The following is a 116,996-nucleotide window of genomic DNA, read 5'->3' on the forward strand; positions in this document are numbered from 1 at the left end:
CTAGTAAGATACAACTATATTAAAATATTCAACAAAATCTAATAAAATCAGTTAAAATAAATATTGCTAATTAACAAGCCATAAAGAAAATGACCATAATCTAAAAATACTAAGTCATGCTAACATAAGTACGACAAATAAGAATTAATTACATGACAAAGAAAAAACTTAAGTTGTGAATTTTCACTCTCTAAATCAATTATGCAAAACTAAAGAATAAATATCTAACATTACTGTCATTCCTAGTGGTAAATTGAATTTATTTTGTTAGCATTAGTGTTGAGTTGGTTTTGGTTTGGACTTTATTTGAGTTACTAACGTCCATAGGATATAAAACTTATTGACATTCAAAATTCAAAATTCAAGCTTGAATAATATGATAGTAGATAAAAAACTACGAAAAAATTGAAGAAATATTTATAAATTACAACAACAACAACATACCCAGTGAAATCCCACAATGTGAGGTCTGGGGAGGGTAAAGTGTACGCAGACCATACCCCTATCTCGGAAGACAGGAAGGTTGTTTCCGAAAAACCTTCGGCTCAAGAGAAATCACAACGAGAAAGGTTAGATAAGCACAAGCAGTTCAAAGCAGAATGCAAATGAAACTAAAGAAAGCGAATAAGTCAAAATAAAGCAGTCTGAAAAAAGGGAACAACAGCTACCACAGATAAATAAGATAATCGAAGTACAAGAAACCACATATAGTAGCAAGAAACAAAGGGCAATAGACTATAGATCGAAACAACGACTACCTACTAGCCTTCTACCCTAATCTGAGTCCTCCAAAACCTCCTATCTAGGGTCATGTCCTCGGTAAGCTGAACCTGCGCCATGTCCTGTGTTATATCCCGTATTTTTGTATGTTGGGTTATCCGTAAACTAATCGACATAAGTTCAAGGACAAGATTATTTTTGAGATATGAGACAAGAATTTTTTTTATTTCCGATTTTAATAGTGCACGGTTTGCATATTAATTACAATTAGTGTAGAAACATTAGTGAAGATTAGGGATTGATTAACTATGATCAGATTATTAGGTGGGGATTTTATTGGTGATCAGGAATTAACTAATTGGATAAGTTTAATTACGTGTGAGACAAAAGGAATATAGCTGGTCAATAGGAGGTGAGTGTTCACATATGGCATTTCCACGTGGAACATGGAAGATGAAAGTGTTGTGACTATGTTCTAGGAATGAGGAGGTGGCATCTTTGTTTATGTAGTAAACGGCTAGTTGAAATGATTTAAAGGCATGTGGACCCCACGGTCCACTTAATGGGAAAGTACATAGCCTCCCTTATCTTATTATTTACGTACACAATGTGATAAAAGTTGTAAAAATATTGATAACGCTACGTGCCAACCATTCTACGTGGAAGTCAGCATATGACTATGTAAATTTATATAATGGGTGACATATTTTGGTATAGTGTGATCATTGTCATTATGAGCTAAGTGGACCCCAAAACCTATTATAAAAGGATTTATATAGAGATCATTTTAGTGAGAAACAATTCAAATAAAATATAGGGGCAGTAACGATTTTTCCATGAAAAAGTTTACAAACTTAGCAATCTTGTTTTGGAAATTAAATAAAGCAAAGAAGTGCACTGCTACTTACTCTTAGCAGCCCCCTCCCACGTGGGGCCTTGTAGAAAGTCAAATAATGACTAATCATTCTAATATAAGAGGTGGCATCCGTATGTGTAATTTCTTTAAAGTGATGAAGGGACATGTAGGCCACCTGGCTCACTTAATAAATAATATTAGATAAAGACCAATATTTGGTCCAAGGAGTAGCACGTGGATCTCTAATTTTCATGATAATTAGGCTTAAGAGGTGGATTTTAATCAATTAAATATTGAGACAATTAATGGAAATGAGCAGAACAACTTGCTTCAACATTGTTGCTGTATACATATATTACATTGAAGGAAAAAAACGTACCAGCAAACAAAAGAAAGGGTTCTCACCTTGTTTCCTCAATTCAACAACGTTTTCTTTTTGGAATTTTAAGAAGTGTTCGGTTCTTGCTCAAAAACAAAATATAGAAGGTGAAGAGGAGCAAAAATTGTTTTGGCAAGCTCAAGTAATTTATAAGTTCATCAAGTAAGGTAAGATTAGGGTCCCTTTTTCATTGTTAATAAGTTTATTTAGAGTTTTAACAGATTTAAATTGAGAAAATAGCGTTATAAACTCGTTTGTTGTTTTGTTGAGATTTATGGATTAAGGGGTTGTTTTAGGTGGATTAAATGGATGGAATTAGCTGAGTTATGATGTATAATAATTGTTGATATTGTTATAGATGTTGTTGATAAGTTGTTGTTCTTGAATTTGGGAGAATAAAGTGTATGAAGACATTGTATAGAAAGCGTATATTGGGCTGTTTTGAATTAATTTAAGGATGGATTTAATTCTAGTTTGATATGAAATTGTTGGTATTGTTGTTGCTAGTATTTTATTGATGTTTGGCTAAGTTGGAATTTCGAGGATTGTTAAGTTTACAGGGGAAATGCTGCCCGAATTTTGTTAAGTTTCATTCGTGCTTGGATTGGTTAGTAAGTGATGTGGATAATCTAACTGTGGCATATGTTGTCTTAATTTTAGACCTGCGAGCTCGAGAAGTAGACGTTGGACATTAGATAGAGTTCAAGGTATGTGAGGCTAGTCCTTTCTTTCTATGGCATGAATCTTATAGCTTGACTCTCTTTTTATCCATGAGTTTCCTTAAGTTCTGGAAAATATGAGTCTATGTCCATAATTAGCCACACAAGGTAATGAGTAAAGTATAGAAATTCCAATACTCATGTTGTGATGATCCTATGATGTTAATGATGCTATTTATTGCTTACACTCACCTTATATGCTAATTCCTTCAAGGTGAGGCAGGATATCAATGAATGTTCCATAATGACGTCGGAAGCCACTGACCTTACGTCACTCCGATATAGTTATGGCTTTTGATTGGGCTCTTATGCATGCTTTATATATATATGTATGTATGTATTTTCTCACACCGCGCCGCGCTATAGTCGGCCGGGCAGGCACGTAGATGTGCACACCACTATAGTGGGCAGCTTAAACCCCGGACGCGGGAGGCCTGGATGCAGGCTATGATTATCACACCGCTCCTACATGGACGGGCAGCTTATACATTATCACACCGTACCTGCATGGACGGGCAACTTATATATGTATAGATACATGACATGATAAAGATTATGAGTAAGTCAGCATGCATTATTTCAGTTATATTTGATAGCCAGTACAGATTGCTCTTTCTTGATGCCTCCTTATCTCATTGATATATTGTTACTGCTTATGCCTTTCATACTCAGTACAATATTCGTACTGACGTCCGTTTTCTTCGGACGCTGTGTTCATGCCCACAGGTAGACAGGGAGGTGAGCTTGGTTCAGATTCTTAGTAGCTGTCAGCTGATTGAGAGCACTCCATTGTTCGGAGGTGCTTATATTTATTCCTTTGGTTCCTTTATGTATTTCGCGCACGACGGAGTCTTGTTCCATCTATATGTATAATATGTCAGTAGAGGCTCATAGACGCGCAGTGTGGGTTAGATGGTCTCACAAGATTACTATGTTATATTTGTATATGTTATTTTGATAGCCTAAGGGGCACGTGTATATAAAATTATTTGTGTTTTCAAACGAAAAATGGTTGTCTTATGATTATGAGATTATGAATGATAAAGAAATGTAAAATGGTTATGACGAGTGAGGAAACGAGCGGTGCTCGGTGGTTAGCCCGGGTGCCCGTCGCGGCCCTAGTCGGGTCGTGACATCCTGTCTCAGCATCTCTCCCCAATACTTTTTCGGCCTACCCCGACCTCTTCTGAAACCATCCATAGCTAACCTCTCACACCTCCGCACTGGAGCATCTGTGCCTCTCCTCCTCACATGCCCAAACCATCTCAGCCTCGCTTCCCTCATCTTGTCCTCCACTGATGCTACTCCAACCTTATCCCGGATATCTTCATTCCTAATTCTATCTCACCTGGTGTGCCCACATATCCATCGCAACATTCTCATTTCCGTAACTTTCATCTTTTGGACGTGAGAGCTCTTGACTGCCCAACACTCTGCCCCGTACAACAAGGTCAGTCTCACAACACTCTGATCCTTATAAATTACATTTTGTAATGTAATTTATAAACATTTATAAATTACATTACAAATAAATATTTTTATTATAAAATATTTTAAAAATTGAATACATGTAATGTCGGGTTGGTTTGTTTCGGTTTGACTTTTTTTAGTTAAAACCAAACCAAAGCAATTATGGTCGGGTTTTTTTTTTTCAACACCAAATCAAGTCAAACCAAACCACTAGTCGGGTTTTTTTCTCGGTTTGACTCGATTTATCGGTTTGGTGCGGTTTGTCGGTTTACTTTGTGCACTCCTAGTTACGATTAAGTGTTTAGTGCAGTATTTTACTACGTTAAAGGTTCTTTTATACCACTTTTTTTCTAGGGTATTTTGGTTCAAATCTTTTTTTATTGGGTCATTTTAGTTCCGGACTCTTATAATTATAGTTTTGTCATTTTGCTATTATTTCTCTTCTCCCGGTTGATACATTTGAAGATAGTTGTGATGTGCTATTGACAGAATTGCTCTTCTTTTGCTTCAAATCCCAATTCATGTCGAAGTGATGTCCAATCTTTCCCGGTTGTAATTAACTAGTGAATTTATCCACGCTTCGCGCGGAGTAAAAGAATCTCACTAAATTTAGGATTTATTCTTTTTCGAATACTCAAATATTAAAATAAAGTTATATTTTAACAAAACTAATTCTATTTTTAATTATTCCTCCTATCAAAAGTAATCTAAGCAGAAGAAATTATAACTCCAACCAAAAGGTCCTTTTACAAAACTTAAGGTATCAAATGCTAAACCAAAATCACATAAAATCATCTTCTGTATATTTATCATAAGCAATAAGTGAAAAAATAGCCTCCATGGCAGCAACTAAAATAAAAAATAAATAATTCACAACACATTTTGTAGACGTGGAGTGGTGGAAGTGTGTGTAGTTCACAATACTCATCAAGTTTTTCATTTTTATAACTTCTAGTTACAAAAAAAAAATGAAATATATGTTCTTTTATTTATGTGATCTGTATTCTTACCAAATCAGATGCTTTACCTTTGAAGTTTGAATAGAAACATTGTCTATTATAGCCAATAATGTAGTAATTTTCCAGATCATCATAAGCAATATTGTTTGCAGCCTGCTGGCAGAAGATGGCAGTCCTTTGGCTATATATATATGTCAACCGAAGTCACCTTTTTATTAGTTTTTACTACTCGAGAGAAATGAGTGAATGAGCAACAAAAATCCAAACAATTTCTTAAGAAATGCACCTCATTGTACCGCCGTCTGAAAATAAATACACTGACAAAAGTCCACCAATTTTTTACTCATACTCACAACCCCAATATCCTGGGTTCATAACATGATAAGACTAAATGAAAATGTACCATGAAATGCTATATTCGTTTGGTGCTTAGGTCAAGTGTATATATAGTGGTGCTCAAGCTCTTTAATAAGCTTATGGAGCCTTTTAAGTTTCCAAGACTCATAACTGGACCAAGTAATATTGTAACTGAAAGAATATATTCAGCCTATTGAGGTTTGTCAAGGAAGGCAACGGACAAGGCATAGAGGCTGCATTAACAACCCCACGATTACATGCATGAATCCCACAAATACAAGTATTAACCCCACTTTATTAGAGGGACTTAATAGCCTATTAATTGAATAAGATTGATTGAATTATATTGATAAAAATAATAGGGTAAAAAGCTAAAAAAAGGAGAAAAAAGATAAGTAGGAATGCTAGTCATAGAGAGGTGCCACATCACCTTGTCTATGCTTAGTTTTATATTATATATAGATTATTATCATCAAAGTATAAACTTTTGAGATGGCAATAAGCATTTGCTAAATTAAATAACACAATTCATCATTTTAGTGAGTTTAGTTATCTTATGTACCTATTTTCTTTTATCGAGTATCACTACAGTAAAAATCACTATTAGAAAAAGATATTTTTTCCACGGACATTCAGGGGGAAATTTATGATATAAAACATGATTTTTTCACCTAATTCCCACCGAACAATCTCACCTGAAAAATGCATGGTGGGAAACTGGTTCCCATTAAAACGCTGAGAAACTTCATAAATTTTCTGTGTGAAAGCTCTACTATTTACATTTTTCTCACCGACATTCAGTGGGGAAAATATTTTTTTTTTAGTAGTGTATGTGAATTTCTAATTCCTGATTCTAGAGTAAAACTCTGAGTGTTTTCTGATAGTAAACAATGTAACAATGATAATATAGTCACATGAATTGATACTATATTTAGTTAATCATATTTAGTTAACGCGAAAACAAAAGATAGGATGAGAGTTGTCATAAGGGCCATTTTTCTTTAGAAAGCTAAAGAAGACGAAAGTAGAAGATAAATAGTTTATTCACTTCAAAAGTAACAAAAATCCGCGGAAGAATCTCATTTAGCTTTATTGTACTTGTGCCAAAACAACATAGATTATGAGTATCATACCCCGAGGATATAAATAAGTAATCTCGTTTATCTTTCTACTTCAGTTTTTTTTTTGAAATTAGAGAATAAGAAGGTTATAAAAATTAGGACAATACAATCTACTTTTTGTTAGTTTTTACGTTTGAATATTACAAAAAGAATCACTTCATAAATATAATGAGGTCATTTACCAGCGTGGACAAATTCACTAGTATGAAATGAGAGCATCAATACGAACCCGCGACTTAAGTAGGACAAAAAAAAAGTTGAACCAAACTAGTACAAAAAAAAAATCACATTAACAGGTTCGTGCGTGAAAGGACCAAATTGCAAAAAGGTACTTTGGGCCTTTCACGCACGAAATTCGTGCGTGAATGCAATGATGCCTTTATCCTTTCCTTTTTCCTTCTGTGTAGTACACTTCTACATATAATAATAAGTGATCCATAGGTTATGCATACATCCATTCTTCTTCATTATGCCATTTTTATTACACCTTTTTTATTTAGACACTTAAGTTTTAATTTAACAAGTATCTTTTTATTTTTTGGGGATTGAATAAGCATCTTAACTATAGTTAAAAGGCTAAATTATTGAGAAGTACTTTTAACTTTTGTTATTAAAAAAAGAAGAAGCTATCTCTCCACAATGTTTGGTATTATATCATTAATTACATTTTCTAATTGGCTAGATTATTGAGAAGTACTTTTAACTTTTATTATGAAAAAAAAAAAAAACTCGGGCGGGGGTTAGGATGGGTTGAAAGAAATTAATTTTTTTTTGTATTTAATTGTGTATATGATTGTGGTACGGGTCTCAACATTCTAAATTCAAATCTACTTTCACCCACCCAAAATATATGATTTATATGATTGGAATTTTAATTAGCAATAAATATTTTAGAGTAACCATATTTTATGTCATGTTTTTTTCAAAATCCTTTAAAAATCATAAATTACGTATTAAATGAGTTAGAGCCCGTTTGGATTGGCTTATAAGTTGGATATGTGGCAACCTTGTATATATGTGTTTTGTTATGTAATCTATATATAATATAAAGCTAGGCATAGACAATCTTATGTGGCATCTCTCTATGACCATGATTTAGATTTATCTTTTTTCTCCTTTTTTTGAATTTTTTCATGCATAATCAATTAATTAAATGGCTTAAAAAAGCCTCACTAATTAAACGTGGAACTAACGCCCACGTCTCAATAATAAAGTCGCAAAATAAATGTTGCATTATGCATCCACTGTTTCATAATACTAGGAAACACATGCTTTTTGTTTTCCTTTTTTTTTCCCCCTCAATAAATCAAAGAGGGTCCATAATTAATATTCATTAGATTTAGATAGTATATATAAATTTCTGAAGGATGCGTTCATTGGCTTCTTTCAAACGAGAAATCCCACATAAATCCATGGATCCAGGTATCAAAATTTTCTCCTCACTAATATCTTCATCTTTGTAATTAATGAATTTGTTAGTTATGATTTATTTTCTTTGTCCTTTTTCAATTTTAATCTGTCCTTCTATTGTGTAAGTCAGTTTCCTATAACAATCTATGCAAGCAAGAAAAATAACTTTGCCGCTCTTTCCAATCTCTTTGCGGATTCTCAAGAAAATAAAGATCATTGTTAAATTTGGTGTCTCAAAAAAAAAATGGGCTGACAGTGTTAAATCAATGATCTCTACAGTGTTATTTCCCTCTCAATTGTATAGATAGTATTGATTCTACGATGGAGGATAGAAAGGCAGAGATGTATGCGGAGAATACATTCTATATTGATGGTGCTTTTCAACAGGACAATATTTCTTTTAGGACGATATATTTGACTAATTCTAATTCAACTTCAAGGGAAATTGAATGTGAAAGGGCAGTCATTCTGATTTGTACGTTTGTAACTTTTTTTAAAAAAATAATATATTAATTGATTCTTTTGGCTCAAGGAATTCAGTAATCATGAGCATATATATGGATATATCTTGTGTTTAAGTAAAACTTGAATTGTTGACATACTGCATTTCTTGTAGCCTTATGAACGCTATGCCTCATGTAATTATTGTATGCTTTCAACGAGCTAAGAATTTTTTTATTGTAAAAGGTGTGGCTCATAGCTTTGTGGGAAAATGTAGAGACTAGAAAGTTTTGTACTTACTTTTTTTTTTTTTTTGTGTGCAAAGTTGGAGAATTTGGAGCGGTATACTCCTTTCTTATTTGGCAATCGATTAGATTATTACGATTAAGGAATCGGGTGGGTGCGGGATATATAAATTCCATCTCTTTCGTTGAAGGGTCTTCTGCGGTACATTCCAAAAATACAAATTAGCCCTGTGAACGAATATCGGGTACCGAATGATTTTACTAAAGAAAAAAAAATACAAATGCAGATTATTATAGTGATCACTTAATCTACATCTTTTTATATTAATGTAATTCTGAACTTACATTATATAAAAAATATGATGATAAATTCTATTATTTCTTATTTCCTTGAACATTATTTTCATTCGTTATATTATTTTCTGAACTTTCAATTTTAAAATTGTTTCTTATTTTCCCGAACATAATTTTCATTATGTTGTTATATCAATTTATGGACTTTCAATTTTTCCTTATTGTATATGGGATTTCTATGAAGGTATAATTTTTTTGTCTTTTTATTTAACAATGAAAAGTGATTTTTCTTTTTTTATTTAGATCTTCCTCGAATTGCTACTTTTTATTTTAAAATTGTCTTTTTCTGTTGGACTAAAATTCTCTATTTCTTTTGAGACCAAATGTATCCATTATTATGAATAAAAATTACCTCTAGATATATTAACTAAATAGTGGTTATTAATTTTAATAATAAATTATTTGTGGACAAAATATAAATAGTAAGACAAGCTAGAAGACTCATGTTACATATTTTTTTTCCCCTATAATATGAAGCTTAGCTTCTCTTTCCTATGATAAGATTGTTCCTCTAGAACTACGAGACACTTTTATTTGCTTTTATATGTATTTTATCTTATATATTTGATCATTTGATCATTTGATTTATATATTTTGCTTATGTATATTTTATATTTTATATCTGTATTGTAAATTTTGTTATAAACTTTTAGCTTTTCGATATCAACTAAATATATAAAGACCGCGCGAAGCGCGGGCTATTTCACTAGTTAATGATATAATAATACCAAACATTGTGGAGAGATAGCTTCTTCTTTTTTTAATAACAAAAGTTAAAAGTACTTCTCAATAATTTAGCCTTTTAACTATAGTTAAGATGCTTATTCAATCCCCAAAAAATAAAAAGATACTTGTTAAATTAAAACTTAAGTGTCTAAATAAAAAAGGTGTAATAAAAATGGCATAATGAAGAAGAATGGATGTATGCATAACCTATGAATCACTTATTATTATACTAGATGGCTTATACCCGTGCTGCGCACGGGCCCAACACTTCGGATTATAGTGTATCTATATATATATATATATATATATGTAGTTATGTTTAGATAGTGATAATATAATATATATATACACACACACTATGTTCAAAATACGATTAATATAACATTGTAGTTTGTGCTCCGTATCTAAAACTTTATTATATTCGTGTTTGTTACGAAAATTTATTAATATTTTTTAAAAGAGAAGACTTGTTTAAAAGAAAACTATTTTCCTCTCTTTGAGATAAAATAATAGCAATATTTAAGCATTAGTTGATACTTTCAATTTTAATTCGATTAATTTAAAGGTGTAAAGTACTTATTATTTTTTATCAACTTTTAATTTGGATAATTCTAATTCTAATTATTATATTAATTTTAAAAGTTTAAAACGAAACAAAGTAGAAATTGATTTTCTATTTAAACGAAGAAATGCTATTTTTTAATTTTTGGTAAATATTCTCGGTTTAGCTCATTTTACTTGTCACGTTGTCTTTTGCATGGGTTTTTAAGAAAATGTGAATTAGAATTATTCATTTGATATATGAAAAAGTAATTAAATTCTATCTTATTTTAATATATAAGTATTTTAAGTATGTTGCTGTACAATAATTTCATTTGCTCCCACTAATGGGCATGCGACAATAAATCTATCATTATTGATTTAATTGTTTGATTTTCTAAGCACTTTTGTATTTTAAATATGTTGCTGCACAATAATTTCATTTGCTCCCTCTAATGGGTTGATACGCATGTGGCGATGAATTCATCATTATTGATTTAATTGTTTGATTTTTTAAGTACTTTTTTTTAACATTGTTTGTTTTTATTAATATGGGATTCACTTTTTTTTTAATATTGCTTGATTTTGTTAATATGGGATCCACTTTTTTTTTCCCATGAGTTTGGATGCGGTGGATTCCACTTTTTTTTCTTCTTTTTCTTTTTTTTTAATTATTGGTTGGTGTTTAATATGGGGCCCCAATTTTTTCTTTTAATATTAGTTGTTGTTTAATATATATGGGGCATTTTTTTATTATTAATTGTTTTTTAATATATATATGGTTAATACATATGGGGCCCACAATTTTTTATTTTTGAAACGGACGGTACACGATTTTTTAAGGAAACGTCAATTAGAATTATATTTCACTAATTTACCTTATTAATTATTTGATCTCCATTTAATATTATTTTTTCTTTTATGACATTAATCTCTTTTCACATTTATTAGAGTAAGGAAAAAATAAAAAAGTAATTAAATTCTATCTTATTTTAATATATAAGTATTTTAAGTATGTTGCTGTATAATAATTTCATTTGCTCCCACTAATGGGTTTTTAAGTATGTTGTTGTACAATAATTTCATTTGCTCCCACTAATGGGTTGATACGCATGCGGCAATAAGTCCATCATTATTGATTTAATTGTTTGATTTTCTAAGCACTTTTGTATTTTAAGTATGTTGCTGTACAATAATTTCATTTGCTCGCTCTAATGGGTTGATACGCATGTGACAATGAATTCATCATTATTGATTTAATTGTTTGATTTTTTAAGCACTTTTTTTTAACATTGTTTGTTTTTTAATATGAGATTCACTTTTTTTTTTTTTTTAATATTGCTTGGTTTTGTTAATATGGGATCCAATTTTTTTTCTTCTCCTTTTTTTTTAATTACTGGTTGGTGTTTAATATGGGGCCCATTTTTTTTTTTAATATTAGTTGTTGTTTAATATATATGGGGCATTTTTTTTTTAATTATTAGTTGTTGTGTATGTTGCTGTAAAATAATTTCATTTGCTCCCACTAATGGGTTGATACGCATGCGGCAATAAGTCCATCATTACTGATTTAATTGTTTGATTTTCTAAGCACTTTTGTATTTTAAGTATGTTGTTGTACAATAATTTCATTTGCTCGCTCTAATGGGTTGATACGCATGTGACAATGAATTCATCATTATTGATTTAATTGTTTGATTTTCTAAGCATTTTTTTTTTAACATTGTTTGTTTTTTTAATATGGGATTCATTTTTTTTTTTAATATTGCTTGATTTTGTTAATATGGGATTCATTTTTTATTTTTATTTTTTATTACTGGTTGGTGTTTAATATGGGGCCCAATTTATTTATTTTAATATTAGTTGTTGTTTAATATATATGCGGCATTTTTTTTTAATTATTAGTTGTTGTTTAATAATATATATGGGACCCACAACTTTTTTGGGGCCCATAATTTTTTATTTTTGAAACGGACGACGAAAAGTGATCTCACCCGTGCTTCTATATAGTGTAAATGTAGAAGTGTACTACACAGAAGGAAAAAGGAAAGGATAAAGGCATCATTACATTCACGCACGAATTTCGTGCGTGAATCCTATTAATGTGATTTTTTTTTTGTACTAATTTGGTTCAACTTTTTTTTTATCCTACTTAAGTCGCGGGTTCGCATCAATACTGATACATGATAATCTTTGCACTAGGATTTAGATAATTTTTTATTCATAATATCTAACAAGTAGTCTATGTTTTATAATTTCTGTCTTACTGAAGTTTTGTTTTATAATTCATATATATACAATTTTTCTGGGCTTCAATATACAATTTCTAGTATACCGTGTCAACAAATCAAACAATAAAGTTAGTCAGACTTAGAATTTAAATTTTATGTTTGAGAAAGCTCTTGAGTTACAATGTTCAAAGTATAAGTCAAAATTACTGTGATCAGTTGAACTCAGGGTAGTGCTAGGGGGCTCATCAAGGAGCTTCATATGAACGACTCTTTTCATCAGAAAATTATACTATATACATAAGGTCAACACACTATATACAAAAAATAGATGTTGAACTTTTTCGTGCTTAGTAAAATTTTTGATTCCGTCACTAGCTAACCCGTAAGTAATAGGACGGATCCGACCCATCCTATTTCGTGTAGCAAAGGGAGGCGTTGACTAAGTACTTAAATGTATCTAACCACTGGGTTAGGATGATCCACTAGAAGCGATGGTTGTTCATATGCGACAATAGATTTAGAATTTGTCATCGCTCAATTGGTTAAGGAAGAAAGGCATGTCAATGAATACATGAATTCTTTTTATCTCTTATTGTCGCACAACGCGTCATCATCCTTTGATTTGCTATACTGAGGAAAGTGAAGAACTTTGGTAGAAAGTATGTACCACTATATATCCACAATCCATTATGTCAACATCTGTGAAGTTATGTTGCTGATCTTGATTAAATACATGGCTCATCCAAATCTTTAATTTTAAGTGCGTCAAGAGTGGTAGGTTGCCTAAAGGAGCTTTATGCTGAGTTTCAACATGAAAGCAGAGAACAAGTAAATAGTTGCATATTTTATTTTAATAATAATGCAAGGTGGAAAGAATTGTCAGGGAAAAAAAATGCACCGAGCTGGTAATTTTTCATATTTCACCGAGAGTCAATGAACCAGTGATATAAAATATGATAGAATTAATGAAAAATATTCTTCCTTAATTAAAGAGTTTATGTTCGAGTTTAAAAATAGAAAAATTTATAATAAAAAAAGCAGAGCACTTCCCCTTGAATTAATTTTATTCAAAGTGAATCTGAATTAGTTCATTGAGTAGATTTCGTACTATTAAACAAAGAAAAATACAAAATAAGGTTACCGTATGTAAGCTGTTCATTCACAGGATTTTTGACCACGATGCAAAAGATATTATTCAACGTGGATTACGTTGGGTACAAAAGCAATTAAATCATTTCTCCCACTCTCTGGAGATTAGCGATTTTGTTTTAAAAGTAAAAAACGGCGTTGAATTAGCATGCTATTAAACTTTAGCATACTATTAAACTTTCATGTCCTTCTGTTTGTTTTTCTTCCCAAAATATTGCGTGTTTGAAAAGTACATCATGGAGATTAGATGGATTGACTCATCCTTGCATAAAGCATTAAAATAAGCATGTGAAAAAGAAAGCAGAAAAATGACTAATGAGTACTTGGTGAAAAAAAATTCTGCTCTCATTATTTACATTAAATCAAATTAGTTTAATTATTGAAGAAAATAATCACAAAAATGAGTGAATACAATAATTATGACTTAGATTTTTTTAAACTAAATACTTTTTAAATTATTTAGTAGTTACTATAAATTTCAACAAAGACAAAAAAAAAATGCTAAATAGGTTATTACTTTTTATGTATTTTAGTTTTGATAGACGAGGAACACAATTTCTCTATTGATAGAAGATAACAGATTAGTGGAGTGCGATATGATTTTGTTCGACTCTATGCTTCTCTTTAATTTTCTTTGTCTATTTGTCTGAACATTTGATTTAAGAACAAATTAACCCCTAAGCAGGGGCGGACCCAACGTGTTGGGTGGGGGACACGTGTCCCCCTAACTTCGAAAAAAATCATATATATATATATATATATATATATATATATATATATATATATACACATTGAAAAATTATGATATATTTTAAAAGGATCCCTCAAACATAATTGCAAAAGTAGTTTAGCCCCCTAGTGCTCACTGGTCACCATCCGAGATCAAATCTCGGCTCCAACATAATTTTTTCGCCTATATACTTGTATTTTCGCCACTGCTACGCTATTAGTGACCGGTCCGACACGGTATTATCTCCAGTCGTCATTAAAAATTTTGTTGCCGTGTATGTTAACATAATGATGCGCCTGCCGTCTTAAAATCCTGAGTTCGCCTCTGCCCCTAAGCATATGCATGTTAGCTTCAAAATATTCCTGATATCAAATAAATCCATACACCAACACCACTATTATAAATGAAAAACTAACCTCTTTAATGATATGTACAAATATCAAATGTAAGCAAAATACTATTGTATATACTTAATGATAAACTTGTTGGTTATAATCTAAGAGAAGCGTTGAGTGATTAAGATTTAAGAGTTAACCAACCCCCGTGGAGGCCCACATCGACTTGTTCCCATACCCATATTATACAATTAATGTTGCAAGAAATTTGCAAGAAACAGAAAATATCTTTGGTTTTCTTATAAAGAATTTTTCCACCCCTGCCCCACTTCTCGCTTTGCTCTTATCTGTTTGGACAAACAAATAAAACATTAAAGTTTGGTAAAATGTTGAATTAGAGACACTTCTGGAATTATAAGTTTTAGGTCACCATCTCACCAACTCTCTCCACTATCGCCCCGCCACTTTTGCTTCGATTATTTATTTTCCGGTTGGTACTTGAGATTCCTATAATTTCATGGTTTGAATTTAATTAATTTTTCATTAACACAAATAATCGGATTCCGTACTCCGTTTACTAATATATAAGACATATATGATATATCATCATAATTCATTGCTTAGATTATTATTTAATCCGGTCTTAACTATCCACCATTTTGATAAACTTAATTTGTTTCAACAAAACGAGAAGTATTATTTACTTTTAGAAGAAATCTGCATGCCTTACCGTTTCAATTACCGAAGTGTTTCTTAACTGAAAACATCTTCTTAACAAGGATTGTGGCTTCATTATCAATCAAAAGTTTTAGGTTTCAATCTTCTATATGGGATCACCTTTGTTAGCGAGCACTTTACTCCAACATAGGACATACTAACATGAATTCAAATTTAGCGATCCTCAATACGAAAGCCAAACATCGTGTGAAGACCCAAAAAAATCAACATACCTTGTTTCAATTACTGAATCCTTACTTAAGTGAAAACATTTAAGTAATAAAAAAAAAGATAAAATTTAGAAATTATTGAGATTATAAAATATTTTTTTTAGAAAGGCGTTCCATAATTTTGAAAAACATGTCATATTAACCGTATGGAACATTTCGTACTTTTTACTCTAATATAATAATAATAATAAATCGGGCAAATGTTACTTGGAACGTGAACACTGAGCAGTAGGACTTTCGTAGAATTAGTCACGTCGGACAAGCGCGGTAGGTGAACCCTAAAATACATTATAAAATGTAAATTAACAAAAAAAAAAAAAAACACAATTACCAAAGTACCACCTTCCCCATTACTATATAATAAACTCTATTCGTCATTTCTATTGATTTATATTTCTCAACCCACTCCCAACCATATCACCACCCATAACATAAAGGCAAAAAGCTCAACTACGCTAAGGTAATTCATTTTCTATTCAATTAATCAATTTATGTTTATTTCATTTTCTGAGGCAGGGGAAACTGGAACAAATGCTAATGATAGGTATATAACACGTTAAGTAGGTGTCCGATCACATTCATAGTAGGAAACTGAAAATGAATTTGTAATTTCAATCGATTATTTAAGTTTTTGTGCTTTCATTTCAGAAACCAAAAAAACAGAGTTGATCAATCAAGGATGAAGATCGAGGTGAGAGAATCAACGATGGTGCAACCAGCAACAGAGACACCACAAATCAAACTATGGAACTCTAATGTAGATTTAGTTGTCCCAAATTTCCATACCCCAAGTGTTTATTTCTACAGGCCAACAGGATCCTCAAATTTCTTTGACGGAAAAGTGCTTAAGGAGGCGTTAAGTAAAGCTTTGGTGCCTTTTTATCCGATGGCTGGGAGGCTTTGTAGGGATGAAGATGGACGGATAGAGATTGATTGTAAGGGACAAGGTGTGCTATTAGTGGAAGCTGAGTCTGATGGTGTGGTTGATGATTTTGGTGATTTTGCACCCACGTTGGAGCTACGACGACTTATCCCAGCCGTTGATTATTCTCAGGGAATTCATTCTTATGCTTTACTAGTGTTGCAGGTACGTTTTTGGTAACCATGATTACTAAAATTGGTAATATATGTCTGTACTATAATGGATTAGGACCTGTTTGGCCATAACAATTTTTCACTTTTTTCTGGAAAACGTTTCTACTTGAAATCCATGTTTGACCATGGATTCCAAATAATTTGAAGAACACCTAAAAACATGTTTAAGCTGTAAACAAAAACAACTCCATCTTCAAAATTTCAAATAAAGTGAAAAATATTTTGTTTTTATGGCCAAACGCCTACTAAATGCTAAAACCCATAAGTTTGTAATTCATATATTTCAATTTATGTTTTTTTTTTTTTTTTTTAGTTCTAACAATTCATAGTACATATTTATCTTAAAATTCATGCCCAATTAAATAGAGATAGGTTAAGGTATAAAATTCTTTTCAGACCTCGCTTATGAAATTAGTATGTTATTATCTTTGTTAATTAAACAGAGACATCAAATAAAACGAACGGGATATTAGAAATAGGTCTATCCATTGCTTCGAATAGCGAATATGAATAAAGGCACACACATAAGTAATTTTGTCTGCGCGAAATCTTAGTAGCTCAATTGGCTGACTGCCTTAACTTTCAACTTGTTGATAAGTATTCGATTCCCCTACCTTTTAATTCCCTCCACATTTTTCCTTTCCCTACCCCCAATTTTTTTTTGCGGAAAAGGGCCAAAATTACTCCTGAACTTTGGGAAATAGTTTATCTATACCCTTCGTTATACTTTAGGACCAATTATACCCTTACCGCTATACTATGAGGTCAATTATACCCTTATGTCTAACAGCTGTCACGTGGCATCATCCCAGCCCTTCAAAATTATTTTCTCCTCAAATAATTTTTTAACCACTAAAATAACTCAATCCGGCCCATTTTTTTTCCAGCCAAGGGGTAATGGATTGGGTCCATAATATAACGATAAGGGTATAATTGTCCCCTTTTTCCTGTGTTCTAGGAAGGCCAAAAGCTAGGCAAAGGAATACTTCACGTGTTTCCTCTACTTCAATTTATGTGTTTTACTTTTAAAATGTACTTCATATCTATGTTACTTTTTATATTTAATAAATTTTCTAAAATTTTAATAAATTTTATTTTAGTTTAATAACTCTCATTTATAAGAATGACATGAATATATTTAAGATTACAAAATTCAAAGGTACTTTTTGAAATTTTATATGTACACACCTGTAACTAAAAATTTAAAAGTTTTATATTCTTAAATTTCACATTTATTTAAACTAAAATATATGAAATAAAAAAAAATGAATATATATAGTTTCAGATCAAGAAGCATATGGAATGATGATAAAGTTAATTTAATCAGACGAACATTACCCTCCTGTCGAGCCAAGATAAGTTAATTTAGTCAAAGACTCCATTGTCAAAGCATTTTCCGATCTAACTGTGCAGACATTGTTGATCACGTTAATTAAATGAGGGATACATTTTCTAAATAAGAAGAGTTGTTGAATACCAGGATTGACTTTTAGCCTCAATTCCTGGGGTAGGGTGCAGGTTTTAAATTCCACAAAAAGATCTCTCTAGCGGCCTAGGGCATGCATGAGATACCACATTAATGGTAAAAAATTATCTTCTTCTAATATTTTTCTTATTAATAAAAGGAACGATCCATTATTTTACTTAAATTAATTTAATTTTAATTTTTTCATATTATTATTAGTGACATATTTTTATGACCATAAAAGTTTCATGTCATGGTTAGCTACAAGTTCCAACAACAACAACATGTCCAGTGAAATTTCACACAACGGGATCTGAGGAGGGTAGAGTGTACACAGACCTTACAAGTTCCAATTTTTTTTTGATTTTTTTTTGGTATGCAATCAAATTATATCAGGTAAATTGAGACGGAAAGAGTATCTGGGTTCGTCCTCCCATCCCTAGCACATAAAAAGGATGATAAGAAGCAAAATGCATAGACTCAATTTTATATTGCCTTATTGTACTGGATTATGCCAAGTTGCCAGCAATTAGTTACTCCAATTAGTTAGTATTCAGATCACTTTCTTATAGTGTATGGTCCTGTAATTTAATTTTTGATAAAAACAATCAGGAGTGCCTATTTTTGGAAGTCAAGATTGGATGAATTAGGTGGCTTTGCGCTTTCATTTGTTGCTCTCTCCCCTTCCCACCTACCACATGCTGGCACCTGTCATTTTCTCTACTATAATTTCTTCAGGGTTTTGTATTTTGTAGTTCTTAATTTCTTCGTGTCCTTACCGCATTCATTACTTTAATCAATATTTACCAAACGACGGTTAATTGTGCACCAATTTTTATTCCAACCAAAACATCAAAAATAAGATAAGAGACATTTTTCATGTCCTTACCACAAAGCAGGCCCTAAGTATACAGCATGTCTTTATTATCAAACTGCTTGTAGTAGTATATTAATTTTGGATTAAAGTGAAAAATTACATCATACGTTTAGAGAAGAAAAGTTCCCACTAATTTATCTTGTTTGATTGCACTCTTATTTGCCTTCTTTCTATTTTGACCTGGGATTTTTATGTAATTTTTGTATGATCACTTGAAATTGATACATCAATCTGTTGAACAGATAACACATTTTAAATGTGGGGGAGTTTCCCTTGGTGTGGGCATGCAACATCACGCAGCAGATGGAGCTTCTGGTCTTCACTTCATCAACACATGGTCCGATATGGCTCGTGGTCTTGACCTCACCATCCCACCTTTCATTGACCGGACCCTCCTCCGTGCTCGTGATCCACCTCAGCCTCAGTTCCCCCACATCGAGTACCAGCCACCTCCCACTCTCAAAGTAACTTCACCAAACGCACCCAACTCAGAAACTGTTCCTGAAACAAACGTGTCCATCTTCAAACTAACCCGCGACCAAATCAATACCCTCAAGGCTAAGTCCAAGGAATGTGGAAATACAGTTAATTACAGCTCCTATGAGATGTTGGCAGGACACGTGTGGCGCTCCACTTGTATGGCACGAGGACTCACTCAGGATCAAGAAACCAAGTTGTACATAGCAACTGATGGGCGTGCAAGACTCCGACCTTCTCTCCCTCCAGGCTATTTTGGTAATGTGATATTTACTGCCACTCCTGTTGCAGTCGCTGGTGATCTCCAATCGAAGCCTATTTGGTATGCTGCCAGTAAAATTCATGATCAATTGGCTATAATGGACAACGATTACTTAAGATCAGCTCTTGATTATTTGGAGTTGCAGCCTGATCTAAAGGCACTCGTTCGTGGTGCACATACGTTTAAGTGCCCGAATTTAGGAATAACTAGTTGGTCTAGGCTGCCAATCCATGATGCTGATTTTGGCTGGGGTAGGCCAATATTTATGGGACCTGGTGGTATTGCTTATGAAGGCTTAAGCTTTATATTGCCAAGTCCGACCAATGATGGCAGTCAATCAGTTGCCATCTCGCTGCAAGCAGAACACATGAAACTTTTCGAGAAGTTCTTGTATGATATTTGAAAGAAGCCAACAATATTGCGCTCCTTCAATTTATAATGATCGACATGTAAAAGAGACTCCTTTTATTTTTTGCATTGGAGGTTGTTCTTTTTTTCTTTTTTGTTTCCCTGGACATCAGTTTTATTTCTGCTTCTATGCTGCATGGATTATAAATACCTTAAAGTTTTTTGACTTCCTTATATGTGAGAACATGCTTAGGACACAGCTCGAGTGGCAAAAGCTCCTTGTGGCAAACAACTTGGGTGTCTAGTTATTATGGAGAACTAGAGCATGATTAGTATTGCGTACACTGAACTTAAGCAGACTGTACAAGAAGTTATATGTTCTTCCTGTTTATTACAGCTATTAAAGATCCCTCTTTTTAATGTTACATAAATACAGGGGCCGATTTGACACTATGGACGACAACATTGATTTTTCAGTGACACTGTACACGTACTTGTTGCATAGTTCTGCCCTTGACATGAAAAAAGCCTGAAAGCACTTCCCCTGAGCTTGTCTAAGAAACTTGGTATCAAAATTTCCAACTGCTCTGTTCTGCAGAATTATAGCAGTAGATGGGAAGCGCGGATATCTTAGGTGGACTATCTTTTATATGCTAAAATTCTTAACATTTTTTTATACATTCTAGCAGTCTAATAAGATCACTGTGCTTGGTCTGTTAGAAAAGAGTTTTTGGTTCTCATTAATTCATGTTCTTTGTTTATGTGCTACATACATGAACCTGAGCTGAAATCACACAGATGCAAAGAATAAGGAGGGAAAGGAAGATGAAGGGGAGAGATGAAGAGAGATCACCAATCTCAGCATGTTACACGACACATCTGTTCTCTAAAGGACATATCACTCTACCAAAACAAACCAACAGAACATTACTCACGAAGTCACAACCGCAATGACAATAGCTGATAAAAGAAAGGGAAATGCTTGAGCTATCTTTTAGGACATCTTAGGGAATGACAAAGAGCAGAACCAGGAGAAGAGGCAAGCTAGAAATGACATAAGTAGTTGACATGGAGATGGAGGGCCGCTTTAGCATTACAGCTGAACTTTTAGTACGTGGCTGACGAGTAATACTTCCACCCCCATTTGCTCCCTTTCCTCTCTGATTTTTCTCAACATCTGCTATAAAATCCTTGCTTGCTAACTCAAACTTAACAGTGTTGCCACTTATGTCTGCAACTGTACTCTCGTTGCTTCTTTCTGGTGCACTAGCAAGATGTTTCGATACATGGACATCTTTGTTGTCAGATATATCGGAAATCTCAGAAGCCCTGCTTGTTACTGTTAGAATGCATAACAGGATAGAGAGACAAGAAAAGAAAGCAATCTTCATTTTTTGTTATTGATCTCACTAGTCTTTCCTTTTCTGTATTGCCTGTTGGAACAGGAGAGAACTAAAAGAGCAAAAGTAGGGAATTAGGAGATGAACTATTTAGCTTTGGACCAAAGCAAGCTATGGCTACTCTTGATGAGTATAACAGGTAGTTATATAGGATCTTCTTCTAGATGGTTTTATTGTTGCTTTATCTCAATATTTGGTTCCTTTCTCCTTTTCCTTTAATCTTCATTCACCTTTTCTATAAAATATGGCTCAACCCCAGGGATGGGACCAAAATATTTGGTCTTAGAGAGTTGCCTTTTTGTAGTCTATGGCAAAGTTCTTCCTTTAGCTGTGCGGGTATGAACAACCTAGCTGGAGTGCACTTGAAGGGAAAAGTAAACCATTTTATGCTCAATAGAAACTCCAATATTAACGAAAATATCCGAATTTAAGATATAATCCGTCATTATTTGATCATCCATGAGTGACACAGTTCTATATTTCATGCTAAGTATGATCTTGAATCCTTCACAAACTTGGTAGTATCCAATCATTCACTGATTGTCCAATGTGATATACACTAGGTAATTGTGTAATCGCGTTTGGACAGTGGGGCAGAGGATGGATTTGTATAACCAATCATTAGTTATACTTCTAAAAGAATGTGTTATCTTATAGTTAAAGCATTTGGAATCTGCTTTTTGTGTTGGTGCAGTTGTGGGTCTATCTTTTTAAAATGAAGACTAATGCTGTTGCACATAAAGTGGCTTACAGTATACTCGAGAATAGCTTATCACAATCAGTCAAAGTGGTTCTTTATTATTTTTGGCAATACTGAAGGATAATTTTATGCTTTGATGCTTCTGAAAGCTGAGGTTGACAGATTCTTGACAGTTGAAACACACATGTAAATATATTTATATTCTCGTGTGAGAATAAAGGGTTAAATTCCAACATTTACCAAACGTTTTCTTTCAAGAGAATATGATGCCCTCCTTTTTCCTTCTAACCAAAGGGTTCAAACAGTCTTAACTGAAGTTTTCTTATAGAGGCATCAGGCATGCACGTAGTGCCTCATAAGTAATGTGCTTTTGGTGGGGATAGTTCTCTAATGCATTCTTTGCTTCCATCTTCTTCCTCATGGCTTCGTCCTCTCAGTTTCTTGAACCATTCTCTGGATTTCCTCTTTCCCTCAATGTTTCTTTGTCATTTGTGTTGATCTTGTTCTTCACGCCAGCAGTCAGGTGTTCGGCTGACACGTTCAGTATGCCATTAGCATCAATATCCACGCAGCTCATGGATCTGTTACAACCCCTTGGTGCTGGTGTGCAATTCCCAAGAACATTATCATCCTTTTCAATGGGCTTCTCTCTTCTTCATGTTGAGAAGATTTGCTCTTTCTTTGTTGAAAGAGTACTAATTATACTGGAACAAATTTAGTTTTCTCTTCATGTTGAGAAGATTTGCTCTCCTTTGAGCAATTTTTAATAACACTGTAACAACGTGTTCATCCCATAGTTCTTCCCTTGACATAGAAAAATCCTGAAAGCACTTCCCCTGAATTTGTTTAAGAGAACTAGTTACTCAAAATTTCCTACTTCTCTGTTCTGTAGAATTGTAGCAGTAAATGGGAAGCACAGATATCTTATCTGGACTATCTTTTATATGCTAATATTCTTGAATATCATTTTATACAATTTGGCAATCTAATAGTATCACTGTGCTTGGTCAGTTAGCAAAAGAGTTCTTGGTTATCATTAATTCATGTTTTTGTTTATGTTCTGCATACATGACTGTTTGGTCAAATTTTTGCTGCAATACACACACATGCAAACAACTAAGGAGGGAGAGATGAAGAAAGACTCGTATGATGCATCACCTCTCTTAGCACGCTATGCGACACAGCTGTTCTGATAGACATACAACTTTACCAAAACAAACATAACATCACACTCACGAAGTCACAAGTCATAACCGCAATGAGGATAGCTGAAAAAAGAAAGAAAAATGCTTGAGCTATATTTTAGAACATCTTAGGGAATGACAAAGGGCAGAGCCAGGAGGATAGGCAAGCTAGAAATGACATAAGTAGTTGACACGGATATAGAAGGCCGCTTAAGTGTTACAGCTGAATTTTTATCAAGTGTACGTGGCTGACGAGTAATACTTCCACCCCCATTTGCTCCCCTTCCTCTCTGATTTTTCTCAACATCTGCTATGAAATCCTTGCTTGCTACCTCAGAATTATTGTTGCTGCCACTAATGTCTGCAACAGCACTCTCACTGTTCCTTTCTGGTGTACCAGCAAGATGGACACCTCTGCTTGTGACTGCTAGAGCGCATAACAGGATAACGAAACAAGGAAAGAAAGCAATCTTCATTGTTTCTTTTTGGGCTAAATGTCCTTATTGGTCTCACTAGTCTACCCTTTTCTGAGTAACTGTTGAAAGTGGGAAAGATGAAAAGAGCAAAAATTAGGGAATGGAGAGTGTTCAATGCTGAAATATTTAGTTTTAGACCAAAGGCAATGGCTACTCTTGTTGACTGATGAGTATTAGAGCTTGTTATATAGGATCTTCTTCCAGGTGGTGTTTATGTTGCTTTGGCTCAATTTGATCCCTTCCTTTTCCCTTTAACCTCCATTGACCCAGTCCCAGAGATGGGACCAATATAGTTCTGGTCTCAATTAAAGCATTTGGTATCTTCTTTTCCTGGCTTCTTAGATAAGACTATTATACTCGAGAATACCTCATCGGATTAGCTTCATATGTTTCCTTGTATTAAGTCTGGCAACACTGAAGGATTACTTTATGTTTTGATGATGCTTGTGAGCAGTGGCGGAGCCAGGATTTTCATCCAGGGGTTCAAAAATTCTAAAAGGTAAATATACGAAGAAGTCAGGGGGTTCAACATCTACTATATATACATAACAAAATAATTTTAACTTTAAAAATACACTATAATTTTTCGCCGAGGGGGTTCGGATGAACCCCCTGGAGCCAATGTGACTCCGCCCCTGCTTGTGAGAGCTGAAATGAAATACCTTGACAATTTTTGACAGTTTTAGGTGGCAGGGGAATCTATTTACGTCCTAACGTGTGAATTAAGGGTTAAATTCCAAACATTTGTAAGACGTTTTATGTTGTCCACCAATTCAAGATACTATGATACCAATCCTTTTCTTGTAACCAAAGCGTTAAAAGAATCTAACTGAAGTTTTCACATAGAGCATGCATGTAGGGCGTCATAAGTTATGTGTTTTTGGTCATGCACACCCTCCCAAGGCTACTGGTATTTTCTGTGCCATACTTCTGAAACGTTATTTACTTTGCGCTGCACCAGCTTAATAAAAGATGTTGTAAGAAATTACACATGAGAAGCAAGAATAGGTATCTTTGCCAAAACGTCTAAGAAGTGTTGGAAAAACTGGAACAAGAAATAGTTTTATTTAGAAAAACATAGCTAGACGTCTACATAGCTTTCATACTAATTACTCTCCCATACTAATACTCTGCACCCAAACAACAGAGACACATATTTACTGACTCAAAGCTACACTAATTAGAGTACAAGTAGATCATTAAAACAAAAATGTCTATATCATCTTTAATCCACTTCCTCAATCTTAGGCCCTGGACCATTATCTGCAGATCCTCCTTGGCCATAGCCAGCTCCCGCATCAGCTCCCGTGGGCACATCTCCACCAGCACCACCTTGATACATCTTTGAAATTATTGGATTGCACAAGTTCTCCAACTCCTTCAATTTATCCTCAAACTCATCTACTTCAGCCAACTGGTTCCCATCCAACCACTCAATTGTCTCATCGACAGCCTTCTCTATCTTCTGCTTGTCAGATGGATCCAATTTCCCTGAGAATTTCTCATCCCTCACTGTATTCCTCATGTTGTAAGCATAATTCTCCAATGAGTTCTTTGCCTCAACCTTTTTCTTCATGGACTCATCCTCTGCCTTATACTTCTCTGCTTCTTGAACCATCCTCTCAATTTCTTCCTTGCTTAACCTACCTTTATCATTTGTAATTGTAATCTTGTTCTTCACACCAGCAGTCTTGTCTTCAGCCGACACATTTAAAATTCCATTAGCATCAATGTCAAAACAGACATTGATCTGAGGTACTCCTCTTGGTGCTGGTGGAATACCCTTAAGCTCAAATTTTCCAAGAAGATTATTATCCTTTGTCATTGGCCTTTCTCCTTCATAAACCTGAATAAGCACACCTGGTTGATTATCGGAGTAGGTAGAAAAGATCTGCTCTTTCTTTGTTGGGATAGTAGTGTTTCTTGGAATTAACACGGTCATCACACCACCAGCAGTTTCAATACCAAGACTTAAAGGTGTGACATCAAGGAGCAGCAAATCTTGAACTTTTTGATCAGCTTCACCACTCAAAATTGCAGCTTGAACAGCAGCACCATAAGCCACAGCCTCATCAGGATTAATACTTTTGCAAAGCTCCTTGCCGTTGAAAAAATCTTGCAACAATTGTTGTACCTTAGGGATCCTAGTGGATCCACCAACAAGAACCACATCATGAACATGGCTCTTATCAATCTTAGCATCCCTTAAACATTTCTCCACAGGCTCCATACACTTCCTAAACAAATCCATATTCAATTCCTCGAATCTTGCCCTTGTAATTGTAGCATAGAAATCGATCCCTTCATACAACGAATCGATCTCAATAGTCGTCTGAGAAGTCGACGACAAAGTCCTTTTCGCCCTTTCACAAGCAGTTCTCAACCTCCTCAAAGCCCTAGGGTTGCCACTAATATCCTTCTTGTTCTTCCTTTTAAACTCCTGCACAAAGTGATTAACAAGCCTATTATCAAAATCTTCACCACCCAAATGTGTATCACCAGCAGTAGCCTTAACTTCAAATATCCCTTCCTCAATAGTCAATAAAGAAACATCAAAAGTTCCACCACCAAGATCAAAAATCAACACATTTTTCTCCCCACTTCTCGACGCCTTTTTATCCAGACCATAAGCAATTGCAGCAGCAGTAGGCTCATTGATAATCCTCATAACATTAAGCCCGGAAATAGCTCCTGCATCTTTCGTAGCTTGCCTTTGAGAATCATTAAAATAAGCAGGAACAGTAACAACAGCATTCTTAACAGTACTCCCCAAGAAAGATTCCGCTACTTCCTTCATTTTCGTTAAAACCATAGACGAAATCTCTTCAGGAGAGAACTGTTTTTCTTCACCCTTGTACTGAACGACGATCATGGGCTTGTCACCCGGGCCAGGGACAACCTTAAAAGGCCAGTGTTTCATGTCACTTTGGACAGAAGGGTCGGAGAATCTCCGACCAATTAAACGTTTAGCGTCGAATACGGTGTTTTGTGGGTTCATAGCTACTTGATTCTTGGCTGCATCACCGATGAGACGTTCTGTATCAGTGAATGCAACGTAGGATGGAGTGGTTCTGTTGCCTTGATCATTTGGGATGATTTCTACACGGTCATTTTGCCAGATCCCAACACAACTGTATGTTGTACCGAGATCAATGCCAATAGCTTTGCCTTCTGATTTCGCCATTACTACAGAAATGTAAGTTTTTCAAGAAACAAAGGTTTGTTTTTTGATTGAGAGCTTTTCTGAGAGAGTGTACTGAGATTTTATTTGTTCTTGATTTTTGGTTATGGTAAATGCAGGGCGATGTGGGGTATATATAAGTATTGGAAAAATTCTACTGGGTTCGGGAAAAAGTACACGTTGTGGCGGCGAGAAGAGGAGAAGGGACGTGATTGCACCAGAGAATTCTGGTTTTCAAAAGTTGGTTATGAGTCAAGACTCGAGACTTACGAGAAAATTCTGGAGAGCGCGGGAGTTTGCAATCTGGAATGGGCAATTCGCAGGAATGTCCTTATTTTGGGGCTGGCCTTTAATTTTTGACCCCTTAGTTTTGGTTCGAACCTCCGCTCAAATTAAAAAAAATCTTAAGGCAAAGTTTTGCCTACAAAACTCTTAGGGGTCGTTTGGTGTGAAGGATAAGCAAAAATAGTCCCGGGATAAAATTTTAGTGCCTCTTTATCCCATGTTTGGTTGGAATAAAAATCTAGGATGACTAATCCCGGGATTAGTTATCCTGGGATTGTAGTCTTATTTTATCCCACCTTGAGGGTGGAATAACTAATCCCGGGATAAGTTATTTCCCAATCAAATGAGCCCTTAAGGTAGAGTTTTGGTTGACTTCAAAATTCTGCCTTAAGGTAGAGTTTTGAAGGCAAAATTTTGCCTTGCGAATCCAAAATTCTGCTTTGCGAAATTCTTTTTTTTAATTGAGCTGGAGTTCGAACCCAGAATCTCGAAATATTAGGCGAAAGGTAAAAATTAAAGACCACAATTTGAGGGATAAAAATTAAAGATCACCCCAAAAGAACGACAATCCGTGCAAAAAAATGATATGGAATTAATGATTGTGTTGGGGCAATTTTGCAAGAATGCCCCCCATTCGGGGTGGTCTTTAATTTTTGTCCCTCAAATTGATGGTCTTTAATTTTTGCTCTACGCGTAGAAATCCTGAGATTCTGGGTTCGAACCCCGGCATAAAATAAATAATCATTTTGCAAGGCAAGGCTTGGGGAAAGTTATGTCGGGTCCGACATAAGCGCCTTAATGCATAACTAAAGTTATACAGGATTCGGCATAAATTTTATGCCTTAAGGCAATTTATAAAGCAGACTTTTACGCCTTAAGGCTTAGTTATGCCTTAAGGCAACTTCTGCCGGAGACAACATAAGTTATTTGAGGCATAACTAAAGTTACGTCAGATCCAGTATAGGTTGCCTTATAAGACAAATTTTTCGTTATACCTTAAGGCAACATATGTCGGATCCAGACTTTTCTCAAAGCCTTGCCTTGTAAAATTATTTTTATATTTATGCCTGAGTGGGGGTTCGAACCCAGAACCTCAGTATTTTCGGCTACCTTTTCAAGCGAAGAGCAAAACTTAAAGACTACCAATTTGAGGGCCAAAATTTAAAGACCACCTCAAAAGAAGGACAATCCGCGCAAAAAAATGATTTGCGTTGTGGGTTTGGGCCAACATTGAGCTGCATGACTTTGGGCCTCCGGTTTATCTATGTCAGATTTGCACAAACAGGATCATCTAAGGCTGTTAAATTAGGTGGTTTGCAAAAATAGGCTATATTGTGCTCATATTTAAAAATTATCCCCGATTTTAAACTCGGTTAAAAAATGGCCTTTTTTAAGTTTTATGAAAAAAAATTGGACTAATATATTCTTAAGTTGAGAAGCAGAGATGATTAAGAAACGCGACAACAATAACATGCCAGTTACGACAAATTAGTAGGATTTTATGCTATCTTCAACATAATTGTTCTATTGAGATGCTCACAAATCATATCATGTGATTATGATTTCAAAGCTACAAACTAAAAAAAGGGAAAAAAAAAGTCATTTCAGAATCGTGGCACGTGAGTCATGATAAATTCACGGGATTTAATACAATATTCCACCTAGTTAGCTTGTTGGATAACTTACATACCTACGAAGTTGTTATGAATTGTCACCATTTTTAGTTTTCATCGATTGCATCTATATTAACTTATTCCATTTATTTTATCAGATTGTCATGATTTATAATTGTTATTCATGGCGCCTCATTTAAACTTATTGTATTTTATAGGATTGTCATGATTTTTAGTTCGCACTTATGGTACCTCATTTAAACTTATTTCAGTTACTCAACAAAACTGTCGTACTTTTTTATGTTTTTACTCATGGTACCTTATATAAATTTATTCTATTTACTCTACAACATTGTCATGATTTTTAGTTTTCTCTCATAATATCTTATATAAAACTTATAAAAAGAAAACACTTATAAACTGTACTTCAATTCCAAATATGCTTCGGATATATGAATACTGAATAATCAGAGCTTTTTGAAGAAGGTTTTGTTACCAACATGTTTACTTTCATTGTAGGTAATGAATTTAGGTTCAAAGCCCTGTGCGCTCTACGTCTGGAAGATCTATGAATTCCTGTTTATGTTAAAATTTTCAAGTTCGCCTCATGAGATCCAAGTTGAAAGAGATAATTCGAACAAATGTGGCCATCCTCTGTTGGGATGTACCATTAAACTTAAATTAGGGTTATCTACTAAAACAATGATAGAGTTGTTTATAAATGTCTTCATGGCGGACTTTATTTTATAGTTTGTTCCCACAAAGCATGTAAACATTTTAGGTCCACAAACAGTTTTTGAAAAGTTAAAATACCATCCTCATATTATAATTTTAACGGATATTTTCATCCGTACAATGGTGTGGTATAAATAGGGACTAATTGAGAGGGAAAGAATAAAGAATTTCTTTATAGATTGGAAATCTTATGTCATACGTAAAGTGGTAAAGCAGTGACTCAAAGCTGCAAGCAATCATAGGAGATCTAGTTGATGGCACATAGAAATAGAAAATATCTTCAACAATGGCGTGATCATCTTTCTTTTGCTTTTTGTTTTCATAGGCAAAACGCAATATCCTCATTGGTCCTACCGAAATTGTTAGAAAAATATGTAAACATAACCGAAGAAGAAAATGGCTTTGAGACGTGGATAAATCGACTTTTCTTAAAAAGATATTGCCTGCATACAGATTGAAGAAAAGACAAGCAATTCCCTTCAGGATACAACAAAGCCTATGGCTATGTTTATAGCTGCAAATTTTCTCTATGTCACTTCAAGAGTGTCTTTATATTTATAGAATTTGAGAAATGACTTTTCAGAATAGTCATGTCTTTTGACAAATAGATGTGTTTATTCAATTTAAGACTTCTTATATTACAAACTATCTAACATAAATAATTTAAATGGCTAGCCTATGATGACGCAAACAACTGAAGGTTATGGTTTTTATTTTTATTTTCGTAAGTTATGAGTTCAACAACTTATGCATGGGTTTTCTTGAATTTATATTAGTTAGTATTTTTTTCTAAATAACAGTCATGTCTGAATTAACTTGTGTACACTTCGACTCTTTTACAGAGTATACCACTCATGAAGGCTTAACATATGGGCAGAATTCACCCTTTTTTAATTTGAAATTGTAACATATATGCAATGCTTCATGAACGCTCATTGCAGCTCTACAAAAAAAGACAAAATAGTGTATTCATTTTCAATTTTATATCTTTTCTACAAGAGTTTTTTATTTTCACGCATAAAATAACACAAAAGACATCTAAAAAAAAATTGTTTCTCCCATTTGAATTGTAAGTGACTACCAGATGATAGAGAAGAAATAAATTATGCCAATCTGTACTTAAGAAGTCAATTGGATTCTAAATTGATAACTAATCAAGTTTCGAGCCGCTTTTTAAGACCATTGACTCTATGTTGACTATAATTGCCTGTTACACCTCGTGTCCTTTTGCCTCTTTCTTGGAATCCAGGTATTTTCATTAATAATGGACTTAGCCATCGTCAAGTCAATGTTGGTTATAATACCGAGTTGAACATACAAGCAAACCTAAACTATTTTAATGTTTCTTTATGAATGACCTTCGCTGCCCAAATCAACAGTGGTAAACGAAGAAGCAACATGGATTCCTCGTTGAAGTGACGCACCAAAGAAGTGTTCTTTGGTAAAAGGAAATGGAGAACAAAAAGAACACTTCTTTAGGTTTAGGTTCCCTCTTCCTTTGAATCATAAAATTCACACCAATGATAAAATCAATACGCCGACAATGTAGAATAATTTTACTTTATTAGTTTACCTATAAGATGACAATAATTAACTGTTTATAATACGTGAAACTATTAAATTAAAAAATAAGGTAGACAACCTGCTATAAACAGGTTAAATTACATGGATTATGTAAAAAAATCCAAATGGAATAGAAGAAGAATTTCCTGAAGTATTTTATCCTCGGGATTTGTTTCTAAAATCTTGGTGAATTTAAAAGCTTTTATTTTAACATTAGTTGGTAGGATATAAGGAAATGAACGCTTACTTGTCAACTCTGTTTGAATTCACATGTGCATAGGGATAAAAGTTCCAGATGTGATGCAATTCTCTTGAACTAAACCAGGTAAATAAAATGGGAAGAATAAAAACAGAATTCAAGCACTAAGGAGAATACGAACATATCCAAGTACTTCAGCGAAAATTGGTAACTTCCCTGCCAATGAAAAGCAGATGTGAAATAGCAGTTGCATATGAAACAAAAATCAAAATTAATATTCACTCACGATACCTGCAGTTTCTGCACTCAACGTTAAATTACCATACCTTAAAGTGATGTTATCTTTTCATCAGCATTGGCTTCATAAAGAGCTTTTCATTTTCAGGCTTGCAAGACACCTCTGCTTCAGAATCAACTTCAGCGATAGCCATCTTTTTCCAAGCCTGAAATCTCATCTGTCAATAAGCTCATTCACAAGTAAGAACGGAAATATGAATTTGACTTATTAAAAGAACGGAAATATTTGCCTTCTGGGTCGAACTCGTCGCACCGGGTTACCTCTCCTGTGTGGTTTGTGAGCTATTGCACAGGAGCTGGGTTTACCCTGTGCGCACCCGAAGGGTAGCAGCTGCGGGTTCCCATGTCATAAAAAAAAAAAGAACGGAAATATGAATTTGACTTATTAATAAGAGGTTGCACTAGTTATGGTGTCCAATGAAGCTAGAAAGTTTAAAACAAGAGATGCAAATCCAGGAGCCTGAAATGAGGACACTGCGAGTTTAACTAACAGTAAAAAGGTTTAAAAGGATCTGTTGATTCTTCATCTTATTCAATTGGCACAAGGTTTATATGATTGTCCTCCCTTTCACTATATTGTTTCTCTAATTCAATAAAATTTGGCAGATGATCTTCCATAATTCTTCCGCAATTTGAACTACCCAAACTTAATGTGCCAAAATCATCTAGCAGAAGCCTTGAATCACGGGTTTTCCCTGTTAACTTGATCCATAGAACACTCTATCTTTGTGAAACAGGAGAATTAAATAACTACCAAGGGCTTCCCCCTTGTCCCTCTATTTTTTCCCCTTCCCTGCAGGGTAAACGGTAAGTAAAAATGTCAAAGTGGATTTAATTACTGGCCTCCGATAGAGAGAAACACTAAAATGTGTTCAAAGATATATTCGCTTTGATTCCTGGAAAACAGGGCCAAGTTAAAAGCCAATCAAGGAGATAAGAGTTTGGGATCATGCATTTTGATAAGAATAAAAATTATGAGAATTAACCATTTCTATCTTCCAGTAAGAAAGAAGTGGACTCAAAAGACAGGTGACTGAAATCTTCACTAGTTTGTTAGCTGGTTCATGAATTTAATGATAAGAAGACAGTGATGAAGAACACAACAGCTGTTTCAAGATTTCTGATTACTAACATAATCTGGTTAGTTAAGAGTTCTTATGACAGAACAGAAATGACAAGTTTCCTACTTCTTGTTAATGTTTAAATCAAAGTACATCATTCCGAACAATCCAGAAAGATTAGTTCCCTGAAAAATAATCGTTGACAGATTGAAGTTGAGCTAAGATATAAAATCCTTATGTATGTATACACCAACCCCCTAATTCAGAAATGTAAGGGCAGTCTAGCTTAACACTGCAAAAAGGTTTAATAGATCATCCTACTTCAGAAACATCCATCCAAAGTGGTCAAAGTTCAGCCTGTTCCAAAAGAATAAAAGAAACATGGAGCAACAAACACAAACTAAGACAGTTAGAGAGTTCCGAAACAGCAAAATGTAAAGGTAGAGCCTTGGAAGCAGCAAATTAAAAAGAATGACAGATCTTATCATTTAATCTCAACCCAATTTGAACTGCATACATACTACAGCGCTACATGTCCAGTAACGAATCAATGAATTTAATGTATAATGCAATGCTTAAACCTCCATCCTGCCAACTATTGCTAGACTCCTGCAGGAATGGTAATACTTAACGGACATTTCGACGAATTGTTTGATGGACTCCCTGAAGGGACCTTAACTGATGGATCAAGTATATGATCAGAACCACCATCAATAGTGGAACTTATAACAGTTATATTTTTTTCTACTTTAAATGTCCCTTCTTCAGCAAAATAAGATGTCATTTCATCCTCTATTTGCTCATAATCTTCCTCAGACCAGTAACCAAGGGACTCATCTTCAGACGCGTAGCTCCAATCTTCTGAATAATAAGCTAACTCATCATCACTTTCAGTAACCAAGAGAATAGAATCAATTACATTTATATCCTCAACTTCCTGTGGTTGTTCAACTCCTTCATCATCAATTAATCCGTCAACAAACGGATGAGTCAACAGCATCTCTGCAGTCCATCTATACCTAGGGTTCCTAACGAAACAACCCTTCAAGAAATCTTTTGCCTCCTTCGATAGGTTCTCCGGAATTCTAGGCAATTCGTGCCCTCCCCCGATCTTCCTAAGTACATCCTCAGCATTATCCTCTTCCCTATCCCACGGAGGTTTTCCAGTTAACATCTCAAGCACAATACAACCTAAAGCCCAAATATCAGCAGGACATTCTTGTACATTATCCGAAACAGCTTCAGGCGACAAATACATCGGTGTGCCCCTCCAGTAAGGCTCCAACCTCCTCTTCTTGCTCTGAACTTTTTCTCTCTTAGCTAACCCTAAATCACCAATCTTAGCCTTAAACTCAGCACTTTTTTTCCCCTCGTTCGAATTCGGCACAAGCAATACATTATCAGGCTTCATATCACAGTGAACATAACCAATCGTATGAATATAATTCAACCCTCTAAGCATAGATCTTGTATGATTCCTTACCTCAAATTCACACAATCCATTGCTCCCAAATTTCTCAATCCTCTCAGCTAGGGTTCCACCTGAACCATACTCCAACAACAAGTTATAAACCATTGCACCATTTTTACCTGTAGTAGTTTCATCACCGAAACAGCGAATAATGTAAGGACAACCTTTGATGTTGTTGAGAACTTCCCTTTCCTTTTGAATTGAACCTGAAATAGAAACTTCAGCAGATTTTACAGCCATAACTGTTGGAAAGTAGCTGTAATTCAGTTTTTGGTTCTTTAAAGTAGCCAAATAAACACAACCAAAACTTCCTTTTCCTACCATTGCTCCTCTATACCATGCAACCCCATCACCAAATTCATTCACACTCTTTGTCTCCATCTTCCCTTCCCTTCAACTTAATTAAACTTCAATTGCCTCAGAATTGAAATATAAATGAAGATATTTAGGAATTTTGTGAGTGATTAAGATTAGGGTAACCTTAAAAGGAAGAAAATCCAAGTTTAAGTTGGAATTTGGTGCATATTAAACAGACAAATGGGTAGATAAAATTAGGGTTTATAGAACAAGATTGGGTAAGGTTGAGTTTCTTTGAGATTTCGCACTTAGGTTAGTTTTATTTATGTTTATGTATATTATACTATATAATAATATGTGATGTGAGGAACAAGTGCTAAGAGCCGCGTTCCTTTGGAAGAGAGGAACAAAAAAGAAGCAACTTGGCACAAAAATGCTGCTAACTGGAATAACGGTCATGTGGTCTTTGCAACGTATGATAAATCAAAATTTAGGATATTTTCCCCTTTTATACAAGTTCTTAACATATTTTCAGTTTTAAAGTCTTAGTAGAAGTCTATGAGAATGTACTAAATATGGTAGCATATTTAGCTGGTTTTAATGCTGGACTTGGAAATGAATGGTGAATACATTTGACAGATATGAAATAATGGCAATATATGACTATATGTCACCATTATTTATCACATGCACTACTTTAGGCAAAAACTAAAATGGTTGTGAGAGTTGCATGTGCCTCATGCCTATATTTTCTTTTTTCTTTTCCTTTTATTTATTTATTACAGTGGTCTCTTAGTTAATTTGTGTGTACATTAACTATTTTACCTATGTTCTGGTCAAGGGCGTGCCTCAAGTCCTCAACTATTATTTTTTTGTGCTAAATTAAAATTAGATCTTTACTCAATATTTATGCAAAAGCAAATCAATTTACTATAATTAGTGATTTTATAATCTATTAGTAAGCGCATGTCATGCATCTATTAGTGTAGTTTAAATATCGAGTACGGATATATTTTTACATAAGCTAGATTCACTTGTATTCTTTCAATTTTTTTTTGTTGAATTAAAAGTTCTTACTCCTTACCAGCTAAAGTTTTAGAATTATACTTTGTGATTATTTGCATCAGTTGCCTCATATTCTTCATGCATGCCCCATAAAATTCACGTTTGTAGGTTGATAACAGTTTTTTTCTTCTTTCCCTTTCTATAAATTCATCTTTCCATTTAAAAATGCAATTCCGTTTGTGTTGTGTAAATTGAAGGTTTAACAAAATATGACAGACGAGATCTCAACTTAATTGTTATAGTTACATATACATCATCAGGCGTTAAGTTCCAAATAACTTTCAATCACACTTGAACATCCATCAATTTTTACTAGAATTAAAAATATTTTAACATGATGTTTGCGACGTTAAGAACAGTTTACATTGAATTACAATTTCTTCTCGTGCAAGTGCTAATAAACTATATATGTTGCTTAATTAGCGACAACAAATTATTCTATTTAATTGTAGATTTAGAGGTCAACGCATATATGTTGCTTAATTAGCGACAACAAATTATTCTATTTAATTGTAGATTTAGAGGTCAACGCAATTAGCTGTCTAAATAGGTAAAACTGATAATACGAGATACCTTGTAAGTTGTAAGGAAAAAGATGGAAATGAACTAATAAAGCCAGATCATATAGAAATAAAAAATAACAAGAGCTTCTGAGATCTGATCACACCGACCAAAAACGATCAAAGTAAAATAGCCAGCTTGGAAAACCTTCATAGCCTTTAAACATTGGAGAGGCCCAACCTTCATAGTCTTTAAACATTGGAGAGGCCCAATATATCGAGCCCTTCTTTACATATCAAGAATTCACATGAGTTGCACTGGTTAGGCGATTCAATATGCACTCCACTTGGGTACCAAAAAAAGAATTATCGAACCGAGTAGCATTTTATTTTACCAAAGTTTGATTTAGCGTGTAAGGTTTGGAATTTGATATTTATTTTTAATTATTGATTAACATATTAAAATCGAACTTTAAAAATACCGAACCGAATATCAAACACCATCTCGTGTCTGTCTTCTGTCTGTGATAACAATTGCCATGTCGGATGTTAACTTACCATGTATGCAGGGGCGGATGTAATGTGTTTGAGTGGGGTTCAATTGAACCCCAAACTTTTGAGGCAAATCGTAAATATACTGTGTTAAATATCCGAAATATACATATACATTTAGTGTTGAACCCCAAACTAAAAGAGGCTGGGGGTTCAGTGGTTGGGCAGTTCACTGTAAGGCTTATCCATGCTTGGAGATCCAAGTTCAATTCTCCTTGACCACGTTTTTTATATCAAATATGCTTTCTTTGATGCAGGACTTATATTGTCCTTTTCCATTTAATAGGCACGTGTATGCTCTTAAAATAATAGGACCCGCTTCATACTTTTTATTCCTTTTTTTTGTACTTCATTTTCTTATAGGAGATTTTTTTTCTCCTTTTCAAATACTCATAAAAGAACCTGAATGTTCTTTTCTGTTTTCTTGATTTTCACATTCTTTAAAGAAACAAAAAACTTCTCACTTTTGAGAAGGCTTTTCAACATCAGTACAAAAGTTAGGGTTCCAACAAATCAATATTTTTTTTCAGTGCTTCTTGAATTTTATAATCTCCACATCAAAAAATCAAACAACTGAAACAAGTGTGTCTTCTCTTCTTTCAGCTTGGTTCCAAGTCAGAAGCTTCAAGCAAACTCTTCTTTGATTTACTGGTATGCTCCTAAAAGCTCAAAATCTATTATTAATGTCTTTTCATTTCTTATTGTACTGCAATATTGTTCATTTATGGGATAAATTTTGAAAACATATGCAACACTATAAGCTTTTAGGCATTCTATTTGGGATAATATTTTTTTTTCTTTTTGAGAATGCAGCTTTTTGGGGTTAGTTAATCAAATATTTTTTGGGTTAATCTCACAACCAGAACCAGAAAATGGAAAAAGAGAATTCAAGTACACCACCCACTAATACTTGGTTTAATTAAATTAAATTTAATATATGCAATGTGAAGTGATTTTTGTTTTGTGATTTTAGGATTCTTTTAGCGAGAGTCGCTATAATGAAGAGATTTTACCAGGTTATTCAAACTCCTTCAAGTTCTGGTTTAAGCTCTCCTGTGCCAAATTCTTCTTCGTGTCCAGTTGTTCATGACAAAGATAAAGTGTTGGATTTGAATCTTCCTAAACCTGATCCTGGTGAAAGAAAGCAAATCTCACAATATTCTTATAATGAACGTGACCGAATAAGGAGACATTATATTCAAAAAGGACCATGCCAACCTCGTGATCATATATTCCCAAAGAGAGAATTTGGTGGACTCATGCGTCAATTTAATCCTGACTGGTTTGGTACTTCATATTCTGAATGGTTAGAATATAGTGTTAAACTTGATGCGGGCTTTTGTTTATGTTGCTACTTGTTTAAAAATGAACATGGAAGAGTTGGAGATTCTTTTACAAAACATGGTTTTAGAGCTTGGAATAAAGGTATAGAAAGGCTTAATAGACATATTGGTGATGTGAATAGTCTTCACAATCGGTGTTTCAAGAGGATGAGAGACTTAAAGAATCAAGAACAATCGATTGTAACTTCTTTTGACAAGCATAATGAGAAAGATAAAAATAATTATCAAGTTCGGTTGAATGCTTCAGTTGATGTGACAAGATTTCTTTTGAAACAAGAAATGCCTTTCCGGGGCCGCGATGAAGGTGAAACTTCTACAAAAAGGGGAAATTTTCTAGAACTTTTAAAATGGTATGCAAATAGGCATGATGAAGTGAACAAAGTTGTACTAGAAAATGCTCCACAAAATAACATGATGATTGCTCCAAGTATCCAAAAGGAGATCGTGAATGCTTGTGCAAAAGAAACATTGAAAGCAATTATTGAAGATTTAAATGGAGATTACTTTGGCATATTGGTTGATGAATCTAAGGATGTTTCTCATAAGGAACAAATGGCTCTTGTTCTTAGATATGTCAACAAAGAAGGCACACTTATTGAACGATTCCTTAGTGTTGTTCATGTTAAAGATACAAGTGCAATAGCATTGAAAGATGCTATCTATTCTTTGCTTTTAGAGCATTCATTAAGTCCATCTCAAATACGGGGACAAGGTTATGATGGAGCTAGTAACATGCAAGGAAAAATCAATGGTCTTAAAACTCTAGTTTTGGAAGACACTCCTTCAGCTTATTGCATACATTGCTTTGCTCATCAGTTGCAATTGACTCTTGTAGCTGTTGCAAAGAAGCACTATGATGTAGATCAATTTTTTGATATTGTTGCTAATGTCTTGAATATTGTTGGAGGTTCTTTTAAGCGCAGGGAGATTCTTCGAGAAGATCAAGCAAAAAAACTAGAGGAATTACTAGTGCTTGGTGAAGTTTATACGGGAAGTGGACTAAATCAAGAACTTGGGCTTCAAAGGCCCGGTGACACCCGTTGGGGATCTCACTTTAAAACAGTGCGTAATTTTATTGCATTATTCTCATCAATTGTTCATGTGCTTGAAGTAATTGCAAGTGAGGGTACAACTTATCTAGAGAGATCCATGGCAAAAAGTCTAGTGAATGATATAAGATCTTTTGAGTTTGTGCATATGTTGAAAATGATGTTGAAAGTGTTGGCAATTACAAATGATTTGAATATGACTTTGCAAATAAAAGATCAAGATATTGTGAATGCTATGAAGCTTGTTGGTTTTGCCAAGAGGCAACTGCAATCGATGAGAGAGTCTAAATGGGAATCTTTGATTGAAGATGTCTCTTCATTTTGTGTGAAGCATGTTATTCTAATTCCTGAAATGGATAAGAACTATCATATTGGAAAGTCAAAGCGCAAGAGAGTTCAAGTGTCACATATTCTCATCATTTGCATGTAGAAGTCTTTAATGCTGTTATTGATTTGCAACTTGCGGAGCTTAATAGTCGTTTTGATGCAGTGAATAGTGATTTGCTTTTAGGTATGGCTAGTTTGAGTCCGGATAATTCTTTTGCAAATTATGATAAAGACAAAATTATGAAACTTGGTACACTTTATCGTGATGAGTTTAGTGTTTCCAAGCTTGAAGATCTCAGTTACGAGCTTGACAACTATATTCTCTTTGTGAGAGAAGATAGTGATTTCTCTAATTTGAAAGGAATTCGAGATCTTTCAGAAACATTAGTTGAAACAAATCTGCACAAGACTTGGAGACTTGTTTATTTGCTTGTGAAGTTAAGCTTGATATTGCCTGTGGCTACTGCAACAGTAGAAAGAGCTTTTTCTTCAATGAAATACATCAAAAATGACTTGCGAAGCAGAATTGGTGATCAATTTCTTAATGATTGTTTAGTTTGTTATATAGAAGATGAAGTATTTGAAAGTGTACCAAATGATGTGATCATTGATCGTTTTCAAAACATGACAAGTCGTCGGGGACAATTGTAATGGTGATATTTACTAAATATATGTATCTCTTTTGCATGTTGATAGTGGTCATATGATTTGATTTAACCTGGCTCTTCAACAAATATTTTACTTTTTCGTGCTTTCACTATAACACTTGTACACCTGAAAAGTAAGGAAACAACTGAATAAAACTTAATGAGATTTATGCGTTTTAGAGAATATCTCAAACCACTTTATTTAAACTAAAGTATAGAATTATTTGCTTGTATCCAGTACTTAACTGTTTCAATGTCTACAGTATTGAAATGTAAATTTTTTGGGTATAGCGGGGTGAGGGAGTTTGAAAAGTATTTCTATGGTTTTGAGTGTAAGGTGGATTGTTACTTTTAAAATTTTTGAATATCAATGTTCTTTGTTTGGTTAGGTTATTATTGTATGGTACCTTGAGGCCTGTCCTAAAATTTTAAATCTTGAACCCCTAAAGGCAAAATCCTGGATTCGCCTCTGCATGTATGAATAATAATAATGATAAATTTTATTATGATCCTAAACCTAAGTATTCCCTAAGCATATCATAGCCAACAGATCTAACCAAATTCACCAAGAATTCAAGTTTTAGAACTTTGGCTATTTATTTACTTTTAAGCTTGTGGGTGCGAATTGTTTACCATATATATAGGTAACATTAACGAGAGTGAGTTGGTTCTCTAAAAACTAACATATGAATGTTGGACAAACTATGAACATATCTTGTTAAAATATTTTTTCCTTCAATATGCAATTACCGAATTACAGTATCAGAATTTACCGTATCAAAGCTTGATTTATCGTACCTTAAAAGTTCAGTATTATATATCTACTTTCAATTACCGAATTAATGAAGTTGAACTTTAAAAATACCAAACTGAATACCGAATGTCCATCCCTAACTCCATCTATCCCAAAATACTTGTTAGTTGTTACGTTTCTCTTCTAGAGAATCAAAATTACTTGAACTTTGATCAATATTTTAAAAATATATTTTTCACCATTTTGATATGAGAAAAATTATAAGCTACAATATTTTTCACATAGCTTTTGAATATTCAAATTTGAAAATATTAAATTAATTTTATTCAATTTAGTTTCAAAGACTAATCAAATTGCGGAAATTTGACATCAATTTTGGGTCAAAAGCTCAATTGAGACTTGGCCCGTATGGTTAGGCCCAAATAACTCTCCTGATTTAAAATCAAGGAGTGAACAAAACAGTTTTTGGGTTCGGTTGCAGAATTTAGGAAAAAGAAGATGGAGCAGAAGAAGAAGAAGGATGATTCAAAAGCGATATTGTTGTCTGTGTCACCATTGAAAGCTCTTACTCTTCATCTGATATGTGGAATAGGGTTAGGTTTAGCTTTCTGGGTAACTCATCACATCTACTCCCTCGATCTCATCACACATCCATCACAAACTCTTCGTCTCATTTCGGTATATTTCTCGCCAATATAACTATCATCTGTTAATATTTGTATTCTTACATGTTCCTCATTTTGATTCTAGTTTAGTTTCTCAGGTATTTTTGGCTCCAGTACTGATTCTTCTTTACAGTCACCTTCGACACGATAGGAACCAATGCTCCGTAATCCTAACATCCTTGTTTTTAACTTCTTCTTATTTGAATTTGTCTTTTCTATTTATACAGTTTTGTTACTGTAATTGATTTGTTTTTTTTTTTTTTTTTTGCTTGTGGTTTCACAGTATGTCAAAGCTGTAGGACGTGGCTTGCTGGCGATTCCTGCCGGTTAGTAATGTTTGTTATTGGTAACTATATTATTAATGTCATTTGTTTAGGATTCATATAGTAATATTTGTGAATTATCTTATTTCATGTATGTAGGAGCTGTAGTCAATGCAGTGGGAGCTACTATATTAGGAGCACCTGTTGGTTTCGAGTATGTTATCCTGTACATGTGTTTCTAGTCTTTTATGATGATACTGAAACATGAAGCCGTAGTTGAGGTTGGATGGAAAATAGTGCTGATCTATCATAGAACATTGATTATGAGTTATGACAATGTTCTTGTGTGATCATCTGAGGCCGATGTAGAATGTGAGTTATGGTTTCATCCGAACCTAGTAGCTTTGGCTCGGACCTTGTATATGTGTTGAAAATTCATTTAATAAGTATAAATAATTGATTTCAAACCCAGTAATGGATGAGCTGTGGTAAAATACTGAACTCAATCCCATAAATTACAAATCCTGGATCTGCCTTTGATGATCATAGACATGTTACAGGCTCTCTGTTTCACAAAAACGCCAGAGATTAATTTGAGTTTTTGTCTCTAATTACGTAGGAGTCATTTTGTGCTGTCCTGGCCAACCTCAACGGGGACTATATGTTAATACAAAATATAATGGTTTTCTCTTACTTTCTCTATATTATTGTATACTAACTAGTCGTTGATCCTTTCTTATCACAGGTATTTCCCCAAGACCTTTAGCTGGTCTCTTCTGATGTCACTATTCACTGTAAGTGTTAACAACTACGACTTGCTGTTTACTGCATGAAAAGATTGCTCTGTCTTATAGCTATCGGGAATATAACAACAGTTGTAGTTTAGTGGATTCATCTCATGCTTACAAGTAATCTGGTTGATGTATTTATGGAAAGAAAAGAAGAAAAGAAAAGAAAAGTCAGCACGGAAATCCTGCTTGCGTTCAGAAAGCTAAAGAAATGACAGGATACTTTGACCACTTAGTCACACGTTAATGTGATGTAGCATTGGTGTTTTTTCCTTGCTCATTTTTCCTCCTATGTTGGTTTAGATGTTTTCTTTTTCAAAATTATTTTCTGGGAGACATAAATTTATTAAATGTTGGTTTGGCAGTTTGTACCAGCGGCTTGTGTTTTTGGCTCATCATGGACTGATTGGCACCGTGTATTTGCTAGAACAAAGTAATTTCCATTTCCTCATCCATGGGCATTTAATATTCATATCTAAGAGCTATCCTAGAGCTCATTTAGTATGTTTTTTGTTGCAGGGCAAATGAGTCCACAGACTGCATGATCTGTCTACCAGCTCATGGAGCTGTTATTGGAGCGTGGTTTGGTGCTTGGCCAATGCCACTTGATTGGGAAAGCCCATGGCAGGTATGTTACCTGATTGTCAAGGACTCAAGGTTCACGATATAGAGATTGTAGTCCATTTCATGGTGCAGAGTTTTTGAATTTCAGATGCATTAATTGCATTCGCTACAGCTTCAGTAGTCAATCATACAATCTTTTGATAGTCTTGCAATAGAAAGACGTAGTTTAAAGTTTCTCAGCATGACCTTGTTTCTATTATATTCCCTTTTAACAAATTCTTCTCTGAATTCTTTTTAAGAAAAGTAGAGCCACCTCAACAAACCTTGCTCACCTTAATGACCTTTGCACATATAAAGTAGGATACCCAGTTCTGTAAGAAGGCAAAGCATCTGATATCATTCCTAATTATCTGCGGTGGTGTCAAGGAGTGTATATGAACCGAAGTCAATTAAAGTTGAAGCTCATTCGTTGCACATTATCTTTTTGGTGGCTTAATTTGCTGATTCGCTTGATAACATGAAGGTTCTATGAAGTTGTGACCTGTTCTTGTGTCATTCTTTTTGCGCTTCCTTGTAGAGGGTTTCCACCTCATCGTTGCCCAGATTAGTATCTCTCACCCTTATGTAAACACACACATCAGCGGGAAACCTCTTTTTGTTGCTCTGGACACTTCGAAGTGAAGCGTGTCTTCAAATGAGAGGTGTTGGGAATCTGTTAGATTATTTCTTTTGATGAAGAATCTGCTGGATGACATATTTGCTTAGTCTGTTTAAAAAGAAATCATCTAGAATCTGTTAGATGATTTCTTTTTAAACAGACTAAGCAAATATTTCATTTACCATAATGAAGTATATATTCTGCTATACCAGAATGAATGCAAAAGATAAAGTGATCAAAAGGAGAGAAGAAAAGAGGTTCTCGCTCTGTGGCCCCTTTGCGTCGGGGTAAGATCAGATTTCACTGCTATCTGCAAAACTTTTTGCTCGAGTAAGGGCACCACTTGAAGTCTGCTTTGTGAAGATCTACATATTCACGCTAAGATTATAATTTAACTAAAACAGTTTGTGTTATATCCTGATACAAGGAGTGTCCAAGTTATCCCATCTAAATTCATCTAATTTGCAGTCACGCTGTTTCACCTTCTGGTGTTATGCCTTCTATTATGTTTTTGTCACTTGAGGATATACGTCCATTAATAGTTAGGAAATTTAATTTTTTTCTTGCTTGGAGGTATGCTTGAGCAAATTAAAATAAAACCTAGTAATTAACTATTTCAAAACATGAGTGCATCTTCCATCATAATCTCCATTATGTTTTCCTCCTCACTCAATTTTTCTTTTTAATCAAATCTTGCATCTTTTATACGTGCCAGATGAATGGAAACTATAGCAGTTAAGGTGGAAAGTGAAAGAGGGAGAGCCAGTTTTATACCAAGAGTGTTTCACACATTTGTTTATATCTAGTTGCGTCTTTGTTCTAGTTATCTCTTGGTGATTTTCTATTACTGTCTTAGATGTGCCAACTAGTAGCTGGTGCATATTTCTTGTGTAGTTGTTTTGCTTAATTAATCTGCATTTATACCAGTTAAAAAGGCCACAGTTATTAGCGACTCACTGGTTCCGTTGGTGCTTGATTGCTAATTTCTTCATATGCATTTTCATTCCCTAGGTTTTAGAAGTGGGGGGAAGCGTCCTTTTTATAGTTTGGTTAGGAGAGTGTTTTAGTAAGTGGTTTATGCTCATTCTCATCCACGGACAATTGCTATTTGCATGTAGGAATGGCCTATTTGTGTGACTTATGGAGCTATAGCTGGTTACCTCATGGGGCTTGTGGCATCCTTGGGCTGCATATTCTTCCGTAACCATCAGCAGCATCTAAAAAGGGAATAGTATATGTCTTCTGAGAATTAGCCATGGAAGGCTTATGATGCTACAATAATAGTCTTGGGATGAAATTAGGCCTTTTTTATTTAGCTGCATAGAAATACGATATCCAATTTTTCTCTCTTCCTAAATTCACTAATCTTCTTTTTTTAGAGTATAGTTCATCTTTTCTAGGAGTAATTTCCTTGGCATATTGTGAAAAGACGTTCATCAGGAGATAATCAATTTCCTACAGAAGAAAATATTTGCAGGGTGGAGATGAGTACGCCGTCAATATTTCAAGTATTTTGCATTCCGTTAACTTTTGGGCATTATGGATTAGTAAATTCAACCTGCTGAAGGGGACTTGTAGTACACGTTCATTCTCTCTGGACATCGGAATACTTGCAACTTGCAACACTTATTAATGCTGAATATTCTTTTTTCTCTTCGCAATATTGCTTTTTACTATATCCATGCGCATTATTTGTGTCTTATTGCCATCTCTACGTGGACCTACAGAATTGGGACCTAATTTTTGTGGGGTCTTCGAATTATTCTTACCCTTTTCCCTGTGTTGAGGAGAAACATGTCTCTCACTGGTGGAGAAAAGAGTTCTGGCAGCCCAAGGGTATATACTTGTTTAAAATTTTTTAAACCCAAGGGTATAATTGCTTCCACTTGATAGTTTAATTTCAAGTTCAAGAATTCTCTAGATTCCTAACAATTCCCTATTTTCTTTATTTAAATGAATTCTTCCTTTCAAGTTTTTTTTAGTCTAACAACTACTTCCGGTTAAACCACTTGTCGAAAATAAAACCTCTGCAAATTTTACCCCTTAGAAAAAGCAAGATGTTATCTACCAAAGCATACTTTTGACAATCCACTCAACCCCCTCTTCCTTGGCAGCGAAGAATTGACAAACAGAAGGTAGGATAGACACGACTCAGGAGGGTTGTGACATGTCGCTGCTGACAATACATTATAACATTATAATGTTGTCCTGTTCTTGAATCTCACTTGTGCGGTGCCATGGATAATCAATTTTCTATGTGAACTGGGGCCGTGGCCAAAGACTTAAATGTCTTTGCCTTTGTCTTGTCTGCTTTTTTTCTTTCTACTTTTCCTTAGGATTGCTCTTTTTCCCCCCTTTAAAATTGTACACCATTAATTTGAAAGGGCAATCACAAAGTTAAAACACTATCCAACTTTAATTTGAGTGAAATATTGGCCCTTCTGCTAAGAACCAGTCGAAAACAGAATGTCAAGCTTAGCCATTAAAATTTAATTTATTCAACCAATTCATGTATTTAACAAATGGCGGATTGAGCCAAATAGTCTAGGGTGTATAAAATAAATCGACAAACCGCATCAAATCGATAAATCGAGTCAAACTGAGAAAAAAAATCCGACTAGTGGTTTGGTTTGACGTTGAAAAAAAAAAAAGGACCATAATTAGTTTGGTTTGGTTTTAACTATAAAAAGTCAAACCAAACCAATCAACTTGGCATTACATGTATTCACTTTTTAAAATATTTATTTGTAATATAATTTATAAATATTTCTTAAATTTTTTCGTAGTTTTTTTTAATTTATTATTATATTATTCAAGCTTGAACTTAGAATTTTGAATGTCAATAAGTTTTATATTCTATGGATGTTAGTAACTCAAATAAAGTTCAAACCAAAACCAACTCAACACTAGTGCTAACAAAAGAAATTCAATTTAGCACTAGGAATAACAATAATGTCGGATATCTATTCTTTAGTTTTGCATAATTGATTTAGAGAGTGAAAATACCTAACTTAATTTTTTTTCTTTGTTATGTAATTAATACTTATTAGCCGTACTTATTTTAGCATGATTTAGTATTTTTAGATTATGGTCATTTTATTTATGGCTTGAATAATTAGCAATATTTATTTTAACTGATTTTATTAGCTTTTGTTGAATATTTTAATACAGTGTCATCACTCTTCTCACATTTTGTATTATTTTCTTAAGAAACACCTTAATTGTATAGTTGTATCTTACTAAGACTAAAGAAATATTTGAAGTAAAAGTTATATGTTTTGTATCAAGACTATTCCGAAAAAAAAACCCCAAAAACCCAAGTAACCCAAGGTTGAAAAACCCGAATTTTATTGGTTTGGTTTGGTGTATAAATTTAAAAACTCGACGCAATTAGTTTGGTTTGGTGTTTAAAAAATTCGAACCAACCCGATTCATGTACACCCCTATCAAATACGGATTAATTTGCCTTTTCCTCAGTTAGCTCATTTGAAAATTTGACTGAATTTAGATAACCCATATAGTCCAAATTGACTATTAACAAAACTTGAAAGGTTAATTTAGGTTTGGCTGGTTAGACATGATCATTGAAAAAAATAAAAAGAATTTTTTTTGTTCTTCGTTACATTTATTAATTGAATAAAATAAATTATAGACAAACAAACAAACAAGTGAAAAATAATTTTAAATTGGATGAATTGCTCGCTCATCTTCATTTAAATAAATTTGAAAAGATTATAATCTTTTTTTTGTGTGTGTGGAATACCCTTCAAAAGCACTTGTCTTTAATTTTTGCCCTCAAATTTGAAATCTTTAATATTTGCCTTTCGCCTCAAAACCCATGGGTTCCAGGTTCGAATCCCCGCTCAGTCAAATATTTTTAAAAAAAATCGCAAGACAGAAGTTTGTAGCAAAGTTAGGCCTATTCGGGCAAAGTTAAGGCAAACTTCTGCTTGAATAGGCCTAACTTTGCCCGAAAAGTTAGCCTTAAGTCAAATCTCTGCCTAAATAGGCTTAATTTTGCAACAAATTTCTGTCTTGTAATTTTTTTTTTTTAACTGAGTTGAGGTTCGAACCGAAACCTCGGGGTATTAGGCGAAGGGCAAACCAACAATTTGAGGGGTAAAAATTAAAGAGCAGTGCCATTGAAGGGGAATCGTGCAAATGACCCATTATAATCGAACTTAATTATCTTATCAACCATTTAAATTCGCTTAATTGTCCATTAGAGACTCCTAAACGGCTCTAGCCCTAGGTGCAGCGCGTTCTAAGTACGCCATGTTAATATTCGAATTTTCTAAAATTCCAAAACTGCCCTCAAAAAAGTCGAAAAGCCCACAGATAAAACGAGCGACTCAAACAGTGACACCCGTCAAAAATGGCACGTGATGTAGGAAGTTGAAGCCACAAAGTAAAGCTTTCGCAGTCTACGTGTCATAGAGCAAAAAGAACAACTGGTCCCACACCGAACTCTTTAAAAACTCTTAGTATTAGAGCCCTTATAAGCGCCAAAAAAACACACACATATATACATACAACATTTCCCTACCATACCACCACCACCACTCTCTCCCTCTAAAACCCCCTTTGTTTCTCTCTCTAAATTTTTTCATTTTTTGAAAAAAAATTGTCCGATCATAACTGGTACGAATTCTTCTAAACCCACGGGATAGTTCGTACAGATTTTAATCTTTATCTATGAGTTTAAATATCAACTTCTCGAATATTTTTTTTTTTTTTTGTTTTAATTTTTGATAATGAAAAAAATAAATTGGTCGGGATGATGGTGTAATTAATGTGGGGAGATTAGTGATCAATTTTGATGGTATAAACACAGTAATACTGTTTGGATTGTTAGAGTGTTTGTTATTTTTCCATTAAATGTGCACTTCCGTTATTGGATTCTTGTAATAATATCACAAAGAGGAATTTATTGGGTATCCGTTTTCCTCCATTTTCTAGGTTTTACTGTTGTTGAGTGCGGTAAAATGGCATTTAGGGCTTGTAACGCTCAAGAGTAGGCAATAGAGTGTTGTGCTTACTGGGTAGAAATTGTTCTGCTATCTCTCTGTATGTCGGTTTGATTTTCGTTGTTTTTAGTTTTTGTTATTTGGGCTTTTGATGATGTTCTGGTGCTTCTTGATTTGTATTTGTTTTTTTCCCTGGGGTGTGATCACATTTTGTCTAGTCTACTGCTCTAAGTTGTTAACCTTTAATTTCCATGATTGACATACCGAAAGCGTATATCTCAATTTGGAATAGCGATCACTCTTGTGGGTATGTTGTTGTTGTTGAATCACGATCAATCAAACAAGTATATGAAGGGAGCCTTAATAGGTCTTGATTAATGAAAATGGAGCAAAGAATTTGGCTGTCTTTATTCTTTGGCTTCTCTTGATTATTTTGTGAATTGCATCCCCTTTTGCAGCCTTTCATATGGAAATGTGTGATTTAATTTGATTTTTTTTTGCCTGTTCATCTTGTTTTAATGGTGTGGCAATCTGGTGAAAATGTGATTGTTCCTATCCTTATTAGCAGTGGAATCTAGAAGGTTAAAAGTTATTGTGGTTAAACTTGCTTTCCTTGAGAATTTCGTGATAGTGTCACCTATTTGTCTTTCAACTGTGATGTAACTGCATTACTTTGCTTTTGTTGAAGCTGTTTCATTTGGTTTATTGTTGAGCCAACTGGTAGCAAATGATTAGTTTTATCCTTTTGCAATGGAAGGAAATGACTCTTCTAAAATGGTCAGAACTCAGAATCATGATGTTCGCTTTCTATCTAAATACTCTATGTTCTTTGAAACCAAGGTGGATCACTCCCCCACCCAATGGTGTGTTTAACACTTTATAACTGGCTCATCTCTAGAATAGTTAGGAAGATTTTATTTTGTTCTATGTGCAATTACAACATCAGCTTCGGTCATTAAGAGACTGGAGGAGCACTTAAGTATAATTATACTATGCTTTTCTTTCTGTTGGTCATCTCCTCTAGTTTATGAAGTAGATATCTTTATGTGAATGGGAGTAGTCAAGCTTACCTTTTGATTTAATTGATCAGGATTAAGCTATTCAATGGGGCGTGATAAACCAGAGGACCTACCAGACCCTACTTCATTTCACGCTTTTGATGATCTTTCCCTCAGCATCCGACAAAGTGGAGCTGTTGATTATAACGGTGTTGTCCAAGGTGGGTTCAGTTCAGGGGCTAATGTCGCATCCTCCCCTTTCGTATCTCTGCCTGCCGTCCGTCCTCTTCCAGGAAATGTTAATAAGCTGAACAACTTTGAGATGGTCGATTTGAAGAATATCAATACCTTGCATCATCAACATCTTGAACCGAATTTGATGAATGTCAGAAATATTGCACCCAGCTTTCCCTCAGAAATGCCACATTGCATAGGAAATGGTGCAGAGATAAACCATTTGAATATGAATAACAACATGCCGGCCTCAGATAATCTCATGAATGAAGGTGTCTTGTTCAAGGGAATCCAGAATCCTGGGGCGAGCATGAATTTTATGCCTATGCAAAGCAGTGGAGCTGGATGTTTTGAAAAGGCTGGGAAAGCAAGAGGTATTAGTCAAAATAGCTTGCAGGCAAGTGGAAGTCCTTTTGACATTGGGTATAGCATGCAGAATACTAAAAGCATTGCCGGAATAGGAATTCATAATGATGCCAGGGTCAATCCTGTTCCTTTCCCTTCACCAGAGAACATTGATGGTAGTTTTCTGACCCTTGGAGTAGGAAGTAACATAGAGGATAGATCAAACCTTAAATTCAACAGCAAAGAGGTCAGGAGCAGACTGGAGGAATCTGTTTTGCCACAAAGTAACAATTCTCATGCCCAACAGATGAGAAGAAATTTCCCAAGTTTAATTAATGGTGGTCCTGGGGGTATTACAAATTTTCAGCGTGATAGTGGTGGTTTGCCAAATTCAGCCAGGAATTCGAGTGTTTCAACCTGCCCTTTAAACAATGATGAAATTGTGCTTCCTCCAGGCTCTAGAATCAGTGCACCTCCATTTATGTATGTAACACCAGATGCGCGACTCAACTCATCTAACACCAGAAATTTAGGTGCTGTTGGTAAAGCTGATCGAAGACTCTCTGAACCTGATCCTCTCAAGTATGCCCAAGGTGGTTTGCCTCCTCATCCATTGCCATTTAGCAGCAATTCAACTTTACCCCCTCATCTTCGATTTGGTAGAATGGAAGCAATTCAATCTGCTCAACCTGTTGGGGTAACAGCTCAACCAACTCTTATGCAGCAGAGCAACCTATACACAAACATTCCCAGGAATCAATCTTCCATGGTGTCTCCTATTCTCAGTCATGGCGGCGGCAGAGTGAGGCAAGACCATTTAGGTGTGTTTATGAACTTCTTTTTCTGTTTCCTGAATCTAACAGTTATCGATTTATCCATTTTGTACTTGAACACTAGCTTATACTGATTCTTATGATTGGATTTCTTGATCCTTTTTTTACCTAGTAGAATATGACCATTATTGAAGAGAACGACCTCTTCTTTCAAAGATGGTCACTTTTAATTTCAGCAAGGAGTTTTAGTGTATGTGCGTGGCTACTGAAATAACTGTTTTGTCAAAAATCAGAACTGATTTTTTCTGCTTACTGTATCAGAATTCCAATAATATTGCTGAGTCTAATAGGCTCAGCTTGTTACTTTTCTTGCCATATATGTTCTGAGTTGGCAACTTCCAGGATAGTCCTGGTAAATGTTTGGACCCTTTTTTTTTTTGAGAAGGAAATGTTTGGACCCTTAATCAAACAAACATGACTATGAAGAGTCTATATACCTCATTTTAAAGAAAGTTTGCAAATGAATTTGACTTGACCGTCATTATCAAAAAAAGAAAATGAAATTGATTTGACTGATAACATTAGCTTCTTTGAATGGGAAAACACTCTCGTCTTCCAACGGAAGTTATAGTTCTTTTAAGTCGCATTTGCAGACATCTTGATAAATGAAGAGGAAATATCTTAGTGATGCAGTGTGAACAAAATGTTATGAGAAATGGGAACAGTGTGTAAAGAAATAAAGGATCTAGTGGAAGCTCTAGGAACAAGGCCATATTTCAAGTCTTATCAGTGTGTGGCCTGTGTTTGCATAGGTTGTTTGTGCCACATGAGGTGTTTGCTCCGTGAAATGATGCTGTCTTCTAACTTGTAAAATAATCGTCTTAAACAACTTTAGTGCTGAATGCCATCGAATATTTCTGGATTGAAATTATTCCGTGCCTAAAAGTGAAGTACGTGAATCTTCTCCAGAAGTAGATCCAGAACCTACACTGGCAGAATCTACAAGTGCGAGATTATTTTTTTAAGTCTCTTCAAGAAAGAGGTATAGGATGAGACTAGCATACAGGCACTGTTTGCCTTATATCTCCATAAAAGCTTATGTCATCTTTGGAACAGGGAAATGGGTGTGCAGAGGTTTTACCACTATACTAGAATAGTAGAATCTTCTTACAAAGTTGTTGAACTTTTAAAATGTGAGAATTATCTTAATTTGGGTTTGCATGTCCATGAAAATAACCATCTTCATTGGGCAACTCAAGCAGTTGATGGCTTTCCATTGTTAACAAGTACTGAACTGCACTCACTTTGCAGTTCAGTACTAGTTTCAAAACAAGTACTGAACTGCAAAGTGAGTGCACTTGTTCTGCTTATTTTACATTTTCATGCAGAATTATATAGAAAGTAGTAGCTCTAATGAGAACTCTTCCTTATGCGTGTTTTCCCCTGTGCATTTATCCTTTGGAGAGTCTTTGACTTTTCATCTTTTTGGAGGTGTCGGGGGGGGGGGGGGGTTCTATAAGGGTGTAGAACTCAACCAAATAGTAGTATTCTGGTCAGGGAGTGTGAGCAGTGATATGTTTGGATAAGGTATGTATCCCTAGTGGACAACCGGAAAAACAAGGTTCCTAGCTGCTCAAAAATTGAAGACACTTTTTTCCCTTTTCTATATGTTGGAATATGGAACTTGCTAAATATAAAAGAGGCGTTCTTTTTTAAGCAAACTAAAATGAAAGTAAAACACATAAATCGAAATAGATGTTGTATTCTACTTTTTCTATGGCAGTGGGGGTAGACGAAGTTGTAATTGTGCGCTCGATATCTTGGTTGTCTTGTCAGTTGACAGAGTACTACGTTTCAGAGAGTTATGTATATGAGTTGTTAAAATGGTTGATCTGATGTTTTGACAAATTATAGGCCTGTAAGGTCATAAAGTTGGTCTGCCTAAACATGACTCTACAACCACTTTTTTTCATGACCAGGAAGAGAGGATGTGAGCTATAAACATGTGAGTTTGATTAGGTGTTCTTCTTTTTCGTGTCACCCTACATGCATGGCTATTTGAGTTTCTCTTATATATTTTTCTCTTGTCCTCATGGATTCTATAACTTGCCTCTTAGTCTACTTCAGCTGCCTTGTTGACTTAGTGTGGTGCCTAACTCTGCTTTAATCAAATTTCTCCAGGCCAGCAATCTTTTGTTAATGTTCCGCATCCTTGTGGGAATAACTTATTTCCTGAAGGAGTGGGAGCTCAAATTGCGGGATGGAGTGGCATCCAACCTACCCCTGGCAATCAATTTCCTAAGAGGCTAGGTGTCCAGCTTAATGACGGGGCTATTTCTCAAGCTACTCGAGAAGTTGTTCTTCCTGAGATGGGAAGCATCCAGCAAATTAGACGGGGTAAATCATGTTGGAACTATTTTAGCATGCATTTGTATTTTCAATGAAGAGGGTATCTCATCATTTTTAAAAATGCAATTATAGGATGAAAAAAGAAGCCGAAAAAATAGTTTACCTTTCCAAAAAAAAAAGAGGAGCCAGAAATATATATGATATCCTTAGTCAGGCACTGTAAAGTGAAGTGCAATGGTCTCTGATTTAGCTAAGAAAATAAAGTGCAAGATGATAATTAGAATGAGGATGATGGTTATGTCCATCAGTCAAAGTGGTTGACTTCATCTATACCTATTTGGACTTTCGGAAATAGTGTGGCATATTATGCTGCGTTACATGGATCTTGATATGCTTTGACTGACCCATGTAGAACGGGTTTAGGTATTCCGTGTGGACTCTTCAGAGTACACTAGAAAAGGATGCACCTGTTCCAGATACTTCCACTATCCCATACTGGATACGTACTCTTGAACGAATCCACGTAACTCAGAGATTTGAACATTGCGGAGCTTGAGTTCACATTGTACTTTTTGTTTGGTGCTTTTCTCATTTTTTGTTTTCTGCTTTGGCGACCATTTGTAGGTAATTCGTATCAGTCTCAAGATCATGGACCTAAAATGCACCCCACTGCTCGTCTTCACCCTCCTTTGGCTATGGGTATCTACTAACTTTGTTCATATCAGATAAATGCTCCATTTGGCTTTTGTATGTATGTGAAGTAATCTGACCTCCACGTAATATCTGAAGAGATTGTTCTGATGTCATCTAGGTCGGCATCAGGGTGGTTCACCAGCCAATTATAATGTTAGTGGACTCCCGTATCATGCTGGTATGCCATGAAAACCCAATATAAGGAACTCTCTAGCATTGGTTATTTCATTGACAATATCTATCTTTTGCATTTTTGGTGGCATGCACATTTTAGAACCAAAACGTGCTGATTCCTGATTTGTGCTCTCATTACATTTGCTACACCAAGGTCAAGGCGTTCCAATTTCAAAGGTTGATGTGACCCCTCAGGCTTCATATATTCCTGGCCACACTTCCCTTAAAAGAAGAGCAGTTGGAGCCCCTCCAACTGCTCCGACGTGTCAGCGAAGGAGAACATTGACTCAACACAATCAACAGCTGATAGCACATCTGAGGCAGAACACTAATGCTCCAGTTCCTGCGTCTTCTCCTTCTCCCCGTGTAAAGTCGCAAGGTATGTCAAGCTATGTCACATGCTTCTATGTTTTGTATTTTTGTAATGTAGTTTGTTAGTATTTGATCTACAAGATACTGTTTCTGGTTCTTTCCCTTGTCACGTGGTTTGTTTTATAAGTCTTGGAAATAGTATGCAATCTGTTTCTCCACCACGGATATATACACAACTTGATTGTTTGTTAGCGTTTCCGTGAGTTCATCGGAGAAAGTCTGTGTTTTTGCCTCTTGCTCTGACTTTATCACTCATCTAGCTGCATTATATGTGTCAAAATCCTGCATCACTATTGTGTTTCTATTTCTTGTGGCATCTGTATCGCAACAATTTACAAGTTTTGACACCATAGATGTGACTAGAGACAAAAAATTACAAGAGACTTTTGAGTCTTTTAATTAAGTGTCTAAGACTCTTAAGTCTTAAGAAATGGGAAGGATGGAAAGGAGGTCTCTTTTTTACTTAGTGTTAATGGCACATTTTTTTAGAACCCCAATGTTTTCTTATTCACACAAATCCCCCACTCTTCCCCGTCCCTCTCCCCTCTGCCCCATCCTCCGGCGCGCCGCCTCCTCCTCTTCCTTCCCCTCCAATCAACTAATGGATGTTTAAATGTTTCCGGGTTGTTTAAACAATTCTCAGGATATCTAAACAACTTCCTGGATTTTGAACTAAACAACCTGAAATTGTTCTCAAGCTGTTTAAATAATTCTTGGTTGTTTTGGATGGACTGCATAATCCCCTCTAGTGTTACAAATCTTTTTTCACAAATCTTCATAAGAGATACAAAAACAGGAAGGAGAAAATGAAGAAATTGCTGAGAAGATAAAGGAAGAAGAGGATGAACAAAGAGAGGAGGAAGGAGAAGATAGAATGAGAGAAGAGAAGGAACCCAAAATTTGAAATTTCAATATATGAAAACGGGTTATATGAAATTTTCGGATATTTTAATACTTAGCCCCAATAATTTAAAAATTATCCCCAACTCAATTATCTTTGACTTAGTCAAACATCCTTTATTCAACACTCTCAAGAGGTCTTTTGCCCAATTCTCCTCATCTGTCTAGGACATAAGTTACATGGACAGCCAGGTGCAGGTATACAGTACAGTACACATACTTATATGTTGGATTTGTCATCTAAATTATAGGATTCGGGATATGGATGGTTACAAATGCTGAGATACACTGATAAATGTACCGTATGATATATATTTTAGTAGTTGAATTGAGAAGTCACTAAACCAAAACAAATGGGGAGTTTTCTTGTACTTTATGTGAATTATATTATTACACAGACATACACCCAAAAGGTGACCAAAAAATCAACCTATGTTTCTCCATCATAGCTGTGCACCCTGCTGAGTTGAGCGAATATGGTGGGTATGCAGGTGCATCAAGGATGTCAACTTAGCTCTGTTACGTGTTGAGTGTTTTATATACTCCATCTATTTTCATGGAGCGTGCGATTCAGTTGTGATATATTGGTAATGGTATAAATAACTCAGAACCGCATCTTCTCTTCTTTTATGATTTACCAATCCGGCTTTTCAGCCACATCTTCTCCTCACAATTTTTACTGAAAGTTTGTAGTAGAACCAGCCAATTGTGGACAGCCATACTCTCAGTCACTTGCCCTCTTCATTTGTTTCTTCTTTTATTTGTAACCGTAGCTAAATTTATTTCATGAAAGACGGTAGTGCATCAGTACAAAAAATCTGGAATTGGACCCCTTACAACTGGAAGGGAATCTAAGAACTCCAGCATAATATCAGTATCTCAGAAGGGCATTACACAGAGTCATAAGAGCGAATACATCTTTTTTGTTGTTGTTGTTTGTATTTCTTTGTGAAAATAGCGATAATGTACTCATTTTACCGCTAAATATTACTGTTGAAACAACATTGTAATAATGTAGAGTTGGAATCTTTTCAGCAGGTTCGGAGGAATCACCTCAACCCATTGGAGAGAAGTGCTTGTTGTGCAAGAGGGATGTGGCATTCAATCCTGAAGGCCCTATTTCTCGACCTGCTATTCCACCAGCCGTTGCTGTTCTTCCCTGTGGGCATGTATTTCATGACCACTGCCTGCAGCTTATCACACCAAAAGACCAGTCAGAAAATCCTCCTTGCATACCTTGCGCTTTAGGTGAAACATGATGTGATCATTTTACTCAAATTGTTTTGGACGGGGGCTTAAATTTTGTAATTTTGGCATTGCAAACGAGAATGGAAGGGCTCCCAGCTTCTTTTTGTAAAGGATTAGGGTATAGTTCATCGAACTGTACATATAGGTGGGGTGAGAATCGGGCCCCATGGGTAGAGATTAGCCCATTATGTAAAGTTACATAGAAACTCAGCTTTTTGACCCCTGGAAAGAAAAAAATATTAAACTGGAAACTTACAAGTTACAGCTGATCTTTTAAACATGACTGCGAGGATCGGGTTATATATGGGAGGAATATGATCCCCTGTGCATCTGTTGATACATATACCTTCGGTTTCATTGCTGATAATTTTTTTGAATGGTACAAATATTGTATCCGTCATGTCTCTTTTCTTCATTTTATCATTTCTTTCTTTTCCGTTGGCTGGGAGTGTCTTAAAATAGTAAGTTACGGTGTGATGGGTACCAAGAGTCTTGCACCTTGTCAGGCTGTAAAACTCCTCTTAAGTTTCAGTCTACGTCGGAATTTTGCTACTGTTATTAGTAGAAATCATATCTGATTCTTTCCTCCTGTGTTTTTGCGGCTGTGATTTCTAAATGGTGTACCCAAGGACAGCTCGGTGCACAAAGTATTTTGTCACCTGAGGCCCATAAAAGGATTGTATTTCAAGGGGGTGTGATATAGGTATATGTAGGTAGCTAGCCTACCTAAATCTCGTTATTGATTACATGGTATGAATTTGTGATCATATAACTTTACTATTACTTAAAGGCTTCTCTTTTAGATCGGAGATAGTGTGGTCCGGCATCTTACATTTTGTCAATCTTCAACCATGAGAAAATTGTTAAATTGTTCAGAGAGATAATGTGGTCCGGGGCGCATTTTTTGGTACTCTTCTACAATCTCAGACAATAGATCTCAGACGAGGTCGAGATTGTTCAATTTAGGAGTCCAAGTTCTCTTCAACACCCTCCATACACAATCCCAATTAAGCAAAGATAACAAGAAGGCCCAAGACCAATCCATCATCTTGGGCCTAAAGGAGTCCACAACGACCAGTCCGTCCCAAGCATGGAGAGTCATTTAATGAAGTTTTTGCACGGATTGACCTTCAAACATATTGGTCTTTAATTTTTGCTTCTGCCGCTTATTAAATGAAATTTTTTAGATCTGCTTCGCTCAACATAAGTTCCGTAACATTTTTATCTTCAAAAACTGAGCTTTTGTTTCACTTGGTACAAGTTTTGTAGGAATTAAGCCATGCGGCATAAGTCATGGAGCATTTTTAGATTATGTTGAGTATTGAAACTTTTACCTTTTCTGACATAACTCGTGCAGAACTATGATGCATATGCCTGAGCTAAATAAACTTTGCCGAGCTAAATCTAAACCATACTGCGCCTAAACCGGTGAAGACCAAAAATTAAAGATCACCACGAAATAGGACATTTGTGCGATTGACCCTCATTTAGTTGCTCGATTTGTCCTTCAAATAGGCTGGTCTTTAATTTTTGTCTTTCAAAATCGAGCTCACGTCTAGGGGCCATAAAATCTTTAAAAGTGCGGGACATACTTTGTGAGATATTATCAGGGGCGGACCCACGTGGTGCCAAGTGGATTCAATTGAACCCACTTGGTCTGTAATTTACTGTTTAGGTAAGGAAAATCATCATTACATTTTAATATATGAAACCTTTTGAATCCACTTAACACAAAGCTTGGCTCTAGCGCAGCGATCAAGTGGGTTCAATTACACCTTCAGAATGCGGGATCGAACCTTTTTAGACACTCTGCATGCTTTGTTACTTTTGGCCAATTTTCCTGCCATGCTACAAAGAACAAAGTATTGGCCAACAAAAGTCAGTTAATGTTGATTGGTAGTCAACTAGCTAGCCTTTATATTGTCTTTCTTTTTTCCTATGTCACCTTTTATATTTTGTTTTCTTACCCAAATTCAATAAAAAATAAAATCTATTTTACCTTAAAGAAATTAAAATGTTATAAAATGAATTTTGATACTCTCTTTTATAGTTTTTTTTTTTGCTAAAAGATGCAACTATATTTGTTGAAATTATATATAGTTTATTTTAATATAGTTAATCAGTTTATATTAGTTTTTTAGTTTACAACTTTTTTTGTATCGTCTTTTATTCGTAAATAACAAAATTGGTCATTATGAATGAATTTTGTTAAATTGAATAGAGTTAATAGATTTTTTAATTCTTGTTGAAGTAAAACTCTTTTAATTAGATAGTTTTTCTTGAAAAAAAAAAAAAGTTATAGGTTCTTTGTAAATTTTTTTTTTCTCAAGTTGTTTTAAAAAAAATTGAGGGTTGAGTTTAAAATAAGTCTATTTTGAGATTACATTATTAACAAAAAAAAAGGGTGGGGGGAGGGTGGGGGGGGGGGGGGGTGGAGATTGTTCTGCTTAATGCTGCTTAAACTATTGGTTATCACCAGGATCCTCATTTATTACGTCGTAATTGAACCCGCTTGTGTAAAATCTTGGGTCCGCCACTGAATATTATGATGCGAAAATATAATTTTATGCGCGTAAAAAAAAAGAGTTTTTGTTTGGGTTAAAATTAAAAACCAACACGAAATAGAGCCAAAAGTGCAAATGGCCCATGGAGAGTAGACTGCCGGTTAAGCCTGCCAACCGGTTGGACTCGGCCGGAATCGGAAACCGGTTAGAAAACTGGCGGGTTTCCGGTCAAAACCCGGAACCGTCCACCGGTTAACCAGGTGGAAATGTGGAAATCGGATTCGGCCGGTTAAACCGTAAAAAATGTTTTTTTTTCTTAAGTATATGTATATTATAGTATTTCTTAGTATATAGTAGGTATATTTATATATGTTATATAAGTTTATAACTAAAGTTTATATATTTACTAACTAAAAACTTATGAATATTATAAAATTTTAGATTGTTTTTTTTTTCTAAGGTTATAACTTTCTATTTTATAACTCAAGGTCAAGTATATGTATATTATATAAATATACTTATATATATATACACTATGTTTAAGTTATTTCTAAGTTTATAAGTTAAGTTACTATATAACTTAAGTTTTTTTTCTCTAAGTTTATAAATTTCTATTTTATAACTCAAGTATGTGTATATTATAAGTAACTAAGCATATAAGTTAAGTTTTTTCTAAGTTTATAACTTAAGTATATTTATACTAGATATACCTAAAATATACTAAGAATATACTTATAATATAAATATACTTAAGTTATAAAATAGAAATTTATAAACTTAGAAAAAACTTAACTTATATGCTTAGCTACTTATAATACATACATACATACATACATACATATATATATATATATATGTGTGTGTGTGTGTGTGTTTAAGTTATATGTATTATAACTTAAGTTATTTTTTCCAAGTATATAACTTTCTATTTTTTAATTTAAGTAGATGCATATTATAAGTATATTCTTAGTATATTTTAGGTATATTCCTAACTTAATATAAGTAAGAATATGAACACAAGTAAATAGAAGAAAACTCAATGAGCCATATATTTTATTCATTAATGGATAACATTTATTTGCAAGTTGTAGTTTTTTTTAACTTGCAAATAATACATGAGTTGCAAAAAAGTAGTACAAGAATAAAATCAAAAAGTTTGAATCATTTCGCTAATCTCTGCAATATTAAATTCGGTCATTGAGATATCTTCAAAGTCTTCCATTTGGTCTACTCCACTTGATATCAAATCTTGAATCTCTTCCTCTTCGCCTTCCACCGCTCCTAAGTTTTGGTTGCGTCGCTCCGATCTAATCCAATCGCGAATGCAAACTAGTTTGCAAGCTAAATCCGGTTAATGAGTGTCTATGGTCTCCAATTTGTTGTCTTCCTTGGCTAAATGTACTTTCCGAAGCCACGGTTAATATTTGAACCGTAAGGATATCTCGAGCCATTATTGAAAGTATCAGATGACTCGCCTTGTATTTCTTCCACCATGCTAAGACGTCCAAATCATCTAGTTGGTTGATATCCACATTTGGCTGCATCAAATAAAGGTGATATTCATCAAAGTTTGCATTATGAGAAGAAGTTGGATGTGAATGTAAAACTTTTAGCATCGACAAACCCGACAAGCCCTTTTTGCTACTTTGAGAAGTACTAGGGCGTGGAGCAATGGGTGTAGCACTTTCTTCCAAAGTAGAATAATGAGTAAAAGCTTTTCTAAACTCGGCATCAATCGCGAGCTCGGAGTCAATTAAAGATGGTTTAACTCCCTCGGAAATTTCTAAATATTTATAAATTTGTCTAACCAATCCTCTAGTGTAAGATATTTTCAAACAAGGATTTAAAAGAGAACCCAATATAAATAAAGTTGGGAAAGGAAAAAAATACTTCTTAAATTTTGCTGTCATAGAAAAAATAGCCGCTTGATAACCGGATTTATCTTTATACTCATATAAAACTATTTCCGTTAAGTAAGCCAAAATTTCGATTACCTTGGGATAGAATTGTCTAGAAAAATCAAGAGTTGCATTATAAAATTTTTGTAAAAGTTCAATACATTCCTTAGCATCTTCCCAATCGTTATTATTTATCCACTCATCACTTTTCGTATTGTGATGGTTGTGAACTTGTTGTATGGGAATCCTATAATCATATGCTTGTTGTAACATAATGTAAGTGTAGTTCCACCTAGTGTCAACTTCTACTTGAATTTTCCTAGGTCTAAGGTTATTTTACAAACAAGAATTCTTAAAATCTCTCATTTTTTGCTTATTAGCATTACTAAAAAGAAAAGCAACCGCATTTCTAACCCTTTGAATAGAATCTTCAAAATAGTCAAGAGCATCTCTAACAATCAAGTTTAAAATGTGACAACTACATCTCACATGAAAAATATTTTCTAGCGGAGGGTTTAATTCCCTTTTTAAAAGACCAACCGCCATTGTATTATTAGAAGCATTATCTAAAGCAATAAAAAGTGTTTTTCTATAAATGTTAAAAAAATTCATAATAGTTGACATTGAATCGGCTAAAAATTTTCCGTCATGACGACCTTTCCCTTCATTATATAAAAATATAAATCTTTTTTTGCATCACCCAATTATCATCAACCCAATTACATGTAATAGCAAAAAAATCTAACTTGTTAAGACTAAGACCAATATCGGCGGTAAGAGAAACACTACAATTTAAAGAATTAAATACATGACACAAATAAAATCTATTTTTTTTTTTATATAAATCAATAATATCCTATCTACAAGTACTTCTAGGAATACCCTCAAACAACGGATTATAACAACGTTGAATATAAGTAACAAAACCCAAACCCGAAAGAAAGGAAAATGGCAGATCATCAAAAACAACCATTTTAGCTATTTCTATACGATCTTTTTTCCTGTCATAGCTAAAACTTTTACCGTTCGTGGGTCTATTGTTTGTTGAATACCCCCCACATTTGAACCCGTTTGCTCGCCCCAAACATTCTTATGTCTAGTTCTCATATGACCCGTTAGTGAACCCGTTCCACCATTCTTACTAGTTTGTTGCTTGAAAGCAAATTCTTTTCCACATATATTACATATAGCTAATTTTCTTTCATTATATTTAGTTATAAATTTCCAAATTCTAGCGGTTGGCTTACGAGATTTTGGCGGTTTGTCTTGTGTATGTGATTGTGCAGGATGTGTATCTCCTATAGGATTTTCGGGGGCTTGTGTTTCATCATCATCATCAATTTCATTAAAAGTGCCTGTATGGTGTTCCATTACTTCATAATCTAAAAGTAGATTATTTCCACTAATATTAATACCTAAATTAGGTGTTTCGTTCACAAATGTTTCCTCTATAAACCCATCCCTACCACTACCACTATCACCGCCACCACGTCTCACTCTCTTCGACAATATTAAATAGCAATAATTTAAATCACACGCAAATAAATCACAAGAAAATAAATTGCAACAAATTAAATTGCGGAAAATAAAGATAGAGTTGTAACGAAGGTACCAAATTGCCGGACCAATTTCCACCAAAGTGAAGGCTACTAGAATTGCAAATCCACCAAAGCTTTGGAGCTATTTCAGATTGTTGCAAAATCACCAACTCCACCAACAATTTTTTTTTTTTATAATTGCAAAATATAAAATTGAAACTAGAATAAAAATTTATAGTATTTAATTGAGAGAAATTTAAAGTGCCTAATTGTTGCAAAGTAGCTATAATTGAGAGAAAGAGAAGAGTGAATTGGTGTGGATAAAAATAAAATGGAGAGGGGTTTATATAGGGGTGGGGGATGGATTAAAGTGTATAAAAAAAGTTTGGTGGGGTTGGAGAACAAATGGACCGTTGGCCAACGGTCCAATGGGTGCAGCAATTTTTTTTACTGGTTTTAACCTGCCGGATCCGATTAACCGATTAATCAGTCACAATTTTTGAAAACCGGCCTGGTATAGAATCCCGGTAGACCGGAGATCTGTAAACTGGTTCACCGGGTCCGGTTACGGAACCGGTTAAACCGGGTCCGGTTGAACCGGTTGACAGGTTTACTGCCGGTACACCCTTTCGTCAAATAGTTGGACTCCGTTGACGACGGGTGTCTTTAGGGGTCCAGAACCAAAATGGCTCAAAAAAAAACATTTTGAACCAAAATGCCCCAACAAAAAAAAAGTTACTAAACTACCTATAGCGCAGTATTTTACTGCGCTATAGCACTAACGGAGACGGACCCGTTAAGTCCTATAACGCAGTAAAATAATGCGCTATACGACATACACCGAAACGTATAACGCATGATTTTACTGCGTTATAGGACCCCATAAAATTTTCCATTCTTCCCTTATTACGTAATTTTATCTTTTTTACGTAATTTAGTTGTATATTAATCATGCTTTAAGACTCCAAAACTTCAATATTTTATATAGAACTCTAGTTATATTTGTACAATTAATAAAATAGGCTCAACACATCAAGAATACGTAATACATTGAATTGTCATTTTAATAGTTGAAAAATGCTCGAAGTCCTTTTTTGTTTGAAGACTTGTAGTCATTAGCTTTAAGTTATTTATCTTTTAGGGTTTCGTCTTATTTTTAAATTAATGCTTAACTTTATTTCGAATGTGTCATGTTTTTTTTATTATCAATAATAAAGACTAATGATAATATTTATAAATATGCAAAAAATGTATAATATTTATGATAAATTGTACAACACTAATGTATATACACTATCGAGGATGAGTCCCACATGTAGTATGCCGGAGACTATCCCTAGGCCTAAGGCTCATACCATCCCCACCGCCCTCGCCATCGTCTCCGTCGCCCTTTTTCCTCTTAATAACCGGGCGCTCCAAGTCATGATCATCTCCTCTTCCCCAAGCCCTTAACTAGAACATGCTTCTTCTTGGGATCTTGTCCCGCTGCCACGCTCAGAACCTCAGGATGAGCTGGGTCTGGAAACTCGACCTCTTCTTCGTCGGGAGTCGCCACCGCAGGCGCCGAAGGATGAACCTGAAAAATATATAAATATTAGTACCATTTCTTATTTATGTTGAATACATTAACGTTATTTATTTAATCAAACCTGTGTGTCAACGGGCGCCTGAGAAGGCTCCTGAGATGGGTCTGTAGCCTCCTGAGATGGATGTGATGGTGAATATGAGGTAGTCTCCTGGACGAGATGTTGTTCGAAGTCCAAGTAAAGGTTATAAAAATTAAATAAACATTTACCTTATATTGAATAAAATTAGTTTAAGTAAAAAACTTACATGCGCCTCGGTAGTCTCATGAGAAGACACCTCTACCTCGGCAGGCTGATGAGAATGCTCCGGAATGGGCAGCTCTTGTGGACCCACTGGCGCCGAATCCTAAAATATGAAAAAAATAAAATAATAAGTACTTTAAATGATCAAATATGTATATTAAATATTGACCTTATGTTGAATAAAATAAATTTTAATAAAAAGCTTACCTGTGGCTCGGTAGTCATATGGGAAGACACTGCTGGCTCGGCAGACCCATGAGAAAATGCCTGAGTGGGTGGCTCTGATGGACCCGCTGGCGCCGAATCCTAAAATATGAAAAAATGAAATAATAAGTACTTTAAATGATCAAATATGTATATTAAATATTGACCTTATATTGAATAAAATTAGTTTTAAGTAAAAAACTTACATGCGCCTCGGTAGTCTCATGAGAAGACACCTCTGCCTCGGCAGGCTGAGTGGGTGGCTCTGATGGACCCGCTGGCGCCGAATCCTAAAATATAAAATATTACTAAATAATGAATAATATATATATATATATTTAAAATAAATAATTTAAATGAACAAATAAGTATTTTAAAAACTAACCGGGATCAAAAACTCATCAAAGTCAAGAATCCGGGCTCCCTCTAAATTCCTCACAGGCCGCTCATCAGCTAATGAAGCGCGTAACGCCGCCCAATCAACGTTATCACGCTCCTCCATGTATGCATTATGACTCGGCTGTGATGAAGACCCGGGTATCTCAGCAAGTAAGAGCGCCGGCGTAAACGTAGGTGAGTCTCCAGGTGAGCTGCCACCGGCCTGGAAGGGCTGCGGATGGACTAGACCGTGAACGCCCTCTGGAATGGGATCGGCCTCGTCCACCTCATCTACCAGTCCTCCACCACCAGGTCCTCCGGCAGCAGCACCGCGTCCTCTATGCGCACGGCGTCTTCCAGCAGCACGGCGTCCTCTGCCAGCACGGCCTCCTCCTCTGGGAGCCCCCGGTGCTGCCTGATACTCAGCCTCCAGAATAGGCTCCGCCATGCGCCTAATCTCGCCTGCCTGGCGGATACCATCCTCGGAAATCCTAACCATCTCCGCGGCAAGCCCCGCAAGCCCAGGGTAAGGCATATGCTCTAACCCCAAGATGCGTAAACGTTGTACGGCCACCAGCTGCATTTGTGTTTAACAGAAACAAAAAAAGTTTATTTTTAAAACGTAACAAATAATGAAATTAGATAAATCTAAATACGATAAACTTACCAATGCCTCGTACTGCCCCGCGAGTGCTGAATATCCTATATCCCTAGGGGGACGCAAAGCTGGGTTGCCAATCAATCGGCGTGTGATCTGATGATACCAGCGCATGTAATGCTCAATGGGAGTCAAATGACCGACCACCGCTAAAGTGCCCAACCTGTTCTCCCAACGGTGGAGCTGGACATCCATGAAAGCCAAAAAATTATCATCAATGGCAGCCCGATCGTCCCGCTGGTAGTGTCGGAGCTCATGACGGACATCAGGGGGTATACTCTGTGTATGCCCAAACTGTCGTAAGACACGCTCGGGCATGTTATCCTCTACGATGTCCAGGTGTATCAATGGACATCGCGACCTCCAAACCCCCTGACCTGCCCTACAGAAGGGGGGCAAACCATCTAATATAGCAGTGTACGGCGTCCATATAAATAGCTGCATAACATATAAATACAAATCAGTGATCACCATGTAGAAAAGACGTTTAATTAAATTATTAATGTAAATTTAAATAGTTTTACCGCATCATCCGTCATGTGATCAAGCTGGTCCCGGAATGGAAGAATACTGTGGTGCGTATCAACATCCCGGTCAAAACCCGTTGTCCACCTCCTCGCATAAGGCATGTCAATCTCGAGGTGATGTCTAGGTACGGGCTGAAAAGGCAGCATCCTCTCCCACGCCCATAACTGTAAGCGATATTAGAAAATACGATTTTTTAGTCGCCCTTTCAAGAGGTTTGTTGACATTACAGGAACGCACACTTAAATATTACCTAGAGAAGAGCAAAAAATTCACACACATCTCTGACAGCACCAATAGACGCTCGGCACAGGCATCTGTAAAGATACGCCAAAACAGCACCGCCCCAGCTGTAGTCTCCCAAACGGTCCAGATGCTCCAAAAAAACCAAGTAACGTAAATTGACAAAGGCACCCGATGAATTCGGGAACAAGATGCCCCCGAATATAATAAGCAGGTACAAACGGGCATGACGATCAACATCGTCCTGCGGGGTGTCGTCGCCAATCGGATCCAGACCCTCCAAATAAGTGCAGAGTGCACTAAGCTGAACCCGACTCTGTCCAGATATCTGGCCCGCGGCATCAGGCACGAAGTGGGTGAGCCTAGTCAACTCTGTCACCCACGTCCGACCAGGAAGAGGCTCGTACCGAGTGTACAGTGGCTCTCCATCAACCCGCAATCCAAAGAGGAACTCTACATCCTCAAGTGTAATCGTGGCCTCACCAGTGCGAAGATGGAAGGTATGTGTCTCTGGCCTCCACCGCTCAACCATGGCCGTGATGAGCGCCCAATCATGTTGTACCCGACCAACGGACACGCAACGGTAGATGCCGCCCCGAAGCAATATCTCTAACACGCGAGGGTGTGGGGGGTGCTCGCGTAAAAGAGTCCACGCTCTCTGCAGCCTACGGGGACGGAGCCTAGTCGATATCCCTATAGTAGCGGCCCATAATAACTCTGACCTGTGATTGTCTTGCAAAGACAATACTGATCTATCAGCGGGCCCCGGGTGAACAGCGGGCCTCGGGTGATCATCAGCCCCAGGGGGAATATTCGGATCCATGAAAGAGTCCGGTCTGTACAAACTAAATTAGTCATTATTCTTGAAATGAAAGATAAATTATATTAACTAATCGAAATTTAGCAGTAATATTTGGAACTATATTTTGAATATGTGATATATTTTTAGTTGACCAAATAGCCAACACAACTATGATAAAATTAAACTAAGAGTTCATATTTGTCGACCACATATTTTCCTATAAACTTTACATTTTTTTTGTTAGCTTATGTATTTATGAAAAGAAGAACTTTAACTATTCTTTTTAAGATAATTTTTTTTATTTAACATATTTATTCATGCTTTTAAAATTGTATAGATTAACATTTCATAATCGTTTACAACTTGTTTGGATGGTTGTTACCTATTGTATTATATTATGTTGTTAGTATAAATAAAATGTTTGCTTTGATTGCTACTTTAATTTTATTGTTATGTAACGACGAGAGGTTCTATTTTATGTAACCACTGATTTGGTCCTATATAATACAACATAATATGATAAATGTCAAAACAATACATAACAATCATCCAAACAAAATGTTAACAATATAATAATTCATTACCAATCAACTTCTTTCAATTCATAAAGAATATTTAACAAATACTCAATTAACAAAATAATAATTCATTAACAATTCATAAATAATTAACCAAATTCAACTCATAAACATATAACAAATTAACAATGTTAACAATTCATAAATAATTAACCAAATTAACAACTCATAAACATATAACAAATTAACAATGCATAAACATTTAACAATTAACAATTCATAAACATTTAACAAATAATGAATTAAACCAAAAAAAAAAAAAAAAACGGAACAGTGGCCTAAGCCACTGCCCCCAGCCGATCAAACCCCCAAAAAAAATGAAATTTGATTTTTTTTTAATTAATGACGATTAAATGTTAAACATGCATGCAATATAATGTATATAACAAAATAATAACAAAAGTTCATACTAGAAAACCTTAATCGAAGATTTTTTGTAGATATTTTAATCGAGTTGTACGCCGCTTTTTCTCAAAATTCAAACTTAGAATCTTGCTCCTTGACTTGAATATACCGAGAATCTAAACTTTCCGGATGAAATTTACTAGAAAACGATGTTTTTAATGCGCGGGGACCACCGAAGCTTGGCCTCCAATGGCGTTTTTGAAATTTTTTTGCCACTGGAGGGGGCAGTGGTGGAACCCGATCGGGTTATAGTGGTAGACTATAACGCATGATTTTACTGCGTTATAGGAGAGAGGCAAAGTCTTATAACGCAGTAAAATCATGTGTTATACGTTGCACCGTATTGCGCATTATTTTACTGCGTTATAGGACTTAACGGGTCCGTCTCCATTAGTGCTATAGCGCAGTAAAATACTGCGCTATAGGTAGTTTAGTAACTTTTTTTTTTGTTGGGACATTTTGGTTCAAAATATTTTTTTTGAACCATTTTGGTTCAAAATATTTTTTTTTGAGCCATTTTGGTTCCGGAGCCGTGTCTTTAGAGAAATCAGAAAAACCAACGTAACATTTTGTTCCAAATAGAAAAAAACAAAAAAAATAAGGTGTGGGGTCCGGCATGGATAGGAACACAAAACAAGAAACTAAGCATCACCGAGAAGAACAAAAAACCAAAATAACAGAAACAACAATTAAATCAGAACCGTTAAATATAAGCCTTGATCATTTCGTCACCCTCTATGCTTCTTTCCTAAACCATATCTTCTTTTATACTACTTGTCAAAAAAGGCCTCAATATTTGTGTGAAAAATAAGGTGGGTAATAAACGTTTCTTGATCACACCTACAACGACAACCAACACTAAGTTCAACAACTCCTACGCTATCAATTCTCTCTCTTTTTAGCTCATAGAATAAGAATTTCCCTTTATTTTCATCTCTCTGTTTTTGGATGAGTTTTTGAAAGTTGAAAGTGATATATGGAGGTAAATAAGCAGAAGATGGAAGGGATTCTTGAGGGATTTTCACCAGTTACTTCAACTCCTGTTTTCTGGAAGTCAAGGAAACGATCTGGTACTATTTCTCTTCCCTTTCCTCTGAATTTAATTGTTGATTGCATGTATGTCATTTTTTGAGTTGAAAAATGGAGTTGATTGTTTGTGAGTTGCATGCGGTACACTAGATCTCTGTCTGCAAAGTGGAAATCACTAGGATATACAGATTTTAAGTGAATTCTTGTCATTTTGAGTTCTAAAATTATTACTCTTTCTAAAAAACAAAATGACATATTTAACTCTAAAATTTCGTTTGGCTTGTTTTAGAACTCAAGATTCAAAAGTTTCATTTCTTTCTTAAACTTCGTGTCCAGTCAAACACAAGACTCAAAAGTTTCATTTCCAGTCAAATTACCCATATAAATTGGGACGGCCAGTAATAATTGTTGGGAATCTTCTTCGCTTTCTAATAGTTCAAAGTAATTGAGGTTTTAAGACTAATTCCTAAAATTACGAGAGATTTTGACTAAAATATCCTTAATTATTGATTTTCTTTTCTTGATTTTGTGAAACATCAATTATTTTGGATTTCGGAACAACAGAGGTTGGGGGAATAGAGGGTAATTTCGTCAAACGGTAGCTAGATTCGGTGGCGACTTTGCCGACACGTCATTGCTATATCTAGCTAATAACAAAGTTTGATCTTTGAATAAAAATCAATTTCTTGTAAATTACTCCGTGACTTATTAGTAGTAAAATATTGTTTTTGGTTGTCTTTGTTGTGACGAGTGTGTCCGGATAAATTCATTACATGTTTCTTCTGCGAATTTTCACTTATTTATTAAGGAATTTGCGTGTATAAGTATAAGCTATGACCGATTCCTGTTATAATATATTATTTTAGAAAGACTGCTCTTTTTCACACGGATCTTGTCTAGGACATGGTGACTTGGCCCTACGTTGTTGACTTTGTATTTTTTAATGTACGCATGTTTTTTTTTCTTTTTCGGAAAAGGGTCAAATATATCTCTGTACTATCAGAAAAAGGTTAAATATACCCTTCGTTATACTTCATTACTTTGGGTCTAAATATACCCTTCCCGTTATACTTTGGGTTCAAATATACCCTTTCATTATATTTTGGTCCAAATATACCCCTCCTCTGTTAAAATTATCCAAAGTGGACATAAAATATGACGTGACATTGACAACTCGGTGAGGTGGACACCACATGGCATGCCACCTCACCATCCCAACCCATTTACCCCTCTCCTCCCCTTCTTCTTCCATCACTACCATTATTCTGAGAAATTTGAATTTGAATTGCTCCGAGAAGCCATGCCAACTTCTTTATGTTAAGTTTTCAATTACTATTTTTAGATATCCTCGATATTAATGGTTTAAGGACAGCGGAAAAAGCGTTTCTTTCCCTGCAAAACACATTGATAGATTTATAGTAATTTGTTTGAAAGATACATTTATAGTTTTTATTTTAATATTTATGAAGGATTATTTAGAATTTTAAACTTAAGTGATGTAGAATTATGCTATATTACGTTTCTGCAACACTGAACTGAAATTATATTTGAACTTTATATATAGTAATGCTTACATCTGATGGCACAAGTGTTAAAAAAGAGAGATTTTGAAATTCCAAAGTAGATATTTTGTCTTTTCTCAAGGGAGAGAAAGAGACCGTGCAAATCAAATGTACAATTTTTAAATTGTTCATATTCGAAATTATTTCTTAAAAATTATACTCCAATGAGGTCTGTTTTTTAGGCTTCTTTCAGTTTCTTAGTAAGAATGGGTGTGGGTATTCTGCCTAAATAGTAGACACAGGTAATAAATAAGAGAATACTAAAGATCCCGTAATATACAGTACTCCTACACGTTTTGGAAAGTGACGCAAAAGATTTATTCGCTTACTTCTTTCAGTTTTTGTTTCCTTTTGTGGTTGAAAAAAACTGTAAAAGATCTGAATATCTGTACTGAATATCTGTACTGGAACCGGTAAAATTTGATTCAGGATTTCAATACTGTGAAAATTGGATTCGCATAAAACATAGATCGATGTACGCAAATTGATATAAGCTAGGGTTTAGAGGATACAGAAATGCTTTACCATTTCAAATTAGTGATTTGGGTAGCTGACTTTGTTGCAGTGAAGTTGAACGGAGATGATAACAAAATAGGGGAAAAGCGTATTGAAGAAGAGATCAAACTAATTGAGGCTATAGAAGCACTTTCTACATTGAATCTAATGTGTGAAAATACGTAATTCTGTGTGTATACAGATAGATACAAACACATATGGGTGTGTATTAAAATAACAATGTTAAACTGTCATTGTTGCCAAAATAGTTCATAAAAAGGATCTGAAAATTTAGTAATGGAACCGGTGAATTTCATTTCAGGATTTGGATACCGTGGAAATGGGTTGGGATAGTGAGGTGGCATGACATGTGATGTCCACCTCACCGAGTTGTTAGTGCCACGTCACATTTAATGTCCACCTTGGACAATTTTAACGGAGGAGGGGTATATTTAAACCCAAAGTATAACAGGAAGGGTATATTTGTACCCAAAGTATAACGAAGGGTATATTTAAACCTTTTCTGATAGTATAGGGGTATATTTGACCCTTTTCCGTTTTTTTTTCCCATAGTGGACCCTTTAATTTATTTGGGAATTCTTCGAGATGCGTTTGAAGATGACTTGTGGAGCTTTAAAAAGACTTGCGAAGAATTGTCCAAAATTAAAAAGAAAAGGGAAGTTTCTGGCTAAATTGTAATCCCACCGTATCAAAAAGTGTTCACTTATCCTTTTTTTTTCTCAAAAAGAGTGTTCACTTACCAAATCAAGAAACAATTAACTTTATTCTTCCAAAATTGCCCCTTATTAAGTGTTAAGTGATCAAATTTCAATATCTATTTAATTAAGGATAGTTTAGTCAAATTACCAATTTTTGCGTAGGAGTTAGTATTTTCTTTAAGGGGTGTGCAAATGGTTAATTGGACACTCTTTTTGATCCGGAGGGAGTATGTGTTAAAATTTTCAGTAAATAAGTACAAATGATATATTTCGAACCAAGTAAATCAAATGGATTGTGGTAGAATCGTGAACTCTAACCCACAAAGGTCAAATCGTGAATCCGCCACTGCCTGATAGTTTTTTCAAGAACGATTGTCAAATAGCATTCTTGTTTCTTCCATGTGATCAACTGGAGAAGATTAGTACTTAGTGAGCGGATGAGCTCTTGAGCTTCGTATATGGAATTTTTCTAAACTGGAATAGTATTTCCAACAAAATGTTATTTAGATGATGGGCTAGCATATCAGACCTTTATTAAATCTTCATATCACTTTTGTTGGATCTATAAAAATCACGGGAAAGAGAAGCAACCTGTCAAGGGAAAACCGATTAAGATGCTATAATACCAGTGTCTAATTGGCCCAAGGAATATATTGTTTATGTTGACGAGAGTGACTCGTGATATTTGAACTTGAACCAGTCATCAACTTCTGAACATACTATAGTTGTGCTGGTTTTTTGAAGAATATACTTTTGAAATTGTAGTCCTATTGCATTTCATGCTACTGAAAGGTAGTAAACTGATGACTATAAGCCCAATAAACACACATTTCACACAATTCATATTTTGTATAATACGTTCTTCATGCTAAGAAAATATTTCACCTAGTAGCCAGTGTGAAGAACTTGGACAACCAAGTCACTGCTAAAGCTGATGAAACACCTCAAAAGCAAGAAGAGTCTTCAGCTGATGAAAAGATGCAGGAATCCCAACCCTCTACTGAACTTACTGAGCGTAGGAAGGCGCTATTTGAACCGTTGGAGCCAGTTACGAATGCAAATGGTCGAAGGCCGTCAGCTGAATCTTTGCTACCCCCACCAGACTTTGACGCTGCTTGCTACCCCAAAGGTTGGCTTGCTGGAAAGAGACGGAAGCTTGTAAATGTGGATGTTGTTGAAAGTATGCGAAGAATTGCTCTACAGGAAATGAATAGAAAGGTGATGTTCTCAAAATTACCATTTGTTTGCTTCCTAATCTCCTTATGTGTTCAATTTTACATCTTGCCCAGTTTAAATTCAACAGAAACACTAAACATGACAATGCTGCAGGATCGTGAGATTGACGGTCTGAACGAACAGTTAGAAGCAGATGCTCAATGCCTGGAACATCTGCAAATACAGCTGCTAGAAGAAAGAAGCAAGCGTGCCGATGTAGAGAGGCAAAATGCTACGTTGCAAAGCCAGATAAATATGCTTATGAATATGATGCAGGACAACGATGATGGCATTGATGATGAAGGTACAGATGATTCTTAATTAGTTGGCTTCTTTATTTTTTTGTAGATTACTTTAGACAATAATAGGACAGATATAGAAGGTTGTTGTTGTGCTTTCAAGATGTAATATATATCTATCTGCGAATGCCGCTAGTGTGATTCGCAATACTATTTGCTGTTCAAAAGCGCTACTCCTTGTGTAAGATGTTAGTGTGTTAGTACTTCCTTTATTTGATCTAGTGTAATGGGCAAGTGGATGATGTCCTCAAACCTTCTTACATTTGGCCTTGTCACCCTCTTAACAACGTTATGACTTTTATGGTGAATGGCAACAGTTTCTGGAAATGTTACTGAAATTGCAAGAAGCCTGCTTTTCTTTGAAATTTCAAGTCTCGTCATAAATTGTCAAATAAAATGAAAGGTAGTATTTAATCATGCGAGTGAGTGTACTGTATGTGGCAAATGCTGTACCATTGGGCTTGTGGTTTGGTTGGTATTTTATTCAAAAAGTTTTAGACTGGAGACCAATAGGGCAATCCCTGACTTGCAATATTACGAAGTCGAGATAGTAAGAAAGAAGAAACCAAGATTTACATTCATCAAACAAAACCAGAATTTTCATTTTACTAAAAAGAAAATTATTTCGAAAGACTTCCGAATGAACAAAATAACAAATCTATCCTATTCTATGTGAAGATTCTGTTTGTCAAAACCACTTAGATGCATGTTTTGGTAAATTTTAACGCAAAATGATGAAACTATGTCATTTAGAAACTATTCAGACGACTTGAGAATACTGTATATTCCACAAACTAAAATAGAAGACGACTATATATACTATATCCGCACAACATCTAGAAGGCTTTGATTACAAGTCAAATCCTAAACTGGACACTGTAGCTAAGCAGTGTCTTGGAGGACGCTATGCCTGCTATATACAAGAGTAACTTTACCATCCTTTTGGATGATGATAAAACTAAGCTGATGCTACCTAGCTTGGTAATCGGAATCTTCATAAATATTGAACAAAAACTGAGGCAACGATGCAATTCTTGGCAGATTCAGTAACAGATCCCCTACCGAGTCTTTTCTTGACATTGACAGAGCTGGATCATTCGATTTATCCTCTGCTGCAGAAGGATCTTCTGCAGTAAAGAAACTGATCCATTCATCAGTTTTCTTTCCTCCAACTGCAACATCGCAATAGTTTTCACTCTTATGAGCTGTTGCAGGATCCTTCTGAAGAAGACAGCACAGAGAATTGACCCTTGTCATGAGGGATTTTTCATCTGATGCTGGCATATTTTGAGTGTCACTAAACAAGCACCTCGAGATCTCTTCCAGAATCTGCAAGCTTTGCCGTTCATCACTGGATAGGTTTATAACTTCAGAAGTTCCCTGCTCAGATAAACGTTGTTCAAAGTGGCTCACTAAATCTTTCATTGACATGGAAGTATGTAGACCAGGCACTTGGATCTGATCTAGGTTCCTGAGGCCTTTCAATTGCTCCATATCTCTACTCATGACATCATGAATTGCCCTTGTATCCATCACTGCAGGTTAAAGGATAGTACAGCTAATTAAAAGGCATTCACGGAAAGCAAGCCTTAACAATGACATAATTATTTTCAAAAGAAACTAGAACTGATTCAGGATCAGTTGAGACCATATCATGATTATGTGCAATAAAGCCTCAACTATAATTTGGATGTGTCGATGGTCTTGATTATAGCAAATTGCTCAAGATATGCTTAAACACTAATTGCTCAAGATATGCTTAAACATTAACTTCAAGAAAAAATGAAAACTGTAGCAGCAGAAAAGGAATGTAATCTCTAGAACCACCACAGCCCTTCTTCCACCAAGCAAACATAAAATTAAGAAACGTAAAGAAGAGAGAAATAAGATGGCACCACGCAGAAGTATCGAACTTCTCAAAAAGCTTAGGGTCCTACTAGACGAGCATTAATATATAATTACCTGAGCTGGGTGAAGGTGTTTCTGGATGAATGTTCTCCAATCGTCTACTAACAAAATCTTGCTCTCCGTTTGAAGAAGAAGAATGGGCTCCTGAAGGTGAAGCGGCACCATGCAAGTTGAGAAAGGTGGTACTTCTCTCATTATTCATATTAAATTCCGAGTCAGACACATTTGGGTCATCAAATGCTGAAATTCTGGATTCAAAATGTGGAGAATCTAGTGTAATCTCTGGTTGTTGACTTAGGAAGTTCAGACGGGGATCACATTGAACAAGCTTTTCAAAGTGCTTTCCTAGCAAGCCTTGTCCACACTGTAAGTAATGTCGCCTACAAACAAACAAAAAAAGAACCAATTAAAAAGGGAGGAGAGTTTTAACATCAAAACTGAACCCATTGACATAATAATCAAGGAAATGCCAGCAATTGCGATCATAAATAGGTCTAACTAAGCAAGCATAGAAACATCTGTACCATTATGTCGAGTTCATACACAACTTAAACACAATAAATGACAAAAGGCCGATCCGGATGACTACAGCCCCGAAAAATGGGATTTAGGCCTTCAGGGTGCTGCAGGTGAGGTTCAGCCGGCCGATTTATTATTTTATTTTATTTGACAGAAAGGGGACCATAAACCATCAAATTTTGGAGAAAATCTATTACCTTTAGTCTCCATTGAATTCATTTTACTCAACATCAATCAGGCAATGATTATTAGGTCGTTATATAGGTGGGCTCTTATCAAAAGAAAAAAGGAAAGGTTATTACACAACAAATACAAATTGAGTCAACCATTGAAACTTCATTACAACTACTGATATTTCACCAAAGTCTCGACCAATTAAAACATTAAATAAGGTATTTTACATTATTTGTCTGTTTTTTGCAATTTGTATACATTTAGAGAAAAGTGATACTTACGAGGAATTTGTTTGTCAAAGGGTTGAATACGGGCGGCATTATGTGGACTTGAGAGGGTCTAAAATTTCTCTGGCCCTCTATGTAGCCTCCGGTGTCCTCAATGTAGTCTCTAGTGTTTCTACTTGTACGCTACGAGAATGCAGCTGAAATGACCACACTAACGTCCTCTACATACATAGAGTGGGACAATAGGTTTGTCTAAATTAGAAGAAGAAACTTAAATCCAGATGAAATGGCGAAGTGACGTGGTTTAATTTGATTCCATACTTCCTCGGAAAATTTCTACTACATAATTATCGGACGACCTAACATACTGAAGACTTTAGTTCTTGTTTAAGAAATCTTCAGTTATTGTAGTATTCAAGCTGTAATACAGGAGGTGCAACTATTTCAAAAAATGCAGTTTATGCATATACACCCTGTAGTGTATTGGTATGCTAGGGACTTGCTAAGGACAAGCTCTACGTTCAATTCCGAAAAATGCTCTAAGTGATATCCAACAAATAAACGAACGAAAAAGTGAAAATATTTAGATTAGTGTTGATCACATGCAAACTACAGTCGTTACATAATAAAAACAAGATATGATTTCTAACTTTATAGAATAAAAAGAGGTAGAACAACATTAGTGGAGAAATTTCCCGACAATTAGCTCTCAGTCACTATCTGACACTTCTAGTGAAGGATAGAATAAGCAACAAAGTGGGATGAGAATCATGAGATCACAGGGCCAAATCCAAGTTGAGGCAAAAACACTAGGTAATTTCTTCCTATCTGTCCAGGCCTTGGTGACAAAATTACCTAGTACTTTTGTACTTGTGCTAGTGGAAGGTAGCAGGTACCGGTAGAATTAATTGAGGTGCGCGCAAGCTGGCCCCGACACCATAGTTATTAAAAAGATAAGGCAACAGATGAGATGAGTACTCGGGGAGTCAGCGTCGCAGAAAAACAAGGAAAATCTGGTAAAGGCAACTACAATAAGTGCCGGTGCATAAACACATCAAAGATAAATTGCCAACAAGTAAAAACAAGATCAGAAACATACTTGTGTATGCTAGCCTGTCCTCCAGTAAAATCAGATGTTGCTTGCCACAGAGTATGCTTCCTAGGTTGTGGATTCGTCTCCCTGAAGAAAAGAGGTTGTCTTGCTAGCTGCAACAAAAGAATCTTTATGTACTTTCATCACCTTTAGGGTAATAGTTAAGAGTATTATGGAAGTAAATTCGCCAATAGCGGCAGGAAACAGTTCCACAATAATAACAACAAAAGAGATGGCTCATCACCACTTACCACTACATCTAAAGTTCCAGGTCCATCATCGGGGTAACTTGCCTTCAAACCCATAATATCCGACCACTGGATTTCTATCTTATTCTTGAGACCACCATCAAGGACTTCCCAAACAAGTTTATGCTTCGCAAAGTAACATTTTGCTACTAAGTCCCCTTCGTATCTCGACTTATACTGCACATACACAACAGAATTCCAATCACTTCTAGCGCTTCTAAACTTCAACTTATAGATTACAAACTATGCTCAAAACTAAAACATCAATATTACCTCCCAACTCCCAATTCTCAGAACTTTGGCAGGAAAGTTCGAGGCTTTGAGCTTTTCGATAGTTCCAGAGTTACCCTTCTGCTCCTTCTTCCCATGATTTCCCACCTTTGAGTTGTTCCCCTGAGCAAGCTTCATCTGGATCAAATCCAACAGTGATGGGCTCTTCCTTAGCCTCAAACCTAATGGACTCGGCTCATCTAACGGGTTGTACTGCGACGGTGGTACTGGGTATCCATCAGCTCCTACAACTAATTGCTGCTGTAGGAAAAAGATACGCGATTCATATAAGCTAATCATACAATAAACTTCACAAGAACCCCCCTAAAGCAGTATAAAATGGCTAGCTAGTAATAATCCCTCAATAAGCATAAGTCTACTACTTATACCCAATTCAACCAATAATCATTCTTCTATAGAAATTAATAAAAGTTTTATATGACACTCTTCCATTTTCTATCTGCTACACCTTTCTATATTTACATACTGTTTGATAAGGATAAGCACATAAAATTAGATCCATTTTTGAGGGGATTCATATTAATATTATCAATCAGAATAATTCAATTAATACAGCTAATTTGCTATGTGTACGAGAAAGTCACTTAGCAGGAAATTGCAAGTAATTATACTTAATAAGCATTGATTTACAATCTATAATAAATGGTAAGTCGCCTGCTTAATTAATTAACTTAAATCCTTAACCTTAACATTCTATTTTGTAATTAATTCCCCTTATTTATATTAAACTTATGTCTAGAAAATCTTTTTTTTTTTTAAAGCTCGTGTCCACGTAACGCTATAATGAAGATGAAGGAACATATACATCTGTTATTACTATATGCTATATAGCAACCAAAGCACAAACACAAAATCTGTAGACAATTGAAAGGCACAGAAATTGAACAGAAAAAAAAGCATATCTAGAAAACAAAATTAGCAGAGAGCATGTGTACAAATTTGTGAACATGCAAAAAGAAGTAAAAACAGAGAGACAAAGAGAAGAGAAGAGACTTGGATAGAAGAGGAAAGTTTTGATCGCTTGTTAAGTGGGCCATGTGCTTCATCCAAAGCATCCTCTAATTCCACCTTCATCAATTGAACCATAGTTCAAAACACCAAGAATTGTTCTTAAACTAAAATATCTAAAACCTCTTATGTTTGTTATGAAGAAGAGAAATCAATGTTCGTTTTTACTACTACTCCCTTAATAATTATAAATTGACAATGAAGCTTCCACTATATATATATATATATACACTTAAAAAAAATAAAAATAAGAACACGTGTCGATAACACGCGCTTGTAATGTACAATTGGTGTGCTTTGGCGGCACGTGAGTCACGTGAGGAGTTTTGGATAAAACGCGTGACAGGGCATAAATTCGGGAATGTTCGGGTATCGGCTGCGATGGGGTTAAGGTGACACGTGGAAGAATCTAACGGTAGATGACACGTAAAGGCTGAATTGGACTGCGTTTTGGATAATGTTTTGGACGGATTGCTTTTTAGTTTTTTTTTTTTTTTAATATTATTTTGTCGGGTTTTGGATGACGGAATAAACACGCGTGTACCTACTTACTTACTTCCTACTTCTTTCCTCTCATATTACGGCGGCTTTATAACTCACGCGCTGTCTTTTTAAGACCAATCATGAGTTGATTTTACACCTCAGCCCGTTTAGATTAGCCAGAAAAAAATACTTTAAAATACTTTTTAAGCGCCGAAAGTTATTTTATAAATAAACAGTTATGTATTTGGATAAAAGTGCTTAAATAATTTTTAAAAGTAAGAGTAGTATTGGAACTAACAGAAAATATAAGAAATAAAAGGTTAAAGTTGTTGGTCAAATCAAAATAATTTTTAAGCAAAAAAGAAAGAAATTGGGGTTGAGCAACTTCTTGGTTTTGGCTTATTTTAATTAATTTTTAACTTAACTTAATTTAAGCTGATTTTTATTTTAACAAACACCCAAATAAATTTAAAAATGGCTTGTAAACTGATTTGACGAACTTATAAGTCAATCCAAACTGGTCTCAATCTCCTTGACCATAAGTAAACAAGACTTTTGAATTTTATGCTATTAAATTTAAAATATGAACAAAAATATTATCCAATTTTATGATATTAAATATGTCATGTAGAAAATTCAAACTAAATAGTTGCAAAAAAAAAAAAAATAGATATATTTTAAACAGAGGAATATTACAGTATATATTATAATATTTTTTTTGTTTTTTGTTTTCTTACTTACGATCACCATATAAGTAACCTGATTGCATTAGTATTTTTTGAACTATCAGTACATAACACTTGAATCTTTTAAAAATATTTTCCTTAAATTAAATGGATAAACTCATAAAGTAGTTTCAATCCCTCTTCATAATTTCCTTCTCCACTATTCACTTAAAACTCTTATTAAATGAAAAATAAATAAATTAATATTTGGTTACCTTATACGTGATCTAGTATTATTAACAGTTCAATAATGTACATTTTTCAACTATCATCATAGTTTTACCCATTGGGAATAGTAGATTAGTTTTTATTTTATAATAGATATCTACTTATAATTACCTTTTAAATAATATGACAGTGATAGTCTTCTTATACCATCCATATGATAAAGCTTAACTCTTAAGTTTCAATCTTTCTTCATAATTTCCTTCTCCCCTATTCACCTACCACGTACACTCAAAAATGTTTAAAAGAAAAAGCACTGTGGAAAAGATGGCTCTCGGACATTAACATAAGTTTCACACTACTTTTTATCATTAAAAAAACTAATAAAGAAACAGATTAGAATATGAATGCAGGTAGTATCACGTATAGTCTAAGCAATTAGTAAGATTTAACAAGACAGAAAAAAAAAAAAAAATAGGAATGATGCATGACAACTGCTAGGCCAAGTAAACCAAGTTGGCCTGGTTGCCCTTTACCAAGTTGGTGAGAAACAGATATTTCTAAACTGATTATAACATTTGAAGTAAGAGCCCACACAAACTCGTTGAAATGCCCAAATAGCGCATACAACCACTATTACTATTATTGCTATACATCAATTCCAGGCAATTTATGCATCTTCATTGATCATATTATTGTATTTATATCTATGTATGAAAATTCGTCACAAGTTGATTAGTTTTATGTTAAGTTGTTAACAGTTAAATCTATTGCAATTTCTTCCTTTATCCGAGTTTGGGACCAACAACATTAGTACAACTCACACATACTATGTTTCCAAATAGCACATAGTAATACTAGGTAAAATATGTACATGAGAATACTTATTCTTCAAATCAAATTTGTAATGATATTTATGGTGTCCTAGAATATAAAGACTTTGGCAAAGGAATTTAAAATTTGCAGATAGTTCCGAGGAAAGAACATAAGTCGTCTTTGGCATCTTTAAAAGCGAATTATATCCATTTGCTTTTCTTTCATGTATATAGATTTTCCAACTTTTAAACTTCCGATTTGGGTTAATCCAAAACCTTTCATACAATCATGTGGCAGATTCAAAGTGTAGAATCTGTTGGAAAATATATACCAAGAACACAAAAAATATATGAAGAAGAATACAAGATGAAGGCTTGACAATATGAACAATGAACATAGAATTGAAGGCTTGAAACACGTGCAAAACGCTTTCCTAAAAACGATATTTGCTCCCTCTCCTCTACGAGATTACTATGGGATTGTACGCAAATAGTTTTAGTGGATATGACAAGCTTGTGGAAATCTACACTAAGCAAACAATGGAAAAATCCGTCTTAGAAAAGCAAGAACTTTTCTGATTTTTAAGTGCAGGATTTTTGTACAAGAAAAAGAGTTTTTGGGAGGAAGAACAAAGTTACCTTAAAAATCTCACTTCAAAAGGCAAGATCATTCTTTTAAATAGACAAGAGTGGTTATGTAATTTTGAAAGGACACTCCTTTCATAAAAGACACCTTCTCAAGTAAAACCCTTTTGTAAATAAATATTTATATTTAAATAAATTCCCAACAGAATCTTGCCCTAGCAACTTTATCCGCAATATATTTTTATCTACTAAAGACATGTCTACCGTTGTTTAAAGGGAAAAGGGTCAAGTTTACCTTTGTACTTTGAACTAAGGGACAAATTTACCCCTAATACTTTAAACTTTTCACCCCTACCCCTACCATTATGAAACTTTACAAAAATATCTCCAGCCCTAACGGCATGCTGACTAGCTGCCCAGGTGACTTGCCATGTCAGTCACCTGGGCAGCCAGTCAGCATGCCACGTAGAAAATAATTTAAAAAAATAAAAAAGTATTTGTATAATTTTTTTTTTAAAGTATGTTTTGTATAGGGACCTATCATCATTTTGTCTTCTCTATACCATGATTTTTATGTACAAATTTACTATGTTATCTTCATTTTGATATTAGAATGAATTTAAATGTAGGGGGAAAAAAATTAATGCCCAATAACTAAATATTTGATAAATAATTGAATTCCCTATGAGGAGATATTGAATTTTCGGAAGGATAAAGTACATATATATACATATTAAGGAGAAATATTTACGAAACGTGAGGATAATTTTCTATTTAAGTAACATAACATTACAAATCCTATAAAAAAACACACTTTTTTAAAAAGAATTATATAAATACTTTTTTTTTAATTTTTTTTATTTATTTCTTAAAAAAAATATTTTTTTTAAAAATTCCATGTGGCATGCTGACTGGCTACCAGGTGGCTGATATGGCAAGCCACTTGGGCAACCAGTCAGCATGCCGTTAGGGCTGGGCATGTTTTTGCAAAGTTTGATAACGGTAGAGGTAGAGGTGGAAAGTTCAAAGTATTAGGGGTAAATTTGCCCTTAGTTCAAAGTACAGCGGTAAATTTGACCCTTTTCCCTTGTTTAAATGAGCAACTACTGAGAGAATTTATAGAGGCAATCCAATGGAAGAAATTGCACGGTTTGTTCTTCAAATGGGTTGGTCTTTTTTAATTTTTGCCTTCTAGATCGAACATATGCCTAATAAGGTATAATTTTTTTACGGGGCGGAGCATAACTTATAGGATTATGATGTAAAAATATAAACTTTTCTAAAAAAAAAATTGTCTTGAGGGGCCAAAAATTAAAGACTAGCACAAAAGAGCGACGAACAAATGACAATCCACCCTTACAGGTAAAATGGGCTACATTAGCGTAAAGTCTCTCTGTGTGGCCCATTGATTGCCCTCAATTTTACAGGGCCATATTAATAGCTTGTGGGTGCACGTTTCTTGTGTCAACCAGAAATTTTCACCGGTTTCCTTTTTGGAATAATTATTTAGTAAATGACTTTTTATTTTTTATTTTTGTTGCAACTTATAATTCTGTTAGATTATAATTTAAAAATTATTTTTGAGCAAATTGAAAATCATATGAGAAAATATTAGTTCATGGTCTAAGTTATTGCAAACATTAGACGTCAATTTAATATTTTATAAGGTTTAGAAATATCTCTAAGAAGAGTAATTAGCTGAGAACTATACCTGTACAACTTTTAAATAGAAACAAGATATGAATTGGGCTTGAAAAGAAACATTTGCGGAAATCAACCTCCATTTACAGAGTCGTAACAGACTCTTACGAATTGTCCTTCTTTTTGGGTGGTCTTTAAATTTTGCCCCCCAAATTGCTAGTCTTTTAAGTTTTACCCTTCGCCTAAAACCCATGAATTCCGGATTCGAACCCTTGCTCAGTAAAAAATTTTAAAAAAATTCACAAGACAGAATTTGAATTTCGCTCGGCCCCCTCCGGCAGACTTTTAGTTATGCTTAACTAAAAGTATGCCGGACGGGGCAGACTTTGCCTTGAGACATATATTTTATTTTATATTACTTTTCAAGACAAACTTTTAGTTATGCCTTAAGGAAAAGTTCCGCCTTATGGGGCATACTTTTAGTTTTGCCTTAACTAAAAGTGTGTCCCATAAGACATAACTAAAGTATGCCCCATGAGGCGAAACTTTTCCTTAAGGCATAACTAAAAGTTTTCCTTATAAGGCAAAGTCTATGCCTTAGGGAAAAGTTCTGACTTATGCGGTATACTTTTGGTTATGCCTTAACTAAAAGTCTGCCCATAAGGCATAACTTTTCCTTAAGACATAGTTTAGTTATGCCTTATGGGCAGACTTTTAGTTATGCCGGAATGTATGCCAGATCCGGCATACACGCCCCCAGGCTTGCCTTGAGAAATTATTTTTTTATTTTATGCCTTGGGGGGGGGGGGGGGGGGGTTCGAACCCAGAACCTCATTCGCCTACCTTTTCAAGCAAAGGGCAAAACTTAAAGACCACAATATGAGGGGCAAAATTTAATGACCAGCCCAAAAGGACAATCCGCGCAAAAAGATGACTCTCAATTAGTACCCAGTAAATTAAGCCTGACTCATTTTACTAATAAATTAGCAGAATTTGATTATTGACGGAGTCAGCATGTCCCAATAATGACTTTGCCAAAATGCTAGCAAGCTTAGGATTATAAAGTTGTAAGTTGTTAGCAACCTTATAAGTAATCTGATTAAAGCGTTCAAGGGATCATGATTAACAAGTAGAATTATGAACTATGGAGAAATTTTAACTGATTTAGCCTAATCAACCGCTACAAGCGAATATAAAATTATTACGATGGAGACTATAGTCAAGGCAATATATCACCTAACATCATAATGAAATCATAAATGATATTGTCTCTTGAATTTTAGGCAAGGCATGAGTACGGAAATGTTCAATTGCTAACTGTGGAATGAATCCTAAGCCTTTGCATGATGGTAAATAGGCCTGATTCCAAAAACTTAAGTACATAACAGTATTTATAATAATAGCCTGTTCAAACTCGTGAACTCACACCGCTATTGAAAGGCAAAAAACAAAAGAAAAAAAGTTTGATGACTTCTTCTCGACGTGCCTATGATTTATATATTGCAAGTTGCTTTGAGTAATGTAGACATCTTTCAAGTTGTCAAGTTTTACTATTATTGGGTACAGCTTTATTTGCTTTATTTCTCTCTCTTTAATATTATAAGTGCTCTGTCGGGGTCTTTGTCTTGTATGGTTGGGTGGGGTTTGGACTCTAAAAAGGAGAAATGGAACTATAGTTTTAAAAACTTCTTGGGATTAGACTCAATTCATTTGATTTGGAATAGCAAAGTGAGAAAAAAGGGTGCAAATCAATTAAAATTTGGTACTTTAGTGATTTTCATTGGGATGTCAATTTGATGAAGTAGACTACCAGCTTTAAAATTAAGTTATTCGGACGGAGGTAGGATAACTATATACCAAAGATAATCTGAACCAATCTAATCATATAATGTCAGTTCAAAGGGAAATAATAAACCAAGTTTTGAAAATATTTAACCCTTCTTTGCAAGAAAGTCTATTATGCTTTATGTTATTTGAAGGCAATTCGATCGACAATCCTAGTACTTTGCTTTAATAAGATTGCATATAAGAGGATCTTGACGATACCCCTACTTATAGTTTGTTTGTTTGTTTGGCCAAAACTTTGGAAAAGTTAGAAAGTATTTTTTTTTTATTTTAAAAAAAGAATCAAGATGTTTTGTCGGTCTTTTCAAAAATCATAAGTGCTTTTGAATAGCAGCAGATGATATTTTTCAGAAGCTGAACAAATAATTTTTCCTATAAACACTTGTAGGATCTTGGCTAATCACAGATTGTTGGTCTAATATACTCTCCGAAGTACTTTTTCAAAAACATTTCTGGCAAAAAATACTTTTCAAAGCAGATTTTGAAAGTTTGATCAAACAATTATAAATGGGTAGATTTTTGGCGTTTGGTCAAACAATTAAAGGTGACCTTTTATAGTATGATTAATAACCACATTTTATAGTTAGAATTGATAAATAACCAATAAATTACTTGATATAACAAATTAAAGTACACTAACGGAGTAATTTGTATAACTTAAATGTAAACAATACGTAGCTATTACAAGTTTGGCAATCCTATTCCTACGAGGAAAACTTTACCAAATTACGTATCCACATACTATAGGTGTCATAAGCAGCGTTGTGTGGACTCTTCAAAAGTGATGTTACACTGATGTTATTTTAAAAAATTCGACAAGCACCCAACAATATTTTTAAAGAGTCCCAATATCATAGGCCCTAAGAGGTGTGGACATAACAGATCCCCCACATGGCGTCCACCCAAAAGTCATCCAAAACGAAGCACTTAGCTTTGTATGCAGTAGCACAGTACTGTACCTTTGGTAAGTTGTGATAGTTAGTAGGCGTTTGGACATGAGATTTGAAACCGTGAGATAAAATCAGCGTTTGGACATGTATTTCATCTCATGGTTTCAAGCCATAGTTTGAAATCCCAAATCATCCAAAAAGGCATGATTTGGGGTTTCAAAATTTTTAAATATAAAACTTGATCCATAAGTTATTGTTACATCTCATAAATTTCCGCGTCGTCGTAAGCAAACTAACGTGAGTCCAGAGAGGCTATGAAACGCCTATAAGGTTAAGGAAGACTTTTAATAAATGTTAGACAAGTATTTAAAGATTTCGGGATCAAGTGAGGCGAAGAAATTAAGTTTGTTGAAAATTTGGGAAAACTTGGCAGAATTTTGGGCATGATTTTTGGTCAAACTTCAAAGAGACAGGATATGAGGAGTTACGGAATCCATAACCTATGCAAATTGAAGTTCGGCGAGTCTTCTTTCCAATGCAACTGACAGATTGCATTTCTGTGAAGTACAGGATGAAGTACGGCCCGTACAAAAATGTACGTCCAGTAGATTTTGGACGTACTAAACCTGAAATTTCCAGAAAGTTGAAAATTTTGAATTTTTTTTACCTCCAATGTACGGGATGAATAGTAACCCGTACTTTGAAGTACGGGATGGACAGTAACCCGTACTTTGCCCGAATTTTTCTAGAAACTTGAAGGCGGAGACATCATATAAAATTATTTCCCACGACTTGGGCCTCATTTTCACCCAAAAATAAATCCCTAATCTCTCTCTAAGCTTCCCTTAACATCCATAAACCCAAATCATTCCAAATCAAGTCAAGAGAAGATCAACCTTGAAAACCTAATTTAATTTATGGAAGTTGGATGTTCTTGCTTTCACTTGGAGTTGTGGGGATTAAGTCTCGGAGCAAAGTGTGTGAGTTGTAATTCTTCAAATACAAGGTATGTTCTTCACCTTATTTCTTATGTTAAGTTGATTTGAAGGTTTAGCAAGCCTTAGAAAGTGAAAAGAGTTATGGGGAGAAGTTCAAATATGAATTGATGATATTTTGAGTTATAAATTAACTTGAACTATAATTGTTAGCATGTTATGAGTATAATCTTGTTATGAGGGGTAATAATGATGTTGAGGAAATTGTTGTTATGGATTGTTCATGAAAAGAAGTTTGGGGTTGGATTGAGTATGATTGGAATGTAATATTTTGATTATGGAATTGTTGATGTTTTTATTGTGGTTTTGGGAGTTGTTTTTGAGTTGGAGGAAATAGAAGATATAAGAGGAAATGCTGCCCAATTTTCGTTAGCTCATTTATTAATTTAGTTTGACCATATAAGCATTTCAATGACTTACCCAAAGTGCAAATCATCTTGAATGTAGATTTACGAGCTTGGGAGGATAGGCGTTGAGTAGTTAAGGAGACGACGAGGTATGTTAAGGCTAACCCTTTCTTTCTAAAGGCATGATTCCCTTATTGTGAACCCATACGTGATATCTATAATGTTCTATTTCCTAAAATTGCTAGAAACTCATAATTCTCAAGGTTCCTATGGTATTGTTGATAAAAGTTCCCTATGATGATGATGATGATTCCATTTCTAATGATACCAAAACTTATAGTTCTTGATGTTCTCATAATATTATTAAGCTTGTTTCATGATTATTGATGTTAATCATTAATGTCGATCTCATCTTATGATTTTGTTCCTTTAAGGTGAGATATGTTCATGATGATAGCTCCATAATGATAATCGGAGGTTTACCGACCTTACGTCACTCCGATAGAGTCGTAGTTTTTATTTGGGCACTCATGCATACTTTATATATATGTATGTATTTTCTCACACCGCGCCGCGCTATAGTCGGTCGGGCAGGAACTGCACACCACTGCAGTGGGCAGGTTATGATGTTACCCCGGACACAGGATGCTCCGGATGCGGGATGATATGATACATGGATCGGGTTGCACGATCCGCAACAATATATATATATATATATATATATATATATATATATATATATATATATATATATATATATATATATCTGTGTGTGTGTGTGTGTGTGTGTGTATGTATGAAAAATGTTTTTTTTTAAAGCTAAACATGCGTGACGTCCACCTTAAGAGGCATCAGATGTACAAGTTATCTCTCTTATCTTATGATACTTTCCATATCTTTATTATGTTGTTATTCATGCCTTACATACTCAGTACATTATTCGTACTAACGTCCTTTTGCTTGGGGACGCTGCGTTCATGCCCGCAGGTAGGCAGAGAGACGAATCAGATCTATAGGTGCTTCATCAGCGATTTCTCAGGAGCGCTCCACTTGCTTCGGAGCTGCAATCTAGTGGTATTATTCTTTTGTGTGCATATTTGGGCACGGCGGGGTCCTGTCCCGTTTTTATGATTTCATGCACTTTATGTAGAGGCTCTTAGACAGATGTATATAGTTAGATGTTCTATAACCTCATCGGTTCATATTTTTGTGTATCATTTTGGACAGCCTTGTCGGCTTGTGCATATGGGCTTAGTTGAGGATGATTATATAGATGTGCATTTATCTTTTAGACTCATGCCCTTACAGATTATGATAGTTATGAGTTATCTTTGTGGTCCACCTATATATAATTATGAGATGTATGAGAAGAGGTGCTCGGGAGGTTAGCTCCGGGTGCCCGTCATGGCCCTCTGGTTGGGTCGTGACAGTTATATTTTGTAAAAAAAAGACCCATACGTTGGTAGATATTTTTAACAATTACTCCCACCAACTTTTATTTATGTCTACCATGTGGGAGGATTATATTAAAGAGTAGTTACATTACTATTCATGTTAAATTCTCTTTTTTATTAAACTAAAGTTTGATCAATTGATGTTGTATTTTTTAGAAAGGCCTTCTAGTAGCGTATTAGTTTTGTTATGAACTATGACTTGCTCATTTGGTAAGATTGTATAAGAATTGAGAATATTTTGATAGTTTTCACAATTTGTGGGGTTTTTATGTCTATAAGAAAAAATACAACTTAAGAAATCCAAATTGCATGTCCAAATATAATTTCAATCATGATTTCATGTCATGGTTTCAAACCATATGTCCAAACGGCTCCTTAATTCCCGAGTCCTTATCCATGAGATGTCTTTGGACCAACCAATAAAATTTTACTATTTCTGATTAACAAGCCTCATGAAAGCTAAGTACCCCGCATTGTCCAAAAACACACAACTCCTCTAACAAAAATCACTTTCTTTTTCCCAAGTATATGCACGTGAATTCCCAATAATTTCTCATGCATTTGTGGGGTCCCCTTTCCCCCAGCCCCACTCCTTTTGTTCTCATGCCTAAGTCCATTTCCTAAGAATCTCATTCTCTCTACTCTTTTCTCCTCCTCCTAACTTACTCCATAGCTTATTCTAAACCTTTCTTGTGTTCACCTTCAAAAAAAGCTGGAAATAGTGCTTAAAAAACAATGTCACTTTGTCTATATTCCATTGTATTTGCTCTGCTATTTCTAGGACCATTTGGTCATGGAGATGAGGAACTATTTCTCCCACTCAAAACACTTCAAAGGATACAGCACAACCATAATAAGCCAAGTTGTTCATCTCAAAAATCAAGTGAGTCTATTGCAAAAAAAAAAAAAAAGAAGCCATTGTAGACATATTGATGATATAGAAAGATGACTATCTCAATAAAAAAAAGTTGTTGTTTTGATGTATTATCTGATATTTGGATTATCTCAGGATTGTAGTTCAAATCTTAAATTCTGCTTGTTCTGATGATTCAAACCCTTCTATCCCTTTTTGATGGAATGCAAGTTCCAGTTTTCTGTCAAAAACAAAAAATTGTACTATGGTTGTTAATTTAGCTTAATAGCAATATGTTTATTATCAAACTCTTTCTTGGGATCTGCTATCAAAAATTCACAACTTTTCATAAATTCTCCAATCCCTATAAAGTAAACAGTATGTGACCAATGTTGTTAACATAAACTATTATCATCTGTGGTTCTCCAGGAAATGAAAATGGAGCAATAATACTGGAAATGAAGCACAAAGATTACTGCTTTAGATCAAGAGGTGACTTGAACAAAAGGCTGCAGAAAAGATTGCTAGCTGATGATATTCGAGTTCGTTGGATACAATCCCTTATCAAGAATATCACTTCTCAACAAGTTGAGGCCTCTCAAATTCCTATCAATTCAGGTGTCTCAATGCAGACTTTAAATTACATTGTCACCGTGACATTAGGCGGTCGAAATATGACAGTTATCGTAGACACAGGAAGTGATCTAACTTGGGTGCAATGCCAACCTTGTAGATTGTGTTACAATCAACCAGAACCCCTTTTCAACCCCACAATTTCTCCTTCGTTTCAATCAGTCGCGTGCAATTCATCAGCCTGTCAGTCTCTTGAATCTGCAACGGGGAATTCAGGATTATGTGGGACTAATTCACAAAGTTGTGATTACCTTGTAAGTTATGGAGATGGATCCTACACTAAAGGTGAACTTGGCCAGGATCATTTAGTTCTTGGAAGCAGTTCAGTTGACAATTTTGTTTTTGGCTGTGGGAGGAATAATAGAGGACTGTTTGGTTTAGCTTCAGGTCTTATGGGATTAGGAAGGAGTGATCTTTCTTTAATATCTCAAACTTCTGATGTGTTTGGAGGTGTTTTCTCCTATTGTTTGCCTTCGACTGATGCCGAGTCCTCTGGTTCACTAGTATTCGGGGGCGATACTTCAGTTTTCAAGAACTCTACACCAATATCTTACACTAAAATGGTTCCAAATCCACAGCTTTTTAGCTTCTATTTCCTCAATCTAACTGGGATGACTATTGGAGGGGTTGCTGTTCAAGATTCAAGTTTTGGTAAAAGTGGATTTCTCATTGACTCGGGCACGGTTATTACAAGGCTTCCTCCTTCCATTTACAAAGCTGTTAAGGCTGAGTTCTTGAAACAATTTTCAGGGTACCCTTTAGCACCAGGTTTTTCAATTCTTGACACTTGCTTTGACCTCTCTACATATGAAGAAGTGAACATTCCAACAATTAAAATATATTTTGAGGGTGGTGCTCAGATGGAAGTGGATGTTGCTGGGGTTTTCTATTTTGTGAAGAGTGATGCATCTCAGGCCTGTTTGGCTCTGGCAAGCCTCCAATATGAATATGAGATTGGAATTATTGGAAATTTTCAGCAGAGGAACACTAGGGTCATATACGATACAAAGCAGTCACAAGTGGGATTTGCAAAAGAAACCTGCAGTTTCATGTAAATGACAGAAATTTCTAAAGGCCAATAATGACTCGTTGGCGGTGATTTCTTTACTACTTTGCTTAACATAGATAACTATTTGAGTTTTATGGTGACAGTTATTGTCAAGACTGTTTAATTAAGTGTAAAATATCCCATAAACTTCTCTTCATGATGTAACAGTTCTCAATCATTTTCTAAACTGTGAAAACAGTATATTGACTACAAGAGATGAATTTCAATTGTTTCCTGGAAAATGAATCTCTATAACAACACTGCTACGTTTTCTATGTAGAAAAGAGAAGAAGATGATGAATATTTGTTTTGTGTGACTCAAAAAATATTGATGCTTAATTATCTCGTCAGAGTCAACAATAGTGACAGCCAAAAAAACAAATTGGCATATTCTTTACAAGCATATGAAAACAGGCATCAGGCTCACAATAGAATGTCTCGATAACCGAGCCCGTCCTTATGTAAGGACAACGAACATATTATAATAGTAATTTTTAAAGACAGGCAGCGATAAAATAAGATTTTAAAGTGGTTAATCCTAAGCCCTCCAGCCACAAAATGATTCCTGTTTCTCCTCGAAATCACAACAAGGCCAGAAGAGCCAACCATATTAGCACATTTCAATTCTTGAGCTGGATATCTTGATATTACAAGCAGCAACAACAACAATTACGCCTCAGTCCCAAATAGGTCAGGGTCGGCTAAATGAATCCCAATTTGATTAAGATCGCTCACATTGCAGGGCAGACCCAAGCCTGGACAAAGGAGGAGGGTTGCGGTAGGCTGGCTGCCAGCGTAAAACTTAATGTTATAAGCACTTTATAAAAGAAATTACAAGATCATTTGTAACATCAAACTAAGCTAAAGCCATACCAGATAAATATAACTTTGCTGGCATTGCACTCATAAATCTACTAAATGTTGATGGACATTGGTCACTAGCGGTGTCATCTCCAGTTGTTGAGTGCCCAAGTCATTGTCGCCCTTTTTAGTCTTCAACATCTCAGTTGGTAGAATAGAAGCACTTGGATCACTGCTTGGCACCAAAAACAGAATGCCAATTGGAAGGACTCTCGAAAAGCTCCGGATAACTATTGCTATCCAAAGGTTGTCAAATTGAGTTCTTGTGACATTCAAGGTGTGAAGTAACAGACCTCCAGCCCAGGATGCTGTGAGACTGCCAACATGATCAATCGACATTAGCAAAGCGAAGAAAGTTCCTTCAATGCCGGAGGGGCAAAGCTTTGAACTGAGTACAAGAAGAGGCATCCATCTTAGACGCCCAATCATATGAGAAATTGCTGCATCGGATACAGCAACAACATAATCAGGGATGCCAAACTGCAAATTCACTCGTGATACCAATATCAAATCTAGTAGTCCGGAAGCACCATATAATAGCTGAGACCAAAAAAGTATGAAACGAAAAGGATGGTTTCTAAAAGCATTCTGGTAGAGGAGAACTCCGAGAAGATAGCCTACTGCACCGACAGAAGATATGGTCCCTACAATCTCCTGCATAAATGTCAAAATGGATTGATATTCTGTGGTGAGGGTGTTATTTGTCAACTACATAAGTAGCATTTTGAATAGATAAAATTCAAATACCTTTGAGAACAATGGGCCACCCTTTGCATCTGTATACCAGTAAAACATTCCCTCGTGAACATGCAAACTCAATGCAAGAGAAATGTACATGTATAGACATGGCCTCCACACATGCTTGCATTTCATTGCCATCCACATAGTCTTACAAGCATCCAAGCACTTTTGACCTACCTGTTGCCGAAACATACCTTAAAAAAACAAGTACAAATGATCAAGAAGTACCCTAAACTGCGCAAAGGGCAGTACGAAGTTCAAATATACCTGCCTGTATGCAACATTGCGTATGAAGGATTCGTGCAGCATCATTCCTACCAAAATGACCAGCACAGCTGGAATGCTTAAAAATCCAAACACTCCCTGCCAGATAACATCTATCAGGAGACAATGAAATATCAAGCCACAAAAGGCAATGACCAGTAATTCAGGCTACTCAGGCAGCAGCAGCATTAAGTTCATTCGACAGATAAGCGAGAGTAGGTTAAGCCACTAAAAAGACTGATGATGGCAAAAATTCTTGATAATAACTTCCCCAAATTTGAATATACATAGTCATACCTCTCTATAACAACATTACACTATAATAGCCAAGTTTTTTTTTTTTTTTTTTTTTTGGGAACTAATTTTCATGTTATGTTATATTATATGTTCTGTATAATAGCATTTCGCTATAGTAGCCAAAAAGCAACTGAACAAACAACGCCGTAATAGAAAAGTTTGACTGTCATATCTTAATTTTGATATTACTACAAACCAATATATCTGAATAATATCCAGTGGTTTCATCCAACAGGGAAAAACGTTTAAGAAGATTCATTAAAGAATCAAGAACAGTTCCTCAGGCTTGATAAATGATTAGCCAACTAGCAAATTGCAAATTAAAGCAGAAATAATACTCCTCCATTGACAATGATTGAATTAAGTCAAGAGATAGCAAACCTTAGATCCAATTAGATGAACCAAAAAGCCACTGATAGTGAACCCAATCAGTTGCCCTACTGAAGAGCTCACTCCACACAAGCTTTGCATGTCACTGGCAAGAGAAGGGTGGCTTATGCTGTTTTCTGTCACACAGGCATCAATAGTAACATCTGCTACTGCTTGCGCTGCACTGGCTCCCGTCAGGCACAACAAAGCAGACGCAAGTTGTAATTTGTGGTTGAGTGACAGACTCAGCATGGAAAAAGCACCAAGAAAACCTAAAGAACAAATGGAGGTAAGTCAAAAGAATTATTTTTTCGTCTGTTATTTGACTACTTGAACCAACTAAAGGGTATCAGTCAACTATGCCTCGGTAACCTAATTGAGGTCAACTATATGAATCCTCGGTATCCATTGCTATATTTGGGCTTATTTTATTCCAACACTATATGTCTTTTAAGACAGAATAGGAATCCTCTACATCCATTCCATTCTCTTACATTTACGGAACTGTTGTTTTTTTGTCATCTATATGTATTCCTTAAGCATCAAAGATTTTATCTTCCTTTTAACCACAGTCTGGTTTCCTTTTCCTACATTTTCCTCGCTGCTGGTGAAATGCAGTGTCTTATGCAGATTTTTCCAGCAGGTTTAATTCCATGGTTCTTTGCTTATATGATCCCAACAGAAGTACAGATACATCGAGAAATGAAATACTATGATTTATAGCTGAAACACAACAACTTCCATATAACTTTGCTATGATGCCAGTAAGCAATCAAATATTTTAGCATTCAAGACAGTGTTAAGCTGGTTTATATAACAGTGGCAACAAATATTGTCTTGCTCAGACTTCTGAATAAGTCAAACTGTCTAAGGAGTGGCAGCAATAACAAAAGTTTGAAGCATCTAATGGAAAATTAACCAATGAAGACTAGGATTTAGTTCTATTCCTACATGGTGTGTTGGTTAAAAGCTCATTAAATCAGAAGACATTGAAATGAGTAAAGCTCATAAGTTAAAGAAGACATTTGTTTTTTCAACATTTCGATTCAGAAGTTATTGGTCTGAGCAAACAAACCTAAATATTCATAAGGTTCGAATTTGAAATCACAAAAAAATATATAAACAGACAGGAATACTAAATGGATAATAGATGATGAGAAGAAATAAATGGCACAGTCAAATATGATGATTTACTTCAAGAAACATGAAACAAGAAAGATATAATTAATATTAACATCAATTTTCTTGAGAAATAAATGGTAACTTAGACCACCAGAAACACATTCTTGAAACATACCAGACAGGAATACTAAAATGGATAATAGATGATGAAAAGAAATAAATGGCACAGTCAAGTATGATGATTTACTTCAAGAAACATGAAATAAGTAAGATAAGTACAAATACAACAGATATAATTACTATTAGCATCAATTTTCTTGAGAAATAAATGGTAAATTAGACCACCAGAAACATTCTTGAAACATACCAGACAGGCATACTAAAATGGATAATAGATGATGACAAGAAATAAATGGCACAGTCAAAGATGATGATTCACTTCAAGAAACTCGAAATAAGAAAGATGCATACAAATACAACAGATATGATTAATGTTAACATCAATTTTCTTGAGAAATATACAGTAAATTAGACACCAGAAACACATTCTTGAAACATACCAGCAAGAATGAAGTATGGCCTCCTTCTGTATCCTATAATAGGAAGAGTATCTGTTAAAAGACCCCAAAGGGGCTTCACCATCCAAGGTATTTGAATTATTCCAGAAACAATTTGAGCTTCAGAAGGTTGTAACTTTTGCTCATCCTTCATGTAATACTGAGTACTAATCTTGCTTAGACCTGAACTCACTCCCTGATTAATACCATAAATAATAGCCACACCTGACACAAAGCTCCAGTGGAATTCATCACATAGCATTCTAAACCAATAATATGGTTTCAAAATTAGTTCCAAGATTCTTTCTTTTTGGTTCTTGACTTTGTGAAGTTGCCCCTCTAATGGAAGTTCATCTTCTTGGTCCATTATTCAACTAATTGTTGTTGAGTGATTTCATGAGCAGTGTAAGATCCAGATCAAAAATGAAAGTAGTTTGATGAGTCAACGGGAACTGGAAAATCAAATAATGAAGAAGGCATAAGGAGAAAAATATAAGTTTTTTATATGACCTTCTTCCCTCGGTTGCCACAACTTTCAAGCATAACGTAAAATATTTTATCTACTTGGTGAGGAGAAAATATATTTTTCTGTTTGAGCCCTCCTAGTTAGTTACTCCTCTGGCTTTTCTAGAGTCAAACAAGACAATTTTTTTTTGTAGCAATTTATTTGTATGCCTTTTAAATATTATTATGATTTATAATATTTTTTGTCTAGTTTCTAAATATTAATTGTTTTTTAAAAAAGCCTAAAAATTGTATGTCCGAATTTACAATCAAAATAAAGAAATTTGACTCTCGAAATCCGAACTGTATCAGCTAAACAAATCGGACCTACCTGACTACCTCATTTAACATGTTGTTAAGAACGTCCAACTTATATACAATGATATAATCATGAATGAATGAGATCTCTCCATCCTTAATTTGAGTTTTCGGCTTGGAACGGTGGGAATAGAGAAAATCCTGGTAGGGAGCTTCACCAATTATGGGCCCTCCGTGACACCAATCTGAATTCGCCTAACTAGTGAGTTCCGTACCAGATGTCATATGGTCATTTGAGAAAACTTAAATACACTAGTATGTAAACAATATTTTTAATAGTTTAATGTAATCTAACCAATTCTGATTAATTGCTTACTGGTTTTTCTTGGTTTTACTCATGTTTAATTTAGTCAGTTATCTCTAGTTGCTTTAGTTTGATCTAATCAGTTTACAACACAGTTAAAACTTGAATCCAAAAAGATCACCGTATTTTACCGAAATTTACCCCGGATGATGTCAACGTTTTTGCTTCAAGCTAGAATTTGAGACGAATTCATCTATGATTACAGTATGGACAATGAAGTACATTTGAAGGAAATGAAAGAACTTCCTAAAAGATTAAAAACGACTTAAAATTTGCCATAAGTCCTACGGGGACAAGCATGAAGCAGCACAATGGGTCATTCGCACAAATGTCCCTATTTCGGGGGTGTTCTTTAGTTTTTGTCCCTCGTCTTTAATTGTACCCTTCAACACTTTAAGTAAAAAATAAGAGGGCGAAAATACCCCCTTCGTGGTGCATAAGTTACATATTGTGGGGTATTTTTTTATATTTTGACATTATAATATTCTGCGATATATGTCGGACATGGGAAAATTTTCAAAATACTACACAACTTATGATGTACTATAACTTAATTTCTAAAGAACTTATGCCCAACGAAACAAAAGTTCAATTTCAGAAGATAAAAAACTATATAAATGTTATATAACTTATGTTGGGACGCATAATGTATTTCAAAAAAAAAAAAAAAACACAACACACGGAATCACCCAAAAATACCAAATTAGCTACCATTCTTTTTTTTTTTTCCTTTTTCTAAAATGGATAAAGAACATATGCCCCAAAAAGCATAATTTTAGTTTCTGAACACTACAGCAAATTCTAAAAATACTACTACACAACTTATATTGCATATTTTAATTCCTACGGAACCTATGCAGAGCGGAGCAAAAGTTCAGTTTCAGAAGATAAAAGACAAATAATTTATGCCGAGTGGAATAGGTCTAGATAGATAAGGATGCCTTTGTCCACAAATTTGCAACACAATTCAGTCCAAATAACAATGTTGTTTGTTTTAGCCTAAGGGGTTAGATCCACGAAGGCAAAACCCATAAATTGATCCACTTACATGACAGGCCAGAATAGTTGCTATTGGGAGTGAATCATGGGCCACTCTTTTTGATAGACCACTTTGACAAACATCTGCTCATAAGATCCTTGTTGCTTTGCTTGATACTGCATTGGGCTCATTGCAACCCAAACTCGAAAGATAAAAAGAAATGAAAAACGGATATAAATGTCTTTGAGGGTCTGAAAAAGTTTTGTCGGTTTAGATGAGAGCTTTAAAGGTATGCCGCCAAAATATGGGGGAAATGCATTTCGGAGATATGGGCAATCTTTTCATTTGGCCAAGCAACCAAAATTGATGGTTTATATATTTTTCTTTTTAAGTTCATACTCGAGCTACTTCAATGAATTTGTGGTTAATTAAAGGAAAACGTTAGATGACTACATATTCTATTGATTAAGGGGAGACCCAATGCTTGCCACAGATAGTAATCGATAAAAACAAATGTTTATACCAAATCAATAAAATTCATTTTTGGTTTTGATAATTTAGTTCGAATTTCAAAAAAGTTTGAACCGTAATTTGAAAAAAACAAATCGAAACGATAGATAAGTACATTCAATAAGATGCCCGTATAAACATAATTTGGGGAACCCTGCATTGGGCTCACCTAAACATCTACTTATTATTAACCAATGCCCATTTTTTTAATCCACTTAAGGCACTACTTAAAGGGATGTAGCTAATAAAGGGAGTATTGATGATCCGACTTTGACAGCCCACATATCGATTGGTCGACCTTTACTAATGGATCATATGGTCATAAAAACGAGCCCAAAATAAAAAAGAAAATCTCTAGTGTCAAGCTTGGAGCGCGGAACTCATTAATATTTGGGCACACATTTGACCAGTCGGTCCAATATAATTACATTCGCTAGATAAAATTTATACACTATTATGTATCAAAAAAAAAAAAAATACAAAAAATATATATTCACTGGCTATTATTTTGATGGACGAGTTTTGTAAAAATGCTAATGCTATAGCATGTTACATGAAAATGTTGTTGTTGCTTTTTCTGGAAATTATCATATCATGATCATTGAATTGTTATCTGCAGCAACATATATTGATGATCTGACGATATAAAATTTGTTTAGACTGAAAAAAACACATTACTAAAACTTGAAATAGTTCCTAATGCTACGAGTTATCTAGGGTAACTCGAGTTTAACTTTCGACGAGGAACACGTAATAGACCATTATAATTTGTTTTAAACGCCTTTATTCTCGCTGAAACTGTTTTTAGCCTAGCTTAGCTCAGAATACGACTGGTACACAATATGAAACCTATAGTATTAGTAGGAAGCGAGGTGGTCCCGATAACCTTGGTTAGTTAGAGATTTGCTAAGTAATTAATAATTCAGGAGTCATACGAAATTAATAGAGAGTGGCTAGTAAGTAGGTGCTCCTACTTTACTTACATCCCCGAATTCTACAACTACCTCTGATTAATGGATCTTAATAACTTTTGGTACTATTTATATTACTAGTTTTCGAATGTCTGCGTCGCGCGTGTAGATCAGTAGAATTTTAAAAAAATAATATTTATATAATTAAAGAACAAACTACAAATAGAAACATAAGACTGGATATCATTTTCACATTAATACTGAATGTTACAACTTTGAACCTTGAAAGTGATTCTTCCAGAAAGAAATTTTCCAAATTGAATTAGAAAATAAAATTGCACCTTTTTATTAAATTCTGTTCAAAGAAAAGTAGTTCATACTTTTCTCGTGAAATACAGGGTAAGGCTGCGTAGAATAGATCCTTGTGGTCCGGTCCTTTCCCAGACCCTGCGCATATCGGGAGCTTAGTGAACTGGGCTGCCCTTTAAAAGTAGTTCGTGCTTATTTTCATTTAATTGCTTAATTAAGTTATTAGTTATTATTACACATACATATATATTAACAATATACACAATATTTAACTCTGCAATTGGCTGATTAATTATTTTAATCAAGTTTCTGAAATCAATTAAGATATAAAATGTACATAAAACTCCATATCAAAATATGTTTAAACTGTCAAAATGTATACACCTTTCTTTGTAAAATCAATTGTATTTCTAAGATAATTAAGACGACTTCATCTGAAATTTGAACTATCTAATTTAAGAGAAGACATAAAATATAAATTTTCCCTAAAAAGGTAACAAAAGTGTGATACATGAATTTGCATTAAAATACAAATAATTTGGATACATGCATCGTAACAGCTTCTTTAAAATGTCAAGACATTTAAAGTCTGCATTTTTATACATTCAATGTTAAATGAATGATTTAACTCTTAAAAAACATAAACGTGCATCAACTTTTGATGGGTATATTAATATTTCGATTATTCAATTAGAGGCTTCCCATTTTTAAAACGCAAAAGGGTAAAAAAAATGTCCTTAAACTGTGCGAAATTGAACAAAAATGCCCTATGTTCATAGTTTGGTCCAAAAATGCCCTCAAACTATACGAAATTGAACAAAAATGCCCCTATTGTTACTTACCTGCGTAAAAAGTGCCCTTTTCCAAATAAATATATTGTTTATTTTCTTTTCAATACATTTATTAATAAATATTATTTTAAATAAATATTTTCTGGTTTCTTTTCTTTAAAAAATGCCTTTAACTAATAAAAAGGTGGGGGTTGATTTTTTTCTTCTTAAGCTTGTTTTATCAATTAAAATAAAATTACTTCATGCACCTTTTTAACTGATAATATAGGTCATATATATAAAATGATGGTAATCTCATCATTAATTTTCATTTAGATAACGATAAAAACTATTTCTAATAAAAGAGGAAATATTTTGATTTCTCAATCTTTTCTTAATTGAAGTAGGATAAATATCTGCTGATATAATCCTTGATTTTTAATTTAAGATACAACAATCATAATGCCAAAAAACAAGAAAGTTTATTACGTTGCTTCAAATCATAAAGTATCTTTAGATATCATCGATGAAATTATTGTTGATCCTTTTCATTTTAACTTTAAAACCAAGAATTACATCAACAAATGCTTATCCTACTTTAATTCGGAAAAGATTTAAAAATAAAAATATTTTCTATTTTATTAGGAAAAATATTTTTACCGTTGTCTAAATGAAAATCAATGGTGGAGTTACTATGATCTTATATATATGATATATATTATTAGTTAAAAAAAACACATGGGTAATTTTATTTTTATTGATAAAATGAGATTAAGAAGAAAAAAATATTACTTCTCACTTTTTTATTAGGTTAAGGGATTTTAAAAGAAAAGAAACGAGAAAAGGTTTTTTTTAAATAAATTTTTATAAATTAACGTGTTTAAAAGGGAAAAAATATATATTTATTATGAAAAGGGCATTTTTGACCCAATTAAGTAACAATAAGGGTATTTTTGTTCAATTTCATATATTTTAAACTCATTTTTTGACCAAACTATAAACTGAGGACATTTTTGTTCAATTCACATAATTTAAGGGTTTTGACCCTTTTTCGTTTTTAGATAGTATAATATGATGATAATGATATATCAAATTTAGTCCTCATATTTCCATGCTTCTTGCATTTTGTTTCAACATTGTAGTTTCACTTTCAACTTTACTGGTTTCCTCCGCTGAGGTGTCCTTTTTTTCTGCTCCTTAATTATTCATTTTCCCATTTAGATGAGATTGGTTTTTTTTCTTTCACACAAAACAGTATGAGAAAAAATTCTTGACGGGAAACTAAACGAACTACAACATTAATCTATGCTATATTAAAAGTACGAAGGGCCTTAGAAATTGAATTTTTTCCCCTTCATTAAAAGACTTTACAATAGACAAAATAGTCATTTAATGATTGTCTAATATTTAGGAGTTAAAAATTCATTAAAATTTGATTATTAAACCTTTCTTTATTTGAATAATGCACCTAAAATTTAGGACTTTGAAATCAACTAAATTTTTAATTATTAATATTTCCTTTTTGGTTTATATAAAATATAACATATATGCAAAAAAAAAAAAGTTAATAACACATGCGAAGTACATTACGAGATTATGGAATAGTTTAAGGTAATATTTTGCTAGCTTTGTATCTATGGCAATAACTACTGGCTATGATTTGTACGAGTTAAAATTAAATGCAAAGATACGTAAAAGTAGTATGCACTAAATGGGATTTTGACCAATTAATGTTCCCTCCAAAAAAAATAAAAATGAGAGAGATCTACATATGTTTTAAAAATGCATATCATCAATTAAGTAGGATATTAGATTTGCTTGTCGTTCAACTCCTTTTAGGTTAAGTAAGACTTAAGAAGTACTTTTTTGGTTACAAAATTTTAGGTTTAGGAGCTAAATTCCTCTTTCTTTATTTAGAGTTGTTATTAGGGTTTTTACCTTCTTCTAATAAATCTATATAAGTAATTATCGATTGATTCTTCATCATTCTTGTGCAGGCGAAACAAGATTGGAGTATGTAATTGAGACTTCATGCCGATTAAGCTCGAATTTAAGGGTATGCTTGTTTTCTGAATCTTATTATAATTCATTTTGTTCTATTTTTGTTAAGGTTTTTATCACCTATGTGAATATGTAATATGTTGATGTTAATACTCTTTTTTGCTGGAACCATACTTATAAAGATAAAAGAGAGTTGTTTGCAAAAAGAAAATTGTACGTATTTTCATAAATATTTATTATATTTTTCATGTGTATTGAATGATAGTCTACTATTATTAGATGTGGTTGCGAAACTGAAAAGAACGAGCTTCAAAGTTTAAACTTGTGGAAAGAAGTTGTTTAACATTTGAAGTTAAAAAATTAAAATTAATAATAGAATTGTGAAGTTAACTACATGCAGCAATTTCAATTGTGAATAAATCATGAGATCTAGCATATCGTCATTATTTAATAATAGAATCTAATGATTTTTTTTATATTTTTTTGGTACAGGCTCTAATGATTATATGATCAAACGGTTGTTTACTGGTAATTTAATTATTTTTATCAATTCAAATCAATTTCTTTCGCCTGCAGAGAAGTTGCATCTATTTTGACATCCATTCATATTTTACATAAAAAATTTTATTTATAGAATTTTAATTTATTGACACGTGCAACGCACGTACACTAGTTTAGTACAGAAGCGAACTGAGCGTATTGCCCTTCTTTTGGGGTGGTCTTTAAATTTTGCTCTTTATATTTGTGGTCTTTAAATTTTACCCATCATATTTGTGGTCTTTAAGTTTTGCCCTTCGCTTGAAAAGGTGGGCGAATACCTGAGGTTCGAACCCACGCTCAAGGATAAAATAAAAAAATAATTTCGCAAGGCAAGTCTGGGGGGTGTGTATGCCGGATCCGGCATACACTCCTTAAGAAAAAACTAAAGTTATGCCGGATCCGGCATAACTAAAAGTCTGTCCCATAAGACATAACTTTTCCTTGATGCATAGTTTAGTTATGTCTTATGGGGCAGACTTTTAGTTAAGGCATAACCAAAAGTATGCCCTGTAAGACAGAACTTTTCCTTAAAGCATAGACTTTGTCTTATAAGGCAAACTTTTAGTTATGCCTTAAGGAAAAATTCCGCCTTATGGGGCATACTTTTAGTTATGTCTTATGGGACATACTTTTAGTTAAGGCATAACTAAAAATATGCCCCATAAGAAGAAACTTTTCCTTAAGGCATAACTAAAAGTTTGTCTTGAAAAGTAAAAAAAATAAAATATATGCCTCAAGGCAAAGTCTGCCCCCTCCGGCAGACTTTTAGTTAAGCATAACTAAAAATCTGTCAGAGGGGGCAGAGCGAAATTTAAACTCTGCCTTGCGATTTTTTTTAAATTTTTTAACTATGCGGGGGTTCGAACCCGAAACTCATGAGTTTTAGGCGAAGGACAAAACTTAAAGATCAGCAATTTGAGGGGCAAAATTTAAAGACCACCCCAAAAGAAGGCCAATTCTGCGAATTGTCCGATGTTAATTGGACCGTCAAATATGATCAATCTATTTCAACTACTTTTTTTTTGCGCGGATTGCCCTTCATTTGGGGTGGTCTTTAATTTTTGCCCTTCAAATTGGTAATCTTTAATTTTTACCCCTCGCCTAACACCCTGAGGTTGTGAGTTCGAACCCCAGCTCAGGTAAAAAAAATAAAAATTGCTAGGCAGAATTTCGTAAGGCAGACTTGAGGCAAAATTTGGGCCGCACAGGCAGAATTTGCATGGGCAGAAATTCTGCCTGTGCCATGTAAATTCTGCCTGAAGGGCAAAATTTAAAAACCACCATTTTGAGGGGTAAAAATTAAAGACCACCCCCATCGAAGGGTAAACCTGCAAATTGCCCTTTCAACTATACACTTCATATTTCAAATTTACCATTTCAAAAATTCTCATTGTTTTGCGAATCATCATTTAATTTTTTTCCAAAAAGATGAAATGACTTTTTCCTTTACTTAAAAAAAAATAAAAATTAAGTTTGAGAATAGGGGATGTCCATGCAGTGTAAGAAAGACACTTTAAGCCGAATTCAACCCCTAAAGTTAGTTCATGAGATACTAATTATCCAATATCATATATAAAGAATATGAGATAGGAAATATAGATTTTTTCACATCTCGATTCAATTTTTGTTTTAAAAAAAGATTCATCGAAGAAAACAACCCTTCATGTCCAGTATTAGATATCTAGAGCGTGAACAATAAAATATAGGGATTAACTTCAAGCAAATTAAGAATTTAGATGAGTCTAACTCTGATATCATGATAAGAAATAAATCTTAGACCTAACTAAACTCGAAAAGCTACCAACAAAGTTAGAATTACTTAAGACCATATAAAAGGATCAACTTCCCTCCAATAACCGATATGAAACTTCAACACCTCCTCGCACGTTTGAGACTGAACATTTGGAACATGAATAATATAACATATAAAACTAGTTTAGTGACTAATTGATGTGTTAATTATTTGAACTATATTATTATGAGTATGAATCTAATCGTAACCCAATTCCCCAAAATTGTTTTATAGATCAAGGCGGAGATAATAAATACTAGTACTATTAATAGGAAAAAGACAGCAGAAAAGGATATTTGGTTGAACTAAAATTGCTGCACCTAATTTTTAACCTAAAATTAGAGGGGGGTATGAAAATTAAAATCGGGAAAAAGGGAAGAGTTAAAGAGGAGTCGAAACCCCAAGTCTGATTGAGTAAAAGGATATACTTATAAATCAAGGCAGAAAAAGCGGAAAGGCCAAATCAATCAGAAGAATACAGTACATTACAGATATTATAGGGAGAAGAACAACAAATAAAACAGAGAGAGAAAAGCACAAAGTAGCTAACACACAAAAGAAGGCCTGCTTATAACAAAGTCGCCGGCTTTCCTTCTCTATTTTGCCACCTTCCTTTTTCCTACATCTTTCTCTTCAAATTATTATATTACTCATCTTTTTTGTTATCATATATATCCCCCATTCAATTCCCCTTTCTTATTGGAGAACTCATTATTTCTTAATTTAAACAACCCCTGTTTTTTTTTCTCTTCAAGTCTTAATTTAATGGCGAAAACATCAAACTCGAATCAGAAGAATTCTGCTACTACTTCTTCTTCTACCAATAAAATTGGTAACAACGTCATTGGCAAAGCGAAACGAACACGTAAGAGTGTCCCTAGGGACTCTCCCCCACAACGTAGCTCCATTTACAGAGGAGTCACTAGGTATATTTATCTATAATATGTTTTTCATTTTAATGGTATCATTAGTTAATTTCATTTTTTTTCAGACTTACTAATGTTCTGATCATTAATAGGCACCGGTGGACGGGTCGATATGAAGCTCATTTATGGGATAAAAATTGTTGGAACGAATCGCAAAACAAAAAAGGAAGACAAGGTTCATTATTTTACCCTTCCTTTTTTTTTTCTTTTTTTTATTTTTGGTTAACGACCATTCAGAGATCAGTTGGTATTAGATATGATGTTGTTCAACTACATTACTGACTGAAGTTTTCTATTGGCTGTGCTGGCGCAAATCGTGCTTATCACAAAATCCGATTAAAATGCAGTTTATTTGGGTAAGTATCTATCTTTGTCATTCTAATTAATTTTCAATATTATCATAAGCTTTTCATTTTCAAAAAAGTTGGCCCACCAACGTACATAATGTTTCCATTTTTTTTATGACACGGAAACCCGTAGCCGCTACCCTTCGGATGCGCACAGGGTAAACCCAGCTCCTGTGTAATAGCTCACAAACCACACAGGAGAAATAACCCGCACTAGGCAAGTCTCGTGCGACGAACTTGACTCAAAAGGCAAATCCCTGCTATCGTAGGCAGGGAATTTCAAACTTAAGACCTCCATTATGAAAGCCCCATGCTCAACGAACTGAGCACCCTTGCGGGTTCCATTTCTAAAAGGAAGTTTATACGCAGGAGTTAGAACTAAGTTTTTTTTTTTTGCTTTTATTTGTGTCAGGAGCGTACGATGATGAAGAAGCAGCTGCACATGCATATGACTTGGCGGCTTTGAAGTATTGGGGTCAAGATACCATCCTTAATTTCCCTGTAATTTTGATTCTCAAACTCTTCGTTTTTAGTCCTTTAATTAATTCATTTGTTTGATAATGCAGACTTTTGGGCCTTTTCTTAATAATAGCAATTTTTTTCTTTTATTTTAAAATGTATAGCTGTCCACTTACGAAAAAGAGCTAAAGGAAATGGAAGGTCAATCAAAAGAAGAATATATTGGTTCTTTGAGAAGGTACACATATAGTGACACCCAAAGTAAAGAATTGTTTCCTCTTCATATTTGTAGTTAATTAATGTTTTTTTTTTTATATTTGCAGAAAAAGTAGCGGTTTTTCAAGGGGAGTATCAAAATATAGAGGCGTGGCAAGGTAATTAAATGTTTATTTTCATAGCACACGTACAAAATTTCTTGGTAACACTAAGCATTCAGGGCAAGTCCAGGGATATAGATCCCAACTGTTGGGAATTAAGAGAATATTTGGCATGCATTTGATAGCTACTAAGTAATGGTTTTCTAGCAAATTTTTACACTATCAAATTATCTTTACTTATTCTATAGGTGATTTCCTTATATTTAAAATTAAAAGTTCTAATTTATGAAGGCTTATCTATACATACATATATATATATATATATATATATATATATATTCTTTAGTAGATCTGATGATGCAAAAAAATTCTTTATACTATCAATGTATAATTATATAATAACAAATTCAAAAAGATAAATGAAATTTGAAAATGTCAAAAGTTGAAGTAAGATGCCCATCATTGCCGCTCTACTGTGGACTGTTTTTATGATTTATGAATTATGAGTCTTACATCTCTTCCCATCCTTAATAGTATTGTGCCATCTAAATATGTCGTATATATTGATATTGACGTTGAACAGCTCCTCTTCATAAATGCTTCACGTTACTTCCATTCATTTACTTGTAACGTCTCCGGTACATCAAGATTTATGTAGTTGATGAAGAGATATTTTCTATTATAATGTTATATATTTTGATAACGGTTTTATTCGAGCCAGCTTACTCGTACCTTGACGTACATTTTATCTTTCATGAGCACATGTAGCAAGTAACTCTGTCCAACAAGACTTAGGAAGATTACCTACAATATTTTTGTCTTTGTTAAAATTTAAACCTTGATCTCTAAAATTTATATTTACTTCATTGATCACTTAACCACACCAAAATGCTTATATTGAAATCTATTATATGTCTACTACCTGAAACTTTTCTTCTAATTACTATGATTTTACTTTTGATTTAATTTGTAGACACCACCACAATGGAAGATGGGAGGCTCGCATTGGAAGGGTGTTTGGTAACAAGTATCTCTACCTTGGAACATATGGTACGTAGGAGGTCTTGTACTTAAAGTTGTAGTCTATCTACTATCTTTATCTGCTAGAATTTTCATCCAACCTCACATCATTTTGGTAGAAAATTTAAAAATTAACAAAAGCGAAAAATTAATTAATCCTTCCTCCCAAATTGATGTTTCGATAAGACAGGCAGACAAAGTTTAATTAAGTTTGCCAAGTTGAGAGTAATTAATGCTCCAAGATTAATATACTTTGGTCGCTTACCTAAACGACCTTACAAAAACATCATGTTCAAAAGCATTTGTGCCTAAATCAATCCAAGTGTTTGTTGATATTATTCTTAAATGCACTTAAGAAATAAGCATGATTTGTGCCACATGTCACTACGTATAGTCTAGAGCATGTATTTCTTTGTCAGTATTAATACTGCCAAATGAATGCTGTTATGTTTAGTTACATGTTGAGGGCCTCTTTATAATGTTATTCTATAGCCATAAAAATCTTGGGCATGGAAGCAGGAAATAAGTCAAATAAGTGAGGGAAAACAGCTAAGTTAGATTACGGATGGAAGAAAAATTGAATATAGTTGGTTGTAAGGTACATAGATCACCAACTTTCAACTGCTAGGTCTGCTATTTAAGATTTCACAACATGCCCCATGTCTTCATTTTTCAACATCTCACCCAATTTGTCATGCAAATAAGTTTCTAGAATTAAATTCATACTCTATTTATAATCCGATGATCATTCCCAAGAATACCCCTCAACATTTCTGATATCCCCCCCCCCCCCCCAACCCAAAGGGTGTGAGCTACCTTTTGAGAAGGGGTTCAATTGAATCCCTTTGTTTGTTAAATTTAGTGTATAATAGGGTAAAAATTATTTTGCATATATATATAAAAATTATTGAATTTCATTTAATATGAGAAAAAAGTTGTTAAGTTAATAATAAAGGTAATTCAAAAATTGCATCGGCTTCAAATCTTAATCATGGTATTTCTTGTATTTTGTACAAATTTCCTCATTAAAGTTCTTGATTCCGCACTCATCCCATTAAATCAGATGATTTTGCTTCTCAATCTTTCTGACTTGCTCCAACGATAACATGCAGCTACTCAAGAGGAAGCGGCAACCGCATATGATATGGCAGCTATAGAATACCGTGGACTGAACGCCGTTACAAACTTTGACCTTAGCCGTTACATTAAATGGCTGCGTCCTTCCAACCAAACTAGCAATAATATTACCATTAACAACCCTAGTAACAACACTGAACCAAACCCTAACCCTAACACTGATGACATTCATCTCGTGCCTAACACCAAAGAGGATATGAATTTTACCTTCCTCCACCAGCAACAACAGCAACAAAGCTCGAGCTCCGACTCAACTGTCGCGGCTCTGCCATGTCCAGCTGGCGGAGCCGCGACCTCATCAGCACTAGGGCTTTTGCTTCAGTCTTCAAAGTTCAAGGAAATGCTTGAAAGAACATCGGTGGCTGACTCCCCGCAAACCCCAGCCGAGCCAGATAGACCACGACGGAGCTTCCCCGATGATATTCAGACGTACTTTGATTGCCAAGAGTCGAGTAGCTTCGTTGAGGAGTATGATGTTATTTTTGGTGACTTGGATTCTTTTGCATTGCCCATGTTTCAGTGTGAGCTTGATAGCTAGCGAGCTTATTTAATTACCTTATGGAAAGAAGTATTAATTAATAACTCTGGATGTGAGATATACAGATTATTTGTGAATACTATTTTAAGTTAAGGAGCGCTTTGGAGAGGCAACATAAGCAAAAAAGGAAAATCAAACAGATAATTTCCTTAAAAGGTACTATTTTTCTTTCAAGAGGAGTGCAGAGAAGAGGGTATATTTTTTTTCCAGTATTTTGTTTGATTACTATTAATATTTTTTTTCCCAATATTGTATTTGGTTCATTTGTATGTAGATAGAGCGAAAAACATTCTTTGATAAGTTATGAGGTTTTCAATAATAAAAACTGTTACCATTAGTATGATGTAATTTGATTTCTACTTGAATATTTGTGTCTGTCCTCAATATACGTAATTTTCTAGCTTTTTGTGTATGTTCGGAACTTTGGATATATATCTGTCAACTTTCTCATCTAAGATTCTTGATCCCCTCCAGTATTGTCCAGTGCATATCTTGATTTTTGTCACACGGCACATATTGTAATCAATGACTGAATGACCTATATTTCTCCAGTTTTTTTTTTTTTTTTTTTAATTTAAAGGTCACTAGGTTCAAGTTCACACAATTATCTTTTTCCTTCGTATATAGTAGTAAAGCAACAGATGTCGCACGTGCTTCCAGTTTTAAGACATCAGTAGTGACCAAACGTAGACTTAAATTGTTGAACCACATGGTAAACAAATCTATTAATAGTACTCTCACTGAAGTTAGGCAAACATTTGATAAGCACTTGACCATGACTTAGATTACAATCTCTTTGGGAACATCCCCTTGTACTGACTGATAAACCAGATCTTTTTTAGCTTCTACGTACCATGACGCAGATTTCAATTCAAGCCACTACTCTGCTTTGAAATTGTTGGTTGCATCAGTCATTGATTGCGTGGATTTGAGTTGGAAAGATCTAGTTAGTTGATTTGCGCCAGTCATCGAGGAATGCACTGGACAATACTGGAGGGGATCTCTTCCCTCAGTTAGATAGTACTTTGAGTAGTTGGCGTGTGTTCGGAATTTGGATATATATCCGTCAACTTAGCCTCCAAAGTTTATTCAAAATTACAACCCACTTGTGGAATTACAATGGGTATGTTGTTGTTGCTCGTCAAGCACATGGTGTTGTTGTGTTAAAAGCTATCAACATAAAATGTTTTATACTGGTTCATAATAGAAACATTATTGATGAAGATTACATAATAATTAGGGTAAAACATAGAGAAAAAGAGATACTAACCATCAATGCAACTCTTCTTAGGGTGAAAGACTGAGAGTACATAGGCGTTCTTTGGCAAGCCTAAACTTTTTTAGTCCGCGGAAGCACCGGCCACGCTTCCAAGAAATGGCCACTGTTGAGTCTGTTTCTGATCATTCAAAATCCGTTCTTTTTCCTGGATGGGATGGACGGTAGCATTACGGGATTTGTTATTTTACTGCTTAACAATGTCTGGTCTATTTGGGCAGACTTTGAAGAAGTTGAGACCAAACATGACTCAAAGATTGATACGGAAGAGTGGAAAATTTTAGAGTCCTGGATATCCTTCACTTCCGAAGAAAACGATCCTCCGAGTGATTTGTTTAGGTTTTCTGTAGTGGTACAGGCTTTGGATTTTCATATTTCACTGCCCATTAGAAAAGCAGTCGTTATCACCGTAAGGGAGATGAACAGGTACGATTAAGTAGGTTATTATTAGAGTGACTTTTCGGCTCTGTAGAATATCAATTAATTAATGAATTAATAATTAATAAATAATTTAAAAGAAGGAGAAAAAGACAAAAAAATTATGGTAAAAGATAAATAGCCGCTTTAGAGAGTGTCACGTCATCGGCCCTTTGCCTGGTTTTATATATATATATTACTAGTATATATGTGATAAAGAGTACTAGCATTTCTTTGCTTGAACATTATTCACCCGATATAGCTCGTATGCCAATATCCTATGGTTTTCCTTGACGAGAATAATTTTCTTAGCAGAGGCATAGTGTCAAAAGTGCACCCTCCAAGAATTCCAAGACATAGTGTCAAAAGTGCACTTTTTACGAAATTGCTATTTTCCATAAGTGCACTTTTTACGAAATTGCTATTTTCCATTTCTTCCAATACTAGAAGTGTACCTGTCGTGATCATTTCCGCTTAATGTTTTTCTACGTAACCAGGTTCTAGAATTAAATCCCTGTAAATCTAGTTCCGACTTCCGAAACGCAGTGACGAAAATGTCTCAATTTAAATTAAATCAGTGTGACACCACCAATTAACTTGATGTACCCTGGAAATTGGTATTCAGTTGCCACTTACCAGGAGTAGTTCAGTCTTGTTGTAAGTACCATTATTTCAGGCTGTGTTGGTATGAAGCCAGGAGTACCTCATCCCATAGTGTTTGCCTAGATTATATACAAATTCTTTGGGATAATATTTTCTACTTACTTACCAAACACAAGAAATTAAGTAAGAAAACCACTAATTTTTTAGGAAAACATTTTCCTTCCTACCACACACATCCTCAATCGTAACTCTTGGGAAGAAAAGACTATAGAGGACCCCCTACTTCTCCTCCCGATTCTGTAAAAGAATGCAAAAGGTTGGAGATCAACTACAAACAACCATAATGCTGTACTAATGCAAGAGTTACTACATCGTTGTGCAATATTTAGTTGTGGGTGTACCATGCATTACCAACCGTTAAATTTCATTAGCCAGAAATTGTACAAAATATTCCACCAAGTGCATGTAGAAGTTTCAACAAGCAGGACACATGAATAGAGAGATACTATTATCTCCTTCAACAACATCCCTATTCCAAATTCACGTGACACCTTAGAGAAAAAATTGCAGAACTGCACTTAAGTCAAATCAGTGACTTGTTGTTCAGAGGTTGAACAACAAAACGTTCTGGAGATTCCATTTACAGTGTGCAGCACAGCTTTGAATCAATAGAAGCCAAACATATGCAAAACGCTTGATAACCTGTCAACGGGTACCTGCTACCAACACGAAAATTCAAGTTATTTGATCCGATGCTCAGTGGGTTAATTTTAGCTCTGGCTGTCAAATTATCTATAGTACTCCATTGAAGTAGTACTAAAAACCAGGATATATTTACCTGTAGTCCATCACATACTTAGCTTTTCCAACTCTACCAAGTTGTAGTATTGTCTGCCTTCCATTCCTCTATTAACAATCATTACACAAACAGTTATAAGGACAATCAAGATTAGTGTGTATTTTTATATTGTTAAGGTACTCTAATGAACTCAATACCTCCATAGTAAGCTGAAAATTCTTAACGGAGCTCTGGATTCTGAGTCCGGCCCTTCCTCTATCTCTAAAATCTAACTCATTCTGTCTTGAGACCTACATGTACCAAATAATTGCATATAAAATGTGCTAAAACTGAGGAGTCAACTAAAAAAATTTCAAACGGCTATCCAAAACAAGATATTTATACCTTATTGTAATGAGGAATCTTTGAAAACAACTGATTCACTTTGTCCATATGCTCCTCCCAGTCCGCAGGTAGTCCATTGATGTGCTATATCAAGAGCAGCAATAAAGCTTACTGCGAATGTAATTATGAATCTTTTAACTGACGTGTTATAGTTTTGACAACAGTCCTCACCTGAGCTGTACTTTTTAACTGCATGGACTGGTGTTTTGGTATGCATGCTTTCATCCTTCTGTAGCTCCCAGTCCAAGTTGCGATGGTAGGCATGAATCTGTAGACAATAGGGGGGAAAAGCGTTATGATACTTTTATTACTATGGTCTGAGTGCCACTTCTTGGATGGGAATTAGACAGACAAAGCTTACGTTACAACGCCCAGCAATTTTGATTGTTTGGTTGTCGAATTACGACGGCCCTGAAATAAATTGGATATGCAGCAGCAAAAGTTGAGTAGTCATTTAACCATTGAACAATAGGTGTCTTAGCTCATAGTGTTACAAGAAAATGTACCTGGTCCCATATGTGGTATTTTGATCCCAGAAGATTAGCAGTTACATATCCAATCAAACTATCATCAGATTTTCCCCATATTCCCTTTGTATTTTGAGCAACTACAAACTCAGATTTTCCACCACGTCTTCTGTGATGGGCTATGGCAAGTTTCCGATTTTGACGTCCCTGCCCCTCCTTCATGTTTAAATAAGACACAGGAAATAGATATCAGTACAGGTGTCAATGTTCTTAGAAAAAACTCTGGCTCAAAAACCAGAAGATGACGATATTTTTTTGCAGACACCAAAATGAAAATTCATGAGACGGAAGATGACGATAGACACGGAGGTTAACTAATTAAGGCTCTGAATAATACTGGAATCTGCAAGAGTCTTGAGGGTTTGACGTTAGCTGTCTACTAATTCAACACACAATATGTCTGAGGAAATTTTTGATGACAAGATTTGACTAGAAGTTCCAAGTGACAAGAGAAAATTGATGGTAAGATGAACACCTTCGCACTTGTCTCAGATCAAAAGAAGGGATAATATCTTAACTAGATATCAGTACAGGTGTCAATGTTCTTAGAAAAAACTCTGGCTCAAAAACCAGAAGATGATGATATTTTTTTGCAGACACCAAAATGAAAATTCATGAGACGGAAGATGACGATAGACACGGAGGTTAACTAATTAAGGCTCTGAATAATACTGGAATCTGCAAGAGTCTTGAGGGTTTGACGTTAGCTGTCTACTAATTCAACACACAATATGTCTGAGGAAATTTTTGATGATAAGATTTGACTAGAAGTTCCAAGTGACAAGAGAAAATTGATGGTAAGATGAACACCTTCGCACTTGTCTCAGATCAAAAGAAGGGATAATATCTTAACTGGATATTGAGTTTTTAGGTTTATTGTCCATAAGAGTTACAAAACAATTGTTGGATGACTCCATAAAGAAGCAGTAAAAATCACAAATGTTGAACAATGGATGACAACCAGCATGGCATTAACAGATTTTTCAAGGACATCGATGAATAAGAAAAAACTCTGTCAAAATAAGCATTAAAAAATAATGTAACCTCACAAATAAGAATTTTCAAGTCAAAGTGCACCAGATTTTCTTCCTTCAAATGACTTGTTTAAGTACTTTGTGACATCCATATTCTTAGCAACCTCTTCGTTAACATTATTGATTCTGTGAAGATGGCTATATACTTTAATGGAATTCAGAATCCATAATAGGGTGTTGATTCATATTTATTTGATAAGTAAATCTTTAGAAATTATGAGGAATTCGAGTACCATTAAACATGTTAGGCCAATATGCGGTTCAAAAAGTGCAGTATGAGACAGCAGAAAATTGACATCAAAGTCAATAGATACTACAAAAGCACAAAGTTCACAAATATGACAGAGGAATGTCACAGTAACGCAAATCTTTCTTCAAAAAAGCAGAATGCACTAACAGGAAAACCACTAGCATTTTGGATTTGACTAACCGAGTTCTCACGGATATGTTACCAAGTGAATGACACAGTATAAAACACAATTTTATGGTTTTAAGATAAGTAAATTCTTTTCGTTACTGCTTCTCTTCTTCAAGGTAAAATGGTAGAAATTGTCTCATTAATTCTCTTTCTATTCTTGCCCTCTAAACTAAAGAAAATATGTGTTCTATTGTCTCTCTCCATAAGTTAAATCTCATCGAACCTCCTCTGTATTTGAAATTGGGAATAAACTGTAAATGTGTTACTACTTCAAGTTACTTACCAATCCACAATTTCCAATTAGTTGGAATTCCCTCTTCATCTTTACGAGTTTATTCATAACAACTTATCTTTCAGGATAAGAGTATCATATGAACATAGAACTAAGACCAGGGGCATATAAACTCTTAGCTTTTATTCGAACCTGTATTTCTTAATAACACCTGATATCACTATCCTAGAATTTAGAACCCATAAAGTGCAAATCTTGGCTTCAACTCTGACAACGACCAAAACATTGAATAACAGAAAATACTTATTGCTACTGGTTTCTACAAGCTTTAAGGAAAGTAGTGAAAGAAACCTTACATTTGTATAAAGTGAGTAAAAAGTCCCTGTATCCCGGCTTTCTGGAGATGCTTCCTTCACTATCACACAAGTACATCTTCCAATATCCATAGGCAAAGGCCGGTACAACAATGACCTGTGCAAAAAAAAAAAAATAACACTATCATCTACACATCGTTGGTAACAAGCAAATAACTGAATTTCAACTAAAAAGGCAAAGGCAAAACCAAACCTATTAGGAAGTGTAGACCAAGAAGAAGCTGGAGCAGCCTCAGAATCAGAATAATCCCAAATATTACCCGAATTCGGCGTCCCTGTATCCGAATGTTCCCAAATTTTCAACCCAATCTTAGATTCTGGTTCATTTTTTTTTATGCATAAAAGTGAAGTTGGCTTCACCTCACCCCTGGGGACTGAAAAATCGTTATTCACAACCTTACTAGTCCAGTCTTTATCAGAAAGATTGGATTTTTCAGGTTTATTTGGTGCAGCATTCTCTTTGTTGTCAGAGATAACTAGTTGGTTCTGAAGCAAATGAACGCCAAGTGTTTCTCCTATAGTGCTACTACCATTGTCAGAGATAACTAGTTGGTTCTGAAGCAAATGAACGCCAAGTGTTTCTCCTATAGTGCTACTACCATTGCTACTGCTACGGTTTTGTCTAAGCTCATTCAAGGGATTATCATAAAGGGAATTATATGAATTTGAAGAACGAAGTGGGTTTGTAGTTTTCTTGAAACTAGACATTTTGGAACCGAATTTGTTAAACAGCAGAATAACAGGTTATATAAATAGGATTCTAGAATTTTTTTGTTGTGTTGTGGAGTACTTTATTTGTGCTTTAAAGGAAAGGGCAGTGTAGTGGTTGGATATTGCTTTATCTTGTGTTTGTAGCCAAAAAGGCCATTGATGGTATCAACAGAAATTTGAATTTGAAAAACTTTGGGCATTGGCAACTGTGTTGGTTTTTTTCAAACGTTAGAACGGGTCATATTTTAGATCAAAATGTTCCAACGGTAAAATAAGGAAGTTTGATTGGCAATAGGATGCCATGTGTGTCTTCCCCCAATTGACGGCGTAAGTTGTGGGCCCGTAGCTGGAGTTTTGTCGGCTACTACTTATTTGAATACTGCCGCGAAGCATATTTGAATGAAGCAAATTTATGAAGCACTTTAATAAACTCAGCAGATCTTTGTGAATTTGTAGTAGATGTAGTAATTATTCCACTTTCTGCCTTTTTGGGACCTTTAGGTGATCAAGAAAATGACGGCTCATTTCCACTATGTGAGTGTCATCATAAACCTTTGTGCTAGGGACATCATGAAAGAATTATGTGCAGCTTATGTG

The 116,996-nt window shown here is 34.7% G+C and overlaps 16 protein-coding genes across 25 annotated transcripts; 8 read left to right on the forward strand and 8 right to left on the reverse strand.

Moving 5' to 3' along the window:
- The first annotated feature begins 16,001 nt into the window (after positions 1-16,001).
- LOC132633084 (shikimate O-hydroxycinnamoyltransferase) lies at positions 16,002-20,447 on the forward strand. Its single transcript, XM_060349298.1, has 3 exons — positions 16,002-16,149; positions 16,338-16,776; positions 19,369-20,447. The coding sequence occupies exons 2-3, from the start codon at positions 16,369-16,371 to the stop codon at positions 20,266-20,268; spliced, it is 1,308 nt and encodes a 435-aa protein (XP_060205281.1). The 5' UTR covers positions 16,002-16,149; positions 16,338-16,368; the 3' UTR covers positions 20,269-20,447.
- A 612-nt stretch (positions 20,448-21,059) lies between these two features.
- Positions 21,060-21,893, reverse strand: LOC132633086 (uncharacterized). The gene has a single exon (XM_060349300.1). The coding sequence runs from the start codon at positions 21,602-21,604 to the stop codon at positions 21,218-21,220; it is 387 nt and encodes a 128-aa protein (XP_060205283.1). The 5' UTR covers positions 21,605-21,893; the 3' UTR covers positions 21,060-21,217.
- Positions 21,894-23,460: 1,567 nt separating this feature from the next.
- Positions 23,461-24,579, reverse strand: LOC132633087 (uncharacterized). The gene has a single exon (XM_060349301.1). It carries the CDS (start codon positions 23,971-23,973, stop codon positions 23,626-23,628), a length of 348 nt encoding a protein of 115 aa, XP_060205284.1. The 5' UTR covers positions 23,974-24,579; the 3' UTR covers positions 23,461-23,625.
- Positions 24,580-25,007: 428 nt separating this feature from the next.
- LOC132633083 (heat shock 70 kDa protein) lies at positions 25,008-27,274 on the reverse strand. The gene has a single exon (XM_060349297.1). It carries the CDS (start codon positions 27,155-27,157, stop codon positions 25,199-25,201), a length of 1,959 nt encoding a protein of 652 aa, XP_060205280.1. The 5' UTR covers positions 27,158-27,274; the 3' UTR covers positions 25,008-25,198.
- Positions 27,275-33,369: 6,095 nt separating this feature from the next.
- Positions 33,370-35,111, reverse strand: LOC132633088 (mitogen-activated protein kinase kinase kinase 20-like). Its single transcript, XM_060349302.1, has one exon. The coding sequence runs from the start codon at positions 34,757-34,759 to the stop codon at positions 33,509-33,511; it is 1,251 nt and encodes a 416-aa protein (XP_060205285.1). The 5' UTR covers positions 34,760-35,111; the 3' UTR covers positions 33,370-33,508.
- A 2,130-nt stretch (positions 35,112-37,241) lies between these two features.
- LOC132631492 (uncharacterized) lies at positions 37,242-39,614 on the forward strand. Its single transcript, XM_060347066.1, has 2 exons — positions 37,242-37,443; positions 37,766-39,614. The coding sequence occupies exon 2, from the start codon at positions 37,791-37,793 to the stop codon at positions 39,612-39,614; it is 1,824 nt and encodes a 607-aa protein (XP_060203049.1). The 5' UTR covers positions 37,242-37,443; positions 37,766-37,790.
- Positions 39,615-39,697: 83 nt separating this feature from the next.
- Positions 39,698-40,162, forward strand: LOC132631494 (uncharacterized). The gene has a single exon (XM_060347067.1). The coding sequence runs from the start codon at positions 39,698-39,700 to the stop codon at positions 40,160-40,162; it is 465 nt and encodes a 154-aa protein (XP_060203050.1).
- A 1,194-nt stretch (positions 40,163-41,356) lies between these two features.
- On the forward strand, positions 41,357-45,511 carry LOC132633089 (uncharacterized). The gene is made up of 8 exons (XM_060349303.1): positions 41,357-41,590; positions 41,676-41,741; positions 41,861-41,903; positions 42,000-42,054; positions 42,586-42,634; positions 42,994-43,061; positions 43,148-43,256; positions 44,969-45,511. Exons 1-8 carry the CDS (start codon positions 41,411-41,413, stop codon positions 45,080-45,082), a joined length of 684 nt encoding a protein of 227 aa, XP_060205286.1. The 5' UTR covers positions 41,357-41,410; the 3' UTR covers positions 45,083-45,511.
- A 2,827-nt stretch (positions 45,512-48,338) lies between these two features.
- On the forward strand, positions 48,339-57,686 carry LOC132633090 (uncharacterized). 3 transcript variants are annotated; one of them, XM_060349304.1, is made up of 7 exons: positions 48,339-48,491; positions 49,908-51,215; positions 53,349-53,564; positions 54,141-54,215; positions 54,328-54,387; positions 54,538-54,762; positions 56,691-57,686. In XM_060349304.1, the coding sequence occupies exons 2-7, from the start codon at positions 49,922-49,924 to the stop codon at positions 56,912-56,914; spliced, it is 2,094 nt and encodes a 697-aa protein (XP_060205287.1). In that variant the 5' UTR covers positions 48,339-48,491; positions 49,908-49,921; the 3' UTR covers positions 56,915-57,686. The 3 variants fall into 3 exon arrangements, with proteins under 3 accessions (XP_060205287.1, XP_060205288.1, XP_060205289.1); XM_060349305.1 differs by having other exon boundaries at positions 56,694-57,686; XM_060349306.1 differs by lacking the exon at positions 56,691-57,686 and having other exon boundaries at positions 54,484-54,620.
- A 6,859-nt stretch (positions 57,687-64,545) lies between these two features.
- LOC132634313 (uncharacterized) lies at positions 64,546-65,535 on the reverse strand. 2 transcript variants are annotated; one of them, XM_060350581.1, is made up of 4 exons: positions 65,262-65,535; positions 65,083-65,166; positions 64,880-64,978; positions 64,546-64,775 (listed from the first exon to the last, which is right to left on the reverse strand). In XM_060350581.1, the coding sequence occupies exons 1-4, from the start codon at positions 65,376-65,378 to the stop codon at positions 64,635-64,637; spliced, it is 441 nt and encodes a 146-aa protein (XP_060206564.1). In that variant the 5' UTR covers positions 65,379-65,535; the 3' UTR covers positions 64,546-64,634. The 2 variants fall into 2 exon arrangements, with proteins under 2 accessions (XP_060206564.1, XP_060206565.1); XM_060350582.1 differs by lacking the exon at positions 65,083-65,166.
- A 3,663-nt stretch (positions 65,536-69,198) lies between these two features.
- On the forward strand, positions 69,199-74,122 carry LOC132633092 (protein HEADING DATE REPRESSOR 1). Its single transcript, XM_060349309.1, has 3 exons — positions 69,199-69,535; positions 73,163-73,488; positions 73,600-74,122. Exons 1-3 carry the CDS (start codon positions 69,442-69,444, stop codon positions 73,804-73,806), a joined length of 627 nt encoding a protein of 208 aa, XP_060205292.1. The 5' UTR covers positions 69,199-69,441; the 3' UTR covers positions 73,807-74,122.
- A 447-nt stretch (positions 74,123-74,569) lies between these two features.
- Positions 74,570-79,444, reverse strand: LOC132633091 (uncharacterized). Of its 2 annotated transcripts, none has more exons than XM_060349308.1 (6): positions 79,238-79,444; positions 78,227-78,481; positions 77,957-78,130; positions 77,712-77,818; positions 75,747-76,072; positions 74,570-75,319 (listed from the first exon to the last, which is right to left on the reverse strand). In XM_060349308.1, exons 1-6 carry the CDS (start codon positions 79,328-79,330, stop codon positions 74,754-74,756), a joined length of 1,521 nt encoding a protein of 506 aa, XP_060205291.1. In that variant the 5' UTR covers positions 79,331-79,444; the 3' UTR covers positions 74,570-74,753. The 2 variants fall into 2 exon arrangements, with proteins under 2 accessions (XP_060205291.1, XP_060205290.1); XM_060349307.1 differs by having other exon boundaries at positions 78,227-78,484.
- A 10,369-nt stretch (positions 79,445-89,813) lies between these two features.
- On the forward strand, positions 89,814-91,888 carry LOC132633095 (aspartyl protease family protein At5g10770-like). The gene is made up of 2 exons (XM_060349313.1): positions 89,814-90,080; positions 90,480-91,888. Exons 1-2 carry the CDS (start codon positions 89,933-89,935, stop codon positions 91,736-91,738), a joined length of 1,407 nt encoding a protein of 468 aa, XP_060205296.1. The 5' UTR covers positions 89,814-89,932; the 3' UTR covers positions 91,739-91,888.
- A 146-nt stretch (positions 91,889-92,034) lies between these two features.
- LOC132633093 (probable folate-biopterin transporter 3) lies at positions 92,035-96,544 on the reverse strand. Of its 5 annotated transcripts, none has more exons than XR_009579557.1 (7): positions 95,946-96,544; positions 94,276-94,535; positions 93,601-93,696; positions 93,340-93,510; positions 92,886-93,246; positions 92,605-92,764; positions 92,035-92,514 (listed from the first exon to the last, which is right to left on the reverse strand). XR_009579557.1 is itself a non-coding variant. In XM_060349312.1 (6 exons), exons 1-6 carry the CDS (start codon positions 96,307-96,309, stop codon positions 92,727-92,729), a joined length of 1,290 nt encoding a protein of 429 aa, XP_060205295.1. In that variant the 5' UTR covers positions 96,310-96,544; the 3' UTR covers positions 92,035-92,726. The 5 variants fall into 5 exon arrangements, 3 of the variants coding, with proteins under 3 accessions (XP_060205295.1, XP_060205294.1, XP_060205293.1); XR_009579556.1 differs by having other exon boundaries at positions 92,035-92,518; XM_060349312.1 differs by having other exon boundaries at positions 92,035-92,764.
- An 8,737-nt stretch (positions 96,545-105,281) lies between these two features.
- LOC132633096 (AP2-like ethylene-responsive transcription factor At1g16060) lies at positions 105,282-109,972 on the forward strand. Its single transcript, XM_060349314.1, has 8 exons — positions 105,282-105,806; positions 105,899-105,981; positions 106,154-106,162; positions 106,566-106,654; positions 106,777-106,850; positions 106,936-106,986; positions 107,903-107,979; positions 109,062-109,972. The coding sequence occupies exons 1-8, from the start codon at positions 105,646-105,648 to the stop codon at positions 109,622-109,624; spliced, it is 1,107 nt and encodes a 368-aa protein (XP_060205297.1). The 5' UTR covers positions 105,282-105,645; the 3' UTR covers positions 109,625-109,972.
- Positions 109,973-112,325: 2,353 nt separating this feature from the next.
- On the reverse strand, positions 112,326-116,644 carry LOC132633097 (tubby-like protein 8). Of its 2 annotated transcripts, none has more exons than XM_060349315.1 (9): positions 115,882-116,644; positions 115,671-115,785; positions 113,610-113,786; positions 113,465-113,514; positions 113,275-113,371; positions 113,104-113,187; positions 112,917-113,009; positions 112,759-112,826; positions 112,326-112,639 (listed from the first exon to the last, which is right to left on the reverse strand). In XM_060349315.1, exons 1-9 carry the CDS (start codon positions 116,394-116,396, stop codon positions 112,561-112,563), a joined length of 1,278 nt encoding a protein of 425 aa, XP_060205298.1. In that variant the 5' UTR covers positions 116,397-116,644; the 3' UTR covers positions 112,326-112,560. The 2 variants fall into 2 exon arrangements, with proteins under 2 accessions (XP_060205298.1, XP_060205299.1); XM_060349316.1 differs by having other exon boundaries at positions 112,326-112,636; positions 115,882-116,643.
- Positions 116,645-116,996: the final 352 nt, after the last annotated feature.

The sequence above is a fragment of the Lycium barbarum genome, chromosome 3, assembly GCF_019175385.1.
Source record: "Lycium barbarum isolate Lr01 chromosome 3, ASM1917538v2, whole genome shotgun sequence".
Classification (NCBI taxonomy): domain Eukaryota; kingdom Viridiplantae; phylum Streptophyta; class Magnoliopsida; order Solanales; family Solanaceae; genus Lycium; species Lycium barbarum.

Excerpts from the sequence above, each read along its gene's own strand:
- LOC132631494 (XM_060347067.1), top strand. The coding sequence starts at position 39,698 with ATGGCTAGTTTGAGTCCGGATAATTCTTTTGCAAATTATGATAAAGAC.
- LOC132633090 (XM_060349304.1), top strand. The coding sequence starts at position 49,922 with ATGGGGCGTGATAAACCAGAGGACCTACCAGACCCTACTTCATTTCAC. Across the intron at positions 54,216-54,327 it reads TCACCCTCCTTTGGCTATGG|GTCGGCATCAGGGTGGTTCA; the intron begins GTATCTACTAAC and ends GATGTCATCTAG. Across the intron at positions 54,763-56,690 it reads TCCCCGTGTAAAGTCGCAAG|CAGGTTCGGAGGAATCACCT; the intron begins GTATGTCAAGCT and ends GAATCTTTTCAG.
- LOC132631492 (XM_060347066.1), top strand. The coding sequence starts at position 37,791 with ATGAAGAGATTTTACCAGGTTATTCAAACTCCTTCAAGTTCTGGTTTA.
- LOC132633083 (XM_060349297.1), bottom strand. The coding sequence starts at position 27,157 with ATGGCGAAATCAGAAGGCAAAGCTATTGGCATTGATCTCGGTACAACA.
- LOC132633096 (XM_060349314.1), top strand. The coding sequence starts at position 105,646 with ATGGCGAAAACATCAAACTCGAATCAGAAGAATTCTGCTACTACTTCT. Across the intron at positions 106,851-106,935 it reads TATATTGGTTCTTTGAGAAG|AAAAAGTAGCGGTTTTTCAA; the intron begins GTACACATATAG and ends TTATATTTGCAG. Across the intron at positions 106,987-107,902 it reads AAATATAGAGGCGTGGCAAG|ACACCACCACAATGGAAGAT; the intron begins GTAATTAAATGT and ends TTTAATTTGTAG.
- LOC132633084 (XM_060349298.1), top strand. The coding sequence starts at position 16,369 with ATGAAGATCGAGGTGAGAGAATCAACGATGGTGCAACCAGCAACAGAG. Across the intron at positions 16,777-19,368 it reads ATGCTTTACTAGTGTTGCAG|ATAACACATTTTAAATGTGG; the intron begins GTACGTTTTTGG and ends TCTGTTGAACAG.
- LOC132633089 (XM_060349303.1), top strand. The coding sequence starts at position 41,411 with ATGGAGCAGAAGAAGAAGAAGGATGATTCAAAAGCGATATTGTTGTCT. Across the intron at positions 42,055-42,585 it reads GGAGCACCTGTTGGTTTCGA|GTATTTCCCCAAGACCTTTA; the intron begins GTATGTTATCCT and ends TTCTTATCACAG. Across the intron at positions 42,635-42,993 it reads TTCTGATGTCACTATTCACT|TTTGTACCAGCGGCTTGTGT; the intron begins GTAAGTGTTAAC and ends TTGGTTTGGCAG.
- LOC132634313 (XM_060350581.1), bottom strand. The coding sequence starts at position 65,378 with ATGGAGGAGCGTGATAACGTTGATTGGGCGGCGTTACGCGCTTCATTA. Across the intron at positions 65,167-65,261 it reads TTGATGAGTTTTTGATCCCG|GATTCGGCGCCAGCGGGTCC; the intron begins GTTAGTTTTTAA and ends TTTATATTTTAG. Across the intron at positions 64,776-64,879 it reads ATATGACTACCGAGCCACAG|GATTCGGCGCCAGTGGGTCC; the intron begins GTAAGCTTTTTA and ends TTCATATTTTAG.
- LOC132633091 (XM_060349307.1), bottom strand. The coding sequence starts at position 79,330 with ATGGTTCAATTGATGAAGGTGGAATTAGAGGATGCTTTGGATGAAGCA. Across the intron at positions 78,485-79,237 it reads AACTTTCCTCTTCTATCCAA|CAGCAATTAGTTGTAGGAGC; the intron begins GTCTCTTCTCTT and ends TTTTTCCTACAG. Across the intron at positions 75,320-75,746 it reads AACACCTTCACCCAGCTCAG|TGATGGATACAAGGGCAATT; the intron begins GTAATTATATAT and ends TTTAACCTGCAG.
- LOC132633093 (XM_060349311.1), bottom strand. The coding sequence starts at position 96,309 with ATGGACCAAGAAGATGAACTTCCATTAGAGGGGCAACTTCACAAAGTC. Across the intron at positions 94,536-95,945 it reads GCCATACTTCATTCTTGCTG|GTTTTCTTGGTGCTTTTTCC; the intron begins GTATGTTTCAAG and ends TTTGTTCTTTAG. Across the intron at positions 93,247-93,339 it reads GTGGCCCATTGTTCTCAAAG|GAGATTGTAGGGACCATATC; the intron begins GTATTTGAATTT and ends ACATTTATGCAG.
- LOC132633097 (XM_060349315.1), bottom strand. The coding sequence starts at position 116,396 with ATGTCTAGTTTCAAGAAAACTACAAACCCACTTCGTTCTTCAAATTCA. Across the intron at positions 115,786-115,881 it reads TGGTCTACACTTCCTAATAG|GTCATTGTTGTACCGGCCTT; the intron begins GTTTGGTTTTGC and ends TTTTTTGCACAG. Across the intron at positions 113,372-113,464 it reads AAATTGCTGGGCGTTGTAAC|ATTCATGCCTACCATCGCAA; the intron begins GTAAGCTTTGTC and ends TATTGTCTACAG.
- LOC132633092 (XM_060349309.1), top strand. The coding sequence starts at position 69,442 with ATGGAGGTAAATAAGCAGAAGATGGAAGGGATTCTTGAGGGATTTTCA. Across the intron at positions 69,536-73,162 it reads GAAGTCAAGGAAACGATCTG|CCAGTGTGAAGAACTTGGAC; the intron begins GTACTATTTCTC and ends TTCACCTAGTAG. Across the intron at positions 73,489-73,599 it reads TACAGGAAATGAATAGAAAG|GATCGTGAGATTGACGGTCT; the intron begins GTGATGTTCTCA and ends ACAATGCTGCAG.
- LOC132633095 (XM_060349313.1), top strand. The coding sequence starts at position 89,933 with ATGTCACTTTGTCTATATTCCATTGTATTTGCTCTGCTATTTCTAGGA. Across the intron at positions 90,081-90,479 it reads TTGTTCATCTCAAAAATCAA|GAAATGAAAATGGAGCAATA; the intron begins GTGAGTCTATTG and ends GTGGTTCTCCAG.
- LOC132633088 (XM_060349302.1), bottom strand. The coding sequence starts at position 34,759 with ATGGAGACAAAGAGTGTGAATGAATTTGGTGATGGGGTTGCATGGTAT.
- LOC132633087 (XM_060349301.1), bottom strand. The coding sequence starts at position 23,973 with ATGAAGATTGCTTTCTTTCCTTGTTTCGTTATCCTGTTATGCGCTCTA.
- LOC132633086 (XM_060349300.1), bottom strand. The coding sequence starts at position 21,604 with ATGAAGATTGCTTTCTTTTCTTGTCTCTCTATCCTGTTATGCATTCTA.